Source organism: Lycorma delicatula, chromosome 1, assembly GCF_047948215.1.
Source record: "Lycorma delicatula isolate Av1 chromosome 1, ASM4794821v1, whole genome shotgun sequence".
NCBI lineage: Eukaryota > Metazoa > Arthropoda > Insecta > Hemiptera > Fulgoridae > Lycorma > Lycorma delicatula.
In genome coordinates this window covers 36,550,166-36,694,344 of record NC_134455.1, presented here as the reverse complement: position 1 = coordinate 36,694,344, position 144,179 = coordinate 36,550,166, and the positions used below count along the sequence as shown (strand labels likewise).

Sequence of the window (144,179 nt, the reverse complement as noted above, 5' to 3'; positions counted from 1 at the left end):
CAAATACTAAATTTCGGTTATTATGCCGTGGTTGTAGGGCGCAATACCCGTGAACATCTCGATGGCAGATTACAAAAATTGACTTGCAACATAAGAGTTTCTAGTTCAGAAAATCGGAAGTCTGATTGGTTTACTCAGCAAGGTGATAGCCAAACTTTGTTAGCGGCCAGGTTTTTTATGATAGCTACCTGAAACACCAATGGTCTTGCTGTACACAGAGATGTTTTTCTTCACAGAATCTTTAGATGTTATCCCCCTCTGTGAAACTCACTTCACTGACCGGAATTATCTTCATTTCTGGGATATCAATATACACGAATAACCATCCGGACGGTAGGGGGCATTGCGCTGCTAATAAAGAATACGATAAGATATTATCCATTGGCGAATTTTAGTAGTGATCGTATTCAAGTGACCTGAAAAAAATTACAATTTTAGACTCCTGGCTCAGGCCTGTCGTGCTATCATCAGTCTACTGTCTGTTAACCTCTTAGACAATGAGGAAGATGTAAATCGATTAAAGAGGGCACATACATCGGACCTAGGAACCTAATAGTGATATTCAAGGCGAGGCCTTTCTTCTTAAATTTTGTCTTCTTCTTAAATTTATCTTTCCAGTGTTATTTGTTTCTATGATAATATTTTTTTTCTTTTCATGTTGTGGTTTTATTCGTAGTACAGGATATTATTATGATTTCTCATTCATTACTGGCTGGCTGGCTGTTTAAGCTACCTTTAATTTACTGTTGATGTCTAAAATGCATTTAATTAAGGTGTTTCATGGGAAACTCCGTTATAACTTAATTATTATCATGAAATTTATTTATAGTTTCTAATCTTCGAAACCGAATGTAAATAAAAAAATAATTTTTTGAAAATTAATAAGAAATTGCAAGCAATTTATGGACATTTTTATAAAATATTAAATTCGTAAGAAACATAAAACGAGAAATTAAAAAAAAATACTGGTAACTTTATTAATAAATTCTATTCATTACAAGAATGGATTTATCATTACTTCAGATTTTCTTAAAATCTAAAGCTCTACATCACTTATCAAATTGTTGTGGGTACTGAAAATCAATTTTACCAGTCTTTCTCGTATTTTTCCTTAATGAACTTCAACGAGAGAATATAAAATATAATCACGATTCTTTATACATTATTTAACAATTTTCTCGGCATTCCATTTAAAATTTCAATAAATATTACATTATCTACTATAACGTTAGGAAGCATAATTATTAAATCTAAAATTAGAACAGATGATTAGTTTTCATCGTTATCTACATGTTTAATCAACATGTAGATCAACGTGTGTAGATTTTAATCTACAGAAATATTGAACGTGTGTAGATTTTAATCTACACACGTTCAATATTTCTCAAATATGAAAAGGAAAATATTTCAGTGCAAAAGAGATTTCATTATAAAAATATAAACTAAAAAAATGCGAGTTATTATTATAGCAATGCAACTTAAGTTATGGGGGAGAGCAGAATATATACGCAGTTTAGGGTACAAGAAAGTCGGAGTATTAGAATATTTAAGCTAGGTCTACATATATATTTCCCAACAAAGAAACAAAAACACGTAGCTCGAATTCGCGGTGCTATTTTTATTTCCTCATACGAAGTAAAGAAAGTATTGTGATCGCGAAAAATTTTGGTTTTCAGGTTTCAACAGAAATATCCATTTTGACCATTCCTGAATCCATTTTAACTAGTTTCGGTGTAACGTATGTACGTATCTCGTATAACTCAAAAATAATTAGCCGTAGGATTTTGAAATTTTTTATTTAGAATTGTTGTAACATTTAGTTGTGCACCTCTCCTTTGGATTGCAATCGACTGAACCAAAAGTGTCCAAAATCAGAAAAATTTGGATTTTGGACTTTTTTTAAATGCAATGAGAAACCCTCATTGAGAGCTTTTCAACGATACATCATAATTTATAGTTATTTTCATTGGTTCCAGTATTACAGTAAAATAAAAGTTTAATTAAAAAAATATTGGGATGTTATAAGGGGAAGGCTCTTCGGTTCGAATCATAGAATTCATCTCCTTTTTTTAATTTAAATATATTGATTTATTAATTATTAACCTCTGTAAAAAAAAAAAAATACATTAAATAGTAATTCATGAATAACCATAAAAAAGGACCATAAAATAACCATAAAATTTCAGAACTTATTAAAGAAATAAAATTTTATGTACTTTTTATTTTAATAAACGTGTATATGTAATTTAATAGGCATACAAGGAGGTCATGTGCTGTCCACATCAGATTTTTTTCTATAATAGTGTGTCTAAAATATTATTCGTAAAATTGTTTTTTATACGTTAATTAATTTTTATTTGGTTTTTATTTTTATATGTAATTATTATTAATGTCATATTTTTAATACATTTCAAAAATTATAATTTAATATGAAGTTTAAGACACACTGAATGTAACACGCATCTGATTTTCAATTATTCCTTTCATTTTATTTCATTTTGAAGTATAGGAACTGGAAGAAAACATCATTTAAGGCTTCTAGTAATTTAGGCTCGTTTCTAAATTACTGCAGACGTAATTTATAAAAACTCTATTTTTTGTATACTGATGGAACATTTTTCTTATTTTCTTTCATTGTTACATAAAAAATATAAAACATTTCTCCTTCTTTTTCTTATACTACGAATAAGAAAGAACTCTCTCACTGTTATTTGTATTTTATGAAACAACTTACAACAACTTTTACTAAATTTATTACTTACAATTATTTATTAAAAATATATATATATATATCACCAAAATGCTTCTTTGGTAATCAGTATAAATGCATTACGTACTTTTTTTTTTTCATTTTACATTAGCACCAATTTTAGTGTCGGCAATAACCACAATTCCCCGAACCGGGTAGGTCGTGTTTTAGTTAGTACTTCCCTTCAAAGAAGGTAAAACAACAAAACCCAAAGACTAACACAACTTTTCTCTCAAGACAATCCCATATCATTGTAACAATTTAGTGTACGCTCTAGTCGCCAGCTCAACCATAAAACCTTAAGAGCAGTCTAAATGGCATTGAGTAATATTTACAGATCTCTTAAGCACACCAACCATCAGCTCTTCCAAGACCTGAGGTCTACCCAAACCCAACAGAGTCAGATTCCGCACCGTTTGACCTATCAGTCCACCACAAGCACCTATGACTAAGGGTAATACACCTGCGTTGTCCGCCTGCATGCTCCGCTTAATCTCCGGGATCAGTACAGCTTATTTATCATGTTTTTCGCATACTCCATCCAACAAGAATCCAGTTTCTCAAAGCGCATCGAGACGTCGACAAGGAGAGCCCTACTCGGTGGTTTTATAACCAGGTCGGGCCTCAGAGCATCTGTCCCGGTGCAGAAGAGCTGCTCCCCCTAGCGACAACAAATCCACCAAGAGTCGCACGTTCATGAATCATGTCCACAACACGTCGGGTGGCCCAAGGTCTCCGGTTTAGCAAAGCAGCGCCTTCACTGAACAATTGTTCCGGAAACATCTCACCCTTTTTCCTTGAACTCGTTTCCACAACTGTAGTTCGTCATCCTTTATGCGACTCTTCCAACGCTCAATAGCCTTTGAACCAACCGGTCAATTTAGCCCCATCCCACGAGCCAGTACGGATAGCGATGGAGGTAACCTATCAACTATTCCTATAGACTATTAACGAAGAGATAAAAGGGTCCCTGCTATCAACAAGGGCCGAGACGGCTTTCACATAGGCGGCACGAACCAAGTTGCAAAGACGGGGACGAGGAACCCCTAGGTCACCATCTCTCGTCGACAGTAGAGAAGGCCATCCGACCGAACTTGTTAAAGGAAGATGGAAAATGCCCTTTATATTGCGAAACAAATAAGTGATAAAACCCAGTAATAAGACACAGAAGGTCCAATTTTTGATTAGGCTTTAGAGCCAGCCAGTCTGTGAACACTATCACAAACACGAGTTACGTCGAATAGTCCTTTCCTACAAGACAGTCCAGCAGCCACTGTAAAATAGGCCCCAAAGTACCGCACTTCTTCGTCCACGCCAAAGCAACGCCCTGACGCTAACGTCCAACTCCGTATTAAGCAAGTTTCCGGACACCAAATACTCCACACTTCAGCATCAGCATCAGCAGCATCGAGAGCACAGGATCACGAAACAATAGGACCAAGTCGTCTTCTATTTCGAAAGCCCCCGGTAGACGAGACAACTTTTGAAAGGTATAATCCAGGGTCAAATTGAACAGAAGAGGAGAAAGAGGATCGCCCTGTTTCACCTCCCTCCTGATTTCCAAAACCCGACCGCCATAGTTTTTTAATGTAAAACTTCCTGCGCCCATAAAACCTGTTGAATAGCCTCGTGCGACACGCAGTCAAACGCCTTTTCGACGTCAACAACCTCGGCACACAGGCTGTCCAACTTATCCGCATAGATGGCCAGGTCTATCAAGCGGATATTTATAAAACAACCATTTCCCTTGTTGAAACCACGTTGAGCGTCCGAGAGGGTGACAGCTTCCCTCAACCTCCCCTCCAAGATCCCGCTAAACAGCCGGGCAAGGAAGTGATAGCTCACCACCCACCAATGGTCTGCAAGTCCTTACCTTCCTTGGGTATCAGCGTGGTATGGTGGTATTTCCACGCGGTGGGATACGTGCCGATCAAGACCAAAAGATTGAAGAGACCCGCCAATAAATCATATACTCCCGAGCAACACAACAGCATGTTTCTCTGTAGGCCAAGAGCCCCATCCGGCCTCATACGTTCTAAATCAGCCCGAAACTCCGAAGCAGTAATTTGTTTAAAGGAAACTAGCCCATCCCCTTTAGAAAGACGCAAGCCACAGACCCAGTCTGTGCTCCATAATTCCGTATAGAATCGTTCAACAGCAGCCGACGGAGGCACAACATTATCTCCAGATTCCGAACCAGTTAAAAAGCCGCCGCGAATCAAACCGCCAAGCTTTGCATTCACTCTGAACAATTCCTGCGTGTCCGCAAATCGCCGACGATTTGCGCTTACTTGATCAGAATTTCACCTCCGAGAGGGAGGTACTAACACCTAACATCGTTCGACGAGATTCAGCGTCGGTAACCACCAACGATTCGGTGACACCACCAACAAACCCGTTGATCCAATCCTCGCACGGAACTCGTTCCGGTACCACTCGTCGGCCAGCTCCACCGAAAACGGATGCACCTCTTCCCTGTCAAAAGTAAAGTAAGATTCCCTGCCCAACCCGAGCAAGCCCCGTCTACTGAGCATTGCGAAGAATGGGAGAGAGTTCACCACGGACTTAATGACTCCCCAACAGACGAGCTCTCAAACAGGGATACTCCGCCCTCCGGCCCAAAAAGCGTCGGAAGAAAGAATCCCCGGCGGCGTAGCAAGCGGACTTGCTATCTCGCATTTGTCTGGCGGATTTTCCCGGAAGAAAGGGTCAAAGATTTGAGGATGGCCGTACCACCCTCCAAAAAATACATTGCCAACACCTCAGTCACCCTGTCGTTCCAGACCTTTGACCTCATCCCCTACGTCCCAAAAAGGCCTCCCGTCATTCCATCATCAACCTCCTGAATGCTGGTGACGTTTGTGCATAGATAGATTAACCTGGCTTGCAAACCGACGGTTACAAACCTCACACGCAAAGAAAGGGTCATGCTGAACCGGACCACGACAAACCGTAAAGTGACATCTAGCTTCGTGCGGTCTCGAAAACGTCTTAGCACATTGACGACAGTAAAATCATAAAGCGTTCCGTGGGTGCAATAGACGGTGGTGGCGGGCCAGCTCCGCCGGCCTTTCAAATCACCCGTTGCAACCACAGCAACTGCCAGCGACCCAAGGAATATCACCTCCATCGGACACGATCCACAACGAACCACAGGAGGATCAGACGCCATAATTTGTACGTCGTATTATGGCTAGAGCCCGCAAATAACACGGAAAATCTCTACTCATCATCCCTCTGACCGAAACGCGCACATGCGTGACACAGATAGTGTGACACCTTATTAGGACAGTCCTTAAACAGAGTTCCGCAAAATCTTTTATCCTTACAATATTTACTTTACTAACGTGCCCGTACATCTGGCATTTAAAACAACAAGGGGCACTGCCGAAGTCCTTCACACGACAGGAGCCCCAGTCGATTTAAATCCTACCCCGCAGTAGCCAATGGCGTATCTCAGGGGCACATTCCCCCACACAGTGTTTTCCACCATTCCTTAATCCAATCTCCCGTAAAACTCAGAAACCCTGATCAAACTTTTCCCTCCTCGTTTTGAGCAGTTCAATACCTTATCGCGAAAGAGGTCAACGGGGACGTCACAGATAAGGGCCTTTGGTTTGGAAAGCTGAGGGACACTCGATGTCAAGCCCTGTTGCTTGATAGCATCGCTCTGAAGAATCTTTTGAGCTGTTGCAGCGCTCGAAGCCCCCAGAAAAACTCCGCCATAATTTATCTTCCAAAGAAAATTAACACAAATACCTTCCTTGTGTGGCTTACCCGTCTCCCGAATCTTAGCCACTGTCACCTCAGCCGTAGATTTAGGAGAACCGTCCTCATCTCTCACCGGATGAATCATAACCCCCGAACCTTTAGGCGAACGTATAGGGGCCTTTGACCCATCCACAAAAAAAAAAGATTATAACATTAATCCGTGGAATTCCCAATTACGGAGTTGTCGTCACGTCAGCATAACTCTTAGCAAGGGGGGCTGAGGATATCGCACGAATCACTGTCCTTTCGGGAGCTGTACCCAACTCATCTTCCCTTCGGAGCCAGCCCAACAAGTAGACGCGGCCCGACAAACAAAGATCAATGACGGTTCGTAACGAACGGAGTATTATCTGCAGATCCCTTAAAGCCCCGCTTCGCTCACGCTTCCTTGCGCTTAGTCCATTCAAGGAGCGAAGTATAGCAACGCTCCAACCCAAGGAAGCCTCGTAAGGGAAGATGGCCTCAGATTCCTCGTCGGGGAAGGGTAACGAAGGCGCTACAATGTCTAAACCCGACTTTCCATCAGTCCTGTCAAGAGAAATCAGTATAGTTCTTCCGCTATCAGTATAAACAGCCGACAAAAAAGACCAAACGGTAACAAGAAAAAAATATTCCCTTTTTTTTATGTCACGAGACCGATAAAAGTGACCTAAACCCACAAAACAAAATCGAAACAAGAAAGAAAACTACAAAATCGCTCAAACCATGTTGTTTTTTTTTTGTCTTCAGTTATTTGACTGGTTTGATGCAGCTCTCCAAGATTCCCTATCTAGTGCTAGTCGTTTCATTTCAGTATACCCTCCACATCCTACATCCCTAACAATTTGTTTTACATATTCCAAACATGGCCTGCCTACACAATTTTTTCCTTCTACCTGTCCTTCCAATATTAAAGCGACTATTCCAGGATGCCTTAGTATGTGGCCTGTAAGTCTGTCTCTTCTTTTAACTATATTTTTCCAAATGCTTCTTTCTTCATCTATTTACCGCAATACCTCTTCATTTTTCACTTTATCCACCCGTCTGATTTTTAACATTCTCCTATAGCACCGCATTTCAAAAGCTTCTAATCTTTTCTTCTCAGATACTCCGATCGTCCAAGTTTCACTTCCATATAAAGCGACACTCCAATCATATACTTTCAAAAATCTTTTCCTGACATTTAAATTAATTTTTGATGTAAACAAATTATATTTCTTAGTGAAGGCTCGTTTAGCTTGTGCTATTCGGCATTTTATATCGCTCCTGCTTCGTCCATCTTTAGTAATTCTACTTCCCAAATAACAAAATTCTTCTACCTCCATAATCTTTTCTCCTCCTATTTTCACATCCAGTGGTCCATCATTGTTATTGCTACTACATTTCATTACTTTTGTTTTGTTCTTGTTTATTTTCATGCTATAGTTCTTGCGTAGGACTTCATCTATGCCGTTCATTCTAAATCCTTTTTACTCTCGGCTAGAATTACTATATCATCAGCAAATCGAAGCATCTTTGTCTTTTCACCTTGTACTGTTACTCCGAATCTAAATTGTTCTTTAACATCATTAACTGCTAGATCCATGTAAAGATTAAAAAGTAACGGAGATAGGGAACATCCTTGTCGGACTCAAACAAACAATGTAATAGTTTCAAAATATGTTAAGTAAAACAAATGTAAACAAATAAAAGGTAAATAAACAATGTATCTTAGCAACGGAAAAACAACAAAATTTTCGAAACAAATTTCAAAAATTTTGCCAATAATCCTATCAAACTCGTTCAAATACAAAAAAGTAACAGTTAAAAAAAACCATAAGATTACACCAAAAGTCCTTTACTGTAAATAAAATTACAAAACACCCCCGTAGCAGTGTAACCTAGCTTCGCTAGGCCACCAAAAATATTGACACAAAAGCCTCAAAACGAATACCGCAAAGCGATTTCAATATTCAAACGATAGAACACACTTAAATACAACACAAAAAATATAAGATATTTTAACAAAAAAACAGAGAAAATAGCTTTAAAGTAACACACACAAGATGGCGACATATACACACGGCTTAAACTCTCTTCTAGAAAAGAATTAATTTTAATAATGACACCAAGAAACTACACTTTTTGTTAAATAACAAGCTTAATTATTTAAAAAAAAGTTAAAGCATTAAATAAAATCGGTTTACATCAGGACTATATAAATTGATAACAAAAAATTAAGTTGTGAATATTCCATTCTTTCTTTTTTATTTTAAATTTCTTCGTTATCAAATATGAAGTTATAAATATTTCATGAAAATGAAATCATTCGTTCATTGTTTGTTTCAAATAATATGTAGAAAGAGGAAAATATGCCTGGAAAAATATTTGTTCGGTATCAATCTGAAAAGAAATTCTCGTTTTCTTGAGCAATTTACCAGTTCTATTACATAGTCGTATTGAAAGTATCAGATCGCAGTATTGAAAAGAATCTTAGAACTTTTTTTTATTTCATTATTTATGATCTAATATCCGGTTTTTACTACATAAAATGTTGATATTCTGATAAAACACTTTATCATTTTATTTCCCCTTCTGTGTGAAATAATATATAATTTTAATTTTATTTTATTTTTGCTCTGTTAATCAAAAACGAAATTTTTATTACGCTTCGAAATTGATTTTTCCTCTGCTCTGATTAACCCACTAATTACTTATTAATTTTCAAAAGTTTTTTTCCATTTTTAAGGTAGCTTTACTTAGTGTTGGTTTTTTAATATTCCATTATACAAACGCACACTTTGGAGTGTAATATATTTAAACGATAGTATTTAGATGTACGTAATACATTTACTTGAACTTCAAACAAATACTTTTCAATAATATATGTTTAAATACTTTATAAAGCCAATATGATTTTTAGAAATATTAAATTTATTTACTCGCAATTAATAAATTAGAGTGGTGAACACAGAAGTCATTAAAGCACGACGTGTGTCACTTTAGCTAAAAGATTAAAGGTCACGTTATTTTACGCTAAATTGTAACTTCTGATTTGTACTAGAAAGAAACTTTGAAAAGGGTTACTGAAGAGGACGTGTGTGGTTTATGCTGTGTGGATTTGCGGTACGGAGGTGTAGAATGTGAAGGTTGTAGACATGTCACTTCAAGCTGAGTCTGCCCTTATCCTTGTTGCTGTTCACCATCAGTTTGACCCCGTTTGTTCAGCGGTCAAGCTTGCCTCAGTACTTTTGTCCGAATCTTTCATCCGTAAGATGTGTTCATTTATCTATATTTGTTCTCACACAAGTTTTGAATGCGTATTTGTGTTGCCTGTATGCGTCGGTGTATTTTCACAGAATAAGTTTAATAGAATCCATCACATCAGTTTTTAAAACATAATAGGTTAAATTTTTTGGAACGTAGGCAACCTTTATTTAGAGTTTAACTACTTAATTTATCTTTCCACTCTTGTAGCGTTATAAATTTTAAATGCAATTAAGAATAGAAATATTTAAAAATAGTCACTCCAAAAAAAAATTTAATAATATTACATACTGTATGCACTGCAAATCTTCGTCTGATTAAGCACCACATTGTGGTGTAAGGTGACAAAGCCAGCATTCCAAAAAACAGGGTTTATTACATCACAGTAAACGAGGGATGATTCACAATGTTAGTTATGCTTGATTTTATATCTATTAAAAATATGAAAGAAATAAAATAGAGCATTAACAATTTTGTAAATTGAAATTTATTGTGTAATTTTACTAACATCCCAACCCAGTAGGGGAAGACACCCGCCTAGTGACGTCGCCAAACCATCCCACTCCCGTACCATGCCCTGTTGGGCTTTAACGGGAGTCGTCTATCGCCCTCTGACTTTTTACATCTCATAGTAATAAGCCAAGCCTCATTGGGATGCCACCGATGTAAATACCTCGGTAAAAATTTATATCAGTGATTAATAACTCAACTTTTGCCTTCGCAGCACCTCCATAATCTTTTCTCCTCCTATTTTCACATTCAGCGGTCCATCTTTGTTATTTCTACTACATTTCATTACTTTTGTTTTCTTCTTGTTTATTTTAATGCGATAGTTCTTTCGTAGGACTTCACCTATGCCGTTCATTGTTTCTTCTAAATCCTTTTTACTCTCGGCTAGAATTTTTATATCATCAGCAAATCGTAGCATCTTTATTTTTTCACCTTGTACTGTTACTCCGAATCTAAATTGTTCTTTAACATCATTAACTGCTAGTTCCATGTAAAGATTAAAAAGTAACGGAGATAGGGAACATCCTTGTCGGACTCCCTTTCTTATTACGGCTTCTTTCTTATGTTCTTCAAAAGTTACTGTTGCTGTTTGGTTCCTGTACATGTTGGCAATTGTTCTTCTATCTCTGTATTTGAACCCTAATTTTTTTAAAATGCTGAACATTTTATTCCAGTCTACGTTATCGAATGCCTTTTCTAGGTCTATAAAAGCCAAGTATGTCGGTTTATTTTTCTTTAATCTTCCTTCTACTATTAATCTGAGGCCTAAAATTGCTTCCCTTGTCCCTATACTTTTCCTGAAACCAAATTGGTCTTCTCCTAACACTTCCTCTACTCTCCTCTCAATTCTTCTGTATAGAATTCTAGTTAAGATTTTCGATGCATGACTAGTTAAACTAATTGTTCTGTATTCTTCAAATTTATCTGCCCCTGCTTTCTTTGGTATCATGATTCTTTAATCAACTAATAATTTCCATAACCAAGTACACTGAGAATTTAAATTTTAATCATCTCTTACCTATAAATCATCCAGCTAATTTCGATTTTATTTTTTTTCCTGGAATCTTAGTTCATTTTTTCTTTAAATTTTTAAAGATTTTCTATCTTAAAACATCTTTGCAACTTGAATTATCATCTTAGAAGTATAATTTTAAAAATAAATTATTTCGATAATACTTTTACATAACAAGTCATACATACTAGGGTAATTTTCTTTCTTATAATTAAGCAAATTAAGTAATTATGATTAATTACTCTTTAAATCGCAAATAAGATGTGGTACAACTTATTGTAGTTTAAAATTCGACTAACCTTATTACCAAATTGGTAGGAAGAATGTTCACCGTCCTTGCTACTTGCTTAATAAATAAATAAAATAGAGTAACGTTAAAAACCTTGTTTAATCTATAAGTCTACATTTGTAATTTTATATATTTTCTGATATTTGTAAAGAACATGTAATTGTTTAAGTTTAACTGTTGAAAGCAAGTAAAATTAAATTTATTTAAACATAAGATTATTTAAACCTCGTCAGTTTTTTCCATTTTTAATAACAATCATTCCAATCTGTACCTATAAACTATAAAGCAACTTGTCCTGACTGACTGATTCATCAACGCCCAGCAAAAACTACTGAAGATAAATTGTTGGAAATTAGTATAAATGTTCTTATTGCAGTGTAAGTGAACACTAAGAAAGGAGTTTTTGAAATTCCGAGTTTAAAGGGTTAAACTTGAGTAACATCTAAATTTATTCATTTTTTTTTAATTTATCAATAACAAATGAAGATGTCAAATTGATTTTTGCTTTGTATAATCTTCATGTGAATATCTAAAAATTGGTTTCTAAATTTTTGAAATTTCCAATTTAAAGGCTTAAAGTGATTTTTTTTATTTTTCTTTTAAACCCGGCTATAATTTTTAATTTCTCGGTAACAAATGAAGATGTACATTTGATTTTTTGTGCGTGTAATTTTCATGTAAATATCTAAAAACGAATTTTTTAGATTCTCGAAATTCGACCTAGAAAGGATGAAGAATGGTAAAAACGTTTTGAACAATGAGTGAAAATTTCTCCATTTCCGATTACACTAAACGAGATATTCATTAGATTTTGGCTTGCAAATACTCTTCAGATAAATACCTAAAAATAATTTTCGGGTTTTTTTTAATTTCATTTTTTAAAGAGTATGCGGTGTATGGCGCGGCGGCTCAACCAACACAGCCACTGCCACTGTTATTGTATATGCGACGCAAATACTGCACTGCGTCAGCTTACTTACTAAAAAACGTAAAATTAAAAAAAATTGATCGTGATACAAGTAACCAAATAGTGCGGGCGAAGCCACGACGCGGATGCTAGTTCATTTATATAAATTTAATAAGCCTATACTCTAATCTTTCACTTAGATAAACATTAATAAATTATTTCTGTTTATTAATTTTTAAATACTTTTTTTATTTATGTACTCCTCTTCTTTTAGCTTAGAAAAGAGAAAGTGTCTATTTTTTCTTAATCTATATAAATATCATTTGACGAAAAGAAACCTCTGATTTGTTTTAGTTTTAAGACATCTACAGTCTCGTTCAAAAACAATTTCTAATTGTGACTTTTCCGATTTATTTAAACGTAAGTATCCTCCAACCGGTTGACCTTTCATGCGAATCGTAGCATTTCATACGATCAATAACAATCAACTTCTACTCTAGGTTTCGTTTAAATTCTTCGCTTTCCTTTTTATTGCTAGTTTTACTTTATTTTATCTAAGTACTACGTTCTCTCGACATTCTTCTTCGTTAACCTCGAACATCTTAACTTACATGTTGACAGAATCCAATATAATTCTGCTGTTATTTCTTTTCGTTACTTGAGTTCTACTTGACTACGTATTTTTATCCTCATCTGATGATAAAATTTGATTTTAATGGAGTAAAGAATTTACCGGATCGAATTGTAATCATGAGGTTTTAAATATTGATTATTGATTTATTGGAATCTTGGAGAGCTGCATCAAACCAATCATATGACTGAAGACAAAAAAAGACTATTTATTCGTTGAAGTCAAGAAATATGATAGATTCTTCTGATTGCAGAGGAAACAGAATTTTATTTGATTTTAATTCCCTACAAAAACTATAAAATGGCTCTATCCTGAAAGTAGGTTCGGTTATCCAGCTTCTTTGGCGGCAGAAATACTTTCCTCTTATGTGGTATCTTAAAAGAGATCTGCATTCCAAAGGAAAGTGACAAAAGATGGACAATACTACAGGTTTGTAAAACTTATGAAAAAAATAATGATAATTACAATTAATAGAAGACTAGATAAAAAGCGCGCATTGGCACGCCGCGAAAATGTTACATGGTTTATGCTTCATTACACGTGATTTTGTTATATGTTTTTGCCAATTGTAATTAAATAGCGTTCATGAATTTAGCGTACTAACAACAACAAAAACTTTTTCAATGAAAAGGTTCAAAATAATTTTTCTAAAAATTGCAACAGCAATGAAAAAATTATTTTTAAAAAATTACAATAAATTTGCTTTATTTTTACAACACAAAAAAGGAAATTTTCCAAAAAAAGCAAGCAAATGTAGTTAACTACTTTGTTTCATTTCTTTTTTAACAATCATAATATATATAGGGTGCTATTATAGAAGTAATAATTTTACCTTCTTAGTAATGTTGAAGATTAGAAACGTTTCACTGTTTAAGGGTAGAACTAAATTTTTTTAAATTATTGTTTTTTAGAAATAGAAGACCAATTTGGTTTCAGGAAAAGTTTAGGGACAAGGGAAGCAATCTTAGGCTTCAGATTAATAGTAGAAGGAATATTATAGAAAAACAAACCAACATACTAGGCGTTTATAGACCTAGAAAAGGCATTCGATAACGTAGACTGGAATAAAATGTTCAGCATTTTAAAAAAATTAGGGTTCAAATACAGAGATAGAAGAACAATTGCTAACATGTACAGGAACCAAAGAGCAACAGTAACTTTTGAAGAACATAAGAAAGAAGTCGTAATAAGAAAGGGAGTCGGACAAGGATGTTCCCTGTCTCCGTTACTTTTTAATCTTTACATGGAATTAGCAGTTAATGATATTAAAGAACAATTTAGATTCGGAGTAACAGTACAAGGTGAAAAGATAAAGATGCTACGATTTGCTGATGATATAGTAATTCTAGCCGAGAGTAAAAAGGATTTAGAAGAAACAATGAACGACATAGATGAAGTCCTACGCAAGAACTATCGCATGAAAATAAACAACAACAAAACAAAAGTAATGAAATGTAGTAGAAATAACAAAGATGGACCGCTGAATGTGAAAATAGGAGGAGAAAAAAAATTATGGAGGTAGAAGAATTTTGTTATTTGGGAAGTAGAATTACTAAAGATGGACGAGCGATATAAAATGCCGAATAGCATAGGCGAAACGAGCCTTCAGTCAGAAATATAATTTGTTTACATCAAAAATTAATTTAAATGTCAGGAAAAGATTTTTGAAAGTGTATGTTTGGAGTGTCGCTTTATATGGAAGTGAAACTTGGACGATCGGAGTATCTGAGAAGAAAAATGTTAAAAATCAGACGGGTGGATAAAGTGACAAATGAAGAGGTATTGCCGCAAATAGATGAAGAAAGAAGCGTTTGGAAAAATATAGTTAAAAGAAGAGACAGACTTACAGGCCACATACTAAAGCATCCTGGAATAGTCGCTTTAATATTGGAAGGACAGGTAGAAGGAAAAAATTGTGTAGGCAGGCCACGTTTGGAATATGTAAAACAAATTGTTAGGGATGTACGATGTAGAGGGTATACTGAAATGAAACGACTAGCACTAGATAGGGAATCTTGGAGAGCTGCATCAAACCAGTCAAATGACTGAAGACAAAAAAAAAATTTATTTGTGATTATTAATGGTGTTAGTGATAAAAACCACTAGTACTTTAATTGTTTGCGTATAAAAATAATATTACAGAAAAAAAAAAGTAATAATATATTAAAATAAAATAAATTACTAAAGCATGTAATGTTAAAATTAATTGAGTAATTCACATTAATAGAACTGTAAAAATTCATAAGGGTTAACAAACCGCAAACAAAAGTTTGTTAAAATGAGAATAGTAACAAAACAAAAAAGAAAAATGTAAGGAAACCAAATTTCCTGTTCTCAATTGTAAGATCAAATATTTTCCTTGCCCTAATTTGGTTCTTTTAAGCTGAACAAAGCAAGATTCATTTTCCGTCTGGAAATCTTTGACCCGTTCAAAAATAAGCTGATAAAAGAAAATTGGATAACTCCAGGAAGTGGTTAACGGTCTATGAGAGTTGATTGCTCATTCCATTCTGTAGAAACCCTACAGCCCCAGGGTAACAGTAGTGGCGCGGATAGAGGGCTTAAGAGGCAGAAGGAGCAAGAACTCTTCGGTGTAAGTAGTGGGTGGGGGTACAAAGTATTAAAGGACTCTTAAAGCTTATCAATTTTTTCACCTACTCTATCATTCTCCTTTCAACCCCTACTGATGTCTCAAATCCATGCAGCTAAGTACTCATGTAGATAACGATTTTTCGAACACGCTCTTAAGTTAAATCGTTTTTATTTTACGCATCATTAAAATTTACCAGAGATAAATTTATATTTCTCCTATTAATAATTCATTCAGAAAATTGATTGTTTTGTCTAAATAATTGGCGGCTACCGGATACAGCATTCAAAGTTATTTCAAATAATTTAAGTAAATTCATTCACTGAAAAATATATTTAATTATACTGTAGATGATAATTTTTTAAATTAACGCTTGATTAAGAATTAAGTTTACATTAATTTAAGGTTAATAGAAAGATAAGGTAAGTTATATTAATTTTCTTAATTAACTATTAGAAATAAACGATTCATCATATAATCTGAGGCCATCTAGTATTATCTATCTATTAGTCAGAAGACATTTCGTGTATATTTCTGCTAAACTAATAAATCTTATTCTTATATATAAATTTAGAAGAGTAAACAAAAAACTCTTTAAAGAAATATATGACTGGATAATGACAAATAATGTGTATGAATCTCTATTCTAAACATGTTTTTGCCATCCTGTCTAAGCGATACATAATTAGTTAATTTTTTAATCCAGTCTTAACAACGTTTTGGCTTTCTATATAAAATCCTATAACGGTGCTAATCTCCAAACTAAGGAAGGCAAAATTATTAAGGATAAATTTATGATTATAGTCATAATATTAGTACTAAGATTATTTAGCATTATTTTGTATTATTTCATATTGTTACAAAATAGTGTTAACATAACAGATACAACAATATTCATTTTTCTCCAATTTATACAATATACTAAGCATAAAAGTGTACAAAAATATAAATATTGCCCTGAGGTAGATAATCCCCACGTCCGGAACAGAACACCTATGTTCCACGTCCAGGGCGGCAACAGCTGTACCTTTGTACATCACATATAGCTGGCTAACGGGGTTCCGAATAAATTCCTCGGTTATGCTTTGTTAAGTTTGACCTGGTTCCAACTTCAGGTCACTAAACGGACTGGATTTTTGGCTACCTGCAGGAAATGGAATAACAAACGATTTTGGAAATGGATTTATACCACTCTTAGAGCTGGCAATGTGGCGGCCGGGGTCAATGTTATTGCAGGTGTAACGGAGACCCTTCCGTTGTCTACATGCCCCCTGCGATGGCAAGCATGTAGCAATGGTGCCCATGTATGTCGGTGCATGGGAGCTCTGAAAGCTTCGGTGAGTAGGAGCCTGGAGTCAGTGCAGAGACTGCGCATCCGCTCTCTGCCAGGACATATGCCGGTTCCACCGGAGTACCGGATCGGACCTCCAAGGTTAGTAGCCCTGGAGTGGGGGTGTACCCCGGCGGCTAGCCTTGCTACAGAAGGGATCAATGTTCATGAATTTTCCTGAACCAACTAACGTGGCAGAGGGTGCACGTAAACACCCTCGTTTAGAAACCGCCGATTCGCCACAAGCGAAGAGGAAAAAAGTAAGGAGAGTGATAAGATTAGAAAAGATGCTGATAAAATCAGTAAAGATTTAAGAAAAGCTTTGTTTGGAAATAATGTTCCCAAACCAAGATTTTTGGTCATTACAAAAGAGAATGGTAACTTCCAAAAGGTAAGTCCATTCTTAATTGCTAGAGAGATTACAAATTGTGCTGGTGGTCCTGTCAAGGAAATCCGTAAGACGTTTAACGGATTACATGTCGAAACTATAAACGACATGCAAAGCCAGAAAGTCCAGGCGTTGAAGAAGATCGGTAAATTTGCGGTTACTGTCCAACCGCATAGTACACTTAATTCATCTAGAGGAGTTGTTGTTTGCCGTGATCTTCTTAACTGTACTGAAGAAGAAATAGTGCAGGAAATGTCTAGTCAGGGAGTGACACATTGTCGCAGACTTTCTATGAGACGAAATGGTGAGATTCTTCCTTCGGCCACTCATGTTTGACATTCAATAGGCCAAGTCTTCCTGAAAAGGTACGAGCTGGCATCCATCGGCTTGATGTACGGGCATTTATCCCGCAGCCGATGAGATGTTTTAGATGTCAACGTTTCGGACACACTGCAGCTAGATGTGAAGCGCAGGAAATTTGTATATGCGGAATGAAGATACATGAGGGTGATCCATGTAAAGACCCTCGTCTGCATTAATTGTAAAGGGCACCATAACTGTCGATCCAGGAACTGCCCGGTATACAAATCAGAAACAGCCATTCAAGAGGTTAAAACGCTTCAAAAAGTCAGCTACCCTGAAGCGAAGAAGATTGTAAACCTACGTACACCTAGACCATCGACTACATACGCAGAAGCAGCTGCTGCTCCCCCCACACCTAAAATCAACGTGGAGCAGTTGCTTAACACGATGGCACCAAGTCTCGCGACAATGATAGAAAGAATCATTGATTCGATCTTGGAATCAATGAGTCGACTCATCAGATACAACAAAGTAAACATGAGAAGGCTCATTCCCGGACTGACGTCGCCGACAGAAGACCCGTACCAGCGCAGTTTAAAAAACCGGCAAAATCTTCGATTATAACTCCAGCAATAGACGTAATGAAGAAAAATCTTGATTTATCCGACAAAGATCTAAAGATCACCCCGACGACGAGTCATATAGCTAAGGATACTGTGACAAGAGTACAGGAAAAATCTGCGTCAACCAAAATGGAGGTGCAAGTAACTATCGAAAAAGCACCAGACACAGACGATATTAAAACCGTACCTACAGAGGCCCCAAAAGCTCAGAGAACAACTGTGGCGAGAGCATCTGTATCAGCCGGCCCAAGCACAGCCTTAGACATTGAATCAAGTTCATCAGCCGCCGAAAGTGCATCGGTTGCAAGTTTAGACTCAATTGCAACGATGGTCACAGCACCATTGAAGCTTTCATCACCTGATGTAAGCCGGCGAACGTCATTGGCGTCAGAAAGAGAAGACGATGCCATGTCCGAAGCCTCAGACACTCTGTCGTCGGAAGTTGAGGCCGTTCGCAGAATGGAAAAACGTAAGAAAGGATGGCCGAAAGGAAAGCCTAGGCGGTAATTTGTTGGATTTTAAATTAGAAGATTGAAATTTTTATCACTTATTTTCTTCATGGAAATATGAATTAAAGAACCTTTTTTTTTATTTTTTTTTGAAGTGGGATGGGGCTAATGACCAAAGTAGTCGATGCCCCTAAAAACCTCAAAAAAAAAATATAAATATTATTTACATCTCCTTCATATTCTTGTGTATTCTTGATATTATTAAATTTAGAATGTTGAATTTTAATGCATATGTTCATTAGGTGTTCATTTGTTACAATACTATTATGTTAATTTTTTTTATCCTGCCATAATTTTTCTAACATAAGTTTAAATTTTAATAAGATCTTTTTTTATCTATGTAGGAACTTTTAGTTACTACTATTTATTTTAAAAAATTTTTAATTTTTATTCCCTGTTTAATAATATTATATAAAGCGTCTCATACAACTCATAGGTTATCCTTTGCAGGTGTTATATTTAATAATTATATATTATAATTCTTTTTTATGTGATATTTTGTACAAGGCAAATAAAGGTTTATTCTTTCACTCATTTATTACAAATAAATATATGTATTATATCTAAATCAAAGTTTGGTATTAACAGATCCGATATCTATTCCGAAAGCTTACTTGCTTCCTTCATGTTTTTAGTTTTGATAAGATTAGTTATTATTATAAGTTATAGTATTTTATAAATATCTAATATTTAAATTCTCGATATCTTCGTTTATATAACGTGTAAAAAAAAATACATATACAACTTTCATGAATATTTCTTTATTCTTATTTATTTTCGAATTGAATCTCCTTATCGATAATGAATTGATACCTTTCATCACATTTTCTACCAATAACTCATTCCTACATTAAACCAATAAAATGTTTTTTTTTTTTTTCTTAACGAATCGCTTTGTTTTTATCTTTGTATTGTTACTTTGGTCTCAAATCTTTCTTTTATGCCCTTTATTTGGTTCTTCCATTTGTAAATTAAAAAATAGTAGAAAAACGATATCTTTGTCTCGCTTTTTCCTACATCGCAGTCTTCCTCCTCTTTACTGCTATCTGATTTTAGTAAAAATTATAAATAACTTCGCTTTCTTTGTATTTAAACCGATCTTTAATCCGAATGGATTAAAATATACATTATTAATTGTATTCCTTAATAATCAATTAGTATTCTTCATTAATTAAAACGCAAAAAAAAGAGATGATGCGTTATGTCATTTATCTTCATTTGTTTCTATGTTACTAGTTATATTTTTCTATGTGTGTAATTCTATGTTTTATGTATGTACGGTAATGTTTCTATTGGAATATGAAGGCAGATCTCCCTCTCTAAAATATTTTACTGGCTACTAAAGTAAAAAAAAATCTAAAGGCGTCTTGAGGTAGACCAGTACGAAGAGAGCAGTTGATAAAGATAAAGAGACACATCCGCTCATGCACATCACGGCTATCCTTCGCTGCTCAGTTGACATGCCTTTTAAGTTCAACGCTATTAAATTAAACAGGGGAAACGTTTTTAAATTATTAATGAATTTATTGATAATTTATTCATTATTATACTGTACACTTTTCTTTAGGCGTTATTAGATATTTATCAAGCATGAAAAATAAATTTGTGAATGTATTTTCACATTCACTTTGCAAGTCATAACCTATAACTTTTCTCGCGGATAACTGAATATCGGGTGATTCGTAGGAAATAAATCGATAACATCGTACAAATAAAAGTAACAAAAAGCTTATTTTTCTGCATAAAAATAGGGATTTATAGTTTGTATTTTTACGATAGTTATAAATGGGATTAAAAAATTGAATTCCCCGCTTTTCCAGTTTGGTAACCTTGATTCAAATAAATATTTACGTCTGCTATTTTACCCGATCACTTTCAAATTGATACGTAAAATATAACCACCCAAAATCTCGGTCGAGTTTGTTAATGAGCAAAACCGGACCGTGGGGGTGGAAATGGGGCGGCTTTTTCAATAAAACAAAATATCGCTATAACTTTCTTATTAAGTAAAATATTGAGTTAATTTAAAGTTCCTACTCTTCTTTTGATAAGAACCTAAACTTATCTAAGTAAGGTTTTTTGATATGTACCTTAGTAAGGTTTAAACCTTAGTAAGGTTTTTTGGAAAAAATTATGTTTTGAAAACAAAAAATCATACCTTCCTTAATAGGCGCAATATTGAATCGGTTAAAGTGGTCGTTAGTCCTCTAAACATTACCTAAAACGTTTGTCTGAAACAATTTTTGATATGACCAACCCTTACGACAAGGGATGACCAAAATATTGCTGGAATTGTAAGAAGATGGGGCTTATCTATGCTAAACATGTGAAACTTTTTTCACATGCAACCATTATCGTATTGAGTAAATTTGAAGTTTTTCTTAACTTTAAGGTGGAAATCTTTTTTAACCACACCCTTATTACTGATAGAGAAGCAGGAAATTATTAATTATTATTTGTAGCGTTTTAAGAAATGTAGATAAGGGTGATTATGCATCGCTATCACGTATTGTTTAACAGATGGGAATATCAAAAGATTGTGTTTGGTACTATCACGACTGAGTTGAGATACAACTTTCGATTGGCCCTTAGAGTTTCACTTGTGCAATTTTTTTTAACTTAAAAGTACTTATCCGACGGTAATGATTAATTTTATCCGGATTGACTCCTACCTCAGTCTGGCTAATCGAAAACAGCCTCTGCCCTGTAACATCAAAGGCCAAATATGAGTTCCATCCCAGCTGCGAATCAGATAGACCGTGATTATTCAGATCCCAGTATTTGATTACTCACTTCGAAGTGAATCAGTTGACCCAGGTGAACGGCCAATTCTAGGTAGATTTAGCCGTTCTTTAAACCTATGGTACAATTCGGAACATCCCAACCCCGTAGGGGAAGACTAGCCCTTAGCCTAGTGACGTTCCGGTCGCCCCCCCCCCCCCGTTTCTGCACTGTTGGGCTTTAACGCGACTCGCCTATCGCCCTCTGACTTTTTACATCTCATAATAACAAGCCTGGCCTCATTGGGATGCCATCGATATAAATGCCTCGGTGATTAATAACTCAGCTTATCGCCTTCGCTGTAGGCCTCGTCCGGACATCTTGAATGTCGTAGTTCAAAATTTAGTTCTAGTTCCCTTAATGAACTCAACTTACACTATGAACTCCGGTCTGGTCCACTAGAGAGAAGCGGACAGACCTCCTACTCCCACTCGGCTCCATCACAGAGTCCCGCGTGACATTCGCCTCATAAACCATAGTCGAGATGCCGCTACACCTCACGGCTGCATGATGTCCCGTGTCCATAGGATGGGCAGTTGCCATCCCGCTGACAGTGTCGTCTGCTCATTCTAATCTGCTCTTGTCAAAACGCCGCTAAACCGCATGGTTGCATGGCATCCTATGCCCACCGACAGTGCAGTCGCCGTTCCGCCTACAGCTTTTGCAATCATAGTCACCTCTATCTAATAACCGTGGCTCGCTTGCCAAAGCGGCTACTTTCGGTCAAACAGTCCAGGCGGACCCTAGCCGCCCGGGTTCCTACTCTACTAAATTCCTTCGGTCGCTCTACGTTGGGGGAGGAATCGAAGGAAACCAGCCACAATTATCCAGTCTCTACGAGCCCTCCCATTGACTCACAAATCAAAGAAGAAGTTTACTCTCTCTAGTTACCTAATAACTCTAGTACGCTCAGCTTCGTACCTTGGACAGATATACAGGACATGGTCAACCGTGTCATCCCTACAGTCCGGACACAAGCCGATGTCAACCAACCTAAACCTAGCCAAACTATCCATAAAAGCACCATGTCCCGAAAGAAATTGAGTAATATGCCGATTGGGGAAAACCGTTCTAATCTCTCGCCACTCCCTAAGATTTGCAAAAATACCATGCGTGTATCGACTAGTATAAGAATCGTTCCACCTAGCATGCCAATAGTCGAAACCTTGATCTTCAATTTCTCGCATACGCTCTGACTTTAGAAGGCCACCCTTCTTGGAAATATACCGCTGGTTAAGCTCCGTAGCCAAAATATCTAAGGTTTTATGCCGGCAATCACAGTGACTGCCTGTTCACGTGAGACAGTTCTGTAGCCATCGACAACAGCTACCAACAGAAGACGCTGGGTTCGCAAAAGAATGTCCCTATAGCATTGGAATTGTAAATGATGACCCCTGACGGGCGCAGCGTATAACATTATGGCCTCACAAACACCTTTATAAAGAATCCGCATGGTACGGCAATTCAACCCCCCAATCGGGACGGGTGACTCTACGGACGCCGAAGAAAGCATCGACGGCCTTCTTCGCTACAAACTGGAGGTGCTCCTTGAAGAGAAGCCTTTCTTCAAGGATAACACCCAGATACTTCTGAACGGTAACATACCTGATCGGATGGCCGTCCACCACAACCCGTGTGTGACGGGTTGCAGCTAGGCGACCTTTCAAAAACATCATAGTGGTTTTCTCCGCACTGAAAACCATGTTATGCAGAAGACTTCACAACATTAATACCTACAATTCGGAACATCACCAACAAAACTCTTGCTAATCGCAAGCACCCAGAAACTATGTAAGGTTATGGATAATAACAACAAAAAAAAACCAGAGTAACCAGCCGTTTAACTGGAAAAATAAAAATATTCTTTATCGTTTAATTTTCCCTCGTGAGAACGAGAGAAATTGTGTAATTCTGTTCTTACCAAATCTTGTAGGTAATAGTCCTGCAAGTGATGTGTTAGTTCTATTCACCGTATTAACTAGCCTTAAAATGAACATTATTACTTACAGTTAAATTGTCAGTGGCTCTTGGACCGCAGGTATTTTAAATGCGATACAACCAAGGACAGGGACAGATGGTGTAATCCACAGATTGATGAACCAACTTCTTTAATGAAACAATGAATCATAAACACTGTCATTAATTCAACTCGTAAATATGTTTACGTACTACAGATTAAATGATTTGAATTTTATTTATTTCACATCTTATCCAAACCAAAGTAGTTCTCGAGTATTTATGTAAAATTATAAACACACACATATATATATATATATATAGAGAGAGAGAGAGAGAGAGAGAGAGTGTGTGTGTGTATATATATATATATATATATATATATATATATATATAATAAATTTTTTTATATAATATAACTCACAAAAGATATAAATATTGATGAAGATACTCTCAGTCTCAAGACCGTTAGAGGAGAAAAAAATATATGTACTATATGTATACTTAACAAATATATAAATGTAACTAATTTGTAAAATGTACTCGTCTTTCCCTACGTTACATCACTGAGTGTTTGATGCCTTTTTTCAACTCCTAATTTACGGAATAACTTCATCACCTAGAGGATTTTTTTAATAAATCTACAGCAAAAGCTTTTTGTTTTTTTTTCGCTTTTTTAATTATAAAACACTACGAAATTTTATTACCGACGGTAAAGGTACTTTACCGTCAAACATTTTTAATTAAACAAAAACTATAAATTGTTGAAAAACAGGTAAAGGAATAAAGAAGGTATGATGATAAATGAATGCTTAACGTTTTAAAATATTTACTCTTTTTAACTCGGTTGAGATGCGAATGGGGAATATAAACAAAATATATTATAATTTATGTAGTAATCGGATCAGGTAGCCTCTGCAACCTCAACTTTAGCGGTGAATCAAGCCATAAAGCATGAAGAAGTATAGAAAAAATGAGGAGAGAAAAAACAGAACGGATTGAGAGAATGAGAGAGGCAGGAAGGAGATGAGTAGTAAAGAAAACGTAAGCTAGATAAATGAAAATGTTGGCACTGAGAATATAACCGGCATCCATAAACGCATACAGTATTTTTCCCTTTTTTTGTTTAAAAAAAATATATATATATATATATTACACGCAAACAAGCATTCCATTTTTCATCTCGCTTAAATAAATAATATTTTATGATTACAGTCTAGGGCGATGCTTCTTCCTCCAGTGTTATTATCCTCCAAACTTAATTTGCTCATAGGATGTTAAAATTGATAGCTTCTTCCTTATCAGTTAAATAACATACATGAAAAATATATACAATAAAAAAAGTAAATTATTCAACAAAAAAAATTTTAATCACCTTCTTATTCCGCAAAAAAAAACCTAAAAAAATCACAAATTCCATTTAAAAACCGAAACATTTTATACAAATTTTGATGAAATTTCACCGGTTTACAGTGACCTGTGATATGTTCTACCTACACATAATGTGCATGGTTCCACCTACAAAAACAAATCGATACATCTCATTAATAAAAAAGAAATGTAAAAACAAATAATTCTCTGTGACAGAAAAATACAAACTGTTATCGTATTACAAAGATTATCTTACTATAGTAGTTTATGTTTATATTAATAAGAAACACATAGTGAAAATCCTTTAAAAAGGTAATTAATTTCCAACATAATTATTGAAATAATGACATAAATAAAATTTCTCCTCAAATTTCTACTTTCAGATATTAAGAAAATCACGTGAATTATTATAAAAATATGATTGGGAGTTTATAGTTTATTCTCGGCTTGAAGTATTGAGCCACAAACAAGGTAGACTGCAAGTAAAATAATTTCTCATACTACTAATAAGAAATAAATAGGCTGCATGAATTAGTATTAAAAAAATGAATTAAAATCAAAATTATAACATGTAATAAAAACGGCTAATCTGTATTGTTTAACAATGTTCAAAGTGGAAAATACATACGTTTACTGAATTTTAATATTTTAATATTCTTAAGAATATGAATAGAAAAGAATATGAATAATATTCTGTTCTATAATAGAATATTCTTAAGAATATAAATAGAATTCTATACAGAAGAATTGAGAGGAGAGTGGAGGAAGTGTTAGGAGAAGACCAATTTGGTTTCAGGAAAAGGATAGGGACAAGGGAAGCAATTTTAGGCCTCAGATTAATAGTAGAAGGAAGATTAAAGAAAAACAAACCAACATACTTGGCGTTTATAGAACTAGAAAAGGCATTCGATAACGTAGACTGGAATAAAATGTTCAACATTTTAAAAAAATTAGGGTTCAAATACAGAGATAGAAGAACAATTGCTAACATGTACAGGAACCAAACAGCAACAGTAGCAATTGAAGAACATAAGAAAGAAGCCGTAATAAGAAAGGGAGTCCGACAAGGATGTTCCCTATCGCCGTTACTTTTTAATCTTTACATGGAACTAGCAGTTAATGATGTTAAAGAACAATTTAGATTCGGAGTAACAGTACAAGGTGAAAAGATAAAGATGCTACAATTTGCTGATGATATAGTAATTCTAGCCGAGAGTAAAAAGGATTTAGAAGGAACAATGAACGGCATAGATGAAGTCCTAGGCAAGAACTATCGCGTGAAAATAAACAAGAACAAAACAAAAGTAATGAAATGTATTAGAAATAACAAAGATGGACCGCTGAATGTGAAAATAGGAGGAGAAAAGATTATGGAGGTAGAAGAATTATGTTATTTGGGAAGTAGAATTACTAAAGATGGACGAAGCAGGAGCTATATAAAATGCCGAATAGCACAAGCTAAACGAGTCTTCAGTAAGAAATATAATTTGTTTACATCAAAAATTAATTTAAATGTCAGGAAAAGATTTTTGAAAGTGTATGTTTGGAGTGTCGCTTTATATGGAAGTGAAACTTGGACGATCGGAGTATCTGAGAAGAAAAGATTAGAAGCTTTTGAAATGCGGTGGTATAGGAGAATGTTAAAAATCAGATGGGTGGATAAAGTGACAAATGAAGAGGTATTGCGGCAAATAGATGAAGAAAGAAGCATTTGGAAAAATATAGTTAAAAGAGGAGACAGACTTATAGGCCACATACTAAGGCATTCTGGAATACTCGCTTTAACATTGGAAGGACAGGTAGAAGGAAAAAATTGTGTAGGCAGGCCACGTTTGGAATATGTAAAACAAATTGTTAGGGATGTAGGATGTAGAGGGTATACTGAAATGAAACGACTAGCACTTGATAGGGAATCTTGGAGAGCTGCATCAAACGAGTCAAATGACTGAAGACAAAAAAAAAATTAAGTGGTTAATGCAATAACCAATTTTATGTAACAACTAAAGATATTATTAGTTTTTATAATAGTTATAATAGTAGTACAATAATAAAAATTAATTTAGCAAAATTAAACTATATATTTAAAAACTAATGAACAAATTCTTTAATATTTGTAAAGTATTAGATTTAGTAACTAAAACTATATTCATGAAACAAAATTATACATAATTACAACAACTAATTACACAATTAATATTTTGTTGCAACAATTACATAAAGAAAATAAATAACTAAGCTTTAACCATTCAACAATGCATTATTTATTGATTTACAATAATTATCAACATTAAAATAATAACTATAATCATGTTATAATTGTCTGGACTGCCAGTATAAATCCAACATGAATCCTGTTAGTACCTATTACGTTATAGTTAATGCCCACTCAATGAGAAGTTTTTTAAATCATTTTTTTTCATTTTTACATTATTGAGGTGATTCGGTAAAGAATTAAGTAATACAGGAACAACATAATTCTTTAATCGTTTACCGTAAGTATTATTATATATATCAGTAATAAAGCTAATTGCTCTCAAATTCTATCCACTTACTACACTTACCCTGTATTCACTGTTATAAAAGTTCTTACAAATAATTAAGAATTTAAATAGACCTCTAGCTGACAGAAACCTTGTAAGATTATTTAAATTAGTGTCATAATTGTTATCAGAATCATAACGAGCAATATCTTTGAGGACCCTATTTTGTATTAAATTTATTTTATTTATGGGATATTCTGCGGCTGATCCCCGTGCTGTCAAGCCGTATCGAATAACAGATTCAAACAAGGATGAATAGAGTAAGCGTTTACAGTGAATCGGTAATAGGGGTGAGATGTGGTGGAATTTCATAGCAACCACTCTTAAATTTTTACATATATGTTTTATATGGTGATCCCATCTAAAAAAAGAGTCAAAATATACACCCAAATATTTGTATTTGTCAGCATTCTGGAGATGTTCACAATTACAGTTTATGTAGTAATTTTTTATACAGTCACCTGTATGGCAAATAATTTTTATTGGTCTTTGGGGTCGAAGATAAGGAGATCTTACATGTAAAACAACAGTTTTTTAATGTTAATAATTAGGCCTTTGTCATGAAGCCGCTTTAATAGATTATTAAAATCTTCTTGCATTTAAAACTCTGCTTCTTCCAATTGCTTATGTCAAATGCTAAAATACTATCATCAGCGTATTGCAAAAACGCGAATTAGAGATCGCTCTAGACATATCATTAACGTACAGATTAAAAAGTGTTGGGCCAAGATAGACCCTTGAGGCACGCCACTATCCGTTTCGTATCTTTTTTTTTTGTCTTCAGTCATTTGACTGGTTTGATGCAACTCTCCAAGATTCCCTATCTAGCGATAGTCGTTTCATTTCAGTATACCCTCTACATCCTACATCCCTAACAATTTGTTTTACATATTCCAAACGTGGCCTGCCTACACAATTTTTCCTTCTACCTGTCCTTCCAATATCAAAGCGACTATTCCAGGATGCCTTAATATGTGGCCTATAAGTCTGTCTCTTCTTTTAACTATATTTATCCAAATGCTTCTTTCTTCATCAATTTGCCGCAATACCTCTTCATTTGTCACTTTATCCACCCATCTGATTTTTAACATTCTCCTATAGCACCGCATTTCAAAAGCTTCTAATCTTTTCTTCTCAGATACTCCGATCGTCCAAGCTTCACTTCCATATAAAGCGACACTCCAAACATACACTTTCAAAAATCTTTTCCTGACATTTAAATTAATTTTTGACGTAAACAAATTATATTTCTTACTGAAGAATTTCTTACTTAGCTTGTGCTATTCGGCATTTTATATCGCTCCTGCTTCGTCCATCTTTAGTAATTCTACTTCCCAAATAACAAAATTCTTCTACCTCCATAATCTTTTCTCCTCCTATTTTCACATTCAGTGGTCCGTCTTTGTTATTTCTACTACACTATATTTCGTATCTATCACTATATTTATCTTTAATTTTAACAATAAGTTTTCTGTTAATTAAATAGTTTTGTAGCATATTATTAAAAGGGCCATTAAACCCTAGCTTATTTAGGGCATCTAGAAGTTTATGATGGTCTAACGTATCAAAGGCTTTACGAAAATCTAAAAATAGTAAGATTACACGGTTACATTTATTTAAGTTAATACTGACAAAATCAGATAAATCATTTATAACATTATTAGTCCCAATCCCCTTTCTGAAACCATATTGACTTTCACTGATTAATTTGTTATCATCAAGGTACTTAGTAACATTCATAGAGACATACCGTTCAAAAACTTTTTTTTCTATACATGACAGTATAGAATATATTGTATAATGAATATATTGTTTTTAATTTGCTAGTTAAACGGGTAAAATCAAACACGAACTTGCGATAAAATGACCACCATAAAATGTTAGCATCTCAAAATACAACCCCTCTACAGAAGGCAGGCAACTCGCAATCTCACCCCAGCATTAAACATTGTAATTCGTATACACAGCATGGATACAACTTCTTAAACGGGGCTTTCTTCTTAATATACATTATTGATCCTTAATCTCTACCAGACCTTGCAGGCCTCACTTCTCCTCTTGTGGTTTGGAATAATTTACCAAAAGTCTTCAAACAGCTAAAATAAATAATAAATTTTGTAATAATTTTAGTTAAGTTAAGTAGAATATTTGTTTTATTCTCTTATTTACTATTTTTGACGATTTTAATTAATCTTAGGAAAACATGGCATATTTGATGAGAAGTAAATTCTCTACGTCTTTTTTGGTCTATTCTAGATAAAGGAAAGAGCAAGGAAACAAATAAATAAAGACAATGGGAACAAATTTAGAATGCTAAAATGAAAATAAATAAGGTAACGAGTTTTCAGCGGTAAAGCGGAACACAGTTTATATTGCACTAAGGAGTGAAAATTTGACTTTGTGTTCTTTCAGCGACGTTTATATCTTTGTTTTATTATAAAATCATTATTCCGTCTTAGAAAATAATAAACAAATGACTTTTCATGAATAGTTAATGATTTTATCTAAAAGATTATTCTTAGTTTTTATGAAAACATTTTCTAGTGATTTTTTTTTTTTTTTTTACTCGAGTTCAAAACGTAATTTATCAAGTTCTTCATTAAAAAAATATTACACGTAGTTTTACAATATATAATATAAAATTTCTCGAATTTTTAATATTAAATGAAAAAGATATCCTTTCGAGTTCGTCTGGAAAGATCAATCAAACTAAGGAAAATAACGATTGAATTACTTCGCTATAACTAACGGAATTAACAAAAGAGAAAAACGTAACCTTTATACTAAGTCTATAACCGCTAAAGGCTATAGAGGTCTGCTGGCTGATGGCCAGTATCGATTAGAAAAGAAAAGGGGTTGGAAAGAAAAACTATGGCTGAGAAAGTAGGATTAATTTTTGACCGCAACCTAAAACGTTTAAATAATTTCGCAAAAACAATTCGTGTAAATCCGATAGATGAAAAATATTTAATTCGCTATGCTTTTGATCACTTACAACCGAAAACGACAAATATTAATTTGTTTTAAATTTTTGTGATAATATTCTACTAAAAAACCGATGTTTTCTTTGGAAGCTAAACAGGTTGAAAATACAATATTCCTTGCTTTATATACTTTATGTTCTCCACCATTGTATTTAAGGCCGCATAATATCATAAAATCTTACGTAGATCTCAAAATCATAAACCTCTCTTCATTTAGAAGAAATTATTCATAACTAGGGTAAAAAGAGCTTACAATTTCATTAGTTAATGAGGGATAAAATGGTTAATTACGTGTACTTTATAGTAAATTTATTATTGTATTTATTTTTTGCTTCCTAAAAACAATTTTGATAGAGCTACTCAATATTACATATTTATTTTTATTACATCACATGAAATTAATGAAAGTCAAATATTTATTACAAGATGCTAAACAATATTGTAAAGAAAATCCAGATTTGACTTGTAAATAAACAAACTCCATTTTTATTTTCTTGAATAGATAAGTATCTGATGCTGTTTATAATTACCCAGTATTTTTTCATCCGGTAAATAAAGTCAGATACTTCACAGTGTAAATTCTGTATAACGCAGTGTAGATTGAGTATAGTAATCTGGTAGCAATAAAATTTGCCTATAAAATTAGAATCTCAGAGAAACGGGTTTTGCTATCTTTTGATAATGCAAAGTGAATTTTAAAATTTGACATTTTTAAGCACGGTCACTTTCTACTCACTGTAAATTTAATTTTACTAGTATGTGCTAATCACTTTGAGTGAGCCCAAAGACAAAGGCCACTAATAATCAAGCGATGCGTTTGTCTATATCAATAAATTTGATTTACCTCCTAATTGTTAGATCGGAAATGCCTTTCCAAGATAAAGCATTTCCAATCAAATACAACTTTAAAGCAGTATTTTTCTAAAATTTCTGAATCGAATATTTTATCCATACTTAATGAACTTAATCGTTATTTCTCATGGTGTTAGAATGAAACATTTCTTATAGTTCTATAATCACTGTAAGTAGGCGTTCTTGTGTTATTCATTGTAATGCTTATTTACGAAGTTTCCTTTACAGTTCAATAAATAACAGCTACAAGTAAAATTAATAAAAGGTAATACTTTATTACTTTATAAGTCTCAATATTTATTTAAGCAACAAGAATAAACAAAGTTTAAACCATTATCACCTCCTGTGTTTTTTTTTTCATAAAATCATAGTACATTTATATTACTAATAATTTAAGTAATGGTACTTGGAACTATGATAGGAATTAATAATTCGCACATGCGAGGATGATGTTTGTATCTAATGTTCATCGAAGCACTATGGCTAAGATCATATCACTATCAATTTGCAAATAACACTCCTTTTATAAAAAGATTTTCTTGACAGCACATTAATAAATAAAAGTAGCGAATTCTGTTGCGGTTTTGTAGGACTTAATGATCACAAAAATTATTTCTTAGAAACAAGAAGGTTTTCTTAAAAGAAAAAAATTACTGTCATTATTTTCTTAAAAAATCGCTAACGAAAAGAAGAATAAAATAAATTGAGTAGTATTTAAACATTCAATAATTTACATGGCTTTTAAATTAAAACTGTATTTTTTTTTTTCTTGCGTAGATTGTTTTCACATTCAAAATCATTAGAAAGGATAATTTCGTAACGAAGAAATCTATGCAAATTAAACAGAACTAGAGATACAATAAAAAAAGAATACTTTAACCATTCTGAATAAAGACCGTGTGTAGAAAAATTTTAAGAAATTTTTAATAGTTTTCTTTAATAATATTCTGAAAAATCTTCAAGAATAATCTTTATTATACTTTTATCTATTTGTTTAGTCAATTTCAAAATACGAAATATTTTTGTGAAATTTAGTGAAAAACATTTAATCATTATAATACTGATATTTGATGTAAGACAATCAGATTTGCCTACCGCTGAACTAATAGCAAGAAGGGATGAAAGACGGGTAAACGCCGACTGGGACATTTATCTTAACTCCTATTTGCTATTTGTGAAAAATATAGCGACATTATGTATAAAACCTACCGTACGTGCCTATAATCCAGAAGCGTATCATAAACCCTTCTAGGAATATTACTCGGACGACATTTAAAATTGCGATAAATTTCTCGGTAAAGATCATAATTTTTGTTAGAAGTTTCACGCTCTCTAACCCCGCTCATCTGGATGTACGAATAAGTATATGAAATATATTACATTACTGATAGATTAGACATTTCCAATAAAAACTTTTTTTATTTTTTAAAGAAATAAAAGTGTTTTTAAAAAACAGTTACTTTATAAAGGGGCTGAATATCTTCGGATAAACTGTATTTATCTTAACTTTGAATAATTTTCATATTCATTCTTCAGTTAATGTATTAACCAAACAGAGAAAACTTACAATTAATTATAGCCGTTGATATTTTTTGATGAATAAAATTAGCTTTTTTTTTCTTTTTTTTTTCAAAGCTATTAAGTTATAATATTGTTCATTTTAATTTAATTCTTTTTAATTCTGCTTTCAAATCCTTAAGCACTTTTTTCGTTTCATGTTTTATGAATTCATTGAAGTATATTCCTGGACAAAATTTTTATTTTACTTTGTAGTCTGCTCACTTTTTCAAATTAATTTTGTTTGCTTGTAAAAATATTTGCTCAGATGTCATCTTCTTTGGATATTTGCAATTTAGTTAATAATATTTCTCGAACACCACCCATGATAAAAACATTACATGATGAAAGTGTAGACTATAAAAATGACTGCCTTCTCTTTCTAAATTTTTCAAATAAAACCGTATCACCGAATATTGCAGTCCTAAAATCAACTTGTTAGAATTAAAGCGGTGAGCTGTAGTATGTTATTTTTATAACTTATCTTGCAATCGTAAAAAATAAATCAGCATAATTTCAAATTTTAATGTAACAATAATACTCTTATTTTTTTGGGTAGCTTTTTTATATTAAAATCGTCCTTATGGTAGGCTAATAAAAAATGGTCGACTATGATTGCCTTACTTACCTTAGTCACGTAATCGGCCCCAAGTTTATCGTGTTATGAAATAAGCTAACTGCGCTATGAATAACAAATCAAAGTTCTGAAGTATTTTTATTGGTTTTACGGCCCAACATTTATTATTTTTCGACATAAACTTGGTTGAGAATTTAAAGAATAATACAGACTGTAACGAACAACCAACCTTCTGTTTATTCACAACAGCTTTTAAAATATGAAACTTTGTTAGCATTGTTGTACTAGCAAGTACATATTAATATATATATATATATATACTAGCGGACCGACAGACGTTGTCCTGACGCGGCATTATTCTTTAATACATGCACACACATAAATATAAGTAACTTAATTAAGTTAAAATTAGCAGCAATATGTTCTAAATTTCATTAAAATGACTATTAGTATGATATTACCAGTTTGTGATTGTTGTATTATTGTAATGGGTTTATTGATTAATTATGTGTAGTATGGTTAATATTTATTTTCACTAAATATTGAGATATCTGACGAAAATCGAAACATCGTAAAATTAATAATTAGTCTAATTAATAAATTTTCATACACATACTAATAATTTTCACTTAACATCATTCTAAAAAAGTACCTCCTACATATATATTTTTTTTAATTTAATAATTTTGATGTTTCATTACCATGTAACAGCTTAATTAATCGATTAATAAAAAAATTAAAGCACTGTAAAAAAGCAACGTAGTTAAAATTTTAGTAGAAATTTTTCTCATTTTTCTCATTCTTTATTTTAACATCTATTTTACCAAATTTTAGATAATTGTAAATTAAAAATAATTTTAGAAAACATTTTATAAAATTAATCATCTAAAACATTATAAATTCAATTTTTTAAATATGCTTTAAACTATATTTTTAGTAACTTATATTTTAATTTTATAAATGTTATAATTTATTTTACAAACTTAAATTTTTATTTTCAAAGAGCCGTTCAATACTTCACAAGTTGCATAGAATATTCAAATGAGAACTGACAGTTTAAATTTGTAGGTTAAGTTGATTGTTATTGAATGCACGTGTATACATCATTAAAATTCATGAAATATCATGTAAAATACTCACTTCAATACTGCACCTTACAAATTTGCACGGTGTACATTTTTTAATTAAACTTTAAAACGTTATTTCAATAAATAATAATATAATATTATCAATAAGCGCGCAACCCTAGCAGACTCGGCAATGTTTCGCTATTACTAGATCTGAGTATACATACGGATTAAATGACAACAATTGAAAGTTTCATAAAACCTTAAAAAACTGAACATTAGCGATTTAAAAAAATTTAACCTTTCACTTTATAAAAATCAGAATGTAAATAAATCCAAATGTCAAAACAACAGCACTACCTATCGGATTTAATTCACACCACTCTCTAATCACAGTATTCGGTGGAAAATAATTTTTTAACGAAAAGTGTTGTGGCTGCAAAATCATTACAATTAAAACTGAACATTAAGAAACTTACAAAACATTACGGAACCTTATAAAATTTCACCTTTAACTTTATAAAATTCAGAATGTAAATAAATCCAATTGTCAGAACAGCACTACCATCGGATTTAATTCTAACTATTCTCTAAATACGATTTTTAATGTAAGAACAACACTAAGCTGCAACGTAAGTAACTGATATGCGAAAAAGTAACAAAATAAAAAAAATTCCTAGAATCCGATCGCAGCACCAACTACCGGGTTTGACTGATAAACCAAAAATTAAAAAAAAAAAAACATCTAAAACGCGATCGCAGCTCTGCCTATCGGTCCCAATTGTGAACCTTAACCATCCCAAGATCAACAACACATAAATAAATTAAAAAAACATTTTCATTTCAATACTGTACCTTACAAATTTGCACAATGTATATTTTTTAATTACACTTTAAAACGTTATTTCAATAAATAATAATATAGTATAATATTTCTCAATACGCGCACAATTCTAAACGCGATCGCAGTGCTGCCTACTTGTTACTTAATCAGTTGTGATTTTGTTTACATTGGCAACTTGCCATACGGGCTCTTTGTGATTGGTCGTTGTGTTTGACAGCGACCATCTTGCATTGATCTGATTGGTTTTCCTTTGTTTACATTTCCATCTGATTTATTTAGCTTCTTATTTATTAAAAAACTGTTTTCTCGCGATTTTTTGTAACACAATAATAACACAAAATTACGAAATATTTTTCTCAATTTAATCGCAGCACCAACTGTCGGGACAAACTAAAATTAAAATAGAATATTATTGAATATTCGATACTGCGATGGTAGCGCAGTCTGCCGGATCCAATGTATAACATTCCAAATTCAACAACTACTTATAAATAAAAAATTAATTAAAAAAACATTTTCCAGTGGACCAAATTGTGAATCTAAATCATTCTCGAATCCCCTTTAACACACACAAAAGATTTCATCAAAATCGGTCAAGCCGATTAGGAGGAGTTCAGTGACATACACACGCATAAGAGAAATATATATATAAAGATATATATTTATATTAATTTGTGTGTAGTATGTGTGTGTGTGTGTGTGCGCGCGCGCGCGCGTGTGTAATTTAAGAGGAAAGATAAATAATTATTACTTTTAACAGACAACTAGACAACTATTAACTAATAACAGATCTAGATCTTGAATATGAAAAAATAACATACAAACATATGTGTCCAAAAACTCTTTATTATCGAGTTATAACCAGCGAAAAAAATTTCCCAGATTTCGGTATTCGCCAGTAAATGAGTTCATACTGAACTTTCTAAAGCTTTATATAAGGGATAAACTTGATGGTTTCTTATGTTTGTTGACCTGGAAAATCGAATAAAACAAGTTACAGAACTGTATTTCCCGTAGGTTTTATGATAGCCAACGTAAGACAGAAAATTCGGTGACGAGAAACACATTTTTGTTTTTGAAGTACAATAAATAAAGTACAATAAGATGAATAAATACGTAAATTTTATTATTAATCTTTATAGATAATTTAATTTTGAGAAATTTTATATAATAAAGTTATGAAAATCAATAATAAATCGTCTTTTAAAAACAAAACTTGACAGAAAAATATTATGAATTTGTAAATATTAAAAACAATCATTGTTTAAAAATTCCAGGTAATTTCTCCCCGTGACACATTGCTCTAGAATGAAAGGACCTATTAATTGGTTGTCGAACACGTCTCATCAAACTTTCACTGAAAGCAGTTGCTGGAAATTTTATTTAACTACAGCATGAGGATTTTTTAAATCATCGATGTGAATTCTGTATGTTGTTTATGTCATTATGGTTAAAAAAATATTTCGTCCGAAAATAGTATGAACGGAATTAAGTGGTAATTATCGTTAATCCATTGAAATAACTGCAGTCCTCTGGCATGGTCTACCGTGCTGTATTTATCGATCTTTCTGAAGATGATAGACACAGTCAGTGAGCATATAATTTCCTCCATACTTTGTGGAATGTCGAGCGGTGTAGAAATTCTTCGCGTGCATGTTGTATCATTTCCTAAAAAATGGTGTACCTAAAGAATGTTTTCCCTTTCTTCAAGATGACGTTCAGATGAAACCTGTGTGTGGGAAGTCTCCATTCTTACGAAAATTACTAAAAATTCTACAAAATACCCAAACTGGACCGCTTCCATCGCAAAAGCCGTACACAAAAGTCGTATCTGCATATTCTGCAGTGAGTGAAAAGACGCGTTATTATTTAAAACAAAGAATTCAAACGGAATTTCACTTTTTTAAATTCAGATTCGATTGGAAAAATGTATAATAGCTATTGTATAGCTTGAAATAAGAAAAAAAGGACATACATACATATAAGTGTCTGAAAACGCTTTATTATCGAGTTTCGACCAGCAAAATACTTTGCTCAGATTTCAGTTTCCCCAGTAAATGAGATCATACTGAACTTTTTTAAGGCATTATATGAGGGGTAAAGTTGATGGTTTCTTACGTTTGCTGACCTGGAAAATCATTTTTTTTTATAGTTTAGAATAAACTGTAAAAAAAAACAAAAACACTACTTAAATTGATTCTCAAAAACAATGAAACAGACAAAAATTATGTCAAAAACAACTAAACATTTATTATTAACGCGAAACCACAATTTTACGATAGCGGTAGTAATATTCAAACTAATTTCGAAGCGTTTTAGTGTTGCCAACCTAATTTTAAAAACGGTGTAAATTTATTGTCCTAAAAGCAGCTGATTTAATTTTTACAAATTCATGACATTTTTCTGTTAAGTTTTTCTTGGGTTAACAAAAAATTACCGGTTAATTCTTTTCCTACAATTTTCAGACGAAGCTACTTTTACCTTTTTTGCCATAAACAACACACGGCTTCACCATATGCTGTAGTTGAATCAAATCTCTAGCAACGACTTTCGGTTAATTTTTGGGGTTGCATGATTGACAAACAATTAGTAGGCCCTTTCGCACTAGAACAACGTGTCACGGGGAGAAATTACTAAGAATTTTTAAACAATGAGTTTCTGAGAGTGCTTGAAAATTTCTCATCGGCGAAAGTATTTGAAATGCACTTTCAACCTGATGGACCACCAACTCATTTCACGATGGAAGTAAGACAATACACAAATTAAAAATGAGATGAATGAAATGCTAGGTATACAAGCAAAAAGTAGACATACTTCTCGCATTGTCAGTATACTGCTGCCTTCTTCAAAGAATGCGAATTTATCATTAAGGTCGTTTCCGTGTAAGGAAACGAGTTGAAAAGTGTATCGATGCCAATTGTGGAATTTTTTTTACTGTTATTGTAAATTAATACAGTATAAATCACAGTGAGTATTTGTTTTAAAGTAAATTAAAATTATTTTAATTTTTCAGAGATATTTTTTTTTTTTGTCTTCAGTCATTTGACTGGTTTGATGCAGCTCTCCAAGATTCCCTATCTAGTGCTAGTCGTTCCATTTCAGTATACCCTCTTCATCCTACATCCCTAACAATTTGTTTTTCATATTCCAAACGTGGCGTGCCTACACAATTTTTCCCTTCTACCTGTCCTTCCAATATTAAAGCGACTATTCCAGGATGCCTTAGTATGTGGCCTATAAGTCTGTCTCTTCTTTTAACTATATTTTTCCAAATGCTTCTTTCTTCATCTATTTGCCGCAATATCTCTTCATTTGTCACTTTATCCACCCATCTGATTTTTAACATTCTCCTATAGCACCGCATTTCAAAAGCTTCTAATCTTTTCTTCTCAGATACTCTGATCGTCCAAGTTTCACTTCCATATAAAGCGACACTCCAAACATACACTAAAAAATCTTTTCCTGACATTTAAATTAATTTTTGATGTAAACAAATTATATTTCTTACTGAAGGCTCGTTTAGCTTGTGCTATTCGGCATTTTATATCGCTCCTGCTTCGTCCATCTTTAGTAATTCTACTTCCCAAATAACAAAATTCTTCTACCTCCACAATCTTTTCTCCTCCTATTTTCACATTCAGCGGTCCATCTTTGTTATTTCTACTACATTTCATTACTTTCGTTTTGTTCTTGTTTATTTTCAGGCGATAGTTCTTGCGTAGGACTTCATCTATGCCGTTCATTGTTTCTTCTAAACCCTTTTTACTCTCGGCTAGAATTACTATATCATCAGCAAATCGTAGCATCTTTATCTTTTCACCTTGTACTGTTACTCCGAATCTAAATTGTTCTTTAACATCATTAACTGCTAGTTCCATGTAAAGATTAAAAAGTAACGGAGATAGGGAACATCCTTGTCGGACTCCTTTTCTTATTACGGCTTCTTTCTAATGTTCTTCAATTGTTACTGTTGCTGTTTGGTTCCTGTACATGTTAGCAATTGTTCTTCTATATTCAGAGATATAAATTTATTATACTAAAAACAGCTGTTTTAATTTTTACAAATTTATTGTAAACTGAATACACGTTTTCTGTTAAGTTTTGTTCCGTTTTGTATTTAATAATAAAGGTCGATTTTTTTTTGTTTTTTTCAAACTTTATTTCACCAGTTTTCTTAGAATTAAATTTTCTACAAGATTTGATAATAAAATTTACATATTTATTAATCATTTAACAAAATTATTGTTCTTCAAATATAAAAAAAATATTTCTCGACACCGAATCCTTTACGTTGGATATCTTAAAAAATTAAGGAGGTAAAGTTCTGGGACCTGTTTTGTTCAATTTTTCAGATCAGCAAACATAAGAAACCATCAAGTTTACCTTTATATAACTGCTTAAAAATTTCAGTATGACTTATTTACCGGGAGGAAATGAAATCCGGGTGAAATCTTCCGTTAGTCTTAATTCGATAACAAGCGTTTTCCGACGTATGTTTGTATGTTCTTTTTTTCTTATCTCAAGCTTAAAATCAATTTCCAAATTATTTCTCTTTCCTTCTGAATCACCGTGTTTGTGTGCGCGCGCGCCTGTGTATATATATATATATATATATATATATATATATATATACAAATACTATCTTTGGTAAGCCTTGACCTATTTTAAAGCTTATAGTACCAGTGAATACTAATAAAAAAGTAGAAGTTTTCAAAACTTTTATTTAATAGGCATTTTTATTATAAAAAATGAAGAAAAAACAATAATTACAATTTTCATTGACTAACCCCTGCGGCCACTGGACACAGGGTTACCTTAAAATAACTTGCAAAACTTTAAAACCAATTTATTTCCTTGAATCAAATTCCTATCAAAATTATACTGTAAAATAAATGTGAATGGTTTTGGTGGATTTATTAACTTTAAAACAAAAAAAAAAAAATAGAAAATTTAATGTACGTAACCAAAAGATTTAAACAGACAAAAATTTAGTTTGGGATTAAATTTGAAGCGGTTACTAACTACTTACTTATGTAAGAATTATCATCTAATCTACATTTTCTACAACGATAAGGCGAAATAATCTTTTTAACTACAAAAATATGTGTCTAATAATATCCCGGCTTGGTTCAATACCTCAGGTTTAATTATTCTAAATATTTATTATTCGCTGGTTCAACTAAATAAATAAAAAAGTCTTTATTTCATTTATAATATAAATTATTTTTATTATACTTTGAACTTGTAATTCATATATCATACTGTATTAATTAATTATACGTTCGTAACAAACACAAGTTGAGTCTTTTGAGAATGAAACTAGTCTGGCTAAAAACAGGGCATTTGACAAATTCATTTAATATGAGTAACAAAAAAAATGAGAATTTTTATTTTAAAATTTAAAAGTCCTTCATTAATTAAATTTAAAGTTCCCTCCTTTAATAAAAAAGGAGCAATGAAACCTGAGTCTTAACAAAACTGACCTCCAAAAATCATATTTTTTTTATTATTATATTTTTTTTTTTTTTATTTAACATTGTAAATGAAATTATTACAAACAACATGAATTATATAATTTTTGCAATTACAATAGGTTACATGCATGATGGTGCATTTCAATAAAATAACAAGCAAATTTAATTGTAAATAAATGAACGATAATATAATTTAATTGTTAATATTTATATTTAGTTGAAATGGTATTTACATTCATCTGTGATATTACTAATATTAATGGTACTCATACAAATGCATAATAATAAAATTAAAAAGCTAATAATAGTATTTTGAATAATAATAATAATCAGCATGTTGCTTAAATAAATAATAATACAATTGAATATTTTAACCTATAATAGTTCAGTAGCCTGTAATAGTAACTTCACATTAATCTTAAATAATAAGTAAAGCTAGGCAACCCTAATCCTCAAGATCAATAAATTATTACTGGTGTCTTATTGCATCTCATGTATAAATCAATACATAATTATATAATGTATAATATAGATGTGAAATCATAATTAAATTAATACAAATATGTAAATTAGATTATAAATATTAATACAATATTTATGAACGAGTAAGCAGTCATATTATAAGAATATAAATCAAGTGAAATTACAAAAACCATATTAAGAAAATAATTAAATCAGTAAAAGGCATTACTTAAAAATATTATTTAAATCAATCATATGAGATTGGTAATAGGCATAACTTATGTACAGGTCTTCTTAATGGACCATTAACTGTATGTAAATCAAACACTCTTATTAGGTTATCAGGGACCAGGTGTGGCAACCTGTGTGAAAATTAATAAACCTGTGTGACAATTCCACGGGTGAAGAATTTTCGTTGTTAATTAATAATACTAAATCTCAAACACAAAGAATACGGGATGGAAAATGCTTACAGGTAGGAAAACAATTACACAATAAATGGTGTTGCTGCAAATAAACGACTGTGAAGTCAAATCAGAAACTAATTCTAAATGAATAGCTTTAGTAGTGAGACATATGAAAAGTGCTATATAAGACTGACTTAATGTTTTAGACGTCTGCCCGCCATGACGAATCATAATTAGACCGCCAGAGTCTACTGTGCCCGTAGAGAATGGTCGGAAAGCAACAACTCTGGAAGATAGTAACTGACCAAACTGTTTTACCTGGTTTTTTGCATTATATCAAATGCATGTCATACATTTACGAATGATAGAAGAAATAATTCTTTTACCGTTTATAATCCAATATCTCTTACGTAAAGAATGATGTATTAATTGAACACCAAAATGCAAAAGACCCAAATGCTCAGTATTAATAATCAGTTTTGTAATATTTACATTTGGATGTAGAATAAGAAGTTGCTTAATATGATAATGCAACACAGAGTGTTATAATCTACCTCCTAAACGAACTAAGCCTAAATTATCCAGAAATGGGTCAAGTGATACAATTTTGCTGTGATTAGATGTAGTTTGATTGTTTAAAGATTATTTATTTCATTATAAAAATGCATGTGTTGAGATTTTTGAATAAAAAAGTTAAGATTATGATTTAATTCCTTTATAATTAAGGAACCAATGATTGATTCCATTTTAATTGATTTAACATTATGAAGAAATCTAAAACAGAAACTAAATCTGTGAATTAAAAGTATCTAGTGAAGAAAACCATTCTGTGTAATCAAATACAACAATAGATACAAATGATGTTACGATATTTTGTGTTTCTCTATTAAACATTCAGAATTCATATTACAGTTATTAAAAGTAATATTAGTGTCTTTTGGCCAATGGATAAAAAATTGTGAAAGCCGTTGATCACCATGCCACCAAAGTACATGTCAAGTAATTTACTTGGTGTACAACCTCTAGACAATATATCTGCTGAATTATCGGATTATTTGACATAATGCAATTAGCATTTGGAGGACTTTTCTGAATCTCAGAAATTCTATTGCTGAAAAACACTTTCCAACTAGATGGTGGTCCATGAGTCCAGTGTAGTGTTATTGTAGAATCTCTGCATAAGTACATCTCATTAAAATGTATGTTTGAGGCAGTGACTACCTTTAATAATAAACGACTAAGTAGTAAACAACCACAAAGTTCAAGTCTTGGTAGTGTAATTAGTTTTAAGTGTGCTAATTTTGATTTAGAACAAAGTAAATTAGAAGAAGTTGTATGGTTGGCGTGCATAAGTACATCTCATTAAAATGTATGTTTGAGGCAGTGACTACCTTTAATAATAAACGACTAAGTAGTAAACAACCACAAAGTTCAAGTCTTGGTAGTGTAATTAGTTTTTAAGTGTGCTAATTTTGATTTAGAACAAAGTAAATTAGAAGAATTTGTATGGTTGGCGTATACAATTTGTATGTAAATGCAACTATCCAGCCATAGTGTTTTATAGAGACATAGGAAAATACATATATTTGAGCAGAATTAATTCTACTATCAATTTTACGTTTGATGGGACAATTTATTTATTCATTCAATCAGATGCAACTGGTTGTATAAATTGAGCCATTGTGTTATTAATGTGTCTGATAATATTTCGTCCCAATTAATTTTAAGCAGCCACAACAATTGAATAAAATGTTTACTGAGATTGGACCAATAAGTCCTAAAGGATCAAACACTGCTGCTATAATGGAGAGAATATTTTTATTTTTTTTGTGTCTGAAGAATTATTCCAAAGAACTCCTGAAGTACGTAAATTCTGTTCTTGACTTGATGGAATAGAAGATTTGTGTTCAGAAGAAGAAATGGTACTATTATTGGAAAACCATTCATGGAGTGAAAAATCATATTCTTATAATAATTTAGAAATATCAATTTTCAATTGAATAACTTCATTTAAGTTAGCTGAACCTGTTATAAGGTCATCAATATAAAAATTATTTCGAATGGCCTGAGAGGCTTGTGGAAAATCATTCTCATTTTCATTCTAGTGGCTAAATGTGGTGCACGAGCGGTCCCATATGTTACAGTTCATAATGCGAAATGTTTTATTTCTTGAACTGGTGAATCACGCTAACACTAAAAAATACATTGTAAATTGGAACCACTACGTTTAACTAATACCTGACAATACATTTTAGCTATGTCTGATGTAATAACATAATTATGAATTCTGAATCTAAGCAATATGGAAAATAGGTTTTGTTGGACTACAGATTGGACTAATAAAGTATCACTAAGGGATAGGTCATTAGTGGTTTTAGCTGAACCGTCAAAGACAACTCGAATTTTAATAGTTAGACTAGAAGGCTTAAATACTGGATGGTGGGGTAAATAGCACACATTCATTTTGTTAATTAACAAATCATTGGAATTAAGTAATGACACGTGACCTAATACTAAATATTCCTGAATGAAAGCAGCGTAGTCCTGTTTAAAATTGGCATTGTTGATTAATTTTCTTTCTAAAGAAAAGAATCTATTTTTAACATTAACAAAAGTATCACGTAGTTGAATGTTGTTATCTTTGCGTAGTAACGACATGACAAATTTTACTTGATTATTTCAAGTATTGTTGGACTGGAACAATGTAGAGGTTTTCACATGTAGAGGTTTAATTAACTGAAGCATCAGTATTAATTTCTTCAATCTTCCAGACGTTATTGAGTATAGTCGAGAGATTTTTATGAGCGTTACGAGCAAGAAAAGATTCGACAGTATTGTTGCTCTTAACGTTATTAGGAAGGAGACCTAAACTAAATAATAGGATATCTGGAGTTTTGAATGAATTTCCCTGGCAAGATAAGACTCAAATAGAACTGATCTCCAATCAGTATGTCAGTGGTCTTTGCTATGTTGAACTTGTGATCTACTAAAAACATATTATGAGGAAGATGAAAATTAGAAATGTCAAATGTGGTTGATGGAGTGCTCTCTGACATATCAGATAAAACAGCACACATTGCACTTTGAATGAAAAGTTCTTATAACGAGAGTGTACGTTAGTGTAACACTGTATTTGGACTGAGATAATGAGTGAGTCATTTATGTCTGAAATGGAGAGATTATTTTTAATAAGTTTTAGTCCTAATTTTCGGACAAATGTATATGTGCAAAAATTTGCCTGGCTACCTGACTCTAATAATATTCTACATGAATGGTGATTACCATATACATCATTGGTGTTACATATTACTGTTGATAAAAGTATATTTTTGTTTGACTGATTATTAAATGAACAATAGGTATTACCTTCAGGCTTACTACCATCTAAATTAGAATGATTAAGTTTGTCCATATGAACGAGTGTATTATGTTTTTTAGTATAAATCATACATAAATTTTTGAGTAACACTCATTAATAGAATGGCCTTTATATAAACAAATAAAACAACAATTATTCTGCCTCAAAAATTCTCTGCTTTCATTGATGGACAAATTTAAAGATTTTTTACGTTGTTGTTAATGATGGTTTGATTACAAAATAAGCATTGCTTAGACTCAAATTTTGAATAAAAACTAACATTATTTCCTTACAATTGCTTGTTATGGTTCAAGGTAGCGTTTGTTAAAAGTTTTGGTTGAATTGTTATGACACTGTCCTTTTTTTTGTTTCGTTTTCTGTTTTCACTCGCGTGTTTGAAGTAAATGCATTAATATTTTCTAGAAGTTGTCTGAAATTAAGAAATTCGATAAAGCCTTTGAAGGTGGGAAATCTTTGATTTGACAACTTTTCTTTCCATAATCTTGAGGAAGTGTAGTCCAATCTCGATGTTGGAAATTGGACGGCAATAAATTCATACGTGTTTACAGGAAGTTGCATTGATTCAAGCACATTTACATAGGAGGAAATTTCATTAACAAATTTGGATAAGTATCTGCAGATTCTCTTTTTGTAGAATCTGACCTTAAAATGCACTCAGCATTATGAAATGCAGTTATATATTTGTTTCCAAATCATGTTTTTAATATTTCTAGAGCATTAAAATAATTTTCATTTGTTATTGACAGATTCTTAATGATAAATAAGTCGTCATCCTTCAAAGAGGAATGTGAATAGTGTAATTTTTTAATATTAGATAAATCATCTCTATTATGTACTAAATCATAAATAAATTAAAATAGTGTTGCCACTCTTAACGCATTACCTCTAAATAAAGGTATATTAATGGGTTGTAGTTGTGTTTGTTTAAATGTTATATTTGAACTAAATTCTTGATTAGATGATTTTTTAGTATTATTTATTAAATGTTGCAATTTGGACTCTTTAGAATACAAGTCTTCTTCAACTTGTATACGATCAGAAGCTAAAACTCATCAACAAATTCCAATTGAATTTCTGATTGAATGGTGTCATATTTGCCTCGCAATTCAAGCAGATTCCTTATTTTAATTTGTAAGGTGGAAATATCACCTTGTGAAGGGTCATAATTGTGAGTAAATGTGCAATTCTTAGTTGTAGCGGCCTTTACGGCCGCTACGACAAAGAGCGTTAGCTCTTTGTCTAAATAATTGTTAAACAAAATTGTTTATCCATAATAATAGTAATAACCTAAATCAACAATGTGAATTATTAACGAAGTAAAATGAAATGAAATGAAAATAAACAAGAACAAAATAAAAGTAATGAAATGTAGTAGAAATAACAAAGATGGACCACTGAATGTGAAAATAGGAGGAGAAAAGATTATGGAGGTAGAAGAATTTTGTTATTTGGGAGGTAGAATTACTAAAGATGGACGAAGCAGGAGCGATATAAAATGCCGAATAGCCCAAGCTAAACGAGCCTTCAGTAAGAAATATAATTTGTTTACATCAAAAATTAATTTAAATGTCAGGAAAAGATTTTTGAAAGTGTATGTTTGGAGTGTCGCTTTATATGGAAGTGAAACTTGGACGATCGGAGTATCTGAGAAGAAAATAATAGAAGCTTTTCAAATGTGGTGCTATAGGAGAATGTTAAAAATCAGACGGGTGGATAAAGTGACAAATGAAGAGGTATTGCGGCAAATAGATGAAGAAAGAAGCATTTGGAAAAATATAGTTAAAAGAAGAGACAGACTTATAGGCCACATACTAAGGCATCCTGGAATAGTTGCTTTAATATTGGAAGGACAGGTAAAAGGAAAAAATTTTGTAGGCAGCCCACGTTTGGAATATGTAAAACAAATTGTTAGGGATGTAGGATGTAGAGGGTATACTGAAATGAAACGACTAGCACTAGATAGGGAATCTTGGAGAGCTGCATCAAACCAGTCAAATGACTGAAGACAAAAAAAAAACGAAGTAAATTAAATATGGAATGAATCAAATGATATTACATAAATGATAAGACAATTTGAATTAAATGCAATAATAAATTAAAAAAGATATTACGTAAATGACGTTGTTCAAAATTCTGCAAACCCTATTATTGTAGTAATTTTTGAACGTTAAGCTTCTTCAAAATTTTAGATTTTAACCGCGGTTCTGGAAGATCAAAATGATGATTCTTCAAAATTTCAGATTTTATCCGCGGTTCTGAAAGATCAAAAATAATTATTCTTCAAAGTTGCAGATTCAGAGATGGTCAAAATGGATATTTCTGTTGAAATCTGGAAATTGAAATTTTTCGCGATCGCAATACTTTCTTTACTTCATACAGGGAAGTAAAAAGGAGCAAATGAAACCTGAGTATTAGCGATATGGTTACTTCAAGTCACAAAAATAAATGACAGATTTAGATTTCAATGTTATTAAATACTTTATTTTTAGATTGTTGAAATGAGATCTGATCAGTATTTCTTAATAAAATGTGATTTTATTCGTTGGAATTTTTTTTATTTTAGACAACTGAATTCTCAAGGTTCATTTTCTAACAGCTTAGAGAACTCTCCGTTATAACCTATTAATCTACCCAATTATATATGTCTATAGTTTGTATGCTTCTGCCGGAGATGAGAAAATACAGGTTCTATAAATTAATTAGTAAACGTACATATATTTCAGTCATCATAAACCTCACGAAAAATAGTAAATTTTGAATAAACAAATTAACATACATCCTTTGGATACAAAAATACTTTTTTCATTAATCATAAACAAGGTAATTTTGTTTTTTTCATAAATTACAGTTTTATTTTCTGTGTAAAGTCATAGGGCTAAATAAGCCTTTTATCTGTTACCAACACACTAGTGTGATAGTTCATAATTTTCATTTTTTATTGATAGGTAAAAGGAAAAGGTCTTAAAGGAAATTAAGTGGAGCAAATGTTTTCAATAATTGTGCATACAATTCAGTAAAAATTGATAGTCTATGTCACTTTTTAAGACTGTATTAATTTTAAAAAAACTGAAAATCTTGCTGATAGTTAAATGTGACTAATTAAACGGGGAGCGGTCAATAAATACTTCTCCGTTAGCTTGTTCATTGAGCCCCTCAAATACATTAGTACTTCTTCATTCCAACTACCACGATGTCAATTTAGATAATTGATGAACAAAAATGGAATAAAGGTAGGAAATTAAAAAAAAAAACAAAATAAATATACCTTTAGTTTTTTAAAGTAAGTTTTTATACAAACAGATATTTATAAATTGTAGGTAATTATCTCCAAGAGCATGCTAGTTTTACAACAATTCAGGTAGACACTCATAGTTGAAACTTATCCTGAAATGATATTATGACCCATTTGTTCTCTAGCGTCAGCGTAGAACTACTGCAGGTGTTTTCTTTCACATAAGGTGCAAGCACTTTTTATCACATCTATCATTTTAGCAGAAGAATAATGCTTTTTGTGCTTACAGAAAGAATAGATGTAACAATATATTGTATCTCAGATAAAAATATTTATCCGTAAAATCTTCTGTATTACTACTTGAAACGCGCGCACACACAAACACACACACACACACCATTCCTATTATTAAAATATAAAACCAATAAATTTCAGTAAATACTAAAAGTTAAAATTAAACGTTAAATACATAAAGTGCATTAATAATACTACTTAACGAATTACATTACCCAAGATGAGAAGTTAGATCAAATAATTGACAACTGAAATAATTATATAGCTACTAGTATTATACATAATATAGCACTCAAAGGAGATGCAAATTATTATGAAACATTTTACTTCAAGAGCTCTTATATTACTAAAGGAATATACTTTTATATCAATTCCTGAAGAAAATTAACAAAAGTATAAATTATAATACCTCTGAATCTTTTTGGTAATACAACGGCTGACTGCCAAATTATATGTATTCAAGAATTTTGAGTCTAATTATTACCTAAATTCATGAAATTGTGTCAAAAATATTTTGCGGTAAATTTAAGTTAATTAGTACTACAAAACAATTTAATTTTCGCATTTTTTTAAGAGAAATATTTTTATTTGTATTTAATATTAAATCTGTTAAAATTAATTAATTCGTAGGATACTGATTTTTCAATTTTTATTTTTAACTGGAATTTCATTAGTTAACTCCATAATAGTCTTGTTATTTGAAATCCTAATGAAGTGAAGTTGTTTCTAATTGATATGAAAAAAGACCTGTTTCTTTATTGTGTGATTAGGAATGGATGGACAGATCAGCGTATGTTAATGAATCATTTTCTTACACAAATGAAATGATTTTCAAACTTAAGAATATTAAATCATTCAGAATTAGAATTTGGACTCAATACAATTGAATAATAAATCACTGAAATATTTTAGTTCGCATGTAGATATATATATATTTATTTTTGTCTTCAGTCATTTGACTGGTTTGATGCAGCTCTCCAAGATTCCCTAACTAGTGCTAGTCGTTTCATTTCAGTATACCCTCTACATCCTACATCCCTAACAATTTGTTTTACATATTCCAAACGTGGCCTGCTTATACCTGTCCTTCCAATATTAAAGCGACTATTCCAGGATGCCTTAGTATGTGGCCTATAAGTCTGTCTCTTCTTTTAACTATATTTTTCCAAAAGCTTCTTTCTTCATCTATTTGCCGCAATACCTCTTCATTTGTCACTTTATCCATCCAGTAGATATATATAATTGTATAAAATGATTTCTGTTCGAAGAACTCATTTATTGCTGCAGGCTATTTGAGATTAATAAATTAATTAATTCGTAGGTTACTGATTTTTCTCCTAAAATTTGACTGTCTTCAAATTTAATCAGTTAAATAACCGTAATTTTGATGACTTATCGAAAAATATTGCAATGAAAGTTAAATTACTTCCTCAATTTTTAACTTTTGGGGTCGATGCAGAACAATTAGCCCATCTCAGTAATTACATTTTTAAGTAAACATAAGTTTTAGACAGTTTTTATAGTTCTAATTGTATTTCTCAAACTTCAAATAAGTAAAAAACTAAATATTAGAAATTAGAAGAGTTTTGTTTCTTTTAGTCAAACCTTTTGAGTAGTATTATTAATTTATACACTTACTTAACGTGATAGATTTGAAACTGGTTTTATTACATTTTGCCTTTTAGGGGGAGTTTAATTTAAATACACTTTTTATAAAATTCTCTTCAACAAATTTGATGCAGCTCATTCCGCTTGTATTTGAGGGCAAAAGTCGTAATGTTTCGCAACAGAAGATGTATTATCACATTTGGTACGACATGCAATACTAAGCTAATCGTATCCACAGATCAGTCTTCTCACGCTAGTGAAGGTGGTCATGCCGCACTACGTAAACCCATCGCTAACGACCTCTTTAAATTTTATAAGAAATTTTAATTTATGATCTGGTTATTAGCTCAGCATATTTCAGTTATAAGCAGAAAAAAAATAGGAAAAATTTAATTCTTTCCGTTAAACATTTCTATTAAAAGTATTTCTCTAAATTAGTAGGACTGTAATATTCTACTTTGATACAGGAAATCAAATACCTACACTTACATTTCTGATAGTACATCCATTAAGTTAAAATAATTTATGTCAATAAAAAATGTTACCTTTTATACATTTTTGTTCATTTTTAACACAAGACTGTTTTAAAATAAGATTTCTTGTAGTTTTTGTTTTTACATACTGCAATATTTTACTTGTATACCAGCATTAAACAACCTTAGCGCTAAATAAAAAGAGGAACTACTATCGAAATGATAAAAATGGATACATTTTTTTACTGACTTTTCTAAGAAAAGCGCGGTATTACTTTGTATCGTACGTTGTGAGTTTTTTTTTTTTGTCTTCAGTCATTTGACTGGTTAGATGCAGCTCTCCAAGATTCCCTATCTAGTGTTAGTCGTTTCATTTCAGTATACCCTCTACATCCTACTTCCCTAAAAATTTGTTTTACATATTCCAAACGTGGCCTGCCTACACAATTTTTCCCTTCTACCTGTCCTTCCAATATTAAAGCGACTATTCCAGGATGCCTTAGTATTTGGCCTATATAGTCTGTCTCTTCTTTTAACTATATTTTTCCAAATGCTTCTTTCTTCATCTATTTGCTGCAATACCTCTTCATTTGTCACTTTATCCACCCATCTGATTTTTAACATTCTCCCATAGCACCACATTTCAAAAGCTTCTAATCTTTTCTTCTCAGATACTCCGATCGTCCAAGTTTCACTTCCATGTAAAGTGACACTCCAAACATACACTTTCAAAAATCTTTTCCTGACATTTAAATTAATTTTTGATGTAAACAAATTATATTTCTTACTGAAGGCTCGTTTAGCTTGTGCTATTCAGCATTTTATATCGCAACTGCTTCGTCCATCTTTAGTAATTCTACTTCCCAAATAACAAAATTCTTCTACCTCCATAATCTTTTCGCCTCCTATTTTCACATTCAGCGGTCCATCTTTGTTATTTCTACTACATTTCATTACTTTTGTTTTCTTCTTGTTTATTTTCATGCGATAGTTCTTTCGTAGGACTTCACTTATGCCGTTCATTGTTTCTTCTAAATCCTTTTTACTCTCGGCTAGAATTACTTTATCATCAGCAAATCGTAGCATCTTTATATTTTCACCTTGTACTGTTACTCCGAATCTAAATTGTTCTTTAACATTATTAACTGCTAGATCCATGTAAAGATTAAAAAGTAACGGAGATAGGGAACATCCTTGTCGGACTCCCTTTCTTATTACGGCTTCTTTCTTATGTTCTTCAATTATTACTGTTGCTGTTTGGTTCCTGTACATGTTAGCAATTGTTCTTCTATCTCTGTATTTGAACCCTAACTTTTTTAAAATACTGAACATTTTATTCCAGTCTACGTTATCGAATGCCTTTTCTAGGTCTATAAACCCCAAGTATGTTGGTTTGTTTTTCTTTAATCTTCCTTCTACTACGTTGTGAGTGAGGGGTGAAAATGAAATTTCTTTACGTTTTGAAGTATGAGGAATAAGAAAATAATATGGTAAATAAATGCCATTTACTTAACTTTGGTTTTCCTTTACATACATTTGGTATAGAAGCCTATGAATAAAATTTTGTGGGTCGAAAATCTTCAAAATTATTAGTTCAATTTCATTTAAATTAAGATATTAGTGTATTAAAGTATTAGTGTATCTGAAGTTGTGCATCTGAAAATTTGATGAAAATTGGTTGAGTCTTCCAGAGTAACGCTCAATTTAAGATTGAAAAAAGTTGAGGTTATGATTGTGTAGTGGTGTATTTCTCATACGCGCTTTTGCAGCGAGTCATAATGCTGAGTGAGTTGAAATTTGTGTTTTTATTATTATTTTTTTGTAGTGCTTTTCTGAATTGTAACAATTTTTTGAGGAGGACATCGCAAGAAGTCTGAGTAAAAAAGATAAGGTAGAAAATCTAGAAGAAGAATGGGAGAATGTTAAAAGGGAAATTCTTAAATCAGCAGAAGCAAACTTAGGCGGAATAAAGAGAACTAGTAGAAAACCGTGGGTTTCAGACGATATATTGCAGCTGATGGATGAACGTAGAAAATATAAGAATGCTAGAGATGAAGAAAGTAAAAGGAACTATCGGCAATTAAGAAATGCCGATAATGTGTTAATAATGTGTTAAACAAAGATGGTACACTAATATATAATACGAAAGGTAAAGTCGATAGATGGGTGGAATATATTGAAGAGTTATACGGAGGAAATGAATTAGAATATGGTGTTATAGAGGAAGAAGAGGAAGTTGAGGAGGATGAAGAATAAAGAACAATTAGTTTAACCAGTCATGCATCAAAAATCTTAACTAGAATTCTATACAGAAGAATTAAGAGGAGAGTGGAAGAAGTGTTAGGAGAAGACCAATTTGGTTTCAGGAAAAGTATAGGGACAAGGGAAGCAATTTTAGGCCTCAGATTAATAGTAGAAGGAAGATTAAAGAAAAACAAACCAACATACTTGGCGTTTATAGACCTAGAAAAGGCATTCGATAACGTAGACTGACATAAAATGTTCAGCATTTAAAAAAAATTAGTGTTCAAATACAGAGATAGAAGAACAATTGCTAACATGTACAGGAACCAAACAGCAACAATAATAATTGAAGAACATAAGAAAGAAGTCGTAATGAGAAAGAGAGTCCGACAAGGATGTTCCCAGTCTCCGTTACTTTTTAATCTTTACATGGAACTAGCAGTTAATGATGTTGAAGAACAATTTAGATTGGGAGTAACAGTACAAGGTGAAAAGATAAAGATGCTACGATTTGCTGATGATATAGTAATTCTAGCCGAGAGTAAAAAGGATTTAGAAAAAACAATGAACGGCATAGATGAAGTCCTACGCAAGAACTATCGCATGAAAATAAACAAGAACAAAACAAAACTAATGAAATGTAGTAGAAATAACAAAGATGGACCACTGAATGTGAAAATAAGAGGAGAAAAGATTACGGGGTAGAAGAATTTTGTTTTTTGGGAAGTAGAATTACTACAGATGGACGAAGCAGGAGCGATATAAAATGCCGAATAGCACTAGCTAAACGAGCCTTCAGTAAGAAATATAATTTGTTTACATCAAAAATTAATTTAAATGTCAGGAAAAGATTTTTGAATGTATATGTTTGGAGTGTCGCTTTATATGGAATTGAAACTTGGACGATCGGAGTATCTCAGAAGAAAAGATTAGAAGCTTATGAAATGAGGTGCTATAGGAGAATGTTAAAAATCAGATGGGTGGATAAAGTGACAAATGAAGAGGTATTGCGGCAAATAGATGAAGAAAGAAGCATTTGGAAAAATATAGTTAAAAGAAGAGACAGACTTATAGGCGACATACTAAGGCATCCTGGAATAGTCGCTTTAATATTGGAAGGACAGGTAGAAGGAAAAAATTGTGTAGGCAGGCCACGTTTGGAATATGTAAAACAAATTGTTAGGGATGTAGGATGTAGAGGGTATACTGAAATGAAACGACTAGCACTAGATAGGGAATCTTGGAGAGCTGCATCAAACCAGTCAAATGACTGAAGACAAAAAAAAAAAAAACTAAAAGTAACGTTAAAAAATCATTTTCTCAATCAATTAGGTGAATAAGATTTATCATATCCTATAAGAATTTTAGATATCCTTTTAAACAAATCGTTGTTTCCCTTTTTCTAAGAGTAAAATAAATGTTTATTCTTATCATATACTTTTCACTGATAAATTATGCTTTTGCGATTAGAAAATTTTCTCGTTTCGTATACTTACTTAATGAGATAATCTTAACTTTATAAAAAACAACATTCACCATAATTATATTCTTAAAAGCCTATAAACCTTCTTATTTCACAACATCATTAAGATATAATAGTTTTAAATTAAACAGCAAGTAAAAAGTAAGAAGTTTTGGTAACAAGAAGTAATTAGATTAAACCTTTTAACTAAAAACTCATACTCAACATTCATTTACGAATATACAGACTAACGTAACTTCAAGTACTTAACAACAACGTGTTCTGAATAACTTTAGCTTAATTTTAACGTCAGCGTCAGTTATTACCGGAATAAGTTTCAATTATTAAAAAAATATATTTGAATGTATGCAAATTTTAAATCTTGTTATTTCTGCAGCTACTTTATCGCACGTTTTCTTTTTTAACAGAAAGAAAAACAGCTCTGCTCTTGCTCTTTAACTTTTTACCTAACTGCTTTTCAGCTGTCAAAACGCAGTTTTAATTGTGTAAAGAGTGTTGGAGTGAGCATGTATCCTAAGAATTTTAACGGTAGATCTAAGCTTATTAGCGTCGAGGTCTAGAATAATTACTACAGAGTAAAACAGGCAGCAAATTGTATTCGTACAAACTCAATTAACTCTACAGAAGATCCTTTTAATCCACCTCCTCCGTCTCTCCAAACTAAGCAGTCATACTAAATGAAAAGACCACGTGCAACATGATACGGCTACCTTCATATCCCTTTCTTTAACTCGCTATTTGTTGCCTTCTTAGTGAAAGAAAATACAAAGAAACACCTTCACGGTATTAATATGATACAAGATAATCGTTCTCAAAGAAAAGTAAAACGTTCTCAGATTAAAAGTTAAGAAATAACCCGAAATAAGAATGTAGAGTCGTACCTACTCAAACGTCTAATACAATTCTATTTTTTATTTCGGTTACTTTACACATTCTGAGAGGAAATACACGAAACCATATTTTGTAAGTTTGTCTTAATTGTAATGGAATGGAATGGAATGCAAAGTTGGCAGGAGTCTATTACTCCCTACTTTATCGCAGAACCTGGACAGAGTCCCTTGCTGCTGGATCATTCTAATCGGGCTTGTTTTTAAAAGGGTTATTTTTTTAATCTCGGATCTAATTTTTCAAGTTTTGTCTATTATTATTTTAGTGAATTTAAGACGGATTTAATTGCATTCCAATCCGTTGTTAAACCAGCGTTATCGAACCCATTTCATGGGCCGACCGCGGAAGGCTAGGCTTATAAAGCCTGTCCTCCCGACGTAATTCCCCTTCAGACCGTCCACTGAAGTCCTTTCGGTGCTAACTCTTTAATAGGCTAGCAGGAATACGCCACAACGGGGCACTAGCTATAAGGAGGGAGCAGTGCGTCCCGTTTTCCGGAGGAGTCGCAATTGCTGGGATATTTTGTCTTACTGTAAGTTTTTTTTAAATTTAGACCGCGTTTTTGTTTTATGCGCGACTTACCGTGTTTGACGTCTTCAAACTATATAACTCGCGAAAACTTTTCACTCGCGACCCCGGAAACGCGTCTGACGCACTATTCCGTTTATGGCTCATGCGATATGGAGGCCCCTAAGCCTGGTTTGTCGATTTTCGGCTACCGCACCGCACCATCACGGTGGTTCGTCCAGTACGGCGTGAGGCCGCTTCCGTACAACTGTCGGAGTTGGGTCCTCTCGGCAGATGTCCCGAAGATGACTGTGTTCGGACACAGCCGCTCTCCCGAACAGTCTGCGCGCCTGCGCCACCCCCACCTCGGACACGGATTGAAATCTCGCATCAGATCGGAGAGTGGCGTTCCTGACGAACCACGGAGCTCCAAAGATCGTCCGCAGCGCGATGTTTTGGACGGCCTCGATCTTCTTTTGAAGCGAGGAGCTCAACACTGCCCCCCATGCCGGGTAAGCATATGTTAGAATCGGCAGTACGTACAGCCGAAAAATGAGGAGCTTAGTTGCCAGTGGGTACGGGGTTAATTGTAATGAATTCCTTAATTCATTTACGTTTACTTAAACTTTATCAGAACTTCAATATTTTAATTGTATGAACATTAACTAGAATACTGGTGCTAGAGCTTGCTGCAAACCACAATAAGTTTGAAGGGATAGTGATTGATATAGAAGGAAGCAAGAACAAAGGATAAGTGGTGCGGGAAGTACAGTACAGTATACTACGTACGACCATTGCTACTTACCAAATCAGTTCCTGTTATATTTCAATTCCCGAAAATCCATCATCGCTTATATCGTCCCCGCTTATATTTAAATCATAATCATCAATTAAATCACTATCATCGCTATCGCCATTTACGATAGTAACGACTTTTTCAATAGTATTTGCAATTCAATGTTCCCGAAACAAATAAGATGTTTCGATTTTCTTGACATAGTCGCACTTTGATTTTCATTAGGCATTCGAAATTGAATTTGCTTATTCTTCAATTAGAATGTTAAAAAGGAAATTCTTAAATCAGCAGAAGCAAACATAGGCGGAATAAAGAGAACCGGTAGAAAACCTTGGGTTTCAGACGATATATTGCAGCTGATGGATGAATGTAGAAAATATAAGAATGCTAATGATGAAGAAAGTAAAAGGAACTATCGGCAATTAAGAAATGCTATAAATAGGAAGTGCAAACTGGCGAAAGAAGAGTGGATTAAAGAAAAGTGTTCAGAAGTGGAAAGAGAAATGAACATTGGTAAAATAGACGGAGCATACAGGAAAGTTAAGGAAAATTTTGGGGTACATAAATTAAAATCTAATAATGTGTTAAACAAAGATGGTACACCAATATATATACGAAAGGTAAAGTCGATAGATGGGTGGAATATATTGAAGAGTTATACGGAGGAAATGAATTAGAAAATGGTTTTATAGAGGAAGAAGAGGTAGTTGAGGAGGATGAAATGGGGGAAACAATACTGAGATCTGAATTTAAGAGAGCATTAAAAGATTTAAATGGCAGAAAGGCTCCTGGAATAGACGGAATACCTGTAGAATTACTGCGCAGTGCAGGTGAGGAAGCGATTGATAGATTATACAAACTGGTGTGTAATATTTATGAAAAAGGGGAATTTCCGTCAGACTTCAAAAAAAGTGTTATAGTTATGATACCAAAGAAAGCAGGGGCAGATAAATGTGAAGAATATACAACAACTAGTTTAACTAGTCATGCATCAAAAATCTTAACTAGAATTTTATACAGAAGAATTGAGAGGAGAGTGGAAGAAGTGTTAGGAGAAGACCAATTTGGTTTCAGGAAAAGTATAGGGACAAGGGAAGAAATTTTAGGCCTCAGATTAATAGTAGAAGGAAGATTAAAGAAAAACAAACCGACATACTTGGCGTTTATAGACCTAGAAAAGGCTTTCGATAACGTAGATTGGAATAAAATGTTCAGCATTTTAAAAAAATTAGGGTTCAAATACAGAGATAGAAGAACAATTGCTAACATGTACAGGAACCAAACAGCAACAATAACAATTGAAGAACATAAGAAAGAAGCCCTAATAAGAAAGGGAGTCCGACAAGGATGTTCCCTATCTCCGTTACTTTTTAATCTTTACATGGAACTAGCAGTTAATGATGTTAAAGAACAATTTAGATTCGGAGTAACAGTACAAGGTGAAAAGATAAAGATGCTACGTTTGCTGATGATATAGTAATTCTGGGCGAGAGTAAAAAGGATTTAGAAGAAACAATGAACGGCATAGATGAAGTCCTACGCAAGAACTATCGCATGAAAATAAACAAGAACAAAACAAAAGTAATGAAATGTAGTAGAAATAACAAAGATGGACTACTGAATGTGAAAATAGGAGGAGAAAAGATTATGGAGGTAGAAGAATTTTGTTATTTGGGAAGTAAAATTACTAAAGATGGACGAAGCAGGAGCGATATAAAATGCCGAATAGCAAAAGCTAAACGAGCCTTCAGTAAGAAATATAATTTGTTTACATCAAAAATTAATTTAAATGTCAGGAAAAGATTTTTGAAAGTATATGTTTGGAGTGTCGCTTTATATGGAAGTGAAACTAGGACGATCGGAGTATCTGAGAAGAAAAGATTAGAAGCTTTTGAAATGCGGTGCTATTGGAGAATGTTAAAAATCAGATGGGTGGATAAAGTGAAAAATGAAGAGGTATTGCGGCAAATAGATGAAGAAAGAAGCGTTTGGAAAAATATAGTTAAAAGAAGAGACAGACTTATAGGCCACATACTAAGGCATCCTGGAATAGTCGCTTTAATATTGGAAGGACAGGTAGAAGGGAAAAATTGTGTAGGCAGTCCACGTTTGGAATATGTAAAACAAATTGTTAGGGATGTAGGATGTGGAGGGTATACTGAAATGAAATGACTAGCACTAGATAGGGAATCTTGGAGAGTTGCATCAAACCAGTCAAATGACTGAAGACAAAAAAAAAAAAAAAATTCTTCAATTAATGCAAAATAGTATCATCTAACTTAAAATTAACTTTTTTCACGACAACTCTTTTAAATCCACCTAAATATTTGCAATCTGATTAAATTCTGGAGAATAAGGAGGCGATCTCAAAACTGTGACCTTTCTCAGCTAAAACTGATTGATTTTAAATACACGCTGCTTATGAAGTTTTATTAAACTGTGCAGTTATGGTTTTCAACTGAACTCGTAAATGACACGTTATTTTGTATAAGCCAATCGATCATATCTGCTTTTTGCGTGTTCGAATTCGGAGCGCGGTTCAGACGCACGTTATGGTACGAAGCATATGTATGACGAAGACCGAGTTAGAAGGAAGATTAGGAATTCAGTTTTATTTTAGCCACGGCTCGTAATTATCAGAATTCATATTGTCATGTTAATGTCCCGTTTTGGTACCAGATTTAAATATAAGAAGCGCGTTTTAGTGAAAAATCTTTTGAAACCGGCATGAACAATGCGACACACTTGCCTTTAGATCGGAACAGCAAGGTTACTGTCAGAGCCATCATTCCACGATATTGGTTTGGAATGACTGGCATGTACACAGGAACCGACCGTGTAAATTAAAGGTCTGTGTTGATGACGATACTATTTAATAGTTTTTAATTAATGTAGCCTCAGTTCCCGATTTTCTAATTTTTCTACTATCTATCTAAAAGCTTCCTTGAAAATTGATTTTCTCTTTTTTGACCGCTAATAGCGATCGAAGAGTAACGCGTTCATCTTTATCGATGTGAAAATTATAAATCGCTTTACGAATGACACTTTTATCTAAGTTGTCCACAGACGGTTTAGTTTTTTTAGCGTTACGATTTTTTTTCGGGATTAGTTTTTGCTTCATGTAAATCTTTTTAAAATTACTGAGTGAAATTCCCGTAGCTTGGGTGACACTTTTCTCGATTTGTTTAAGAAGAATTGGTCCATTGTGATAAGTGATCCTTTGTCGTAAAATTAAAAACATTAAACACGATTTCTCTCATCTGGCTATGAATAAGTTTACGCCCTCCCAATATTTTTTCTGTATACTCCACTACTTTTACCTTACACGATAATAAAATGGAATTATAATACTATCCTACGTTAAACTTATTGTAATCTAAAGAGACAGAATCCGTTCACAACAGAAAATATAAAAATCAAAAAATTGTACGACGCCGATAATAATCGTAAAAAAACACAACACGATGTTTTCACAAAACTAATATAATACTCTGCAGACACAATAACTGACACACTACGACAGAAACGAAGCAACTGAACCAATGTATACACCTCCCCCGAAAATATGTTGTCTCTATGGAAACGTTTGAAGGATAAACTTATTGTGGTTTGCAAAAGCACTATCAAAATATATAATCAACGATAGTTACATAATAGATTCATTAAATAAATAATTCTGTTTCTTTATTTTGTTCTAATTTTAAACAAAACTGTGTGTTATAATTTGAACTGTTTATCACAGGTCAACAACGAAAAAGTTGTTTAAAAACTAATTACTAATTCTTATAGATTTTTGTGTGCTGGTTTCAGGAAAAATAATCAAAAAATTCATCACGTACTATTTTTTCACTAAATCAATTTCTTAAAATATTCTCAAAATTAATAATCAATATATTTTATTTATAAAACGTTGAATAAAAAATTAAACCTGTGTAAATGTTTTTGATACTTTATTATTGGTTTGGTTATATGAAATGAATACAAGTAGTGTTCATAATTTTGGTTTGATACAGTAAGATGAGTGAATAATAAGATGATGTAATATGATTAATTAGAGTGACTCATGAGTCATTTTTGTCAAGCTATTAGCTAAGATAATGACTCACTCATTTCTTTCTTTCTTTTTTCTGTTTAGCCTCCGGTAACTACCGTTAAGATAATTCTTCAGAGGATGATTGAGGATGATATGTATGAGTGTAAATGAAGTGTAGTCTTGTACATTCTCAGTTCGAACATTCCTGAGATGTGTGGTTAATTAAAACCCAACCACCAAAAAACACCGGCATCCACGATCTAGTATTCAAATCCGTGTAAAAATAACTGGCTTTACTAGGATTTGAACGCTGTAACTCTCGACTTCCAAATCAGCTGATTTGGGAAGACGCGTTAACCACTAGACCAACCCGGTGGGTTGACTCACTTATTCCTACTCCCATTCATTCTACTGAAATAAAATTAAATCAGTAGCAATTAGAACATTGTGTTGAAAGGTTTTACTAGAGTTAAATAGTTTTCTAAACCTACTATAGTCTTTAGTCTTCTTTCATGTTTGAAGTTATTTTATTTTTGCTGTCCTTGTGTTTTTATATTTCGAAATGGCTTTAAGGGTTGTATTAAGTCACCTAATAACTTCTGTTATATTTGTGGGGATTTTGTGGTGAAGAAACATCAAAGAAATATTACAAAGTTTGTTAAAAAAGTGTACTAAGTCTATTTTGGACTAAAACTTGGTGACCAATATAAAACATGCGCCCCTCATAGGGTTTGATCTACTTGTGTGGAAGAGCTACGCAACTGGACAAAAGGTAAGAAAAAATCTTTTCGGTTTGGAGTACCAATGATCTGGAAAGAACTACAAAATCACAGTGATGATTGCTACTTTTTTCTTGTAATGTACAAGGGGTTCAATTTAAAAAATAAGAAATAAATTGTGTATCCAGATTATTTGGCAATATGCCCTGTACCTCATGGTCCTAGTGTACCTGTACCTTCAGTTCCAGAAAAACTAGAAGATATACTGAACAACTCTGAAACAGAATTGCAGGATGATTGTAATGATAATGATGATGTTGATTTTATTTCTAGTAGTTCTGAACTACAACTTTTTTCACAGCATGAACTGAATGACTTAGTCAGAGATTTAAGTCTTCCCAAAAATTCAGCAGAACTTTTAGGATCTAGATTAAAAAAAAACTTACTGGTCTCTGACACTTCTTTTTCATGGTACAGGTTCAGAGAAAAGTCTTTACTCCGTACTTTTCTGAACATGAAAGATTTAATTTAACAATTTTGTAATAATGTTCCCGGTGTAATGGAGCAGTTGAACACAGAGTATGATGTGAATGAATGGAGACTGTTTATTGACTCGTTCAAAAGAAGCCTTAAAGCTGTTATTCTTCATAATGGCAATAAATATGATTCAGTGCCATTAGAACACTCCGTGCATCAGAAATAATGTTGCTAGAATTTAAAACTAGTTCTGTGTACACTGAAATACTGCGATCATGAATGGATAATATGTAGTGACCTAAAGTAATTTCTATGCTTCTTGGGCACCAGGGAGGATGCACCAAATATCCCTGCTTCTTGTGAGAATGGGACAGCCAAGACAAGAAAGAAGATTGGAACAGAAAAGAATGGCCACGTAGAGTATTACAAGAATCTGGAAGCAAAAATGTAATACGGAGAAATTTGATTGATCCACGGAAAGTCCTTCTACCTCCACTTTACATAAAACTGGGATTGATGAGCTGTTACAGATTTTACAAATAATTTGTAAAGTCTCTAACTAAGGAATAAGAATGTTTTTAATACATATGCCATAAGTTTTCACAACTGTCAAAAGCCAAAGTGAAAAAAGGCGTTTTCACTGGTCCACATATTCATGAACTTTTAAAAGATGAACCCTTTCAAACCAAAATCGAGGACATTTAAAAAGAAGCATGGGAAGCGTTTAATTAAGTCGTAAAGAAATTTCTTGGGAACAAATAAGGAACCAAATTTTAAGTGTATAATGGAAAACGAATTTAATAATAGTTGGAGATTGGAATGCAAGCATTGGAAAAGGCAAGGAAGGAAATATAGTGGGTGAATACGGGCTGGGCAAAAGGAATGAAAGAAAGGACCGACTTATAGAGCTTTGCACGAAGTATAATTTAGTAATTGCCAACACTCAATTTAAAAATCATAATAGAAGAATATACACTTGGAAAAAGCCAGGCGATACTGCAAGCTATCAGATAGATTATATCATGGTTAAGCAAAGATTTAGAAATCAACTCGTTGACTGCAAAACTTACCCTGGAGCAGACATTGATAGCGACCATAATTTGGTGATAATGAAATGTAGATTGGGATTTAAAAACCTGAAGAAAAAGTGTCAGATGAATTGGTGGAATTTAGAGAAAGAGGAAGAGGAGAAAATTTAGAGGAGCTTGAGGAAGAGGAGGTAAAGAAGATTTTTGAGGAGGACATCGCAAGAGGTCTGAGTAAAAAAGATAAGGTAGAAAATGTAGAAGAAGAATGGGAGAATGTTAAAAAGGAAATTCTTAAATCAGCAGAACCAAACTCAGGCGAAATAAAGAGAACTGGTAGAAAACCTTGGGTTTCAGACGATATATTGCAGCTGATGGATGAACGTAGAAAATATAAGAATGCTAGTGATGAAGAAAGTAAAAGGAACTATCGGTAATTAAGAAATGCTATAAACAGGAAGTGCAAATTGGTGAAAGAAGAGTGGATTAAAGAAAAGTGTTCAGAAGTGGAAAGATAAATGAACATTGGTAAAATAGACGGAGCATACAGGAAAGTTAAGGAAACTTTTGGGGTGCATATATTAAAATCTAATAATGTGTTAAACAAAGATGGTACACCAATATATAATACGAAAGGTAAAGTAGATAGATGGGGGGAATATATTGAAGAGTTATACGGAGGAAATGAATTAGAAAATGGTGTTATAGAGGAAGAAGAGGAAGTTGAGGAGGATGAAATGGGGGAAACAATTCTGAGATCTGAATTTAAGAGAGCATTAAAAGATCTAAATGGCAGAAAGGCTCCTGGAATAGACGGAATACCTGTAGAATTACTGCGCAGTGCAGGTGAGGAAGCGATTGATAGATTATACAAACTGGTGTGTAATATTTATGAAAAATATTCATGGAGGTAGAAGAATTTTGTTATTTGGGAAGTAAAATTACTAAAGATGGACGAAGCAGGAGCGATATAAAATGCCGAATAGCACAAGCGAAACGACCCTTCAGTAAGAAATATAATTTGTTTACATCAAAAATTAATTTAAATGTCAGGAAAAGATTTTTGAAAGTATATGTTTGGAGTTTCGCTTTATATGGAATTGAAACTTGGACGATCGGAGTATCTGAGAAGAAAAGATTAGAAGCTTTTGATATGCGGTGCTATAGGAGAATGTTAAAAATCAGACGGGTGGATAAAGTGACAAATGAAGAGGTATTGCGACAAATAGATGAAGAAAGAAGCATTTGGAAAAATATAGTTAAAAGAAGAGACAGACTTTTAGGCCACATACTAAGGCATCCTGGAATAGTCGCTTTAATATTGGGAGGACAGGTAGAAGGAAAAAATTGTGTAGGCAGGCCACGTTTGGAATATGTAAAACAAATTGTTAGGGATGTAGGATGTAGGGGGTATACTGAAATGAAACGACTAGCACTAGATAGGGAATCTTGGAGAGCTTCATCAAACCAGTCAAATAACTGAAGACAAAAAAAAAATGAAAAACATGCTAATGAAATCCGAAGACTTGGGTTGTTCTATAAGCTTGAAGGTACATTTTCTGCATTCTCATATTTATTACTTCCCCAAAAATCTTGGTGCTATAAGTGAAGAACAGAATGGAAGATTTCACCAAGATGTAAAAGAAATGGAACACAGATATCGGTAATTTGGAATGTGAACATGATTGCAGACTACTGGTAGTGCATCCATGAAAGCGATCCTCTGCAAGTTGACTACAACAGAAAATGTGGCTTGAGAAGCATTGAAAGGAAAAGTAAAGGACAAGTCTTCGTAGAGGTAAGAAAATGTACAAAAATCCTTTCTTTAAGTTCTATTACTTTTTATAAAAAAAATCTTCCTCGAGGGATAGATATACAATATACCTTTTTCCATTTTATTTTTTTAGTTGTGAAAAAGTCTTACGTGATAGAAAAAGAAACGATAGCTTTATTTTAAATCAGGGCACAGTACAACATAAAAATCAGTTATCAAATTATAAACTTTAAATCTCTTAATTTTGTTGACCTGTGTTATTGATGTCAGATATTTGTTAATATTTCGAGTAATAAATAATCTAGAAGTCGGCGTTAACACAAACGATAATAAGAATGATAGTGATTGCCGAGGCCGATTTTTCTATCTAGTCTACGTTCTTGCTGGTAGTGATGTAGTCAAAGCGTGAACTAAACGAACACCTCTAATTGCCAAAATAAACAGCGTGAGAACAAGATTTTGAAATAAATTTCGGGTTGAGAATTGATCCTTCTTCGATTGAAACGGGGTTTTTGCCACTTTCTCACTTATTTTACAACTTATTCAAAATGTTATAGAAACAAAATTTTAAACAGTAAAATTTAAGACGTATTTTGTAGATAGCACTTTTCGAAACCTCCCAGTGCTCGGTAACCTTTTGGTAAAAAGTGGTTATTCGAAATTTTCTTTGAGTTAATTTGACTTTAGTCAAAAATCCAACTATAACAGAATTTAAACCAAGACCATTTATCAACACATTTAGTCAAAACATTTTACAGTGTAACCCCGTTAGAACGCGGGGACTTATGTGACACCCGAGTTATAGGTTAACCGCGTTATTTCGAGAAGTAAATTTTAAATCACAAAGTGTGATTTTAATTTTAAATCAGTTAAAAAAAATAGGCAAAAAATCAAGTAATAATAGTTTAATAGTAAAAGCCTTTCTTTCTTTTTCCTGTTTAGCCTCCGGTAACTACCGTTTAGATAATTCTTCAGAGGATGAATGAGGATGTATGAGTGTAAATAAAGTGTAGTCTTGTACATTCTCAGTTCGACCATTCCTGAGATGTGTGGTTAATTGAAACCCAACCACCAAAGAACACCGGTATCCACGATCTAGTATTCAAATCCAAATAGAAAAAGCCTAAACAGTATGATGTGTACTTACATAGAAACAAGTGCGGAAGATACGATATTTTTTCTTTGAATGTAAATTATTTTTAAAAAAAGAAGAAATTGTTGTTTTTTGTTTCGCGGTTGTATGTTTCTTCTTTATAATATATGAATATATACTTTCTAAATGCAATAAATGAAGATTAAAGCTATCACTTTGTTGCTCCGTCCATGTTATTACATTAGTTATATTTTCCAGAACGTCTTTTATTGAGAGTACAGACCTCTCTAAACTCTCTGTAACAGCGACCTCTACAAACCTTCTTCCTCCGACAAACTATCGTTAGGTTGTAGAAGAGAATTTATAATTTCTTCTTCGATCATATATTCGTCGGGTGTTTGATTGTCTTCTTGAACCCACTCATTGAGATCACTTACAGACAATTCTTGCCCGGTTGAATTTGACAATTCCAGTGCGTTTTCGTCAGTAAAAATATAAACATTTCCTGTTTCAATGTCTTCTGTATTACTCTGTGACAATACCAACCAACAGTTTTTAATTGTAATAGAATTTACGCTACTCCATGCTGTTCCAACGCTGTATGCGACACTTTTTAATGACACAGTTTTAAGAAATTCTGTTACTTGTAATTCTGAGTTAACGATAACTTTAAATGACCGAATAACTCCTCGGTTTAATGGTTGGATCAAAGATGTGATGTTCTTGGGTAAAAATATCGCGTTTATTTTCCCACATTCAGATTTCACCAAGTCAACAGGCGGATGAGCAGGACAATTGTCAAGAAGTAATAAAGCTTTTTCTTCCAATTTTTTAACTCGTAAATATTTTTTAAGACAAGGCACAAATTCGTTGTTAAACCACGTTAAAATGTTTTTCGTTTAAACGACGTGTTAAGCAAATACGAACAAAAACAAACATTACAAAATCGAATAAATTAACCAACGTAATAAAACTTAACGATACCGATAACACAGTAAAAGCAGCTCGAAATAAATCACAATACGTAATAACATTCTGATAACGTATGTATACTGTGCCTTGTACAGGCAGTACATTGATGGTCTTATCGCTGTTACAGGAAATTTGTCATAGGCAATATATCTTAAGAATTTCTCCTATTACTGTATTAGAATCATAGTTTAGTTTAATTAAATCATGTTTTGGGAATTCCAAGGCTTTAAAATTGGTCATGCATGACTAACTGACAGAAGTTGTATTAGAAGCGAATTGTTGACAATTTCAAAGGATTTATGGTGGGTTTTACACCAATATTGAATAGAATAGTAGGTTAACTAGCATTTCTTCATTCTATTTTATTTTTTCAGATATTCAAATATTTTTTGGGGACAGGTTATAATCAGCGTTATATCCGTATCCGCGGTGTATCGAGCCGTGTTATAGCGGGGCTGTATTTTATTTTTGAAAGAACGGCTCGTTCTTTTCTAGATGAAATATTGTATTTCCTTGAATGTTAATTTTATCAATAGTTTTGTTAAAATTATTTCCCAAGTAATTTAAAATTATGAAAGTATTTATAATAATGGTATTTTTTAGTTTTCTTTGTGAACGTGAATAATAATCTGTTTCTCATAACCCGATTCTCAATTATAAATCGTGTTTATGTAGCCGCGATAAAAATTAAACTTTCAATTATTGCTAAAATTACTGGAAACCTTAGATCAATAAAATTTTGCGAATAAAAGGAATTCTTAATAATTTTTTTTTTTTTAGTGCTTCTATTTTTAAAACAAAAGTAATGAAATGTAGTAGAAATAACAAAGATGGACAAACTGAATGTGGAAATAGGAGGAGAAAAGATTATGGAGGTAGAACAATTTTGTTATTTGGGAAGTAGAATTACTAAAGATGGACGAAGCAGGAGCGATATAAAATGCCGAATAGCACAAGCTAAACGAGCCTTCAGTAAGAAATATAATTTGTTTACATCAAAAATTAATTTAAATGTCAGGAAAAGATTTTTGAATGTATATGTTTGGAGTGTCGCTTTATATGGAAGTGAAACTTGGACGATCGGAGTATCTGAGAAGAAAAGATTAGAAGCTTTTGAAATGCGGTGCTATAGGAGAATGTTAAAAATCAGATGGGTGGATAAAGTGACAAATGAAGAGGTATTGAGGCAAATAGATGAAGAAAGAATCATTTGGAAAAATATAGGTAAAAGAAGAGACAGACTTATAGGCCACATACGAAGGCATGCTGCAATAGTCGCTTTAATATTGGAAGGACAGGTAGAAGGAAAAAATTGTGTAGACAGGCCACGTTTGGAATATGTAAAACAAATTGTTAGGGATGTAGGATGTAGAGGGTATACTGAAATGAAACGACTAGCACTAGATAGGGAATCTTGGAGAGCTGCATCAAACCAGTCAAATGACTGAAGACAAAAAAAAAAGTGCTTTTATTTACAGTAGCATCAACAATTACAGTCATTAGCGACTAAAGTAACACTATCATGTAGTATTATATAAAACAACAAAAATCATAAACAATAAAGAATAAACATAGATAAGTAACAACAACAAATACAAACTATCATACATATATCAGACAAAAATCACTAAATCGTATTCTTCATTCCACTGTAGGAGAGGAACCGCAACAGACGTTTTATACCTTCTTTCTGGTTTAATAGAAATTTCATATCAGAAGCCAGGGCAATCAAAGCATTTTAATTTTAATTAATTGGGCATTAATCATTTTAGTTTTATTATTTTCCAAATATTTTTTTTCATTTCATTAATTTTTTAAATGAATTTATGTTGTTTTAATTATATACAAATTAAATTCGCTAAATTTACTAGTGTTCATGTAAATATTTATGCTAATATGAATCATTTTAAATGAAATTACTTAGTTAAACTGGAGGGATGTTCATACTGTTCTGCAAGCTGAATATTCTTCACAGAATTTTGTTGATTAAAAAAAAACATTAAAAATTTATACCAGCAATTTAAACGATGGCTGTTTTGTCAACGACTTAACAAAAACGTTTAAAAAATTTATTCAAATAAATTGTACACAAATACAAAAATATGGCATTAAAAAAATTCAAAGGGAATATAAAAATGTTTAATTGATCCTCCAAATGCTTTTTAATTAAAAGTTTAATAAAAAAAATTTATTAGAAACTTAGAGTTTTCAAAATACATGTATGTCAATTTACTTGTGAACGAAATCCTGGCACTATTAAATTTTAATCGCAAAATATAAAAATATTGCACTTTTTGCAATTAAAAAAAATTTTTTTACAGAGATATAACACTCTGTCAATGAATTTTTAAATAGTCGTAATTAAAAAGCTGACAACACAGTTGACTTTCCCGTCACTCGGCTTTTTTCTGATGCACGGCTTATACACAACTTAATTTAAAATATTTATTTTAAATTAAATAAATTTAATAATTTTAATTATTAAATAAACTATTAATTATATATAACTACTATAAATTATTTTAATTGAATTTTTTAACTAAATTTAATTTTTATTTAAATATAATATTTTTTGTTTATTAAATCCAATGATTCTAACTAAAGCGCGTGCACAAATCGTACTTCATTCGCGCGGGTATGGAGGTTCTAGCAGCCACCTTAAATACTTTTTCATTCTTTAAATATTATTCATTTATTTAATTCTACTGTTCAGCTGTGAAGGTACAACATAGCAGAATACTACAGCATACTAGATATACTATATCGTGAATACCGGTGTTCTCTGGTGGTTGGCTTTCAATTAACTATACATCTCAGGAATGGTCGATCTAAGAACGCATAAGTTTACACTTCATTTACATTCATACATATCATCCTCATTCATCCTCTGAAGAATTATCTAAACGGTAGTTACCGGAGGCTAAACAGAAAAAAAAAAAGAGAGACAGAGGGAGTAGCGACTACAGCAGCTGTACGTCAGTGATACACTAGCGCTTCTGCTGGTGAGAAGGGTACTAATAACGCTCTATACCCGCTTAGCCACTAGTTTATTTAGAGCATTTTTTTGGAATAGAAGTGCAATTTCGCAAAAATTGCAATTCCACTCCAAAAAATATTATAATTTTATAAATTATAATAATTTATAAAATAATTATTATAATAATTTTTTTGAATATTATTATTCCATAGTATAATTTTTTGGAAATATTATTTTTTAATTATTAACAAATGTGCCTATGAATAATAATACCTTAATTAAGCGAAATCTCGAGATACTGAGGGTGACCTTGCTCTACAGCCTCACCCCCTTGACCTTTTAAATTGAAAATTTAATGGCATCAATGTTCCATATATAAAAGTAACCTGCTCAAAGAAGTTTAGTCAAATAGAAATTTGGTCAAAATTGGTTGACTAGTTCTGGAAATACAAGGTGTGAGACACGAACATACACGTACATGCGAACATTTCCATCCGGTTTTTGTGTTTTTTGGATTCCTTAGTAGTCAAAACCTAAAGATCCAGTGAAAACCGCATATGCCCAAATTGGACCGATTTTAATACCTTCCCTTCTAAAGTTACAGCTCTGCTATAGCGCTAAGCGGAAAAGTAAAATTAAACAAAAAATCCTGAACTATCTCCAAATCCATTCAAACCGTACATAAATACATGTTTAAATAATATTCATAAATAAATTATAGATTGCGAACTATCTTGTAATTATTTTTTCCTAATATTTTTTTTTTTTTTTTTTTTTTTGACCTCCGGGATCACCGTTAAGTATTACTTCAGAGGTTGAGATGAATGGCAATTTTTTTAGTGTGTGATCGGGATTCGAACCCGGGATCTTCGGATGAAAGGTCAAGTCACTACCACACCAGCTACGGAGGCCGGCTAGTATGTATTTACGTTAACCGTATTTCACGTCTTTATATTTTAAATAATTTATTTGTTTAATCGCATCTATTATTTATTTTAAAATAACTGTACATTTTGTGATGCTGCCCTGATTGAGGTTTTACCAAGGTTTCCCTTGTTCAATCCATGCAGTTGATCAAACGTGGAGCAGTTCCTTTTTTATCCGTAGATTAGCAAATCTTCCCGTTACTGATAGATTTATATTATTTATTATTATGTGCCGATAAGAATAAAAGATAAGATATATTCATTCATTCATCTTATTTATTAATCTATTTATGTTATATTTAAGACGTAAAATTCTTCATTCAGACAAAACTCATCGCTTTCTTTTTATTATTTAGTATCTTAGGAAATATAAGTTTCCATCAACTGATAAAACAATCCCTCAGTCGAAAAAGCTATACATTAAATAGCTATCATTATATGTTTATGGTGCAAGGGACCTATGACAAATCCCTTTCACTATGTCGTCTCCGCTGTTTTCCATTTCCAACCAAACTTTTGAGTTCTTGATAGCTCCCATTTCGTTTTGAATAATTAACATGTTTAATCGTTTCAGGTGTCTTCTTTGCACCGTAAACTAAGTTTCTATTCCTGTTCAAATCAATCTTTATCCTCTCCAATACTCCTAAATCTTTTCATTAAACTTTTATTCTCATTCATTCTTCTACTAAATGTTTTCATTTTTCTTCCTGTTCATTTAATATTCTTCAAATTTCCTTCATCCCTATACTTTAAAAATATCAATCCTTTCGTTTCTCCTTTTTCATAGTATCCAAAATAAAATAATTTCATGTACACCCATTTTAAGTGCATCATTTTCACATCCGTACTAAACCCTAAAGTACTTTTTATTCTCTATTAGCTTTATACTTAAGTACGTGTACTATTTAAGTCGTTCAGTTTTTTGTGCATGCATTCATCTGTTCCTTTTTTCCTTTCCTCGTTACTTTTGTTTTCTTAATATTCGTTTCCCTATTCATTTCGTATTCTTCCATGATCTCTTCTAATTTTGAATTTATGAGTTGAATATTCTGTATTTCACATCTTAAAATCACCGTTTCATCTGAAAATCTTATAAATCTAATTTTCGGTACTATGAGGTAAAAATAATTTTGCTCTTCAAAAATGTTAATATTATATTAAAAAATATGTCTTAATAAAACTAACACAAAAAATATCTTACGATTTATAAATTCTCATAATTTTAATACCAAAAAAAAAAAAATATTACAAATAATTGCATTATAAAATAACTCTATTTTTACAAAAATGTAATTATTTCGACTTCACACTAAAAATAGTTTCTTTCAAGACGAGGAAAAAAACTGTGAAACTAATATAACGAACATGTCAGACAGAACCGTAAAGTGATACAATAAAATTTAATCTCTGAGTTTATTTTACCGGTAAATTATCAATAAGTATACAGAATCATTGAATGTTATTTCAAATTATCAAGCGAATTAATATCGAAGTACCTTTATGATAAATTTTTTATTGAACAAAATATATCGCGGAAATTTTCAAAAAATATCTAAATAACGATTTCCAAAAATCAATACTACTACATCTTTTATTGTCGAAAAATCATGATCGTTATTATTAATGCTTCCCGAAAAATTTATCAAAATATAAAAAAATTATGTAGGACTAAATATAGAAAGGGTATATTACGGATTCATTTGTTTCTTCGAACTGTGTCTCAATTTAACGCGTATTCATACAATGTACCTATAATCACAGCAACACAAATCTTACTCACACATTTTTACTTAATTTTCTTTCAATACCTTACTACTCATTTTCGTATGTAATAAAAAGTGATAAATAATTATTTTATAAGCCGGTATTTAGATTTTGATTGCCAATCCTTTACTTCGTTTACAAAATCTTTGAACGATAAGGTTCAAAACATTTTCTCTGTAATTACATTCCAAAATTAAAAAAGTGTCTCTTTATCTAAGAATTCAAATCATTTGAATCGATGTTATCGGAGAAAGATTTATTGAGAATTGAAATTAAAGTCAATTCAAATGGATAAGTGCAACATAAAATTTAAAAACTACACCATGTTTTACAGCAAAATAATTGTCATGATATTCTGTAAGACGTAACTTAAAATGTTGATGTTATTTCTTAAACTCCCTTCAGAATTTCTGTAGGAATCTACTTAGGAGAATGAAAATTCAATTTGAAACTGGAAATTAAACATCCAAACATTGTATAAAATATTTTAAAATACGTAAAATTATTTTCGATAACTTCGTTGAAAGCTTTTTTTCTAATTACACAAATATATTGATTTCTGTAAATTTTTTCACTATACTTATATAAGAATATAGTCGATATTTATAAACCTAATAAACTGTTACGTTTAAGAAAAAACAAAAAAAATAACAAGAAGCCAGCAAAAATAACATTGATTAATACAGAGAAACCTCTATTTGAAGAAACCCAATTGGCATCCGCCCATAAACAGTTTCATTGTTTTCTTGAATCACAAATAAAGTTACTCACTCACACACGCGCGCGTGCAAATGTACCCACACGCGAATATATATAAAATGTGATGCTTTTAAAACATTTTTCCAGTTTTATATTTAGAATCGCAAAACTTGCTTGACTACGATTTTTTTTTCACTAAAGTCTACATAAGGTTTTTAATACACTAATAATTTTATGAAGTATTTTAGTGATAAACAGTCAGAGAAATTGATAATCATACTAGTTGACAGCCATTTAAAAAAAAATAATAACTTAAGTTGAATGTAAATATAAGTATTTTGATAGATGTTCACTTTGCTTAATTCATTAAGCGATTAGCATATTTTATCTTCTGTACCGTTAAAATTAACACAGGCGTAAAATTCAATTACATGAAAACTATAAATAAAAATACCATCAATGGACATAGTGATCACCGATTTTAAAGGCTACTCTCCAATCGAAATATTTGAAAAGAAAATTAGATTACTTCTATTGATACAATAATTAATTGTTCACAAGTCTGACGATTTAAAGCAACACATATATCAAAACTTTTCCTATCCGAACGATTCGATTATATGATAATTCATTTATTGTATTATAGCTAGTTCCTGTGTTCACACGTTAAAATAATGTCATTATCATAATCATTTCAGTGTTTAATATTAATCGCATTACTATTGTCATTGCAATAGTTCATTTGTATTGTTTAAAAACTTGTATTGAAATCAAATTTAATAATTTAATTTCGTATATTACGACTGCAAATATAAAAAATACATAAAGTAGCTCCAAAATATGTTATAATCCATAATGTTGTTAATGTAAATTATTTGGATACAACTAATAATTATTTACAACATAATTATTTACGACAAGGATGTTCCCTACGTCCGTTACTTTTTAATCTTAACATGGAACTAGCAGTTAATGATGTTAAAGAACAATTTAGATTTGGAGAAACAGTACAAGGTGAAAAGATAAAGATGCTATGATTTGCTGATGATATAGTAATTCTAGCCGAGAGTAAAAAGAATTTAGAAGAAACAATGAACGGCATAGCTGAAGTCCTACGCAAGAACTATCGCATTAAAATAAACAAGAACAAAACAAAAGCAATGAAATGTATTAGAAATAACAAAGATGGACCGCTGAATGTGAAAATAGGAGGAGAAAAGATTATGGAGGTAGAAGAATTTTGTTATTTTGGAAGTAGAATTACTAAAGATGGACGAAGCAGAAGCGATATAAAATGCCGAATAGCACAAGCTAAACGAGCTTTCACTAACAAATATAATTTGTTTACATCAAAATTTAATTTAAATGTCAGGAAAAGATTTTTGAAAGTGTATGTTTGGAGTGTCGCTTTATACGGGAGTGAAACTTGGACGATCGGAGTATCTGAGAAGAAAAGATTAGAAGCTTTTGAAATGCGGTGCTATAGGAGAATGTTAAAAATCAGATGGGTGGATAAAGTGACAAATGAAGAGGTATTGCGGCAAATAGATAAGAAAGAAGCATTTGGAAAAATATAGTTAAAAGTAGAGACAGACTTATAGGCCACATACTAAGGCATCCTGGAATAGTCGCTTTGATATTGGAAGGACAGGTAGAAGGAAACAATTGTGTAGGCAGGCCACGTTTGGAATATGTAAAACAAATTGTTAGGGATGTAGGATGTAGAGGGTATACTGAAATGAAACGACTAGCACTAGATAGGGAATCTTGGAGAGCTGCATCAAACCAGTCAAATGACTGAAGACGAAAAAAAAATTGTTATCATTAATAGGAATTTTCTCCATGCAAGAAATTTCTCTTACGGCATATATTATAACACTACGTGTTTAAGACATGCCATAAGTAACTAAATGGTTAACTTATACGTCTAAATTTGTTTTGAGGGGTAAAAACGCGAAAATGGATGCAGATAGACTGGCACACACTGTCCATCAGCTTAATGATAAATTTTAAATTATGCCAAAGAAATACGAATTACTTTTCAGTTTTTTTTTTTTTTTTTTATTGCTCTGAATACTGTTTTATGTAGTATTTTAATATATTAAGAAGTACAGAATTTAAACCCATAAGATTAGAAATTTATTGTAAATTAATTAAGAAAATATACCATTGCAAGAAATGTTTCTATCTTTAGTTCATAAGTAATCAATTACCTGACTAGCATTTATTTCAAAACGCAAATTTTTACAAATTTAAAATCTTTAAAAAAATAAAATGTAAAATATTAATAATTTTATCAAAATATAATATATTTCTACGATAGCTGTACGTCAGTGCTTCACTAGCGCTCCTCTTGGTGACAGGGGAAACTATTGACGTACTACTATTGACCCAATTAGCCGCTAGTTTGTATCCTTTTCTTGTGGTGGGGGTCCGATTTTGAAAAAAATCTTTTGAAAATTTTATTATTTTTTAATCGTTAACAAATGTGCCTAAGAAAAATAAGAGACCTTAATTAGGCGAAATCTGGAGATGCTGAGGATGACCTTGCTCTACAACCTCATCCTTTGACCTTTTAAGTTGAAAATTTAATGGCATCAATGCCCTATGTACAGAAGTAATCTGACTAAGTTTTGTCAAAATGGGTCCAGTATTTCTGGAGAAATAAGGTGTGAGACACCAAACACACACACACACGTACATACGAACATCTGGAAAATTTCCATCCGGTTTTTGGGTTCCATAGGTGTCAAAACGTCAAAATCCAGTGAAAACCATATATGTCCAAATTGGGCCGATTACAATACTTTTCCTTTTACAGTTGTATCTATGCTATAGCGCTAGACGGGAAAGTAAAATTATAGAAGAAAAATTCTTAACAGTTATTTTTTGGACTGTATTTATTTTTTCTATTAAACCCTAACATATGTGTTTCCCCTCTTCAAGATAAGAAACACTTACTTAAATATAAATCTAAAAATATAATTAATTGTTGACAATCCATTCTTTAAATTATAATTTTTACTATTGAACTATTTTAACCTAAAATGATAAAATTAGTTTTGTGAAAGCACATTATTATATATATATTTTTTTATGTTATAACCAGCTTCAACCAATGTGAAAATCATTATAAAATAATCAATGGTGAAAAAGCAGACTTTTACTAATACAATCCAACCAGATTTAGAACAACACGATTTTGTTTAATTTATGCGGTAATTATGGCTTTGACCAATACTTATGACTAACAACATCATACTGAGTTTAAGCCAAGTTACATTTTATTTATTTAAAGACATAAACTTTGAAAAACATGAAGCTACATCTTAGGACTCTTTTCTTTATTTCCTTTTCAGTCTGACCATTTTTAGTACTAAATACTACTCAACTGTTGATATTTTGGTTTTATTAGCAAGAGACATTAAAAACAGGGTTAAGTGTGTTTATAATTCATATTTTTGAAGCATGTTATATAGGTCAACATTTTTGGAAAATATATAAAATATCTGATATCTGTTACAGTAAGGTGTTTGTCAAATACCTAATCGATGTTTCTTGAAGCGTTCTTATTTCTTCATTGAATCTTTAGAGATGCTTCACATTTGTCAAAGTTGAATGCTTTTAAAGGAATATAATTTTGTTGTATTAACGCATGAGTAACCTAGTTTTAATAATTTTTCTTTTTAATTAAATCCTTATTCTTATTTTTTGTATTTAGAATGATTTTTTGACTCTTTCTATTTTATTGAAAAATTGTTTAAGATGTGATTTTTATATCTTTTTATCTTGCATAAAAGTTAATCAGTATTTATTACTACACCCTACAACAGGATCTGTCAATTTATTCAATTACAATAGGTATTATATTTAGCTGATAACGAAGTTAAATACAATCCTTAAATCATAGGTCTGAAATCTTGAGTTTTTTCTGATTTTATTTATGGCCAGTTTTTTTTTTATGATAGAATGTAAAGCTTGCCAGAATTTAATAATGAAGACTATATACAAACTTCAGTGAACAGATTTTATATCAGTGAAATTGTATACATTTTCCGTTGAAAAAATATCTTAGAAATCTAAAAGCTATGAAAACTTTATGCAGCTACAAAGTGGTCTAAACTTCAAGCTAACGTGCTACATTTCACAAAAATTAATAACTTTTCTTGTCGATAATTATAGAAAATGAAGAGATTTTGATCTTTAAGTATTATTTAAATAGTTCTTGTGATTGCTGATAAGTAATCTAACAGATTAATAACAGTAACAAAATAAAATTACACATTTTTTTACTGTCACTTTAAATTTTTCGAGAATTGTTTTATTTTTGTACAGTAAAAGAGAGGAATTGTAGAATAATCTTATGTGTTAAAACTGATTGATTCTTTACTCATAACCTAATCGAATTAGAACGATTATATTTGGTGAACAGAACAGTAATTTTTCATATATATGGTGTTTAGTTCGATCGTGTGTTTTATCACATCATGGCAAATCCATACATCAACGCTTTATTTACATTCAAAATAGCAAAACCGACTTACATCAGTCTGTTTAAAAATACAGTATATTTTTCAATTTCCTAACCGATTAAATCTTCTTTTTACATAATCTACAAAAATATGTTTTGGAACTAATTTAAATGTTTCATCAGGTAAAATTTAAAGTGGATTGAATATCTCCACACATTTACCGAATTTGAGCCTGTTCATAAACTTGGAAAAATTTTTACAAAATTATTATTTGGTTTTATCTACCGTATTTAGTTCTATATAATTTTGTAACTGAAAATTTCTACTGCATCATTATATCGAGTCAGCAAAAAACTGAGAAAGTATCAATGTTTGGTGTAATACAGTAATAAGATGTTTGTTTCGTTTTTTTAATTACAGTAAATCAAAGTGATATTACAAATAGCACAAACCTACTTGTAATATCATAAACCTTTAATGATATTAAAGGTTAGCACAAACCTTTAATGATTTTATTTTAGTCTTCTTTACCATCTACACACTAGAAAATTTTATTAAATTTACTTAAGTCCATTTAAATGGAGAAAATATAATTATTTTTAATATTATAGCTTTCTTAATTATCATTTTTTTGTGATTTTATTTAAGAAAAACCGTATAACAGTTTGTGATAGTTTATATCAGTTAAATAACTTGAATTAATTTGTTACTCACAGTCTGTTTATGTGGCCCAACGACTATTCATTACTTTTCCCTTAAAATTGCAATTCTTCAGAAATTAATTAATCAAACGTCTTATCGATCTGTTCGTTCAATTCACTGTCGCTCTAAATGGCTGTGTTGAGTTACAAATGTTGCATCATATGTCTCTATTCCTTTATCTTTTTTTCATATCTTCATTCATATTTAACTAACGGTTTAATCTTTGTCTGAAATAAGACTGTTAAATAATTAGAAGAAATCTTTTAAGTTGTAAAGAAATAAATATGTATTTTATATCCACATCAATATATTTATATAATAGCAGTAAGCTAATTATTTTAAGTGCCTTTTATTAAATAGCAAATTAATCGGAAAACTTTGGATTTCAATAAGATATACATCAATTATAAGAATATTTACATTAATAAACGTTTATTATCATTTTCCTAAAAGAAGAAAATGCAAAACACAATAAAAATGTTGAAAAACATGAAGCTACATTTTAGCTACTCTTTCGTTTTTCCCCTTTCAGTAAGGCCATTTTTAGTATTAACTATTACTAAAAATAGATTAATTTATTTGTCAAGACACGTGAAGAATTTAAAGAGACATTGTTTTATGAACAAATATAAAATTAATAAAGAGGCTAACTAATCGATATTAATAAAAATACACTATATTCTTAACGAAATCTCATGCTTTTTTGTTTTTTTAACACAGATTAGATTCTGCTCTCTTTTTTTTTGTCTTCAGTCATTTGACTGGTTTGATGCAGCTCTCCAAGATTCTCTATCTAGTGCTAGTCGTTTCATTTCAGTATACCCTCTACATCCTACATCCCTAACAATTTGTTTTACATATTCCAAACGTGGCCTGCCTACACAATTTTTCCCTTCTACCTGTCCTTCCAATATTAAAGCGACTATTCCAGGATGCCTTAGTATGTGGCCTATAAGTCTGTCTCTTCTTTTAACTATATTTTTCCAAATGCTTCTTTCTTCATCTATTTGCCGCAACACCTCTTCATTTGTCACTTTATCCACCCATCTGATTTTTAACATTCTCCTATAGCACCGCATTTCAAAAGCTACTAATCTTTTCTTCTCAGATACTCCGATCGTCCAAGTTTCACTTCCATATAAAGCGACACTCCAAACATACACTCTCAAAAAAATTTTTCCTGACATTTAAATTAATTTTTGATGTAAACAAATTATATTTCTTACTGAAGGCTCGTTTCGCTTGTGCTATTCGGCATTTTATATCGCTTATCCTTCGTCCATCTTTAGTAATTCTACTTCCCAAATAACAAAATTCTTCTACCTCCATAATCTTTTCTCCTCCTATTTTCACATTCAGCGGTCCATCTTTGTTATTTCTACTACATTTCATTAGTTTTGTTTTGTTCTTGTTTATTTTCATGCGATAGTTCTTGCGTAGGACTTCATCTATGCCGTTCATTGTTTCTTCTAAATCCTTTTTACTCTCGGCTAGAATTACTATATCATCAGCAAATCGTAGCATCTTTATCTTTTCACCTTGTACTGTTACTCCGAATCTAAACTGTTCTTTAACATCATTAACTGCTAGTTCCATGTAAAGATTAAAAAGTAACGGAGATAGGGAACATCCTTGTCAGACTTCCCTTTCTTATTACGGCTTCTTTCTTATGTTCTTCGATTGTTACTGTTGCTGTTTGGTTCCTGTACATGTTAGCAATTGTTCTTCTATCTCTGTATTTGAACCCTAATTTTTTTAAAATGCTGAACATTTTATTCCAGTCTACGTTATCGAATGCCTTTTCTAGGTCTATAAACGCCAAGTATGTTGGTTTGTTTTTCTTTAATCTTCCTTCTACTATTAATCTGAGGCCTAAAATTGCTTCCCTTGTCCCTATACTTTTCCTGAAACCAAATTGGTCTTCTCCTAATAAATTCTGCTCTCAACTAATCCTAATTGTTATCTTCATTATAGAGATTAATTTTTAAAAACAATTTGTTAGTATTTTCGGTTTAAAATAACGTCAATAAAAACGGAAAATTATAGTCTCATCTCTGGAGCAGAAAAAATATTCAATAAACTAACTATTTGAGTGTTTTTACTAAAAAAAAAATACTAAAGTAACCAGAATAAAAAATTAAAAGTAAAGATTAATATCTTATTCAAAGCTTTAGTAGTACTATCTTTTATAGTTAACATAAACGGATGTCAGATGATTTATTTACAGCAATGGCTCTCACTAAAAAAAAAACATAAAAAACAAATTCTAATAAAAAAATAAGTTTTTCATTTCCTATTGCTTTTCTGTTGATTAAATTACAGAAAATACGCTATACAACCGGATAAACAAATCAACATAATATCAAATATCTAAGTAAAAATTGATATTCATAAGTAAGTATATATTTTAAACACAAACTTTTGAAATATTATTTTTTTTAGTGAATAATTATGAATAACTTGGATTTTTATTTACTTATAGATGCATAAACACTTTTAATTACTGTATTAAATTCCAGTATTTTTTATTTTAGTTGTTATCCTGTATTTGCTTATTAGAATTTTATCATATGATATGATACATTATTCATTCCTGGTAACTATTGAAATTAATATACTTTTTCTGTTTGTTTTTAATTTCAGCAGTTCTGGGAGTAGATGGAGGCAAACATTTGAAACGATCATTTAGCGGTTTGTACACAGGACCGTACTTTGATCCAAACGCCAGTTCCAACGTAACAACACAATTAGGCGCACATGCTTATCTGCCGTGCAAAGTAAAACAGCTCGGTAACAAATCGGTAAGTTTAATAACCGTTGCTGATTACAATAATTAATGGAATTGTCAAGTATTAATATAAATTATACAAAAGTATATTTCCTATTATATGAAACAAGTTTGAACATGAAAAAGCAACTTATAATTATGCTGAAATAGTTGCAGTCCCACATTACTGTACTTCGACCAAACCAATGGAAATGTTGAAAATGGAATAAACTAAGCTCCACTTCGAAAACTTTAAGTAATTGTATCTGCTTAAACGTAGGCAAAACTAATGTAAATTGAACGTAGCCAGTAACTAATCAGTAGTCAATTAAATTACAGTAACACTAGGCCTACTGTAACAAATTACTTTGCATCAACTACTACATTTTATTCTTTTTTAATATATATTTTACATACAAACTGGATACATTTTATATTTATCGTAAATGTTAACGGATTTTTCGTAATTTACTTAATATTAAAATTTAATTTAAAAATTTCTAATATTTTTAGCTTACGTGTTCAAATGTTAAGCTTAGAATACTGCAGGATTAAAATCAATAAAAATTACAACCGAATTCTCTAGGAAAAGTCCTCTTCTCATTCATTTTTTCTTTTAAAAATGATGAAATCCAAGTAGGTAAAACATTCAACAAACCGATCTCTGTTTGATGATTATTTAATAGAAAATAATCAGAAAATAACGAGAACTTTTTCGAGTAAGAAATTAGAATTTTGTGATATTAAATAGAAATTAGTGGTACTACAGAAAGGGTTTCGGCCGGAAATTTTTGACTTTTGTATTTTTGACTTAAATGTAAATACTTTTGTATTTTTTCTAAAATAGATTTGCTGATTTTTTTATGTTTTATCATTTTTAACAACTTTCTTTCACACAGTGTGTAAATGATTCAGATGATGTTCTTCACCACCTGTACAATATAATTTAGGTTTGATCTGCGCCTGTTTCCTCCCCTTTTACAATATCTTTAGATCTTTCTTAAATCTTCATTCCTTATAAAATTCCCGATCTTCTGCCGTACCTTCTTCTGCTTCTACTTATTATATCCTATGTCATAATCTTATCTTCTCGTTCCTCAGCAACATTTCATTCTGTCTACCCGACCGATTTTCACTGTTTTGCAAATACGTTTAAAAAGTTATTATTCAGTTTTTCTCTTTTGCATATCTGCACCAAATTCTCACTTCCATCATAACACCCTTCTTAAAAAGTTATTTCATGATATATCTGAGGTTAGTTGTTTTTCTGAGTTTCTTTTAATACTATTAACAGGTTATGTTTGTTGTTAAAAGCGAGTTTGCTTGGTTAATGAGCGGAACAACTTATTAAGACTTTTCGTCCGATTTCTTTTCTAAAGTAGGTGAATGATTCAAGCTTTCCAGTCGTTCTGTCTTCATCATGCAATTCTTGTGTAATGAGAAAACTGATGTCGATGATGACAAATTTAGTTTGATGATAAACCCAACGTCAATTCCAAGAGTAAGAATAAACTAAATAATTAGTTAACAACAACAACAACAACAATAATAATAATAATAATTAGATAACAATGAATAAACTGTTCCGATCAAAACCATTGTTAATCAAGAACAAAATTATTTAACCAAAATGGATTTCAATTTAACGTGTACGGTAGAAATCTGGATTTTAATAATTGAAATATCATGCAACATGGGAAACAAAGGAAAAAGAAGGTTCATGAGTAAGATCGAATTAACCAAATTTTTTTTTTTGTCTTCAGTCATTTGACTGGTTTGATGCAGCTCTCCAAGATTCCCTATCTAGTGCTAGTCGTTTCATTTCAGTATACCCTCTACATCCTACATCCCTAACAATTTGTTTTACGTATTCCAAACGTGGCCTGCCTACACAATATTTTCCTTCTACCTGTCCTTCCAATACTAAAGCGACTATTCCAGGATGCCTTAGTATGTGGCCTATAAGTCTGTCTCTTCTTTTAACTATATTTTTCCAAATGCTTCTTTCTTCATCTATTTGCCGAAATACCTCTTCATTTGTCACTTTATCCACCCGTCTGATTTTTAACATTCTCCTATACCACCGCATTTCAAAAGCTTATAACCTTTTCTTCTCAGATACTCCGATCGTCCAAGTTTCACTTCCATATAAAGCGACACTCCAAACATATACTTTCAAAAATCTTTTCCTGACATTTAAATTAATTTTTGATGTAAACAAATTATATTTCTTACTGAAGGCTCGTTTAGCTTTTGCTATTCGGCATTTTATATCGCTCCTGCTTCGTCCATCTTTAGTAATTCTACTTCCCAAATAACAAAATTCTTCTACCTCCATAATCTTTTCTCCTCCTATTTTCACATTCAGTGGTCCTTCTTTGTTATTTCTACTACCAAATATGAATTAGTTTTCCCAATTTTGCAAAAAGGGCAAAGGCGGTTTAAATTAGTTGCAGATGCTTTTATAAAAAAAAAAAAAACCATGAATGAGGGCAGAAAAAAATAATAAACGGTGTCATAAATAATAGATAAGCGCAGAAATTCTGAAACAAAATATTGATTTTAGTATTTAACCAAGTACGATGAAGGAGAAACTTCCTGTGATTTTAGAGACGACTAAATTAAGATCTGAATTGAGTTCTAAAAATTAAAAAAATATATATTCAGTGTACCACGAAGTTCTCCCGGGATTCTCATAACCTATTTTACTTGTTAGAAAATAATGGAAAAAGTTTACATTAACATATATTCTAAAATGCTTCGTTTGCGAGTTACGGCTAGTGAAAGATTTCGCTCGGATTTCAGCTACTCTGCTGAAATGAGGTGGTACTGAAATTTTTAGAACGTTAATTAAGGACAGAGTTAGTGATTTCTTATGGTGTTTTACTTGAAAACCCGAATAAAATAGGTCCCAGAACCGTATCTGCAGTAGTTTTTGAGAAATCTATGGTGAAAACCAATAAATTTGGGTATGTTTGAGGTATAATTAAACGGGTAATAAACACATAAAACTTTTAAATAAAACTTTGAGAATTTAATTATGAACAAAATGCTGTAAGATAAATTGAACAAAGAAAGTTAGAGAAATTCTAATTTTATTTAGAAATAGTACATTACTTTTTTTGTCAGAAAAGTACTTATTTAATATATATAAAGCAAAAGCTTTTTGGATGATGTGAATAATTTGTAAAAATAAAATTTATACTGTTGAAAATTTCTGTAAAAAAATTCAAAAAAACTGAAAACTACTTAGAAATTGTAAAATAAAAATGACTTATTTACATTTCTAAATAAAATACAATTTTTAACTTTTCTTTGTTTTATTCAAGATATATAGCACCATGTTGTTGAGAATTACATTCTCTACTAGTTTTGTTTGTAATTGTTATGTTTTTATCAACCATTTAACATAGTTATTGTACGTCACACATAAAAAACAGGGTTTTTATCACAATTTATTAGTTTTACCCCAGATTTAAAATCTTAACTAGAATTCTATACAGAAGAATTGAGAGGAGAGTGGAAGAAGTGTTAGGAGAAGACCAATTTGGTTTCAGGAAAAGTATAGGGACAAGAAAGCTATTTTAGGCCTCAGATTAATAGTAGAAGGAAGATTAAAGAAAAACAAACCAACATACTTGGCGTTTATAGACCTAGAAAAGACATTCGATAACGTAGACTGGAATAAAATGTTCAGCATTTTTAAAAAAATTGTGTTCAAATACAGAGATAGAAGAACAATTGCTAACATTTACAGGAACCAAACAGCAACAGTAACAATTGAAGAACATAAGAAAGAAGCCGTAATAAGAAAGGGAGTCCGAAAAGAATGTTCCCTATAGCCGTTACTTTTTAATCTTTACATGGAACTAGCAGTTAATGATGTAAAAAAACAATTTAGATTCGGAGTAACAGTACAAGGTGAAAAGATAAAGATGCTATGATTTGCTGATGATATAGTAATTCTAGCCGAGAGTAAAAAGGATTTAGAAGAAACAATGAACGGCATAGATGAAGTCCTACGCAAGAACTATCGCATGAAAATAAACAAGAACAAAACAAAAGTAATGAAATGTAGTAGAAATAAAAAAGATGGACCGCTGAATGTGAAAATAAGAGGAAAAAGATTATGGAGGTAGAAGAATTTTGTTATTTGGGAAGTAGAATTACTAAAGATGGACGAAGCAGGAGCGATATAAAATGCCGAATAGCACAAGCGAAACGAGCCTTCATTAAGAAATATAATTTGTTTACATCAAAAATTAATTTAAATGTCAGGAAAAGATTTTTGAAAGTATATGTTTGGGGTGTTGCTTTATATGGAAGTGAAACTTGGACGATCGGAGTATCTGAGAAGAAAAGATTAGAAGCTTTTGAAATGCGGTGCTATAGGAGAATGTTAAAAATCATATGGGTGGATAAAGTGACAAATGAAGAGACAGACTTATAGGCCACATACTAAGGCATCCTGGAATAGTGGCTTTAATATTGGAAGGACAGATAGAAGGAAAAAATTGTGTCGGCAGGCCACGTTTGGAAATGTAAAACAAATTTTTAGGGATGTAGGATGTAGAGGGTATACTGAAATGAAACGACTAGCACTAGATAGGGAATCTTGGAGAGCTGCATCAAACCAGTCAAATGACTGAAGACAAAAAAAAAACAGATTTCTCAAAAACTACTGCAGATACGATTTTTAGACCTTTTTATTCAATTTTTCATGTCAAAAACCATAAAAAATCAACAAATTCTGCTCTTTAATTAACGTCCTAAAAATTATAGTACGATCTCATTTCACTGGGGTAGCTGAAATCCGAGCGAAATCTTTCACTAACTGTAACTCGCAAACGAAGTATTTTAGGACGTAAGTTTATATGAATTTTTTCCATTATTTTTATGAGTAAAAACGATTATGAGAGTTCCGGGAGAACTTCATGATACATTCTGTATATAAAGCAGCATTGATAGCTGATGAAATAACTGAATTACTTTTCTGCCAAGGATTGAATAAGATCTACAAGTGAGTGCCGAATGACGATACTTCAGAAGTACCCTCACTTTTCAAAACGTTTACTATTATCACATTAAAGAAATATGGAACACTTAAACGTGAAAATAAGTCTCCGGATGCTTCGTAAATCTGATAGTATTATCAGGTACACAACTCATTCTTCGTAATTACAAGCTAGGATATTTTCCAACGACATCAAGAATATTTCTCGAGAGGAGTATCTTACAAAAGGAAGATTATAAAGATGAAAATCGGTTTCAGAAGATATCATGGGTAAGACGAAGGCAATTCATTCTTTAGATTATTATTAAAAGCCAAAATTAAGGAATATGGAAGTATATAAAGAATAGCTAGCTATATGAAGAAAAGTAATCAAATGAATTGATTTACCTACATGACATTTATAAACTTTAGAATGCGAAGTAAAATTTTGCAAAATGTTCAGTGAAAAATAAATTTATATTTTAAAAAAGCGAGTTATTTGTAATTTCTAGAAAAATTAATTATTTATATCAGCAGTAACAAGATAAGTTAAAAAAAAAAATTAAAAAAAATAAAAAAAAAAACAAAAAAAATCGAAGAATTCTTTCTGAAGGAAATGAGTCAATCGTAATATGTAACTATTTTTATTCATATTGTACGTGGAAATTTAATTTCATATTTTGATGAAGAACTCGGCATATAAATTCAAATTTCTGTCGTAGGCGTTGAATTTAAATCCATTCTGATCTTAAGAAGGTTGGATGGAGTCAATGCTTCAATAGTTTCTCATTGACTCCTGTTTCTGTTTTTGACGAATCTTCATTCTTCTAGAATTGTACCTTAATAGGTTAAACAACTTCAAAATCCTTTCTTTAAATACGTACATTACATCCTTATGTAAAATCTTTATAAATAAAGCTGTAAATCCCTATAAAACAACTAATAATAAAAACTTTAGACAATTAAGTTCATGTTTTATTAAGTAAAATACATTTTTGAGTGATAAAAAATATTTTCTAAGTCTATTCCTTTTCTTTTAGTTAAAGGATACTAAACTAGTTTCAGCGGAAATAATAAAACCTGCTTTTTATCAATTACTTTAGTCCTTTTTTAACTTGCTAACAAAATTTATTCGAAACGGAAACACAGACTTAATCTCGTGTATTATTTCTTGTGCTTAAATTATATCAGCAATTATGATTATTACTTTCAGCCCCCTATTCTATCACCCGTTCCGTATATATTCGATGTTATTAAAATAAGGTATATCCGTAAAAATATAATTAAATTGATTTCAAAAGTTATTAAATTTTAAGACGCAACTAGACTGAGTAATAACCTCGAGAAACTCTGTAACCGTAAGAAAATATTTACAGCTAGAAACTGTAGTATAGATGCCGTATTTAGTTAACACAGATCTTGCCTAAAGACCTGACTGTTATTTTAATAGACACAATAACTTTTTTGTTTTTCTCACAACATGGAGTATTCTATAATGTTAATGACCGGTCTCCTTTTTAATAAATTCATTCTAATCTTCGTAAAAATCAATTTATTACTTTAATTTATTTTTTCTTCCGTAAGTTTAATCATCTGTTAGTGTTAGAGTTTTAAAGATCTTGCTACAGTTTTTTGCATTATGTTTTTGTCTTATATCTTTCTTAATCTAATAAAATGAGTTTATTTTTTTATGAAAGTTAAAAAGGCCATCATACAAATGTAAAAGCAATACGTTGTCGGTTTTAAAGTTGTTCGTTTAGATTAATTTAATTGAGTTAAAAGATTAAAAAATAAGAGAGAAATAAATAGAGGATGAGTATGGCTTGGCTATAGATGTACATCAACGAGCAATCTTTCTCTATTTTTCATTGATATCTAGTTATCTAATTAAAACAATAAAGACATTTAATTTATTTTTAACATAAATTGTCGTATTCAAAAATTCACCTTTTACAACTTTAATCTTTCTTTCTTTAATATTTACAGAATCATAGTACATAAAAGAGTGAAAATATTGCAAAGGTTCTAGGGAAATGTATAAAAATGAAATGAAATGAGAAACGAACAAAAGTACGGAAAGTACAACATCCCATGGAATAATCTGTTTGATCTCTCACTCCTTTCAACCATCCTGTAAAACACACACACACACACACACACAAAAAACATGAGAGAAATACGCTGTACACTTGTAATATCGTTCTGCTACCGCTTTTCCTTTTATTGTGCTAGTTCACTGTAAATTTATATTTAATATTTTTTTGGAAAAAAGTAAGAAAATCTATCTCATACAATTTTGTATTAAGACTAGTCCAGTTTTTTTTATTTTACGTCTTGATAAATATTGAAATCTACCATTACTTTATTATTGTTACGCATAGGCAGCCACTAAAATATAGCCTATCTTTTTCTCATTCTTACGTCAACTAAACTAGTTACACGTAGTGCGTCGGAAGATAGTTCACAAACGCCAAAAGTAATTCGTAGCATGAAAATAAGCAAAAAAAATTTAGGTTTGTTATCAATCTACCTAACTTTTGGGGTTTGTAAATAGATTTTTATATAATAAGAAATTCAATAATATTTGATAGAGTTGTACATATTTTTATTAATATGTTTATTATAGTAAACTTTTAACTACTTTTTCCAAACAAAATAATTGCTTGTTTGGTTAAAAATGATTTCAAAATTCACCCTGGTATCTGCTTAAGTTTCTGTTGGAGTTTTTTTAATTAAACAGACACGTTTTTAGAATGCGGTCGAAATATGTGATGAATTTCAACTGTTTCTATTCCCTTTTGGAACAATAAACAAAACAATCACTACACAGAGAGCACAATCTGCAAACAATCAAAATTCTGTGTAATATATAAACTGAACTGTTCCGACTGTACAGCGTTCTCGAACATCGATTAAACGAGATTCAGTTTCAAAGATAAAATGAATACTTGAAATCCTTCCATAGCAACAACGAATCGACCATCTCAAAGATATAAATAACAAATATACCGAAATTGACAACGATCTTGATATTCTACACATACACAAAAAAGACCACATCTTAACATGCTTTATTAATTCGAAATAAATAAACATACAAATATACATTCGAGTAACAAAGATATACTGAATAAAAAAAAAAATTGATATTCAACTTGTCTAAAACGGGTTTCAATTAATTATTAAAAATGTTTAATTATAAAATTTGGTTCGTTTGTGGGTTCAAAAGGTTTAAGTTATTAAATAAATTTAATTTCCAGTGATCGTAAATAAATCATTAAAATCCTTAAAAACATCATTAAAAAGATTGCTCATGTTTGGTTTGATTTCAAATTTTGAAAGCTTACTGATCGACGATTCACAACTTGTGTTGATTAATAACTTCTGAAATCATGTTGTTGAATAAGTCAAAACTGTCTTGTTCTTTTTTTTTGTCTTCAGTCATTTGACTGGTTTGATGCAGCTCTACACGATTCCCTATCTAGTGCTAGTCGTTTCATTTCAGTATACCCTCTACATCCTACATCCCTAACAATTTGTTTTACATATTCCAAACGTGGCCTGCCTACACAATTATTCCCTTCTACCTGTCCTTCCAATATTAAAGCGACTATTCCAGGATGCTTTAGTATGTGGCCTGTAAGTCTGTCTCTTCTTTTAACTATATTTTTCCAAATGCTTCTTTCTTCATCTATTTGCCGCAATACCTCTTCATTTGTCACTTTATCCACTCGTCTGATTTTTAACATTCTCCTATAGCACCACATTTCAAAAGCTTCTAATCTTTTCTTCTCAGATACTCCGATTGTCCAAGTTTCACTTCCATATAAAGCGACACTCCAAACATACACTTTCAGAAATCTTTTCCTGACATTTAAATTAATTTTTGATGTAAACAAATTATATTTCTTACTGAAGGCTCGTTTAGCTTGTGCTATTCGGCATTTTATATCGCTCCTGCTTCGTCCATCTTCGTCCATCAAAACTGTCAATATTTCATTATTTTACGTCCTTGCCTCAGAATTAAAATAAACTTTTGTCTATTTTAATGTTTTTATTGTTGTTATAATTATTATTATTATTATCCCACACTTTCACAGCTTTTACTTTTGCCGGTGACATTCCTTATACTCGGAGTAATTTATACCAACGAGATAAGGCTTGCTATTGTTGACTAAGTGCCTTCCGGACAACATGGCAGGTGTCAATTAACACGCTCCTTTGCATTAGCGCGTTGGTCTTCCATTGGATCTTCAGTTTTTCAAAACTATTGTGCAAAGTAGATGGTATTATTCCCTTCTTTTTGATCCCACATTTCTTTAATTTCAGAAGCAAGATCTGTATATTTCTGTAGCTTCTCGTTGTGTTTAATGTTGATGTTGTTACTTGATGGAATGGCTACGTCTATTAGGTAAGTTACTTTTTTTCATTTTATCAACTACTACTATATCTGGCTTATTACAGTTGATGGGTTTTGCTGTTACAATTCCCTGATTCCAGAAAATTTTTGCGTTGTTCTCCAAAAAGGAGGCTGGCTCATATGTATAGTAGAATTTTTTTGAAACTCCAACTTGTATCTATTGCAGAGTTCCATGTGTACAATTTTTGACACGTTGTTACGCCTCCTGGTGTACTCCGTCGGAGCTAGAATCGGACAGCCAGTGATAATATGGTCTATTGTTTCATTGTGTTGCATACATAGCCTACATTTGTTGTTGATATTTTCTTTAATAATAACTCTCTTATAATTTTGTTGTTGCTGCTACTTGATCCTGTATGCTACATATAAACCCCACCGTCTCGGAATGTAACTTTCCTTGCACAAGCCAATTATTTGAAGCTGCTTTGTCGACTACTTCCTCCTCTAGACGGTGCCTATATCACCGATGCAGCTCTTTTCTTCCCCAATCTAGAATTTTATCGGCATTGCTTCTCTTTCATGTGTTCTACTTGCTAGTCCTGTTGGATAGGTTTAATGGAGTATAGTTTTGGTGTGCCGCTACGATGGCTTGATAGAAGGGGTGTTGCTTGCTATGTAAGTAATCTCTTAAGTTTTCGTTCTGGCCGCAGCATAGATTTTTAATATCGAGCACTCCTCTTCCACCTTCCTTTCTCAGGAGCGTGAATCTTTCTTTAGACGAGTGGATGTGGTGGGACTTTTCTTGGTAGAATATTTTTCTAGTGAGTCTGTTCAACCAGTCTAACTCTTCTTCACTGTATTTTATTATAACTAACGCATACGTGAGTTCTGGTACTGCGTATTTATTCACTGCCTTCACTTTATTTCCTCCATTAAGTTTCGATTTTAAAATTAATTTTAATCTCTTTTCATACGTTTTCTTAAGTTTTTCCTTAATGGCTTTGTACTCCAATTTTATCGTTTGATCGAACCCTAGGTACTTGTACATATCCTCCTCTTTAATAGCTTCTATGCTACACTGGGCTTGCAGGTCGTAATGTTGCGCCTGGTGGAACTTTCCCTTCACAATGGCGTTTATCTTGCACTTATTCCTACTTCCATTTTAATGTCTTCGCTGAACATTTCGACAAGTTTGATCAGTTGCTGCAGCTGATGTTCAGTCCCTCCATAAATCTTTAAATCGTCCATGTAGAATAGGTGTGCCAGTTTGTAATCTCCTGCTCGCGATTTTATATTGTAACCGTATCTTGCCTCCTTTAGTATGCTTCAGAGCGGGTTGATACCCAGAACCAGAGCAGGCTCAGGGCGTCCCCTTGAAATATTCCTTTACTTATATTTATGGGTTCTCTTTGTATTTTTCTTGTTCCACTTTTTTCAATTAGTATCGTGCTCCAAGCACCCATTGCATGCCTCAAGAACCTAATCGTCTTTTCATCAACTTGATAAGTTTCTAAGATCTTCGTCAGCCACGAGTGCGCACACTATCGAATGCCTTTTTATAGTTCATATAGGCTATCCACAGATTCCTTTTAGTGTATCGGGCTTGTTGGGTGATTACCGTATCTATGATTATTTGTTCTTTGCTCCCCCTTGCGGCTTTTGCACATCCCTTCTGCTCCAAATGGAGGACTTTGTTGGTTTCCAGGTGCTTGTATATTTTGTCGGCAATAATTCCTGTCAATAATTATATGTTGTCTGAAGGCTTGTTATGAGTCTATATTGAGCTGGGTCTTTCTTGTTATTACTTTTAGGCAAAAAAATGTTATCCCCTCTGTTAACCACTTAGATGTATTCTCTGGATGTTCAATTATATGCCTCTATCAACACTGGGTACGCTACATCAAACTTTTTCAGCCAAAAGTTATGCACCTTATCCGATCCTGGCAACTTCCAATTCTGAACGTGCCTAACTTCTTTCCTCACATCATTGACTGTGATCTTACTGCAACCCATTGTTACGATGTTCCTCCATTTTTCATCTTCTGCTTTTATCCAGGCGGCATTTTTATTATGTTCTGTGCTTCTCGACCAGATGTTTTTCCAAATTTTTTCCATTTCTTCTTGGGATGGTAGTTCAGAGTTACTGTTTTTCTCCACTGATAATTTTCGGTAAAACAATCTCTCATTTTGTTCAAAATTTTTATTTTCTTCTGTTTGACTTCTTGTATCGTCTCAATCGTGTTGTGAGGGCAGCTAGCTTTTGCTTTTTCATTTCTAATGCATTCACCTCTCGTTTTATCCTTAATCTGACCTTTCCTTTCCTGTACGCTTATAATTTTCCGACTTCTTTCTGTATCTTTTCTATTTTATTTTCAAACCTTTGCTGCCAACGTGGGTTAACATTTTTGTTCCTGGACTTTGGTATTGTTAATATTTTTTGCGAGTTGCTTCCTACAACGGCTACCGCCCCACAGTAAATTAAGTCATTTATTTCTTCTAAACTTATTCTATTAGATTCTTCCGCTTCTATTACTTCTGAGATTTTATGTTCGATTTCTTTATTTACCATGTGTATTAGTGTTGAGGTATTCTTTCGATACACCAATTTAGGTAATCGTGGTCGTTGAGGGGGTCCCAGTCCATTGTATTCCATTAGTGATCTTTGTAATTCTTTTTTTACTCCTTCCACCGAGTCATTTTGATTTATATTTCTCAGTATATTCTGTGGAGCCTGCCGACTAGCGTTTGTGGCGCGATCACTTTTGCATTCTCATTATCGTTGGTGTTATCGTCGACAATATTTGGTGTTAGCCTTCCCGGTTCTTGTCCTATTGGTTGATCTTGCTCACTTCTTTGGTCCAATACTTCTCTGACTTCATTCTTTATTTTCTCTAGCGCGTTCGTCGGGATCCGGTTGTTTTTCTCAATGACCCGCTTTTGGTCTGCAGTTCGTTGTTCTGTTAAGTTTGAGTACTGCGGAAATTTATGTATGAACTGCTGATACAATGTACCCTGTCTTGTCGTTTTCCAACCTAGTTATTGTGTAGTAACAGCGCATGATGTGCTAGTTCATTTCCTCTGTCCATTTTAAGCGCTGTCCCGGTTTTCCAGCAGCAGTGGTCGCAGGCATTGCCTGCGAAGCACTAGCAGTGGGCTCAGCATAACGATGTACGGCGCCGTTTTCTTATTATTATTATTTTAAGTTGAGACTATACGCTCTGGTGTTTTATACCTCTAAGCGGTAACTATGTTAAATAATTTTTAAGGCGTAGTTTTAAGATAAATGCGATGTAATGTATCACGTATGTGTAATTTTATATAACTTATACACTATTTTTATTACAATGACAAATTTAATTCTTAATTTAATCTACTTTACGCTGTTCTTTTTCAAATATTTTGGTCTTTATTCTGATATAAATTCTTAACACTAAAACATCTGTTTATATATTTGAAACCTTTTTGCATAATTTCATATTTTTTAACTAGTTTCGTTAGATTCAATAACCAAATAAATTAGTATATAAGATGAATATCAAGGTCAAGAAGTTCATTAGAATTTCACCGGTAAGAGTCCGCAGAACTAGACGGCACGATGAAGTCAACGTACTATATTTACAGTTCTAAGCATGACCCAACCCAAAAGTGAATTAAAAATGGGGAAAAAATAAAAAAATAAGCGTAAAAACATTATATTTCAGATCAATTAGATTTGTAATAAAGAGTACTTTCAAAAAATAAAATACCTCGAATTTTGTTAGACAACTTTTTTTTATTCTATTTGATGAACCGCAGGATTCGAATATATATCACTTTTTCCTCAAAAAGGTTGGTTTACGAATCGCGCCGCTAGGTAGCAGTACTAGTTTCTCAAAAATGTGGATTTACGAATCGCATCGCTAGGTAGCAGTAGTTAACGGCGCCTTTGAATTTACGAATTATCTCGTACATAAACTTGATAATGTGCTGGAAATAATAAAATTTAAAAGAAAATATACTACAGCTTGTTTTAATAACAAATGCTCTTATGTAAATGAAAGAACTGATGAAACAATTTTTTTAATTCCCATTACTTTTTTTAAAAAAAAGTATTAGTCTACAAGAGATTATAGTTGCTAATAAAATAAAAAACAAGAACGGTATGAAAGTGTTGCAAATATGGCACAAAAATTTATTACATAGAATATAAATAAATTTGATTGATAAAATCTTTATTCTACAATTAGAACTATTTGAATTACTTGATGGAGAAATAAAAAAAGTTAATTTAATAATAATATGGAAAGTGTGTCCACGGATACGATAAAAATCGAAGGTTACACTTACAAAGTATTAAGCGTAATATCATGAAAATAAACAAGAAGAAAACAAAAGTAATGAAATTTAGTAGAAATAACGAAGATGGACCACTGAATGTGAAAATAGGAGGAGAAAATATTATGGAGGTTGAAGAATTTTGTTATTTGGGAAGTAGAATTACTAAAGATGGACGAAGCAGGAGCGATATAAAATGCCGTATAGCACAAGCTAAACGAGCCTTCAATAAAAAATATAATTTGTTTACATGAAAAATTAATTTAAATGTCAGGAAAAGATTTTTGAAAGTGTATGTTTGGAGCGTCGCTTTATATGGACGTGAAACTTGGACGATCGGAGTATCTGAGAAGAAAAGATTAGAAGCTTTTGAAATGCTGTGCTATAGGAGAATGTTAAAAATCAGATGAGTGGATAAAGTGACAAATGAAGAGGTATTGCGGCAAATAGATGAAGAAAGAAGCGTTTGGAAAAATATAGTTAAAAGAAGAGACAGACTTATAGGCCACATAATAAGGCATCCTGGAATAGTCGCTTTAATATTGGAAGGACAGGTATAAGGGAAAAATTGTGTAGGCAGGCCACGTTTGGAATGTGTAAAACAAATTGTTAGGGATGTAGGATGTAGAGGGTATACTGAAATGAAACGACTAGCACTAGATAGGGAATCTTGGAGAGCTGCATCAAACCAGTCAAATTATTGAAGACAAAAAAAAAAGTATAGATTGTTAACTATGACAATATTACCCTACAGCAATAATTTATAGTTCTTTTATATTATTTATTTTCGTTGTATTAAGCAGAAATTTATTATTTTATATAATCACAATATTAATTAAAATTTAAAAAACCTTTTTAAATACTAAATTACATAATCAGTATTCAAAATGTATTATTTATTTTTAAATAAATCTAACCTTGTCAATGTACTAGAAATTCTAAATGATGAACCCCACGTTTTTGCAGAATCAAATTCTTTAGTTTTCTATTTATAAAATATCACTGGAAACCCGTTTTTTTCATTGGTGAAGAAATTATTATTATTTTTAATTACTGATGAAAACTAGAAAATATTTTTACTAATTATAGATTTCTTCACTTCACACGAAGGTTGTCGAATAAGTTAAAAAGTAATCAAAAGATCTTTTTCTTTAGATTTTCTTTGGTTTTTAAAACACTTCGAGTGCCACGTGAGTCCAACGTGGATTCACAGAGTTACAGATCTAATGGCCGCGTGAGTCGAATGTGTCACCACATGTTAGGTTTAGTTAAATGGCCGTGTAACTCCGCTTTGGTTTCATAGTTCCTATTAAAACACATGGCAAGTGAAAGAGCATGGCCAGTATGTCGTGAAACTGTTATTGGCCTGTTGATAGCTAGTCCACATTGGTGTCACACGGCTATTACTGTATGATAAATGTAATCAAATAATGCAGAATATCAGTATTACAATACGATGTTATTTTTATCGACAAAAACTATACAAAAGCAACTGCAGAAAATCTGCTTGAAAATAAAATATAGATAATAAAATTTCAACATGAAAATAAAAAAAAATTAACTTTTCAGACAAAATATTTATGTACACCAAAAAAACAGTCCAAACAAAAGTGTTTTTCACACATCACACATTTATATTTGGTTTGAGTAGTTTTTCGCATGGCAATCTTCCTGCCTTCGGCCTTTGACTTTTTTTCATAACATTTATGACATCGCCTTCTTCCTTGTCTGCCAACATCGACAAGGCGGTGAGGTTGGTCTGCTGGTGTCGGTGGAGGAGGAACGGCACTAACGTTGATTCCTGTCAGTTCTTCGACTAATTCTTCTTTGAATGCGATGATTTGCATGTTTCCATTTGTAAGCTGATTGTATAAGTATAGCGCATTTATTACATTGGTTCCAAGAAGAAATTTTTTTTTTGTCTTCAGTCATTTGACTGGTTTGATGCAGCTCTCCAAGATTCCCTATCTAGTGCTAGTCGTTTCATTTCAGTATACCCTCAACATCCTACATCCCTAACAATTTGTTTTACATATTCCAAACGTGGCCTGCCTACACAATTTTTCCCTTCTACCTGTCCTTCCAATATTAAAGCGAGTATTCCAGGATGCCTTAGTATGTGGCCTATAAGTCTGTCTCTTCTTTTAACTGTATTTTTCCAAATGCTTCTTTCTTCATCTATTTGTCGCAATACCTCTTCATTTGTCACTTTATCCACCCATCTGATTTTTAACATTCTCCTATAGCACCACATTTCAAAAGCTTCTAATCTTTTCTTCTCAGATACTCCGATCGTCCAAGTTTCACTTCCATAAAAAAGCGACACTCCAAACATATACTTTCAAAAATCTTTTCCTGACATTTAAATAAATTTTTGATGTAAACGAATTATATTTCTTACTGAAGGCTCGTTTAGCTTGTGCTATTCGGCATTTTATATCGCTCCTGCTTCGTCCATCTTTAGTAATTCTACTTCCCAAATAACAAAATTCTTCTACCTCCATAATCTTTTCTCCTCCTGTTTTCACATTCAGTGATCCATCTTTGTTATTTCTACTACATTTCATTACTTTTGTTTTGTTCTTGTTTATTTTCATGCGATAGTTCTTGCGTAGGACTTCATCTATGCCGTTCATTGTTTCTTCTAAATCCTTTTTACTCTCGGCTAGAATTACTATATCATCAGCAAATCGTAGCATCTTTATCTTTTCACCTTGTACTGTTACTCCGAATCTAAATTGTTCTTTAACATCATTAACTGCTAGTTCCATGTAAAGATTAAAAAGTAACGGAGATAGGGAACATCCTTGTCGGACTCTCTTTCTTATTAGGGCTTCTTTCTTATGTTCTTCAATTGTTATTGTTGCTGTTTGGTTCCTGTACATGTTAGCAATTGTTCTTCTATCTCTGTATTTGAACCCTAATTTTTTTTAAATGCTGAACATTTTATTCCAGTCTACGTTATTCAATGCATTTTTTCGAGGTCTATAAACGCCAAGTATGTCGTTTTGTTTTTATTTAATCTTCCTTCTACTTTTAATCTGAGGCCTAAAATTGCTTCCCTTGTCCCTATACTTTTCCTGAAACCAAATTGGTCTTCTCCTAACACTTCCTCCACTCTCCTCTCAATTCTTCCATATAGAATTCTACTATAGAATTGTATAGAATTCTAGTTAAGATTTTTGATGCATGACTAGTTAAACTAATTGTTCTGTATTCTTCACATTTATCTGCCCCTGCTTTCTTAACAAGCAATTAAGAAGCAATTATACAGCAAGTTTTCTGTACCACTTCACTTCACGTCTCAGAGGTGAGCAATAACTCTTGATTTGGTTTTTTTTGTCAGAATCTGTTAAATCTCTTTATATACTGTAATTTTTTGAAATTTTTTTCACAACAGGGTAGCGTAAGACTATGAAGGGAAGCAATCAGATACCAACATATTTTCGCGGAGCGCTAATCAACCGCGGATCATTGTGATGGGAAAAGGTTTTAACTGTTACTGGCCGCGTGAAGCCAATGCGTCACCACACAAAGAAACAATCGCTAAAATCGTATTTTTTACTCAAATGAGTGACAGTTATTACTAATACATTTTTTGTGATACTGAATGAAATTATATGAGAAAAAAAATTGGTCATTTAAATCGTTTTACTTCCTGTATAGGTGGCACTCAAAGTGTTAACAAATTTTGGTAACGGAATAAAATTGTGTACGAAAAAAGAAAAAAAAATAAGAAATAAAATAACACCACCATCAACTTTATCATTATTATTCAGCACATTATCATCATAATTTAACACAAAGATTTTTTTTTACGTTCTTAAGAATATATTAAAATAACAGTTATTTATCTTGATCTATGAATTTTTATAATTAAGTAATTATCTAGTTCTCGTTATTCAAATCTACTAGTTTGTTAGTTAATTCTCATTACGTTAAAATGATAGCTATCGATTTAGCTTCGTAAAAAAATTGTTTTTTTTTGTTTTTCAGCAGTCTTTTTTCTTTAAAAATTAAATATTTAATTTGTTGGTACCAGCGTTAAGAGAGGGAAAATAAAATAATTTATTTTTAAATTTAGTATTTTTAAGCGATTAAAAACCATAATGAAATTAACTAAACATAAAAGTACCGTAAATTTACAATAGGATTTGAACATAAAATATTTTTAAAGATATTATTTATATTATTAAATTTTTCATAAATACATTCGTAGGAAAAGAAAATAAAAATAGAAGAAAGTTTTTATTAAGTAGTAATTTATTTTTCAAGGAATTTATATTTTAAAAGGAATGATGCAGATACGAAATTATTTGTATTCAAATAAGTAAATGATACAGTTATAAAATTCATTTACCATAAATTCAATCAAAATAGTATTATGGAAAATGTTTAAAGATTTTAAAGAACAAGTAAGAAGTAACTGAAGAGCTCTCTACATAATACTCTTCAAAATTATATTTATATAAAAGATAATGATGATAGATTTTATTTTATTATGGTAATTGTAAGGGATTATGCTATTGTAGTTGAAAGAATTAGGGTACTGATAAAATATATAACGTTATAAATTGGTATTTATTTATAATGTATTATTGAAATAATTTTAACTAGCAGTATACCACTAAAATAGTGAGCAAAGTTAAATAAAAGTTAACGGTTAAGAACATGAAACAAAATACTAGCTGTATTTAATGAAATTAAGGCAGTTTTTTTATTGAAGGATATTCACAGGTGAGTTAGTCTTTATTAGAATGTAAGTGTTTATCCGTATCTATTATAACGTAATTAAATTTATACACATGCCTGTGGAGCAAATGAGTTTAAATTAACAATAATAATAATAATTAATTAGAAAATTATGAATAAAACTCCCTCTTTGAATCAAGAGACCTTGCCGATAGTGAGGGAGCTTGAGTGCTCATACAGAGCAGCTAGCCCGAAGGTACATCCATATCAGAGAGGTATCTGTTGAGAGCCAAACTAAGGAATGATTCCTGAAAGAGGGCAGCAGCTCTTTCAGTTATTGTTAAGGGCGTAGGTCAGAAGGATTTAAACGGCCATATCAACATCACTCAATCATACGCAGTACTCAGAAGTACTGCTTAGCTGAAAGCAATGGAAAATTATGGTTGTTTTTTTTTCCAAGAAAATGTAGTTCTCTGCATTTTCATGTAACAAAGATAGAGGCACCTTCCTTGGTAAAATATTCCAGAGGTAAACTAGTCCCCTGATCGGATCTCCGGGTGGAGACTACTAAGGAAGGGGTCACCACTACATTAAAAAATAATATTCTACGAGTCATAGCGTGGAATATTAGAAATCTAAAATGGTTGTAGGTTAGAAAATTTAAAGAGGAAAATGAATAGGTTAAATTTAGATGTTGTAGGAATTAGCAAGGTTTGGTAGGAAGAGGAAAATGGCTTTTGGTCACATGATTTTAGAATGATTAACTCAGCATCAAATGAATGCAGGAGCAGGAGTAGGTTTCTTTTATAAAAAACAGTTACTTTTATACAGATTTGAATACTAAATCGTGGATGCCGGTGTTCTGTGGTGGTTGGGTTTCAATTAACCACACATCTCAGGAATGGTCGAACTGAGATTTTACAAGATTATGCTTCATTTACGCTAATACATATCCTCCTCACTCATCCTCTGAAGTAATACCTGAACGGTAATTCCCAGAAACTAAACAGGAAAAGGAAAGAAAGGAGTAGTTTCTTAATGAACAAGAATGTAGGAAAGTAGAGTATTTCAAAAAGCTTAGATGGAATCATTGAAATAAGGATAAAATCAAATCTAAGTCGATGATTGTTAATGTCTATATGCTTACAACTGCCCATAATGAGGATGAGGTTGAGTGTGTATACAAAGAAATTGACAAAACAATTAAACACATAAAAGGGGATGAAAATTTAATAATAATTGGAGATTGGAATGCAAGCATCAGAAAAGGCAAGGAAGGAAATATTGTGGAGGAATATGGACTGGGCAAAAGGAATGAAAAGGGGGACCGAATTATTGAGTTTAGCACGAAGTATAATTTACTAATTGCTAACACCCAGTTTAAAAATCATAATAAAAGAATATACATATGGGAAAAGCCTGGTAATACTGCAAGGTATCAGATAGATTATATCATGGTTTATCAAAAATTTAGAAATCAACTCATCGATTGCAAAGCATATCTTGGAGCAGATATTTATAGTGACCATTTAGTGACAATGAAATGTAGATTAGGATTTACAAACTGGAAGAAAAGGTGTCAGATAAGTTGGTGGAATTTAGAAAAGCTTGAGAAGAGGAGAAGAATGTGAGAATGTTAAAAAGGAATTTCTTAAATCAGCAGAAGCAAACTTAGGCGGAACAAAGAGAACTGGTAGAACCTTGTAGAACTGGTAGAACCATATATCAGAGGATATATGCAGCTGATCAATGAGTGTAGAAAGTATAAAAATGCTAGTGATGAAGAAGGTAAAAGGAACTATCAACAGTTAAAAAATATTATAAACAGGAAGTGTAAATTAGCAAAAAAGGAGTGGATTAAAGAAAAGTGTTCAGAAGTGCAAAGAAAAATGATCATTGGTAAAACAGACGGAGCATATAGGAATGTAAGGAGAATTTTGTGCTACATAACTTAAAATTAATAATGTGTTAAAGAAAGATGGTACACCGATTTATAATACGAAAGAAAAGATCGATAGGAGGGTGGAATATATTGAGAGTTATACAGAGAAAATGAATTATAAACTGGTGTTATAGAGGAAGAAGAGGAAGTTGAAGAAGATGAAAGTGGTGAAACAATACTGAGATCTGAATTTAAGAGAGCATTAAAAGATTTGAATGACAGAAAAGCTCCTGGAATAGACTGAATAACTGCAGAATTACTGCTCAGTGCAGGTGAGGAGATAGATAGATTATACAAACTGGTGTGTAATATTTATGAAAAAGGGGTAGTTCTGTCAGACTTCAAAAAGAGTGTTATTGTCATGATAACAAAGAAAGCAGGAGTAGATAAATGTGAAGAATACAGAACAATTAGCTTAACTACTCATGCATCAAAAATCTTAACTAGAATTATGTACAGATGAATTGAGAGAAGAGTGGAAGAAGTGTTTGGAAAAGACCAAATTGGTTTCAGGAAAAGCATAGGGACAAGGGAAACAATTTTAGCGCTCAGATTAATAGGAGAAGGAAGATTATAAAAATACAAACCAACATGCGTGGCATTTATAGACGTAGAAAAGACACTTGACAATGTAGACTGGAATAAAATGTTCAGCATTTTAAAAAATGTAGAATTCAAGTATAGACATAGAAGAACAATTGCAATTTATAGTAACCATACTGCAACAGTAATAATCGAAGAAGATAAGAAAGAAGCGGTAATAAAAAAGGGAGTTTGACAAGGATGTTCCCTATCCCCGTTCCCCTGAAATCTTTACATGGCACTACCAGTTAATTATGTTAAAGAAAAATTTAGATCCGGAGTAACAGTGCAAGGTGAAAAGATAAAGATGCTGATATAGTAATTCTAGCCGAAAGTAAAAAACATTTAGAAGAAACATTAAATGGCATGGATGAAGTCCTACACAAGAACTACCACATGAAAATAAACAAGAACAACATGAAAGTAATGAAATGTAGTAGAAATACTACACTGAACTACACTGAACATAAAAATAGGAAGAGAAAAGATTATGGAGGTAGAAAAACTTTGTTATTTTGGAAGTAGAATTACTAAAGATGGACAAAGAAGAGCAATGTAAATTGCTGACTAGCACAGACGAAACAAGCTTTCAGTCACAAATATAATTTTCTTACAACAAAATTAATTTGAATTTCAGGAAAACATTTTTGAAAGTATATGTTTGGAGCGTAGCTTTATATGGAAGTGGAACTTGAACAATCGAAGTACCTCAGTAGAAAATATTACAAGTCTTTAAAATGTGGTGTTATATGAGAATGTTAAAATTAAGATGGATGGATAAATTGATAAATGAAGAGGTGTTCCGGCAAATCGATGAAAAAAGAAGCATTTGGAAAAATATAGTTAAAAGAAGAGAGAGACAAATAGGCCACATATTGAGGCATCCTGGAATAGTCACTTTGATATTGGTGGGACAGGTAGATGGGAAAAATTGTGCAGGCAGGCAACATTTGAAATATGTAAAACAAATTGTTAGGGATGTGCGATGAAGGAGGTATACCGAAATGAAACTACTAACACTAGAAGAGAATCTTGGAGAGGTGCATCAAACTAATCAAATGACTAATAAAAAAAATGAACAAAAAATGTATTTATAAGTTAATGTTATATCAGTATATTTTTTTTAAATATTAGCTTAAAACTCTCTATTTAATATAGCATAGTCTAATTACCCTACTTATTGATTATCATTAAATTAACTTAAATCATAACTTTAACGTTATTAACCCGGATAGTTTATCATTATTATTTCTCCTTAATGATCTATAGTTATAGTATATAGTCTATAGCATCTCAAAATAATAATTGTAAAAAAAAAAAACACCATGCACAGTTATAGAAAAAATCTAATATACCAGAAGTTAATGTTCGCGGAATTCTATAATTATGTAAAAAATAAAAACTTAAATGAAGATGTAAAATCTAGCAATCATAAAATTAGAATAACAAAATCTACATAACTTCCTTGTACGCCTATTAAATTGCATACACACATTTTTTGCTGGACTTCATTTAAACTTATTTCATTTGAAAGTGAGATACGATCCTCCAATTCTTTAATAAGTGAACAGTTACACAATTGCCAAAAAATATTAGTTTTTGTTAACATAAAATATTTATACAATTATTAATTCAACAATCTCTTACATGAAATACGAGTATTAAGACAGAGTAAAATTTCCGTTATTACTCGTATTACTAGTTCAGTATTATTCGTATCTTCGTGAGTTGCTGATTAAAAAAAGTTTCAGATTTCTGTGCCGTATAAATAAAAGTTAATAATATTTAAACAATTCCGGTTAGTTAACTCCTGTATACTGGGTTACAAATGTTAATTTCGACCTTACGGTGTAAAATATTCAGTTTTTATTATTGGATTATTTGATGAATAATCAAAAATGAAAATAAACACTCATACAGGAAAAGAAAGATAACATGAAGAAATATATATCAAAAAAACGACAAGAAGATGAAGAAGAAGAAACAGGAAAAATAAAAAAATTAAAAGAGGATGATGAATATAAAGAGAGAAAATTTGAAAACTAGAGAACGTGTACACAAATTAAGATCAGAAGAATTATATCAAACCAAAAAGTGATTAAATGACTGGCAACAAAAAACAAATAAACGAAATTAAGGTCAACTCTGACTTAGGGAGAATATTGTCTGACAATATCAGAGGAGTAATGAACTAAAAGATAAGAAATTTTTGCAATTTATTAAACATCACTTAAAAACTTAAAACTGTAGGATCAGAGAAATGACAGTTGGTTTTATGTCCGAAGTACAGTGTTTTGAATTGAAGTTTTTTAGAATAATTTGTTTTTGTAAACTTTTTTTATTTATTAATGATCATATTAATGATAAAATTCAGAAGCATTCCAAATTATTCCTAAGAATTTTAAATAATGGGGAAACATTTCAACAAATTATTTATTTATATACTAACACGCAATTCTTATATACTTAAAAGATATAAGTATTTATATACTTAAAAGAACAATAATACATTATGTATTCGATAAAAATAATTTTATTTTTATTTTAAGTAAAAAATTATTCTAAATTTTATATTAGCACGTGGAGATTCTCCGCATGTAGCAAAATCAACTTCTACAGAAATTTCTAATTCACTTTTGCCATAGTAATTTTTAATAATGTTAAAAAAAAGAACATTTTTGTTAACTCGATATATTTTTTTTAAATTTTAGTCTTTTTCAAAAAGTTTTGATTTCTAAAATATCTTATATTTTTTACGGGTTACAGTTACTCTAAAAGTGATACAAAAAATGCTGCAAAAAAACAGCGAAGTTAAGATTGAAGAAATTAATTACTACTTAATTTTGTTTAGAATACTAACGCTAGACTTTTACGTCTTTTTTTAAGCACCCAGTCAAAGGAAATCCTCTAATCTAAAATTATCATTTCCATTGCTGTTATTACAACAGCGTACTTGTTACACGTAACTAAAAATAATGAATTTAATTAGGATTTAAAAACTGGGTATTATTTTTCCAAACGAGTAGATATTTATAATTAGAATGAACGAGCTGATTATATTAATTGTTATGATTACTAAACTTTCTCTTCTATCAGGAGCGTTAGAACCAACCACACTTAATAATAAGCCCATAATTATCAAACAAAAACCTCAACTGAGATGACCAGGAAACAAATCTCAAACAATCAGCGAGTATGTGAAATAAGGCTTCATAAATTAGTAAATGCAGAGTTGAAGGCAAAAAGGAGGAATCGATGAGGTAGGAGTTCAGAGGAACCGATGGAGAGGAGATTAAAATGGGGATAGCTCCGAGCTCCGCCTGAGGTCTCTGATAGAGATTTTTTGACGTAAATGCTTGTCCGGATGCCTAAAAGAACAAAAAAGAAGTTAAAATAACAAAAGAATCTTCTTTTTTTACAATTTCTGGTTATTCATTCATTAATTACGCAACTTTCCAGCATAATATTATCCACCTCATATTAACGCAAACCAAAACTATTATCCTAATAGATTTAAATGCTACTCTTTTAATATTTTATGTGTAGTGTAATCAGAAAATATGAGAAACGTGTCTTATAATATTTACAAATTTTAACCTAAATTAAATAGCTCAGCATGAGGTTCAGAATTTTGCTGTTAGTAAATATTGTACTAACCAACCGGGTTGGTCTAGTGGTTAACGCGTCTTCCCATATCAGCTGATTTGGAAGTCGAGAGTTACAGCGTTCAAGTCCTAGTAAAACCAGTTATTTTTACACGGATTTGAATACTAGATCGTGGATACCGGTGTTCTTTGGTGGTTGGGTTTCAATTAACCACACATCTCAGGAACGGTCGAACTGAGAATGTACTCTTCATTTACACTCATACATATAATCCTCATTCATCCTCTGAAGAATTATCTAAACGGTAGTTACCGGAGGCTAAACAGGAAAAAGAAAGAAAGTAAATATTGTACTGTATTTAATAATAAATCAGTCTCCTATATCAGTAATTAAATTGTGTGTGTGTGTGTGTGTGTGTGTGTGTGTGTGTGTGTGTGTGTGTGTGTGTTTTGATATTTTGCAGCTGTTTACAGCATCAGTTTTAATTACGATACAGAAAAGTTAACCCACTTTACTCCGTCTCATATACAGTACTGATGGCCCAGATGTGCTAACTCGATAGATTCCGCCGTTGATGCTGACTATAGGATATGCGGATCACGATTGCTGACACTGCTGTACAGTATGATACTTGATGTTCCTTATAGGAGTTAATACTACCCCATCTAACCAATTATAATTTACAATTTCACATTATATAAACTGTAGCCTCGTTCACACACGCGCACGCACACGCATACACACACACACACACACACACACACACACACACACACACACACACACACACACACATATATATATATATATATAACTTATAACCCTTTAAACCTATATATATAGCTTTAAGCATATATATATATATATATATATATATATATATATATATATATATATATATATATATATATATAGGTTTAAAACAAAAGAAATATTGACCAACGACATGATTTATGTTAGTTAAAACATATCCCCATCACCTAAAAATTAAAAGAATTAGAACTATTTATAATATAATTATTTTAAACAGTTCTTTATACATTGGTAAGATAGTACTAAAAGCGTATGATACGTTTCCTTCGGTAAGATTAGGGATAACTTGTAGATTCAAAAAGTTTTATAAAGTCATCTCTATGTATTTTCTGTATTTAGCGTATTTATTTCACCGTATATATAAGTCATAACCATTAAATATGGCTACATGTGTAGCGGATGTTTTTGAAAAAGCTTTACTTTGTACACCATTGTATCGATAATTTTTCTTCTGGTTATCATGCTTTTACAGTACTTCAGGCGAATTTGCAAAATAGTTTAAATACTAGTTTAGTAACACGGCTGATGAGTTTACCTGGCAATGAGAACGAATTTGATTTTTTATTATTACTTCCAGTGTTGTACTTTTTTTTAATAAAAAAAGGCCATTTATACAACTTTTTAGAAAGTTTTAAAAAAGCTTAAAGAAAGAAGCTTACTTATTAGAAAGTTTTAAGAAGCAAAGCTGCTAAATTCTTGCAGGAAGGAAGGATTTAAGAAATTATTTGATATCCATTCATGACATTTTAACCTGAAAAAAAGCTAAATGATTCATTTATGAACATCATATTCAAATATTCTTTTTAACATTTTCTGTGACTAATAACTGAATTTCAGAAACTCTCAATTTCAGGATTCATTTTTAAACCTTCTGGAATTTGCCATAAACTAGAATTTCTTGATTTTCAAGGTCCTAGTAAGTAATAGGATAAGTAATAGTAATAGGGTGTAAGTGTAATAGGGTTTATTTATTTAATTATTTATTGTAATGATATCGGCTGCTATGGTCCTTTTTTTTGTCTTCAGTCATTTGACTGGTTTGATGCAGCTCTCCAAGATTCCCTATCTAGTGCTAGTCGTTTCATTTCGGTATACCCTCTACATCCTACATCCCTAACAATTTGTTTTACATATTCCAAACGTGGCCTGCCTACACAATTTTTCCCTTCTACCTGTCCTTCCAATATTAAAGCGACTATTCCAGGATGCCTTAGTATGTGGCCTATAAGTCTGTCTCTTCTTTTAACTATATTTTGCCAAATGCTTCTTTCTTCATCTATTTACCGCAACACCTCTTCATTTGTCACTTTATCCACCCGTCTGATTTTTAACATTCTCCTATAGCACCGCATTTCAAAAGCTTCTAATCTTTTCTTCTCAGATACTCCGATCGTCCAAGTTTCACTTCCATAAAAAGCGACACTCCAAACATATACTTTCAAAAATCTTTTCCTGACACATAAATTAATTTTTGATGTAAACAAATTATATTTCTGACTGAAGGCTCGTTTCCCTTGTGCTATTCGGCATTTTATATAGCTCCTGCTTCATCCATCTTTAGTAATCTACTTCCCAAATAACAAAATTCTTCTACCTCCGTAATCTTTTCTCCTCCTATTTTCACATTCAGCGGTCCATCTTTGGTATTTCTACTACATTTCATTACTTTTGTTTTGTTCTTGTTATTTTCATGCGATAGTTCTTGCGTAGGACTTCATCTATGCCGTTCATTGTTTCTTCTAAATCCTTTTTACTCTCGGCTAGAATTATTATATCATCAGCAAATCGTAGCATCTTTATCTTTTCACCTTGTACTGTTACTCAGAATCTAAATTGTTCTTTAACATCATTAACTGCTAGTTCCATGTAAAGATTAAATGGTCCTTAGCTAATTGAATCTCAAATTACTAACATGAGCGTGATTGGAAAAAGACCACAGGAATTCATAATCATCGTCAATTACCTAAGTAATTCTAGGCAGAGATCGTATCTGCAAAGTAAGATTTTGCTATTCTCCTTTCAATCGTCTCTTATAACATGCAAAAAAAAACACAAGAGCATTGACGACTAAACTATATTGACGAGTTATGCCTCGTCAACATAGCTGTAAAAGTATGCGTTTACAGATGTACAACGGTATCTTGGTATAATTCTATTATAGAATAACGCATAAATATATACATTTTAAAGAGAATATTATATTCCTTATGTTTAGTCCGTTTAATTTTTTTGGTAGACTATAGAAATTCAATCTCATTTTCTTTTCTTAAATAGATTTTCGAAATGAATCCACAGATTTTTATCACTAGTATAATACAAAAAAGGATATCTATAATTTTTAAAAAAACTTTCTGTTAATTTTATATTGAAAATTCATAAATGGCCATAGTTTTGCAGAGAATGTATTTCTTAGTTTGGAAAAGGAAATTGAAAGTTTAAAGCTGTTATTATGTATCTCATAATGAATTCCTTGAACTATGTTGATGAATTACTTTTAACTTAATTCATAAATCTAGCATCCTAAAAATGAATAGAAAATATAACAAAAAAAAATTAATGTCATACAGATTAGTCATTTCTGATTTTGTCATCAGGGAAATGACAAATTATAAGCTGTGGTAATATTTCACGAAGTTCTTCTATCTCTAATGATTAAGGAACTGACTTCATTTATCTCAGTAAACATTTTTGAAGAGGACAGGTTAATACACTTCTATTCTGCAAAATATTTTACATATTTTAACATTTAAATTATATCGCCCTCATATTTTCTGAACCAAATGTATTTCTAGGAAAAAATGGGTTGTATCTTTTCAGTTTGTTTATTTCAGTTTATTGAATATATAACACCTTTCCCGTGAATTTATCTAATTCGAATTTTCTTTTATGTAGTATATTTTACGAAAGAGAGTTTTCATGATAATTTAAATTCTCTTTGTTTACTTCTGTTTATATAAATTCAATTTATTTTTATAAAAATATAAAATTCATTAACTCTAGTTCTATTCTTTACTTTTAGCCTCAAAACTACATTTTAGTAGCTTTAAATCAATGCATACTTTCAACTTACACGTATCGTATAAAAAAACCGAAAATAATTAATAATGATATTTTAAAATATTATTGTCAGCATTTTAATGATTTTATTTTCCTTAATATAAGTCATTTTACGAGGGTAAGTCAATTATTATCCGCAATGTAGTTATAAATTTTGTTGCAATACAAATAGGAAACTTACATGTACATAATTTTTCAACATAGTTCCCTTGCATTTCAACGCACTTGGTCCATCGTTGCACAAGCTTCCTGATGCCCTCATAAAAGAAGGTTTTCGGTTGAGCTGCGAGACAGGAATGTACCGCTTCTTTCACTGTTTCATCCGAGGTAAATCGACGGCCCCTTAATCCCTTTTTGAGGGGACCAAACAAGTGGTAGTCAGAAGCGGTAAGATCAGGACTATACGGAGGATGAGCCAGTGCTTCAAAGTCGAGTTTCTGGAGCGTTTCAGCAGTGTGGGCAGCAGTATGTAGACGGGCATTGTCGTGCAAAACACAACACCTTTCGACAGCAATCCTCGGCGTTTGCTTCGAATTGCAGGCTTCAGTTGGCAGTAAGCATCTCACTGTAATACGCACTGTTTATTGTCGTGCCCCTTTCCTCATAATGTTCCGGAACTGGACCTTGTGAGTCCCAAAAACCGTAAGCATCAGTTTTCCTGCGGACGGTTGGGTCTTGAACATTTTTTTGCAGGGCTAATTTGGATGTTTCCATTCCATACTCTGCCGTTTACTCTCCGACTCGTAATGATGGATCCGTGTTTCGTGACCGGTGATGATTCTGTATAAGAAGATGTCCCGTTCGTTACCATAGTGATCCAAATGTTCTTGGCAGATGTCCAAGCGCGTTTATTTATGCGACTGTGTGAGTTGTTTTGGGACCCATCTTGCACAGACTTTATGAAACCCAAGTCTGTTGTGGATGATCTTGTAGGAAGAACCGTGACTAATTTGCTGACGAAGTGCCACTTCATCAATAGTTACTCGTCTGTATAAGAAAACCATGTCACGTACACGTTCAATGTTTTCCACATTTGTGATGGTAAACGGTCGTCCGCCTCCTTCGTTGTGCGTAACACTTGTGCGATCATTTTTGAATTTTTCAATCCATTCGTAGACACTCCGTTGCGGCAAAATACTGTTCCTGTACTGTACCGAAAGTCTTCGATGAATTTCGGCCCCTGATACACCTTCCGACCACAAAAAACAGATCACTGAACGTTGCTCTTCTTTGGTGCAAATAAAAAGCGGTGCAGCCGTGCTTAACGGCAGGGCAGCGATAATGGAACTAACCTAGCAGCATCAAATCTGCCCAGACATAACAACAATTAAACAACGCATGTGTCTTCTACGCAACACGACAGTATTACCAGTATAATCAAAAATATAACTAAATTGCGGATAATAATTGACTTACCCTCGTATTAATATATTAAATTATAGTAATATTTAGATAACGTATCAATTTGTTCGTTTCTGAGTAATAAATCATTCGAAAACACATTTATTGTATAAAAAAAAAATTGCTAACTCAAAAACAATTTTAAAATTTGTATTAAAATACATACAAACAATTTCACACAAAATATATATTTTATTGCTTCATATAACTGATTTTTTCCTCATAATTAAAGTATTTTACTAGGGGTTATCATCATTAATGATTACTAATCATTATAGGATCAGCAATTACTTTGACGTGATGTGTCCACATATTATTTGAGATTCAATCCTTTTCTTTTGTCTTCAGTCATTTGACTGGTTTGATGCAGCTCTCCAAGATTCCCTATCTAGTGCTAGTCGTTTCATTTCAGTATACCCTCTACATCCTACATCCCTAACAATTTGTTTTACATATTCCAAACGTGGCCTGCCTACACAATTTTTCCCTTCTACCTGTCCTTCCAATATTAAAGCGACTATTCCAGGATGCCTTAGTATGTAGCCTATAAGTCTGTCTCTTCTTTTAACTATATTTTTCCAAACGCTTCTTTCTTCATCTATTTGCCGCAATACCTCTTCATTTGTCACTTTATCCACCCATCTGATTTTTAACATTCTCCTATAGCACCGCATTTCAAAAGCTTCTAATCTTTTCTTCTCAGATACTCCGATCGTCCAAGTTTCACTTCCATATAAAGCGACACTCCAAACATACACTTTCAAAAATCTTTTCCTGACATTTAAATTAATTTTTGATGTAAAAAAATTATATTTCTTACTGACGGCTCGTTTAGCTTGTGCTATTCGGCATTTTATATCGCTCCTGCTTCGTCCATCTTTAGTAATTCTACTTCCCAAACAACAAAATTCTTCTACCTCCATAATCTTTTCTCCTCCTATTTTCACATTCAGTGGTCCATTTTTGTTATTTCTACTACATTTCATTACTTTTGTTTTGTTTTTGTTTATTTTCACGCGATAGTTCTTGCGTAGGACTTCATCTATGCCGTTCATTGTTTCTTCTAAATCCTTTTTACTCTCGGCTAGAATTACTATATCATCAGCAAATCTGTTAAAAAATGAATCTGTTAAAAAATATAAATAAATCCAATTATTTTTTGCTATATTTATATTTATGAAAACAAATTTTATTTATTTATTTTTTTTGTTTTTTTTTTGAGGAATATGTGCGCCCACTTGAACGAAAAACATTACATTACAAAATAACTTTCTTCATGAATTGATAAAAAAAATAAAAATACATCAGAAAATAAGATAAATACTTAAAGTTTACAAAACCTTTCATAAAATTTAAACTTTCATTACCATTTCGATTGTATGCGCTCTCCCATAAACCGCCAAAATGGGGAGAAACGGGTGGTATAAATGACCACTAAGTGAAAATGAAAGTATTTCCGATTTAAATTTATCTGCTTTAAAGAATTGATATAAATTGTAGAGGATATTTCTAGCGCAGTAAAAATTAGAGTCATTGTCAGAAAGCATTTGAGCAGGAATGCCTCTACGAGATATAAATTCTTTAAGGCCGCAATAAATGCTTGTGATGTGAAATCAGTCCATTTCTAAGCATATCGCCTTTGTAGCAAGACAAATGAAAAGAGTGATATAAATCTTACCCAAGGACTTACATCTCTGCTTGCCATAACATATTATAATCGGATCACTATTATCTACTACAGAAGTAAAGAAAGATTGAGAGGGAGTCACTCTATCACATGGTAGTTGATCAAGTTGTTGAATTTGTGTTGATGCAGTAAACTTAAAATAAGTTAAACATCTATGAATGACTGATGGAATAGTTCTTTTAGCATTTAGTATCCAGTACCTTTGACGCAAAGAATGGTGTGTTATGCATAAAACTCTGAATAGTTATACATATTACATGACATTCATTAATGTTATATTTAACTCGTATATATTTAGTAGCTTAAAAATGCCTCATAAATATATATCATACAGATTAATTTTTTGTGCTAACTTACAACCTAAATCAACAACAAATCATTTTTTCAGCTAGATTCAATTTCTTCCCTTCTGCCCATCCAGATTAAAGATTTTGCTTTTTTTTAATTTTAAACTGAAAATTTTCCCTTTATAAATTTGGACCATGATGTACAGCTTGTAAAACCAGCACTAGCCTAGAAATCCAGAAGTACTGTTGTTGTACGTTGTAAATCTGAGGTACGTTATAATACATCAAACATCGCTAAAAACAACCAATCCAAAATTCATTACTTTACCAAAATTAATCATAGCAAGATATAGTTACAGTAATTACATTTCTTACCTTTTTTTTTACAGCAAGTATCATGGATTAGACGTCGTGATGCTCATATCTTAACTGTCGATAGATATACATTTATAGCAGATGAACGATTCCAGTCATTTCTTGTTGAGGCATCTGATACATGGACGCTACAAATAAAATATGTTCAAGCAAGAGATGCTGGAGAGTATGAATGTCAAATAAATGCAGAGCCTAAAATTAGTCATGTTGTCACGCTTCATGTTGTCGGTAAGTATATTTAACTTCATTGTTAGCTTGTTTTATTAGTATACCTGCCACTTCTCCTCTTATGAATTTAGTACACCTATGAATATAATACAGGAATATGTTTAGTAAAATTCTAATACCAATTACAACTAATATGCAACCATTCCATAACTAAAACAAACTTTAAGTTGTTTAGAGAGAAACTATCAGAATTGGTCTAAATCAAACAGTACATCCTCCACCCCTACATTCTAATCACCTCAATGTAAAATTAAAATGATCTAATATGTAGCAAATAAAAAGTCAGGAACTGGGGTCCTTTCAAAAGTGGCTAGGTGAGCTGAATCTACTCTGTAATTTAGAGCTGCCAACTCAATTGCAGCATATGTAACTGTTTAATCACAAGCCATACACTATAAATGATACACTTAATATCATTTTCCATTCTTGTAAATGAAGAAAGGTATTTATTAAATTATTATCTATATGGTAACTGTTATTATTACCTTATTTCAACCAGCACCATATAGTACATTAGCAATTTCTATTGATGAATACCAGTTGTCAGTTATGACGTTTCTGTCGCTGTAAAAATATTTCAAAAATTACGGTCGATGGATTTTCTTGGATGCATTGAGGACGGTCAGTTCGATCATCAAAGCAAAGTGTGATAATAAATTTTCAAATCTATTTCTACACATAACACAATGAAAAATATTCATCCTGTTCCATCAGTAGTCCACATTACTCATGTGTCTTCATGATTAGATTTAAAGATTGCCAAGTAAAAAACCAAACTAACAAAGGCCTTCATTTCAATAAGGTCTGTATCATGCATATCTGTAGCATTTGGATTTTTTTGCAAATTTTGATCTATTTGAAGTTTTACATTAGTAAAGTGTATGATTCTGTGTTTTAGATCCCAAGTTTCAATTGTTTTTGGTTTCGAATAAGGCACACACACATTGTTTTAGTCCTGGAAGCTGGATCATGATATTGTGCTATTGAAATCTGGTATTTCTTGTGTAGAAACATTCAGCTGACCATTTAAGCCCATTTTTGCTGTAACAAAAATAACTATTGCTGTCTCGAGGATCAGAAGTTATTTCACTGTCCGAACCATCTTCACTTTGTTCAGATAAAGTGTTGTAATAACTTTCAATAACATAGTATTTATCAATGTCGAGATCATCTATATCACTAAGGTCTTCATAAAATAATTTGACAGTAAACTATTTATGACTTCAGGATCATCAGTTGAAGCATTGCTAACACTAGGATCACTATTCATTGTATACAATTAAAATAGTTCCAAAATACACCACGAAAAATTTAATTATGTTTTACAAAATAATAAAAGTTTATACCACTAAGGAAACGTATTACAACTTATAACAAAAAAACGACTTCTAACTTAAAAATAATGAAAAAAGAATGTAATAATTAAAAAATAGACTGCACAAAAAGCAGTCACTCACTACGAGGTGTGGTACACAGAACCAACAAACATTAGAATACAGAAGCGTGCAAAACAACTGACACAAGGGACCACAGGACAACAACACTACACTAACAAGCACTGAAGGTTATGACTAAAAATGGCAATTGAAAAAAGAGAACATGTGCAAAAGATATTCGGGTGGTGGATGCAATGAAACAGTTTATGTATGAGGGACACCATTTCAAAATACTCGAGCAGAATGACATACCTTACTTTGTGAGTAAGGAACTTTCTATGTAAGGAATTGCCTTGTCTCTAAAAAACTCATACTAAAGCAATAACCTACCACACACAAATAAGAAAATGAGTAATAATAATCACAGAAAGTGCTTTTTATCCAAAATGAGATATGATATAAATTTTGTACAATGTAATGAAATTTTTTGAAGAATCCTACTTATCTCAGTTTTATGCCTACTCTCTCAGTTTTATGCCTACTCTCATTTATAATTTACACAAAGCATATTTCTAAAGTTGGCATAGGTGAGTTGTTGTTATTATTATACAGAGCGTTTCATAATGTTCTTCGGAGTTTCGAATATTCATTAACAAAACCTATTTCACTCATAAGAATAAAGCAAGTACTGTACGAAAGAGTACTTCAAATAGTTTTTTCAACATATACTAGGCAGTTAGTAAACCATTTGCTCGCTAGGCGTCGACAGTAGAGAAAATGGCTGCCACGGGAAGCGAGAAGTCGTTTTGTGTGTTAGAATTTCACTTGTCAAAGTCAGTAATTTCTGAGCAACGTGCGTTTCGGTTGAAATTTCATAAGGAGCCACCATGTGACAATTCAATTCATGCATGGTATAAACAATTCAGTGAAACTGGTTGCTTGTGCAAGCGAAAATCAACTGGTGGTCCATCAACCTCAAAAGTCAATGTCGAACGTGTGCGTGCAAGTTTCATTCGCAGCCCGTCAAAATCGACTACGGCTGCAGGCAGAGAATTAAGAATTCCGAAAACAACAGTGTGGAGAGTTCTCCGTAAACGTTTATTATGCAAACCGTAAAGTAAACCCTCATAACGTGCGAGTTTGGGGAACTGAAAACCCACACGCTTATGTGGAACACATTCGGGATTCTCCGAAAGTTGTTTATCCCACCAATGACGCACGATTTCGCTGAGCTAAAGGATCGCATAATAAATGCAATAAGCTACATCGAAAATGACATGTTAGAACGAGTTTGGCAAGAGCTAGACTCGTGTTGATGTGTGCCGTGTCACCAGAGGAGCACATATTGAACATTTATAAATTTTAACAAAAACTGTTTCAATTCCTGCATCACTTCGTACAACTGTAATTTAGGTAAGTGAAATACTTTTTTTGTACTGAATTTTTGTAACTCATAAGTACATTATGAAACGCTCTGTATATTGTATCTGTTTTGGTCCGATTTCTTGACTGAACCTTAATTATTTTTGGAAAAGTCAACTCTAATCAGAAATCACCAGAGATTTTTAATAATGTAACATCAATAAATAAACCTTTCTCTTTTGCTAATATTTTTAATTTCTTTTTAGAATTTTCTTTAATTCGTTTTAAGTTTGTTAAACCTTTCTCTTACTAACCTCACACGTTGTTCATATATTTGCAATTACATTCCATTTACGAAAGATATAAAATAAATAAAAATCTTCAGATGAAGAAGAATCTACAGAAATATGCCCAAAACTTAGAGATATTCATATTAATAATTAAAAACTGGAGAAAATCAAAATTTATTTCTTAAATAATGTATTATGTTTATAATCATTATCATTATGTTCATTAATTATTTGTACCTAAATAGCTATTAAATAGTTTTAGTTCAGAGATAAAATAAGAGGTTAAAATTGCAATTTTTAGACTTTAGGAGTTTAGAGAAACAATATGTTTTGGTTAAGAAATATGAATCTTCTTATTATGCCAATATCTCAAAGATTGACCCATAAAACCATTTTCAAAATTGATGTTATTTATTCTGCTCATTCATCAGCTGCCAACAAAAGCTATAAATTCTATTTTAGTTATGTTTACAGAATCCTTCAGAATGAATTTGATAAGCTATCTAAATGATTAGAGTGAAAAGCCATTTAGCAATTATTGTTAGATATTTGTAAATTATAGTAATTTTATGTCATATTCATCAGAAAACTCCACTTAATTAGTTATAAATTTTGGTAAACCAATAGAAAGATATAAGTACAAACAAAAAAAATTACTATTTTTCTAATAATTTTCACCTTTACACTAATAAACAATGAAAATTTGATGTGTCTGTTCTTTGCATTAATTCATAATGTACAATGTGCCATGCATTTGGTATCTACAATATGATATGCTATTAATAGATTTGTTTGAATAAATTTTTAGGATGCTTTTCTTAAAAATTGAAAATATTTTGTTGTTTAATTTACCTTGATCAATCTACTTCTATCTACACTTGTTAATAAATTTTCCATTTTCCTTTGATAAATAAAATATTCCAGTTACTATATTTGTATTATTTTTATTTAAGGAGTGATCAACAAGGACGTATATGTTTACTATTCATTTATTCATACTGACAATAAGGTGATACCAAACTACAGTTACTTAATTTATGATGAGAGATGAATAGTAATCAATCAGTGCTCTTACTTTTTTTTTGTATTTGAAAATGACCATTGTTATATTTATTTTTTTATATTGCTGAAAGATTGCTTAAACTTTTTTAGGAAATCATATATAGATTTTTAGATTATTCCATATCACAGATAATACTTCATGATTTAATCTTCAGAAACAATACATTGACATTTGTGATTGATTTATTCAGTCACTGAGTCTTGAGAGACCCATTGAACCTGAAATTAATACAGATAAAATAACACTGTAATTAAAGCTTCAGTCAATAATAAATAGATAAAATGAAAAATATGCATGTGTTTTATATTTATATATATATATATATATATATTGAGAGATTGCACATGTAAAAATTCTTACAAATATAATTTATTTACTCTTTAATAACTTATAATGTACAAAATTGATCAATTATAAATAGTAAAATACAATTCCAATTTTAATTAAGTTTAAAATAACTAATAGAAACTAATACAAAATTGACAATAATATAATCACAAATTCAAAAATTCACTTAATGCAAGAATTATTCACTTTTAATGATGATTACAAAAAGAAACTAACTTACACTTTATAAATTAATAATGTCACTTTGAGCCCTATTCACAAAGAGCTCACCAACTAACTAGCTTCTACCTAAGACAACACACTACCCAAAACTGAATACTTGTGACACACCTTTTGCTCGTTTGTTACCACACACTCTGTCCAATTGCTCTCACACTGATCACATTTATGGCAAACCATACTCATATTTTTCACACACCCTACTAAACTGAAAACTAACTCCACTGGTCCTTGGCAGTATTTATATCTCCAGGCCTGGAGCACCTTTAGCCGATCCTTTTGCTTTTACAAGCATAATGTTTTCTATTGACTGCACTTTCTATACTTTTCTATAAATTCTTTCTCAAAAGAACTTCTTTGTTGTTTCTTATAGATTTTTATTTTTCATTTTCTCTCTTTCTTCTTCTGGAAGTTTCTCTACTTGTTACAGTAAATATTTTGATTATAGAGTAACAATAAAATATAATATGTAGTAAAATATAGAATCAAAAGAAAATAATAAAAATAAAATAGAATAATAATAACTTTGAAGAAGTAAAAGCTTAAAAGAAACAGATTAATAAATAAAAACAATAATTAATTAAAATATACACTGTTCTGCAGGACAAAAATTAATAGCACTTCAAAAATAAATAATTATTCTCATTTCCAAATTACATGGAAGTCATTCTTCCAAAAGATCTTTTTAGAAAGATTTTTTTCTGTGTACCGAATACACAGTTCTTCTTCGGTGGAGTTAATTTCAACACTGTTGTTGGTCGATGATCTTGAAGTTGTAAGGAAAACCTGTAAGAATGTAGCTGATTAACATATTTGTCCTCAGACAATCAATTTGCACTTTTTATACAAATAATTTTTTTTTTTAATAATATTTGTATCAACTTCTAAGGTCATTAGCTTTCATCACACTGTTTAAATAGAACAAATCACCAATAGCATTGTGAGATGTAAGAATGTATAGAGCCCTTACATATAAATAAAACATTAAACAAACGCAAAAATTTTTTTAAATATCATGTAAATTGTGAAAACCCTATGTTCAGGTGTAAACGGCCTTCACACAGGTGATCTTCAGTCAAATATACCACAAAACTGACTTTTGTCAAAGCCTTACTCATATGGGTTAGTAACCTGCTGGCATAAAGGTAAACAACTAAATTGTATTATTTACTTCGCCACTTTCCAAATCAGCAGCAATATTATTTCTTAATCCATACCCTCTTCTGAGGTTTTCTTACATTATACACTATGAGTACACACTATTTGTCACATATACTACACATTAGTCTTTCTTTGATGGTAAACGTATATGAATTTTTTATTTTCTTGTGATCGATTCTGAGTCTGGTCAACGCTTCATGTTCCTGGCATGTCAGTTTCACATTGCTCTTTGATTTATATGGAATAATTTTAATTGCATTCAATTTGGTGTATAGTCTTCTTCATTCATTAGTCCACGTGTTCCTGACAGTGTTGGTAAAACAATTTTTAACATCTGCCACTCAAATAGGGATTATATCAGTATTCTCACAATTTGTTACCATTCTGGCAGCTTCATCTACATTTTCATTTTTTGATATGCCAGCATGCCCAGGACTCTACACAAATGCATATCGCTGTCTCATTTGATTTAATTCATATAGAATGGACTAGATGTTTGCAACAAGGCCATCCTCAGTGTTTTCCACATAGCAGTTGATGAGCTTGTTGGAACATATAAGCTTTCTGATTAGAAGGAGTGATCTTTTTTTTTTTTTACTTTTCCGGATAAATCAAGATTTTTACTCATTACAATTGGTGGCGTTACAATCGCAGGTTTGGCTGGTTTTTTAAACTGTGCTGGTGCGTCTCCCATGTCAACGGCGTCAGTCCGGGAATGAGCCTTCTCATCTTGACTTTGTTTTCTCTGATGAGTCGACTCAATCTTTGAATCAATGATTCTTTTAATCATTGTCGCAAAACTTGGTGCCATCGTGTTAAGCAACTGCTCCACTTTAATTTTAGATGTGGAAGGGGCAGCCGCTGCTTCTGCACAACAAGTCGATGGTCGAGGTGTACGCTGATTAACAATTTTCTTCGCTTCAGGATAACTGGCCTTCTAAAGCGTTTTAACTTCCTGAATGGTCCTTTCTAATTTATATATAGGGCAGTTCCTTGAACGACAGTTGTGCCCTTTACAGTTAACGCAGATTGGAGGGTCTACATGGATCACCCTCATGTGTTTTCACTCCACATATACATATTTCCTGCGCTTCACATCTAGCTGCAGTGTGTCCGAAACGTTGACACTTCAAACATCTCATCGGCTGCGGAATGAATGTCCGTACATCAAGCCGATGGATGCCAGCTCGCACCTTTTCAGGAAGGTTCGGCCTATTAAATGTTAAAACATGCGAGGCCGAAGGAACAACTTCACCATTTCTTTGCATGGTTAGTCTGCGACACTGAGTCACTCTACACTCGACATTTCTTGTACAATTTCTTCTTCTGTACAATTTAGAAGATCGCGACAAACAACAACTCCTCTGGATGAGTTAAGTGTGCTGTGCAGTTAGACAGAAACCACAAATTCACCGATCTTCTTCAACGCCTGGACTTTCTGGCTTTGCATGTCGTTGATGGTTTCAACATGCAATCCATTATAAGTTTTACGAATTTCCTTAACAGGACCACAAGCACAATTAGTTATTTCTCTTGCTATTAAGAATGGACTTACTTTTTGAAAGTTTCCATTCTCCTTTGTAATAATTAAAAATCTTAGTTTGGGAACAATGTTTCCAAACAACGACTTTTTCAATTCCCTACTGATTTTGTCAGCATCTCTCTTGATTTTATCTGACTTCTTACTCTTTTTCCTCTTCGTTTGTGGCGAATCGGAGGTTTCTAAACGAGGGTGTTTACGTTCACCTTCTGCCACGTTTGTTTGTTCAATATTCATGTGGGTTTTTCCCTTCTGTAGCAAGGCTAGCCGGCGGGGGTAACACCCCCACTCCAGGGCTACTAACCTTGGAGGTCCGATCCGGTACTCCGGTGGAACCGGCATATGTCCTGGCAGAGAGCGGATGCGCACTGACTCCAGGCTCCTACTCACCGAAATTTTCAGAGCTCCCATGCACCGACATACATGGGCACCATTGCTATATGCTTGCCATCGGAGGGGGCATGTGGACAACGGAAGGGTCTCCGTTACACCTGCAATAACATTGACCCTGGCCGCCACATCGACAGCTCTAAATATGGTATGTGTCCACTTCCTAATCATTTAATTGTTCATATCCTGCAGGTAGCCGAAAAGTCCCATCCATCTGGTGACCTAAAGATGTAAACAGGTCAAAAAGAGTAATATATCCGAGGAATTTACTCGGAGCCCCGTTAGCCAGCTATATGTATTGTACATAAGTACAGCTGTTGCCGCCCTGGACGTGGAACGTAGATATTGTGTTTCGGACGTGGGGATTACCTACCTCAGGGCATTATTATTTTGAATACTAGATCGTGGATACCGGTGTTCTTTGGTGGTTGGGTTTCAATTAACCACACATCTCAGGAATGGTCGAACTGAGAATGTACAAGACTACACTTCATTTACACTCATACATATCATCCTCATTCATCCTCTGAAGAATTATATAAACGGTAGTTACCGAAGACTAAGCTAAACAGGAAAAAGGGCATTATTATTATTATTAACGGGAGTTGTGGTGGATGCAACCACGAACACTGCAGAGTCGAAGGATAGTGCAATATCGACCAGCCAGGAACAGTCCAAGACGAAGAGAAGAAGAAGAAAAGAGACTCTGGTGGAAACAAGGCACCCATACCATCCACGAGCGGGATCCAACCGACTCCCCTTACATCCGTGGACACTAGTGAAATTCATCCGTGGACACTAGTAGGAAATAAGAACGGAAAAAGAAGGGCTAGAGCTCTGAAGATAAAGAGGTTGCAAAGGAGCAACAAAAATCTTCCAGAGGCAGCAGAAAAAAGAAAAATTTGAAAAAGAGGAAGAATCTTAGAGAAGCGATCCTCATTAAAAAGACCGCGGGGAAATCGTATGCCGAAACTCTCAGTCAAATTCGGAAGGGGATGAAACTGGAGGAGACTGAGGCAGAGGTAGCGGCAATAAGGAAAACTAGGGCGGGAGATGTTCTGATTGAACTTGGCAGCGCTACCAAAGACAAAAAGACGTTTAGCGCTGTCCTGAAGTCTGTCCTCGGAGAAGGAGCCGTAGTCCACAATCTGGAATCGAGGGAGACACTGGAGATCCGAGATCTAGACTGCGTCACAGAGAAGGAGGATGTGGAAGCAGCACTGAGAAGAGATCTCAGAGATATAGGAGACTGCCGAGTTAGTGTTACCAGTGCTAATGCCAGGGGCAGAAAGCAGCATTAATAGAGATTGGAGAGAAGGCTGCCCAGACTACTCAGCCAATCCAAGATAAGGATTGGCTGGTTGTACTGTCAAATCAGACCCAGGGCACAGGTCCCACGGTGTTTCAGGTGCCATGGGTATGGGCATCTTGCTCGTGGATGTAAGGGGCCTGACAGAAGCCGGCTCTGCCATAAGTGCGGGTTAGGGGAGCACAAGGCTAAGGAGTGTTCCGCCCCCCTCGGAGCATCCTCGGTCAAGAAAAAGGGGTGAACGCTTCGCAGCTGGCTCACGCACCTAGAACAAGGGAGTGTCAGGTCTTCCGGGCAGCCCTGGAGCAGACGAAGAGAAGGCTCCGTTAAAATGTTGAAGATAATACAGGCCAACCTTAACAGGAGCCGGCTAGCTGATGACTTGCTGCTGCAGCTAGCCAGAGACAGGGAGGTCGATTTGGTGCTGATCAGCGTGCAGTACCGGGACCGTGACGACTCCCAATGGTTCCAAGACTCGCTCGGGACTGCCGCGATATGGATTCCGTATCGCAGCAGTGCCCAAGTTCGGAAGCACGGCGCAGGCGATGGTTTCGTTTAGATCTGCTGCGGTGAAGTGCCGATTTTTAGCTGCTACCTCACCCCAAATGATTCGATAGCGGACTTTCGCCGGAAAGTTGACGCGCTGGAGAATGTTTTCCTGCGCTGGTGAGTTAGTGGTAGCTGGGTACTTCAACTCCAGGGCGGTAGACTGGGGTATGGCGCATACCAACTCCAGAGGGAAATACATTCTGGACATGGCGGCACGTACTGGACTCGTGATTCTCAATACAGGAAACACGACGACGTTCCGCCGCCCAGGATATTTGGAAAGCATTCCTGATATTTCCCTCGCCTCCGAAGAGCTGGTCACGCTCGTTCAGGACTGGAGAGTTCTCGAGGATTATACCGGTAGCGACCACCAATATCTGTGTACCATCTAGATGGTACACGAGAGTGCCCGGGCCCCCACGGCTGGTGAAAAGATATAACGTCAACAAAATCGACGAGAATAAATTCAACAGAAAGATCTCCTCAGGGGTGGTAGCCCCTGAAAACTTCACCAACCGGGGGGACGCTGGCGCTGAAGCCGTAGTTGCTACGACCATGCGGCTGATCGCTTCTGCATGCGATGCTTCCATGCCCCATGGGGGGCCGAGACACCAGAAGCGACCCGTGTACTGGTGGACACCGAAGATTGCGGGGTTGCGCCGAGAGAGTCTTCGACTAAGACGGGTGGCGCAACGTGCGAGGAATCGCATAGACGCGAACGCCAGGTCAGCCGAGTATAAGACGGCAAAGAAGCGGCTCCGTCGAGCCATCAACGTGAGCAAGGCACACTGCTGGAGAGAACTGACGGAGACCGTGGATGCAGACCCTTGGGGGCTAGGTTACAAGATAGTAACTCGGCGATTGGGGGTCTCGTGGTCACCAGCTCCACTAGACGAGGCTAAAGCGGAACACGTCGTTAAGATGTTGTTCCCGGCCTACACGGTCCGTGCCGAGCGGGACTTCGGCGACGTGGGCGACTTCCCGCTCTTCTCGATGGAGGAAGTGAAGGGAGTCCTACGGTCGCTGAAAGGCAACAAAGCCCCTGGTCCTGACGGTATACCGGCCGAGGTACTCAAACTAGTGGGACGCTGCACGCCCCGTCTTCTACTAGACATGTATAATGCATGTCTTAAGGCTGGATCTTTTAGCGCCAGGTGGAAGACCGCGCGTCTTGTGCTAATTCCCAAGTGAAAAGAAAATCCAGAGTCGCCGTCCTCCTACCGCCCATTGTGTATGCTTGACACAGCTGGGAAGGTATTGGACAAGCTGTTAAAGAAAAGACTGGTCGCGGCGATGAATCTGGCAGGTGGCCTGTCACCTAACCAGTACGGTTTCCGGCAGGGTCGGTCGACCCTAGACACAATTCAGGAGGTTGTTGAGGCAGTGCAGCGAGCAGAGGACCACAATCATTTTTCGCGACGTGTGGTCCTTCTCGTTACGTTGGACGTAAAAAACGCTTTCAACTACGCACGGTGGAGCGATATGATTTGGGCCCTGGAGCATTCGTTCCATGTGCCTCAATACCTTCTTAGAATGGTAGATGCATACCTGAAGAACCGTGGTCTTATTTACGAGACCGCAGTAGGCTGGCGTAGGACTACGATCACGTCAGGGGTGGCGCAGGGGTCGATTCTCGGCCCCGACCTTTGGAACGCCGTCTACGATGGCTTGTTGAGGCTGGAGATGCCTGAAGAATCTGGTTGGATACGCTGACGACGTTGCGCTACTTGTCGCAGACCGCGACGTGGAGTGCGCCCAACTGAGGCTCAGTCGAGCCATTCACAGAGTCGGTGCCTGGCTGGACGATCATGGATTGTCTCTAGCCCTCAGCAAAACGGAGATCTCCTCAGGGGTGGTAGTTCGTGAGAACTTCTTCGTAGTTCTCACGAAGAAGCGTATCGACACCCTTCTCTCCCTGCGGGTCGGGGTAGAGGTTGTCGAGTCCAAGCCGGCCGCAAAGTACCTCGGTATGATGATTGACCGGAAACTCAGCTTTGCTGAGCAGCTTCATACAGCCGCCGACAAAGCCGAGAGAGCCTTGATAACTGCTCTCAGCCGGCTTATGGCGAATGTCGGCGGACCGAAGGCCAGCAGACGACGATTGCTGATGTCCACGGTGCATTCCATCCTGTTATACGGATCGGAAGTGTGGGCCCAGGCATTAAGAGTTGTGAGAAACCGAAAGCGGCTCGCGCAGGTGCAACGCACCGCAGCCTTGCGAGTCGCTTCCGCGTATCGGATGGTCCCCGAACTTGGAGTACTTGTGGTCGCCAGCGTCATACCCATTGCTACTTTAGCAAGGGAGCGCCAGGTGATCTACAGGAGGCGACGGCCAGGCGAAGACCGAGTGGCCATTACCAACGAGGACGCACTCGCACGTTCCTCGCATGGAAAGCCACCTGGGACCACGAGACCAGAGGACGATGGACCGCAAGGTTTATCCATCTGGCCAGTCCGTGGACGGAGCTACGGCATGGTGAGGTGAAGTACTACATGAACCAATTTGTAACGGGTCACGGGTACTTCCGCGCTTAGTTCATGTCATAGGGAAAGCGCCTTCCCCCGACTGCCTGTATTGCCCCGGTGTACGGGACGACGCTGAGCACACCTTTTCCAAATGTGGGTGGGCGGCAGATCGAGGGACACTAGAGGCGTATCTCGGAGCACTGAGTCCCCACAACGTGGTTGCGATGATGCTCCGTGACCTTAGCAGCTGGGAAAGTGTAGCCCGATTCGTCGGCAACATTCTCAGGCCAAAAAGGTTGACCTGGATAGTCCTGAAAATTAGGAAGCATCTAATCAGGCTAGTATAGGAGGACTCGACCGGAAGTAATGTGTTAAACGGTTCCGGGTCGAGTCCTGGTTGAAAGGGGGGTGGTTTTAGTTGGTAGTCTGCTGATAGTGATAATACCATCAGTGGGAGCCCAACAATCCGTGCGTAAATGCATTTCCACCTCCCTCCGCAAAAAAAAAAAAAAATTATTTTTATATTTATATAAAACCATCTTCACTTTAAAAAACAGAAGGGTTACATATAACATAATTTTATGGCTATGTCGATGTTGATGTTGATATTTCGAAGATTGGAATTCGAGTCCCAAACATCAATGTAAAAAGAAGGGAATTCTTTGTCTTTCTTTCTTTCTTTTTCCTGTTTAGCCTCCGGTAACTACCGTTTAGATAATTCTTCAGAGGATGAATGAGGATGATATGTATGAGTGTAAATGAAGTGTATATAGTCTTGTACATTCTCAGTTCGACCATACCTGAGATGTGTGGTTAATTGAAACCCAACCACCAAAGAACACCGGTATCCACGATCTAGTATTCAAATCCATGTAAAAATATCTGGCTTTACTAGGACTTGAACGCTGTAACTCTCAACTTCCAAATCAGCTGATTTGGGAAGACACGGTGGGTTGACTTCTTTGTCTATGAAGGTATTAGAGAGCTGAGTATACTTGAGAAATGTGCTCAAAATTTTAATATTTGTAGATAAAGTGAAGTGAATATATTTAATTCAAGACTTAATGGAGGAGGCTGCTTGAAGAAATTTTATAAAGAAATTGAAAATAGATTGTACAGAATAGTTTATGTCTTTTTGGTTAGTGATTTTTTTTTTTCTGAGAATATTGTTCCTAATATTCCTTTCCTGATAACCAGCGGGTTGGTCTAATGGTGAACTCATCATCACAAATCAGCTGATTTTGAAGTCAAGAGTTCTAAGGTTCAAATCCTAGTAAAAGGCAGTTACTTTTATTTATATTTGAATACTTGATTGTGGAAACCAGTGTTCTTTGGTGGTTGGGTTTCAATTAACCACACATCTCAGGAATGGTCAACCTGAGACTGTACAAGACTACACTTTATTTACAGTCATACATATCATCCTCATTCATCTTAATTTGTAAATTTATTAATGTTTCAGTTAGATTGTTTTTATCCTGATATTTTTTTAAATGCTACAGTTTGCCCAACTTATAGGTTTTCATGGTGATGAGTCAAACTATAGGCAAATTTCTATTCTTTCTGTTCTGGATAGAATTTTTGAATGGCATATACATAAAAGATTATATAAATATTGAAGAGAATGGGTTTCTTGGATGAAATCAGTTTGGGTTCAAAAAGGCCCTGGGTATAAATAAACTCTTCACAGATTTATCTAATTATATAAATGGGAATTTTGATAAGAGAAACCATTTTTTAATTTTTTTTTTATCAATTTTTCTAAAGCAATCAACTCCTTTCTCATTCATTATTATTTAGTAAACTTAAAGAAACCGGGATTGGTGGATGTTTGTTGACTTGCAGCTCTCCAAGATTCCCTATCTAGTGCTAGTCGTTTCATTTCGGTGTACCCCCTACATCCTACATCCCTAAGAATTTGTTTTACATACGCCAAACGATGCCTGCCTACATAATTTTTTCCTTCTACTTGTCCCTCCAATATTAAAGCGACTATTCCAGGATGCCTTAATATGTGGCCTATAAGTCTGTCTCTTCTTTTAGCTATATTTTTCCAAATGCTTCTTTCTTCATCTATTTGCCACCACACCTCTTCATTTGTCACTTTATCCACCCATCTGATTTTTAACATTCTCCACTAAATTTCAAAAGCTTCTAATCTTTTCTTCTCAGATACTCCAATCATCCAAGTTTCACATCCATATAAAGCGACACTCAAAACATATACTTTCAAAAATCTTTTCCTGACATTTAAATTAATTTTTTATGTAAACAAATTATATTTCTGACTGAAGACTCGTTTCGCCTGTGCTATTCGGCATTTTATATCGCTCCTGCTTTGTCCATCTTTAGTAATTCTACTTCCCAGATAACAAAATTCTTCTACCTCCATAATCTTTTCTCTTCCTATTTTCACATTCAGTGGTCCATCTTTGTTATTTCTACTACATTTCATTACTTTCGTTTTGTTCTTCTTTATTTTTATGCGGTAGTTCTTGCATAGCACTTCATCCATGCCATTCATTGTTTCTTCTAAATCCTTTTTACTCTCAGTTAGAATTACTATATCATCAGCAAATTGTAGCATCTTTATCTTTTCACCTTATACCGTTACTCCGAATCTAAATTGTTCTTTAACATCATTAACTGCTAGTTCTATGTAAAGATTAAAAAACATTGGGGATAGGGAACATCCTTGTTGGACTCCCTTTCTTATTACGGCTTCTTTCTTATGTTCTTCAATTATTACTGTTGCTGTTTGGTTCCTGTAAATGTTAGCAATTGTTCTTCTATCTCTGTATTTGAACACAATTTTTTTAAAAATGCTGAACATTTTATTCCAGTCTACGTTATCGAATGCCTTTTCTAGGTCTATAAATGCCAAGTATGTCGGTTTGTTTTTCTTTAATCTTCCTTCTACTATTAATCTGAGGCCTAAAATTCCTTCCCCTGTCCCTATACTTTTCCTGAAACCAAATTGGTCTTCTCCTAACACTTCTTCCACGCTCCTCTCAATTCTTGTGTATAGAATTCTAGTTAAGAGTTTTGATGCATGACTAGTTAAATTAATTGTTCTGTATTCTTCACATTTATCTGCTCTTGCTTTCTTTGGTATCATGACTATAACACTTTTTTTAAAGTCTGACGGAACTTCCCCTTTTTCATAAATATTACACACCAGTTTGTATAATCTATCGATCGCTTCTTCACCTGCACTGGGCAGTAAGTCTACAGGTATTCTGTCTATTCCAGGAGCCTTTCTGCCATTCAAATCTTTTAATGCTCTCTTAAATTCAGATCTCAGTATTGTTTCTCCCATTTCATCCTCTTCAACTTCATCTTCTTCCTCTATAACACCATTTTCTAATTCACTTCCTCCATATAACTCTTCAATATATTCCACCCACCTATCGACTTTACCTTTCGCTATTTATCTAACTTCTGTATAAAAGTTGGTAATAAACTGAGCCATAAAGATCATAAATTTTGGAGCTCTCAGAGGATCAATCTTAGGAACTTTATTATACCTAATTGGTGTAATAGGTATTATTATTTTTTTTAAATGTTACAGGTTATACCAGTTCACTGATGATATTGCTATAGTCATGGTAAATGCAAATAATGAATGTATTGTATTTCACATGCAAAAAGATCATGATGCACTGTTAAGCTGGGCTCATGATTAAAGCTTAATTATTAATGAAAAAATGACAGCTGTGATACACATCCATTTCCCAAAATAAACTATTGAAGAAAAATTATTTTTAAAAACACATACTTGTATTTGTTTGTAAAATACTTCACCTTCCTGCAGTTGCCCTCTTGTAGCTTATAAAGCCACGCATAAGTATTTAGGCATTATTTTAGATGAATTTTTTGCTTGCTCTAAGCAAAAAGTGTTATTTCTGCTAGATTGCATACTTTATAATGTAAGATGTGTCATCTACATTTACATTTTTCTAATTTTGTTTTAAAAAGTGTAAATATAATGCACATTATTGGAGTCAATCTTAAGATATGGTATTACTGCTTGGAGACTTGGTAAGGATTGTTATCTAAATGTAATCTACTCCATGTAAATATAAGTAATTAAAACTATTCTAAAAGCCTATAACAATAGGAAAATTTAAAAAAAAACCATGAGATTTCATAGAATCAGCAGACTTCTATCATCCAAAGATATCAAAGAATTATTATGAATAACTTTTTCTCATCAAACTTTTTAAAATTAAAAAATATAAACTATGAAACTTGGACACACCTTATTTTATACACCGGCCTCATAAGTATGGCTAACATATGTTGTTATAGCTTGTCCCAAAATTTTTCTCAAATTTTTCACCAGGTGCATTAAATTTTATTTCTATGAAGAAGTAAAGAACTTAACTTTGGTTCAAATATTTAATTAGTTTTAAATAACATGAAGGAGAGAATTGGAGAGCAGAATATTAATATGTATGAGGATAACAAGATTTTTGTTTTGTTTATATTAATTAATCAAAAGTCTTGAGTTTGATGTTTTATTTTTCAGTGGAATTATTTTTTATTTTTTTTTAACTCTGTTACTTTTATGGAAACTTTTGACAAGCTGGTGCATCAGTTTAGGAGATCCTTTAAAAATATACAATTTAAAAAGAATAAAACCAAAAAATAATTATTATTAATTATTAAAAATTACTAATGTAGTTAGTTAATATGGTTAGTAAAATTTGTATTTTCACTTGTATTAAATGTTAGATTTACTGTTCGCTAATATATTATTCAACTTTAGGGTTTTCCTAAGCACTTTAAGATGGTACTGCAAGAAGGTGGCACTTATAGAAGGTATCTACAAGTACCACTGCTAAATTCAGAAGCTGCATAATTTACTTAAATTTCAAAAGATATTTAAAAAATGATAATTTCCACATAATTTGAAAGTGAGTGGATAGTAATTTTTAATTTTCTTTATATCCATTGAATTGACTATAGTGCTCATAAAAGAGAAAGTTTGAAATCTTCTGTATTATTTAATGTTGAGGGATGTTTTAATTACAGTAATTGTTAATGTTCTTACATTGATTATCAGGATCTTTTTTTTTATTATTTATTCTACTCATACTTAAAAAAATAATTATGATTGTCAATATATAATTAATATATATGTCACCTATATAATCATATATAATATCATTTTATATGTATATATATATATATATATATATATATATATATATATATAATTGTCAATAAATGATGATACTTAAGCAACTTAGTTATGATCAGCCTTTAAAATCTTTTTACACTTTTATTGTATTCTTTAATATTCTTATTAAGAAATCCTAATCAAATTATCAGAAATAAATAATATTTTATAATGCTAACCTCAATGTTTTTATCTTTGTTTTAGTGCCAAAGATTGAGATTATTGGTGAATCAGATATGTACGTTAAAGCTGGAAGTCAAGTTAACTTAAAGTGTGTTGTAACCCAAAGTCTTGAATCACCAGGATATATATTCTGGTATCACAACAAAGAAAGAATGTTAGAAAATGAACATGAGCGTAAAGCAATCCATACAGAGAGTATCAGTTCAGATACAACTGTTAGCACATTTATTATTTATGAAGCTCATAAGGAAGATTCTGGAAATTATACCTGTCATCCCACCAATCTAGGATCTGCCAACGTAGTCCTACATGTTCTAAATGGTAAATTCAATTTTATTACTTTTAATTACATATTTCATAAGTATTAACTTATAAAGTTTTATTTTACAACAGGTATTCGTTATATATTTTTTTTTAATAATATATCGTTTTGTTCTGATGCATTGTAGTACAATGTTTCTGTACAAACTGACTACCTTAAACCTGAATTATTTAAAATGAAGATTAAAAATGTAAAAGCATAATTGAATTATTATAAGTCATAATTTGCTGGTTGATATTGATCAGTAACTTCAATGAATAAGACCAATATATATTAGCAAATACATATTTTCATATGTTACACAACAGTTTTCTTTTTTTATTGTTCAAAATCAATTGAATCCTGATAACCCAAAATTTTAGCTTTCCTTGATATCTATTGTACTCCACAATTTTGTTATTAAACATATATGACCAAATAAGTCTTCTAATTGTCATTACAAGCCTATGATGAGTATTTTCATTTTACCATTAGAAATAATAACCAAATTTTTTGGCTGATAATTAAATCAGTTTATTTTCTTTTCAATCATATATTTGAAGACAAATTGAAATTCAAATGATAATCGTGATGATGATTTCTAACTTAGTTTTGTTAATAACCTTTCAAAATAAGTATTACCTTAGAATTCTTTCTTCGATTTGACGTGATTTTTATTGGTGGCTTGGAGAATTCCAAGCTCCACCATGATTCCATCGAAACCCACGGCCAAAAATTTTAAAAATCAACTAAAAGGAAAAAATTAAATATATGTACTAAGTATTAAGTAAACTTCTATTACAAAACAAATAACGTTTTTTTTTATCATACCCTCCATAGTCTTTCTAATTACATAATAAATAACACAATAAAATAATAAATCACCTCAACATTGGTGACATTTCAATACACTTTTAAAAAGTTCAATTCAGGTTTGTAACAGTTCAAATTGGGTTTAATAGTTTGTTTTTAACAGTAAATTCAAGTATTAGGATGCATATTTTTAATAATGCTCTACTATTATTTTACAGTTGTAGCTTAATTATTTGGGGATGTACATCAGCTATTTTCTGTTACAGGAGAACATCCAGCGGCCATGCGTAAAAATGGAGCCTGTGGTTTTCCAGGTGGATGGTGGGGCCCATTATCTTTGGGTCTCATACTCAGACATTCTATCTCTCATCAAAAGGCATCAGGGTCTACCTTACTTGCAGCAATCGAATTTCTTACAAGTCTCACAGCAGTATTTATCTGAACTGCTAAGGAATTTTATGTACTTAAATTGGAATGTGTACAGTGAAAGTTTTGTGATAGTTCTGATAAGAAAGTTACCGTGTGTGATAAACTCAGAAAGTACCAAAAAGAACTTTAAATTGTTAAGAATCTTGACTTTTAAAAAAGGTTTTTGCTTGTTAATTTGTGGAATATATTTAAAATCTTGAATGAGATTAATAGTAAATGAACTGAGCTGCTGTAAACTTTAAGATGAGATTGAGATTGGTTAAATTTATGTGTATATGATCTTGACTAAGAAAGAATTCTACAGCGACATAACTTTAAGAGTTTAATCACTAGAAGAAGAATCAAAAATTTACTTTTCATGTTACAGTTTGTTGGAATTGTTAATGTGATAAAAGTAATGGTAATAATTAACAATAATACATATGATATAATGTAATGTTAAATTTAATAATGACCACAAACTGCTAATTGCTTACTTCATACTTTTCCAGCTCATAACAGTAAAAATATTAACAATCAAATGACTTCAGGAAATGTCCTGAGATTGTATAGTAGGAGAATGATTTTTTTTTTTTTAAATAATTATTAGAGATATAATAGAAAGTATTTTGATTAATGAGTTTCTCAATATAAAATTAATTTCAGACAGTTAATTTCTTATTTTTATATATTATTTTAAAGCGAATCTCCTGCTAAAGTAATATCAAATATTATAAATACCAGTTAATTAACAGAAAAGCAGTGTGTAATTTATATCAACTTTAATTTATTTAACAGAGGAAATTTTCTTAAACAAGTTAAATTTGGCTATCTTTAGCTAAAGTTTTGTTATTATTTACTAATATTATTTCAAACATTTTTAGGATGATAAAAAAACTAAAATAATAAACTCTTAAATAATAAACTGGTTAAGTAGAGTAAAATCACACCTCCATAAGAAATATTAGCAAAAGAAACTAGCAATGAACAATATTAAATATATTTTATTTTTTCAAGGAATACTTTGCTAAAAATGATGAGATGAATTTTACACTATATGAAATGTATTATGCCTGATTAGGATTGAACATCCCTTTGAATGTGTGTAAACAATAATCATGGCTTTTAATAAGATAGCATATAACATATACTCAATTTCAACATATTTTATAATTATTATTAAATTTTTTCTTTTTAAACAATACTGTTTCCTGCAGGCATTATCTGCTTATAAATGGTAACATCATACAGGAGAAATGCACTTGCTGTTGATTAACATCTATGTTATATAGAAACTAACTTCTTGAACATCCCTTTAACTACTGGCAGAAGTTCAATTTTCAGGATACTGTGCTGTGGGATGTTCCAGATGTACATTGAAGTCAGATTAAACTTGTTAGATCTATTAAATTATTTTATCTTCATTTAGATAAATAGTAGTCACTAATGGTTAATGAAAATGGTTACAAATATTACAAATAAATTGACATATTTTATCACATTAAAAATTAACGTCTCTGAATGTAAGTGGTTTCATGTTGAACATAATAAGGCTTCATTCATAATTATATGTCTCAGATATTTTAATTAACAATTAATAAATATTTTCCTTCTCAGTTTTTCTTTACACTAAATTAAATCCTTATCTTTTGAAAAATTAAATGACTAGTACTTCAAGATTTAGAAATAACTGACTGAATTTATGAAATAACGTTTTATTATAATGATATTGATTTCATTCGCTTTTACAGCATTCTTGAATACTCAATATTGCTATCTTGAGTTCTAGTAGAGCTAATTTCAGTGAATGATGATGAAAGTTAGTATTGATGCAGTCTGCTTTAATGTAATATGTTTAAATTACTACAAAACACATTTATTTTACAGAATCACAACCAAGCACATTATATCTAAAAAAAAACTGTATATTATAATAGTTGCCTTCTTTTATGAAAAGCTTACTGTTACATAAAAAAGTATAATCAGATTTATATAATTTCTACTACATTACTGCTGACTTTGTCTCCGTTTAAAAATTAAAGTATTATTAAATTTGTTTACGTCGTACTATAATCTACTTTTACATAAGTTTAATTGTTTGATGTCTATGTTTCTGTCAATTATAATTATTTTATTTATTGAAAATAACACAGAAAAACGATTTTCTTCAGTGATAAGTCTACATAATTTTAAAAACATCCATGAGATCTTCTTTCACTGTATAAGATTAAAATTAAATTTCCAATCAATAAAAGCATATACTATGAGAAACAACTAAAAGCATACAGCCTTTTTGGTAGTTTTTTTTTATCATTTATAGCCAAAATGTTTATTTTATTTATTTAACAAAATCCTTATCATAATAATTTTGTACATGAATAAGCTATAAACAAAAATAATTGTAAAATAGTTCAGGAAAGTACAAAGTTCCACTAAATAAAAGCTTTTATACAACGTTTTTAAAATGTTAAAAAAAAGTTAAGCTTTTTTTTTTATTTCTGTTATTCTGTTAGGTTTGTTCAAACAATTCTTACAATAAGTATATTTGTCCGTGTCATTATTTTATAAAAATTTATAATTCACCTTTCCATTCATTTTATTTCTGTTAAAACAGAGATAAAATACTTTATTTCTACCCAACATTATTTTATTCAATTGTAGCAATAAACTTATAATATGAATAACAGACCTTTTTTGCAAATTTTAATTTAAAATAAACTTAATTTTTTTTAATGTTGAGCATTGATATATTTCTACATCTCTAGTACAAACTAAGAAACCCACACAAAAAAAAAATGACAGGAACTGGAAAGTAAGGGATTCCCAAAATCATTTAAATTTTTGTCAATTCAATAGAAAGGGTAACATTGCTGTTGATTTTTCATTTAAAAAAAAAAATCATTTTATTTAAATTAGAACATAATTACACATAATTCAGATCACATTGCTAACAAAGATTAATTTAATTAATAGTTTGTAAAATAAATTTAGAGTTAAAAACTTTTAGAAAAAAAGGAATAACATTTATTTTTGATCTTCAACCTTGCCATATTTAATGATTCTAACACCAATAAAAATCTTTCTCATCACTATTTGCAGACTGTAATGTAATTAAAGAAATGAGAAAATAAGTATATTTTTTATTCTAAGCCCTTTTAAATTATGTAAATGTGATTTTACCTTCTTGTGCCTAAATAAGGAACTAAATCTCAGAAAAGCTATGGGATGTGAAGCATGGTACTTTCAAAACACATTCAAATACTGTCATAACCATTAAAAGCTAAAAATATTGTTGCTGACCTTGAAATACTATTTTTTTAAATCATTGGCTTCATAAAATAAAATAGATTTGCAGAAATTATGGTTAAACAAAAAGAATATTAATTCTTAAAAAAAATTAATTCCTATAATTATTATTTCAGCAAGATGTATTCAAAAGGTTTCTTCTCAAGATTAATGAATAGAATTGATTTTGGTTTATACTTTGCTACTAAAAAACCTGGATCACATCAGTTTAATTAGTTTAACTTTATTGAATTGAATTTTTTTACAACTCATTCGTCACTAATACTACCAATAAAATTAGTTTTCTATTAAATATAATTTATAAATCTCTTTCACAGTTCTGGTATCAGTAAGCTATCAATTATGGTTCTGAGTTTGTTTCTCAGCGTAAGTCTGATATTTTTCATCATATATTCCTCTATTACCAGAAAAAATGTATGTATTCGGCATAAGCCTAGTTTAGCACCTAATAAAAAACAAACTTTCAGTTTCTGCATTTTTTATAAATGAATAAAGTAAATTTTAAATTACTGTTCTTAATTATTTATAACTAAATAATCAAATACTAAGGAAAGGAAAATCATTTATTGTAAACAAATATGTGTAAAAGTATTTATTCTATTTAAAACAATGAATAAATATTTAAATAATAAAAGATAATGGTAAAAAAAAGATAAAGATAATGGTCAGTTACCAGAATTATATGAAAATAAGATGAATTTCTTGATATTATAATAAATTTTTGAGTTGTAAAATGGCATAATTATTAGAATTTTCATAGTGATGGTCTGTCAATAATTAATTGGTCCCTAAGAATTAATATTCTCTCACACAGTTGAAAATTAAAAAGATATTGTAATTTTTTTCAGTTATATATGTCAAGGCGAATTTTATGTAAAAAAAGAAAATTAGTTATGATATTTTACATGACATATATTATTCAATATATTAACATTTAACATGTTACTAAAACTACACAATGTTCACAAAATATATATAAAAGCTCAAAAAGTAAAAGGTAATTCACCTATAAACTAATAAAAGCAAATTTTCAAACTGCTCAGTATGTTTCATATCAAAGTAAATTTAATATTTACATAAAAAAATAAATATTTGAGCCATAGAAAATTACAATTATTCCAATTTTGGTATAATCTCCTTGTTGCAAAACAAACCAAAATGTTTTTGATATGATGATCTTAAAGTATTATTACAAAAAAAATAAAAAATAAAATGTATCAAAAAAGTTAAATGTATTAAAATAAAATTTTAATACAGATAAAATATTGTTAAATTTATCATATTTAAACTTATAATTGTAATTTATTTTATGAGTGATGAGAATATTTATTTTATTTTTGTTAATATTTAGTGAGTATATTTATGATGTGTTGTTTTTCTATTATAGCTAAATTTAATTTAATAATAATTTTGCATCTAATCAAACATTAGTATTTATTATCACTCATTCATTGATTTTTTTTTTTTATAAGAGAGTTTTATTTTATTACTCAATTAAATCATTCATTATATTGATAATAAATGAAATGTAGATGATACTCTGAATTATTTTAAAAATATGTATAGTAGGTTTAACTTTCTATGCCATCAAAGAAAGGTACATAAAATTCCTTATCAAAGAAACATTAAACATAATGTAAAACTGCTTCACAATAGCATATTGTTTTAGATGTATATACAGCACATGAAAGAAAGAAATAATAGGTTTAATAAAAGGAAGATCAAAATAATAAAAATCCAGATAGAATAAGCATTTTATGAAATAAAATGTTGGTTTATTTTCTCTTGTAAACTTTCTCTTATTTCTTGTTCTCTCACCATTTATTTAATTTCTGTCGATAATTGACTATTACCAGATACGTTTTTTACTTAAAGGAAAGGTTTCTTGTGTTATAATATGCATAATATTTTTTTTTGCTTTTCTAAGAACCTGTTTAACTGTATCACCTAAAAAAGTTTTCACATTCACATTTTTTTACAAATTAACATTTTGTAGAACAAGAATTTTTTACTTAGAATCAGGAATATCTTATGCAGAAACTAAAATAATGAATGATTAACTAATAATTGTGCATTTAGATTTTCACATTCACATTTTTTTACAAATTAACATTTTGTAGAACAAGAATTTTTTACTTAGAATCAGGAATATCTTATGCAGAAACTAAAATAATGAATGATTAACTAATAATTGTGCATTTAGATATATATTAAATCGTTTATTTATTAGACTGTGTAACAGTTTAATTATTCATTGTAATAAGAATATGCAGATTCTATTTTCTTACCCATTCACTTCAGTGGCTGGGGCAACATGCACTGTTGCAATAACACAGGCATAATTATAAAATACACATCAGTCTGTACTATTATGATTCTTTATTAAGCAATGAACATGCCCATTAGACCTTTAATGTTTCTGATTAACCCATCCCTAGTTGTGGTCAGATTATAAATACTTTTAATTAGCCATTAATGGCATCTGATAAAGATTAGGCATTCGTTTCTCCTTCACTGTTGATAAACGTCTCCCAAAACAGATTATAATACTCTTATTTTTAATTAGCATCGTTTTTTTAATTTTCCTTTTATATTTTTACTATTTATACTTTTTTCTCAATGATCCAACTCAGTTGTAATATATAGCTACCAATTAGGTCAGTAATTATCACATTAACTTATTCCAGTTCATCTTGTAAACCCCTACTATTATACAAGATGTATAATTACCTGTAATAATGCATACTTGCAGAAAACATGCAACAGAATATTTTAACCTATTTTTGCATGATAAATATCAAGGAATGAAGATAAAATTGATTTTATTTGATATCTTCAGAAAATTTGCACTCACTGGTTTTTTTTTTTTCATTTCCAATCTTTATGCAATAAATTTAAAACAGAGAAATTTTTCATATCATGTTATTCATAATTTATAAAATTTAACAATAATAATATAAAATAAGAGAATGAAACGCTTACAATTTTCATTGTTATTAGACAAGATTACAGATACAAGAATAGGCTATGAGAGGGTTTTATGTTATAGAGAAGATAAGTTAGAGAATTTATGAGTCAAATTTGTTTTTCTTTTAACAACGGATAGATATATGTGCAATATAATTAATTATAATTATATAAATAAAAATAAACAGATTGGCCTAAAATAAACCATTAAAATCTTTAAGTTGTTTAAAAGGTCAGAACTGTAATCACAGAAAGTCGAAAGATGAGTCATTTAGTATAAGTAGAACAATACGCTACTTCTTTACATAGAATACATACTTTGGATATGTACAAATTATTACTAATATAGATAATGATATTATGTATTTAAAACAGTGTAATTTTTTTAAAAATATTTTTATAATGTTATTTCTAAAATACTGGAACTTTATTAATATTATAAAAATAAATAACACAGAAAATATTACTAGAATTATACAGAGCAGGTAAATATGATGATAACAAAAGTCAGTATGCGTACAATGCTAATGATGTACATGCCCCACACACAACACTATCATAATGACAATGTGTGAGATATTTGTATATACATATGTCTGTAAATTTCATTCTCAAATACCGGACAACTTAAAGTTACAATTAACATGTGTTTTCATGCATATACAGTTATATATAATTAAATATGTATAAATTAATATTGTGTTATGCCACAATTACTGTAAATAACTAATTATACTATTAATAGTCTGTGTTGACATTTTAAATTTACTTCTTTATTATTAAAATACCAATGACTCAAAGACTGGAAACTATGTTCCTTTGATGTTACACTTATATCACCATCCAAAGTGTTTAAAGCAGAAGTGTTTGTATAATAAAGACAATTCATGATTACTGAACATCATAAAAGTTATAAAGTCGTAATCAAATCATCAGACACATAAAATAAACTCCTTATACATTATGTTGTATACGTGCTCAGTCTCAACAGTTTTTATTTTATAATGAGCGTTTCAAAGAAGTTTTTTTTATAAATTACAAATAATGAAACATAAAGGTGAAGATATTTGTGACAATGGTGATGGTTACAATTCTATATATGTATTTAATTATTATGAGCAAGTAAAAGTGTTTGTTTATTTTTTAATATTATCATAAGTAACATAAGATAGAAAGTGAAATATTAAACTACTATTTTTGTGACTAAAATGTGAAATAAAATATATTATAAATAAGATGTTCATATATATATATATGTATATATATATATATATATATATATATATATATATATATATATATAAGAAATTAAATTTTACAAATAATTTTTTTAATAAAATTTATTCCTTAAATTTTTTTTCTCAAGAAGTATGTGATTGTTACGTTTAAAATATATAATTAATATTACAAATAATTTATGTTATGATAATTAATTATCAACATTTGTTACAAATCTTAAAAAGGTCTGATCACGAAAATTGTTCAGTTTAACTATGACAAGTTCTTCTAGTTATCAGTTGAAGTTAACTAATTAAAAGCATTTGGTTGTTAAAATAATAAAAATCTTATCAGTCGTACATATATATATATATATATATGAAACACCTAACATAACAGGATAACTTTGAAGCATCTTTTCAGTCTTAGATAATTTTCAGTCTTGAGTTTTTATAATGACAGTATTATTAGATTAGTATCAACAATAATAATATTTTGAGTAAAAAATAAAATTTTAAAATTACAAAAAGAATATTTGCATATTAACGTAGACTAAGTGTAGCCAGATTTTGGGCCTAAGAATGTAATACAAATAACAGTTTGAAATTACTCTTAATATTGTCAACTTAAAAGAAATTTTAAACTGGATATCCATATTTTACATTCTGAGACCTGGGATACAGACCATAATAAAATTTATCTGCACTGAGACCATCACCAGAGGCAAATAATTTTTTAATGGTGTTTTTTTTTTTAAATATCTGTATGATATATGCGCGCGCACGTGTGTGTGTGTGTGTGTGTGTGTGTGTGTGTGTGTGTGTGTGTGTGTGTGTGTGTGCGCGTGTGTGTGTGTGTGTGTAATATTGTTGAATATTATTAATTAATAATAGAAAGTTTAATTAAGAACTAAGACTGAAGGTGATCTCAGGATCAAAATACATCTCTTATTTGATAAATTGTCTTCATTACATGGCTCATTTATTAACAGTGACCTTAATAATTAATGAAATGAAGTAAATACTAAGTTTGAATCATTTTGTTAATGTATGTAGCATATAAACAAAACATGAAACACACACCGTTGTATTTGTTTTAATATATTATAGTTAATTATCTGCATAAATTTCATTCAGACCATTGACTGGATAACTGATTAGCACCATCACCAATTACCTTTTATGATAATTGTTCTGTTATAAAAGACTTCAGCATAAAAAGTCAGTAGAATCCAGCTAGACCCTGTTTCAAATGCAGTTAAATCTGTATTATTTTAGTTGAATTTGAATGTTTATTTACTAGAGAGTAACTTGGTCGTTGGAGTAAAGCACTGTTTCAGAAATGTATATCATGATACCAGATAAAACCAAATGAAATGTAATTTGACTATAACAACTGCCAGTTTGTTATAAATTATTTAACAGTTTAACTTTTAATTTTAATATTATTTAATATATTATTAAATGGAGCATTATGGCATAAATATAAATGGTGAATTATGACACTATTATTCATGGTCAGTGATATGTATTAATACAAAAGAATATGCGCTTTTAAAGTAATAAGAAAAAAATTAGATTTTAGATTAAAGAAAAGAATAATCTGATCACACTTGTTTATTTGCATATCATATAAATAAAAAATGGCAGATAATTGTTATATTATATTATATATATATTATATTTATTTACTTATTTAATTTATATTTATATATATATATTATAAGAAACAAAATGCATACATATGGATCCAAAACAGGACAGTTTAACTTTGTAAGAAGTTAAATAGAATAACTTCCAACTCCTATTCAATGTTAATCACCTCCTTAAAGACAAGTTTTGTATCTCCGACTCTTTTTTATGATTATTCTTTCAACATATATACATACATATATCTACTTGGTGTGTGTGTATGTGTGTGTGTGTGTGTGTGTGTGTGTGTGTGTGTGTGCACATGTGCATGAGTCACCTACTTGGTAAGTGTTATAACTATATCTGTGAAAGCAACGAATATAATTTTCACCTTATTAAATGAAATTCAGTCCTACTCAAATGCAACAAGATTTTTTTTTAAATACAAGGTAATTATTTATGCCATATTTGCAAAACTTTTCTTTCTTTTCCCTCTTTAACCTCCAGTAATATATTTGCAAGACTAATTCAAGTTATATTTAAAAATTCTGAAATAATTTAACTAACTAAATTTATCAATGATAACTTTAGAGAAAAGGGTAATTTTTAACCTTATGGTTGTGTGTTTTTGTTATGTTTAATATTAAGTATTACAAAAATAAAAATCTTAATGAAGTAAAGGATTAAAATCAAAAAACATTTGAAAATTAACAACTCGGAAAGAATAAAACTAAAGTTTTCTCTCTTCATAAATTCTTAATAATCTTCAGAAAATAATATTCTACATTCATTAGATGATCGATTGGATAGTTATTACAAAAACTGGCATAAATAACCAAATTTAAAAAAAATTAATTTTCAGAATGATAAGTAAAGGTAATCCAATTTTAAGAATAGGCAAAAGTCTTTTTATTAAATTTTAACTTTTTAATTTATTTATCTTACTTTTTTCGTTTTTATTCTTTGTTATTTTCTGTGAATACTTTTGCTTTAAATGCAGGGCAGTATTCTGATCAGCTCAAATATGCTGATTTTTTTTTAGTTAAATTTAGATATCTATCATCAAACTTAATCAGTAATAAATTATGCTTACTAGTTACTGAAAGGAACAGAACAAATGCTGGAAGATAGAACAAATGTTGAAATATGTATTTTAAAAACAACAATCTCAAGAAAGACTTAATTCCTAAACTTTTGTTACTAGACTTTTTTGTACACTTGGACATGTGGTACAAGTGTATTTAATGAGAAAGATGCATGGATAAGATTATAAGTGAAAAAGTACCAGTCCCTTACAAGGACTCAAACATTATAGCCTTAAAGTTTTAAAGAAACTATTGAAAAAAGATTTATCTTTTCTGCATTACTGTATCAGTAACATGACTAATGAACAAAAACATATTTTTTATAGTAGTAATAAATGCAGAAAAGCAAAATTTCTATGTCCCTGAATCGTATTCTTACACCCCATTTCTAAGCTTTGTAATTTTTAGTGAGATCACTCTTAAATCCTAGTAACATAAAGTGCATACTTTTATCTCTTCAACATCAGATTTTGAGTTATTTTGGTCAATATTTGGCAACAATCAAACTTTTAAATCAATTAATAATTCCATCTCCAGTTATCATGCAAAATTATTTTTAAAAATAAATAAATAAATTATTTTTTCAGTAAAAGTTGTGATATTAATTCTTTTTAGAAAGAAGTAATGAGTTGCAGCAAAAAATATTTTTTGTAGTAGAAAGCTCATGATGCAGGAAAGAAATTTGCAAAAGACAAATAGATGTAACTGAAGACTATGAAGAAAATAGACATTATAGATGATTGTCTAACTAGAGCTAAGGAAAACAAAAGAAATTCCTAAGTGTTGCAGCTATGCTTTTGATAAAGATATCAAGCAGTAGTAGTAAATGCCAAACTGAATTGATGACACATTGGTAAATGAATACTCGTAAAAGCGAAATGATAAGGAAAAAAAACCTTGAAAAACTAAAGAAAATATATTGAGAGTAAATTGTGCTAAAAAATTAAAAAATGTAAATTAGAGATATTAAACAAGAATGGATGTTGCAGAAGAATGTTATTTATGCACAGAGTGCAGAGGGTTGTTGCAGAAATAAAAGTTGGAAGAGGAACTCTTTAGCAGAACAAAAAAATAAAATGAATGGTAATGCAAGAAGCATTGATAGCAACTCTTAAAGTGGGAGTGAAACAGGAAAATTATTTATCAATAAAAGTAATTATAAGATATAAAAAAATCAAACAGGAAAAGCACAGAATCAATTAAAAACAAAGTGTGAAATTTATTAGAAGAAGCAAATGACATAAGAAAAAGTGAAAGAAATATCTCCAAAAATTATTAAATTTAGGTAAATATAAGAAAGTAGAAGAGGAATGAGGTTAGAGAAGGATAGTTCATGATGGCAAAAATAAATGAGGCATTGTATGAAATATAAGCTAGAAAATCCTCAAGACATCATGAGATGAGCATAGAAATGATAAACACTTAGAAAAATTAGCAATTTTCTGGCTGACAAGAGTCTTAACAATATCAAGGAGACAGAATAACTCCTTAGCTGCGGAAAGCATAGCAACTGAAAAAAAGGAGACATAAGAAGCTGCAAAAAGAGCATTATACAACCAAGAATGTTTTATTAGTCCTAGAAAAAATATACTCAAAGTTCAAGAGATAAGTTCAGAACGGTGAGGTCAACAATAAATTTGATTTCTGCCTCACAACAAA

At 31.9% G+C, this 144,179-nt stretch overlaps 1 protein-coding gene across 1 annotated transcript; it reads left to right on the top strand.

The window, feature by feature from the left end:
- The first annotated feature begins 44,011 nt into the window (after positions 1-44,011).
- On the top strand, positions 44,012-136,698 carry LOC142317476 (uncharacterized). Its single transcript, XM_075354042.1, has 6 exons — positions 44,012-44,153; positions 61,554-61,865; positions 80,890-81,047; positions 113,137-113,350; positions 130,813-131,112; positions 132,172-136,698. The coding sequence occupies exons 1-6, from the start codon at positions 44,012-44,014 to the stop codon at positions 132,345-132,347; spliced, it is 1,302 nt and encodes a 433-aa protein (XP_075210157.1). The 3' UTR covers positions 132,348-136,698.
- Positions 136,699-144,179: the final 7,481 nt, after the last annotated feature.

Excerpts from the sequence above, each read along its gene's own strand:
- LOC142317476 (XM_075354042.1), top strand. The coding sequence starts at position 44,012 with ATGGAAAATAGGTTTTGTTGGACTACAGATTGGACTAATAAAGTATCA. Across the intron at positions 61,866-80,889 it reads CAGAGAAAAGTCTTTACTCC|CAGTTCTGGGAGTAGATGGA; the intron begins GTACTTTTCTGA and ends TTTTAATTTCAG. Across the intron at positions 113,351-130,812 it reads TGTCACGCTTCATGTTGTCG|TGCCAAAGATTGAGATTATT; the intron begins GTAAGTATATTT and ends TCTTTGTTTTAG.